The sequence below is a fragment of the Anastrepha obliqua genome, chromosome 3 (genome assembly GCF_027943255.1).
Source record: "Anastrepha obliqua isolate idAnaObli1 chromosome 3, idAnaObli1_1.0, whole genome shotgun sequence".
Lineage (NCBI taxonomy): Eukaryota > Metazoa > Arthropoda > Insecta > Diptera > Tephritidae > Anastrepha > Anastrepha obliqua.
The window spans coordinates 24,763,599-24,885,494 of NC_072894.1; the positions used below are offsets into that span (position 1 = coordinate 24,763,599).

General features: G+C 37.4%; 1 protein-coding gene across 2 annotated transcripts; it reads left to right on the top strand.

Moving 5' to 3' along the window:
* The first annotated feature begins 34,060 nt into the window (after positions 1 to 34,060).
* LOC129241506 (uncharacterized) lies at positions 34,061 to 121,287 on the top strand. 2 transcript variants are annotated; one of them, XM_054877870.1, is made up of 8 exons: positions 34,061 to 34,427; positions 50,245 to 50,698; positions 83,064 to 83,256; positions 90,755 to 90,886; positions 115,760 to 120,025; positions 120,083 to 120,279; positions 120,350 to 120,881; positions 120,956 to 121,287. In XM_054877870.1, exons 2-8 carry the CDS (start codon positions 50,639 to 50,641, stop codon positions 121,024 to 121,026), a joined length of 5,451 nt encoding a protein of 1,816 aa, XP_054733845.1. In that variant the 5' UTR covers positions 34,061 to 34,427; positions 50,245 to 50,638; the 3' UTR covers positions 121,027 to 121,287. The 2 variants fall into 2 exon arrangements, with proteins under 2 accessions (XP_054733845.1, XP_054733846.1); XM_054877871.1 differs by lacking the exons at positions 34,061 to 34,427; positions 50,245 to 50,698; positions 83,064 to 83,256; positions 90,755 to 90,886 and adding an exon at positions 110,031 to 110,056.
* The last annotated feature ends 609 nt before the right edge of the window (positions 121,288 to 121,896 follow it).

Below are 121,896 nucleotides of genomic sequence, written 5' to 3' on the forward strand. Positions count from 1 at the left end.
GTTTTATAGCGTCGATTTCGGTTGTTTCGGTGTAAAGCGATCCATAGTTGAAATTGTACTGAATTGACGTATCGAAAAGTCAATCGGTTGCTAAGTGACAAAGTTATTCAGCGTTTACATACCGACATAAAAGATAGCGCACCCTGTATTTACATATTTACGCTGTGTTTAAGAGTGCCAAAGGATTGCTCTTTTGTCTTTGCTACCTCCGCACTATTTTTCCATCTTCATGACTTTAACTAGAACTCATACCAACAAACAAAGCCGGATCCATGGTTATATTTTATATGTATTTACTAAATTTTACAACAATTTTGACGATCCAAAGCATTGTGAAACTCGAAAACTATTGTGACCTGGAAATAAGTTAAGCTATGTCTAAATTTTTTTTGTTTGAATGTTGGTATAACTGCCCTCTATAGTGTCCCAGAGTTTGAGCGTGATCTGTCAATTAGTTTGTTTTTGGCATTTAATTATATCAGTCAACTGCAGGTGTGCTCTGCGATTTTCACTACGGATAAGAATATCGAATAAACAATTTGTCCTAAATTTTGTGTTTTGAACGGGATTTCGTGTGCCGAGCCGTTGGAAATGTTGCAGAAGCCGGCGAGTGTACTTTAGCAAAACCACGGGTCTACGAGTGGTAAAGGGTGTTTTTTTGGAGGTTAGGTTTTCAAGTTGGCACTACTTTTTTCGTAGATGGTCTTTTTGACAGCTGTCACTTGATTTATGCTCAGTTTGGTTTGCCATTTCATAATGAATAGACTTACACCTGAACAACGTTTGCAAATCGTGCAAATTTATTACGAAAATAATGGTTCGGTTCGCGCGACGCATCGAAGAAAATTTTGTTCAGCGATGAAGCTCACTTTTGGTTGAATGGGTATGTCAATAAGCAAAATTGTCGCATTTGGAGTGAACATAATCCACAAGCCATTGCTGAGACGCCGTTACATCCTCAAAAAGTCACTGTTTGGTGTGCTCTATGGGCAGAGGGAATCATTGGTCCATATTTCTTTAAAAATGAAGCCGGCCATAATGCTACAGTCAATGGAGAGCGCTATAGAGCCATGATTAATGACTTTTTCGTGCCTGAATTGGACGATGTTGATGTGGACGACCTTTGGTTCCAACAAGACGGCACTACATGCCATACACCCAACGCAACAATCGATTTATTGAAGGAAACTTTTGGTGAGCGCATTATCTCGTGCCGTGGACCTGTGGCGTGGCCTCCAAGATCGTGCGATATAACACCGCTGGACTATTTCTTGTGGGGCTATGTGAAGTCGCTTGTCTACGCAGATAAGCCCGAGACGATTGACGTCTTGGAAGAGAATATTCGGCGCGTTATTGCTGACATACGGCCCCAATTGCTGCAAAAAGTGGTCGAAAATTGGGCCTCTCGGCTGGAATTTATTCGAGCCAGCCGCGGCGGCCACTTGCCAGAAATCATTTTTAAAACATAATGGCAAACCCTTATCTTTATAATAAAGCTAAATTCTTGGCCATAACATTAAATTATATACGTTTTATTTCATCTTGAAAACCTAACCTCTAAAAAAACACCCTTTATAAGGCTTTTGCAGAAGGCATTTAAGTTTATGGAGGTAGCTCGTGACCTTAGCACATCTCACGAATCAATTCGCAATATTTTACACCATCAATTGGGCATGAGACGCGTGGCTGCTCGACTCGTTCCAAGATAGTTGAATTCCTTTTAAAAAATTCATCGGAAGAAGGTGGCTGAAGACATGCGTGAGTATATGAGCTTGACATGCAAACCAAACAACAGGCGGCTGAATGGTGTTATCCACATGAGCCGAAACCCCAAAAAACCACGTCTAAGTCGATCAAAAGTGAAAGTTATGCTACTCGTTTTCTTTGATTATCCTGGTGTTGTGCTTTCGGAATTCGTTCCAAATGGTTCTACGGTAAATAAAGAATTGTATTTGGAAGTTATGTGACGTTTAAGAGAGAATGAAGGAAGTGTGTAGAAAAACGGCCCAATTTGTGGAAAGAAAACTCATGGCTATTGCACTATGATAACGCACCGTCTCACAAGGCTCATATTATGAGCACTTTTTTGACCAAAAGCTCGACAAATATTATCCAACAACCACCGTATTCACCAGATTTAGCCCCGTGTGACTTTTTCTTTTTCCCAAACTTAAATTGCTTTGAGTCGATAGAGGCCATTATGGAGAATTCGCTGAAGGAGTTGAAGAAGATCTCTTCAAACGCGTTTAAAAGGTGATTTGATGACTGAACTAATCGTTGGCATATGTGCATTGCTTCGAATGGAGCCTATTTTGAAAGCGACAAAATAAATTTTGATGATTAAAAAGTTATGCTGCGATTTATTGAACAATTCTCGGTAATTTTTTAACAAAATGTATATTGTTGATCGGTGCACGGATGTGATGATTCGACCCCAGCTCCATGTTGTCACCAAATGGTGTTGTCAGGCATGAACAGTTCCTCTTCTTATTTAATGGCGCAGTAATCGCTTAAGTGATTTTTACGAGTTCAACAAAGCACGTGAGTCCTTTCTTTCTCCTGCTCACCAGTGCTAATGAAAAATAAAAGATGAAACCTAGCCATTCTTCCCTTTGTGTTTCTAACAAATAAAGGGACCTACAGTTTTATGTTGCCTCCGGCCGCACAGTGCGGCCGATTCCCGAAAAGCTGGCCAAAACTCAAAAAATTAAGTAATTGATTCAAAATTTCTTACTCGGGAATTGTCGGGGTCGCTGATTACGAATTTGATCTTCAAATTTGAAAATCCACCCCCTTCCACCCCTATTGGCCACCCCCTCACGTGAAATAGCGTATATTCAAGAACATAATCAAGATGCATGTATATTTATATGTTTTCGGGGTCGCAAGGTAGCAAGTGGTAGCAGCTGAATCTTGTTTTATTCAGTAACCATTACTTTTTTGAGTAACCTTTAATAGGTTTCAAAGCAGCATATGACGGCGTTGTATTACTATACAGTTTGAAAACTCAAATTTTATAAAAAAAATTGCAAAAAATGTATCTACGTATTGCTGCAGCTAAAAATTTTGTGTCGAGGTATTGATATGTACTAAAGATTTCTCGTATTTTACTAACCTTCCGAAGATGATTCCATTTGGTTTTGTTCAATTTACTCCATTACAAAATCTTTCAAATGTGTACAACTTTCACTATTCATCGACAGTAATACGATGCTCAAACGAAGGCCACGTTGCGACTGAAAATACAGAGGATACTTAGGGTACAGGGCGTTGCTATGAACGGTTTTCACTACTCAAGGCATTACTGTAGCCAACCCAAAGACAAAAAAACTCTATCTAGAAACTTTTTTTTCGACTTTTGGCCACTGTGGGCCGGTAGATGATTTTTTATGAGAAGTTTTCGACGACAGAAGTCTTGCCATTGTCTGCCGAGGCGCAACAGCTATTAGAAAAACCGTTTCTATCATTTGGTGTTGCAAGTCTTCCGTGTGTTTCGAACCTGAATTGCAGTCATGCACAAATTCGTTCAGCTGAAGTGTGTTTCTTTGCATTCACATATTTTGGCCTCTCTTAACTCCCGATGCCGATCCCTTGCGAATATTTTTACGTCGATGCTTCTTTTAGATTAGATGCCCGTTTTTACTATAATACAAAGAGACGTTTTGGGATTTGTGCCCCTACAAAATAGTGATCATCGTCCTGAAATAATGGAAGTTTGTAATTTTTCGATAGAAAGAAAGCTACTTAGCTTGATAAACCTTTTGGTGATGAAACCTGGGTTAAACAATTGCATTTCCTAATTTACCGGGCAATAAAGTTGTTAAAAATCAAGTCTTGGAACCTGATATCAACGATTGGGGCTTTTTTTAATATTCGAAGGCGGTCATATGACTTTCCACAGTAATATTAATCGGTCGCACCTCTTTCCGACTAAGAAAATTTTATGCTCATTTGCAGTTTTCAGGTATTTTTTCTGGTATTTTAATTACGTCTCCTCTGATTTTTAATCTAAGAAGGAGCATTGGAAAATTCGAAACCAAAAGACAGTAGCATTCTCGACAGATGGCGGCGTTAAACGGGATTACTGTCGCAGTTAATTCTCATTAAAATTGTAGTGTGGCAGGTGGTTGTTATGGGGATTAATGAACAGCTGATTTGTTTATTGGATAGTTTTGTCAGTAAATGAGTAAAATACGGTCCTGATACTAAGAAATAATTATTTATTTATTTAAAAGAATTAATTTAATTTCGAACGTTTTAATGCAAATTCCGAATAAATGCAATAATTTCGAGTTAAGTCGTTAATCCCGGTTAACCCCACCGTCTGTTTAGGCTATTAAAAACATGAAGAAAAACCCTTTGAGATCTCTGAGTAGCAGTTATGAAAAGGTTAAGGCTTAGGGAGAAATGAGCCGATATGAATATGGAATTATATCCCTTTGTATATGTAGGTATCTTCTGCTCAAATATGAACGACACGTTATCAATAAAACGGTCCGCGGATGACATATGGCAAAAATAAATCTTTTGTTTTTTGGTAGGACTGTTATAAGCTTACATGGCAAATTTCAGCGTGATATGTCACATAATTTGCTTTCTGTGCTACTGTAAACAAGTCAAGCTCGAGTGTGTTCTTCGAATTCTCTTTTATGACTTCAATTGTCTCAAAATGTTTTCCACGGAGCGGCAACTTGAGCTTGGGAAACAGGAAAAAGTCACATGGAGCCATATCAGGCGAATACGGTGCTTGCGGAACCATATCAACATTATTTTTGTTCAAATAATCGCGAACAAGACGTGATGTGTGACCTGGTGCATTATCGTGATGCAAGAACCATGATTTGTTGTCCCACAATTCCTTCCTTTTAAGACGAATGTTCTCGCGCAAACGCTTTAAAACGTCTAAATAATATTCAGCGTTAACCGATTTTGCGATTTGTGCGATTTTCAAGCACAATTTCCTTTACTTTTCCGATGTTTTCGTCGTTTACTGATGTTGCTGGACGACGTTCATGAGGCAAGTTTTCAACCGACGTACGACCCTCTTTGAACGATTTGTACCACTGGAAAACACGTGCACGTGATAGAGCGGAGCCCCCATAGGTTGTCTGCAACATTTTTAAGGCGTCTGAAGCCGAAATTTTGTTGGAATAACAAAATGTCAAACAAATTCTTTGTTCAACTTGAATTTCCATCGTTAAATTCGAAGAACACACTCGAGCTTGACTTGTTTACAGTAGCACAGAAAACAAACTATGTGACATATCACGCTGAAATTTGCCATTTAAGCTTATAACAGTCCTACCAAAAAACAAAAAAATTATTTTTGCCATATGTCATCCGCGGACCGTTTTATTGATAATGTCTCGTTCATATTTGAGTATAAGGTATATCTAGAAGAGAAACCACCGTATGCAATATTTTTGTTGTGGCTGTTATTTTCCTCTCCCTATATGCCCCTTTAAACCAATTTAATTCAAGCTTCCCTTTTTGCAGCCTACGATATCTCTGTTGAAATCTCTTTTGTCAGGTAGTGTGCTGCGTCTTGCTTATACATATGCACGTATGTATGTATGTATGTAGCTTTACTTATCCTCTCTTCACCAGTGTTGTGCCAGCTTGTTCTGCTGACTTTCATTAGATATTCTCATCATAAGCATAGCCGGCTTTCAGCGGCCCTGCAAAGTTCTTTTCATATGCGTATCAAGATCTTTTATATAGTTACGTATGCATTTACATATGTACTTTTACATATGTATGAGTAAGTATCAATTACAGCGCTGCTTGATGCTTCAGTTATTGTTGCAGTAAAATTATATTAGTAAATTTATACATACATATGCAATAAATGTATATATATATATGTAAGTGTGTGCATACTGAAATGTTTTAACTTTGCCTAACATCTGATCTCGCGGCACAAATTTTAGGCATTTCCCTGAGTTATCGATGCACCTGCGCATAAATATCAGTATACATATAATTTCGAGAGATGAGATACTTTTTATATACCCTACGATCAGAAAGTACCGGGAATGTTTAAATGAAACAAAACAGAGTTAAGTTGCAGGCAAATTCATTTTATTTCCTTCAAAATATGACCCGTCTGAAGCAACACACATATGCCAACGTTTAACCCAGCTCTCCATGCACCCCTGGTAGGCCGTCGTCCTTCGTCGCATTCTCTTTGATCTCCTCTATCGACTGAAATCTCCTTCCTCGAAGTGATAACTTCAACTTGGGAAACAAAAAGAATTCGTACGGTTCCATATCAGGTGAATACGGTGCTTGCACGATGGTATTTACTTGGTGTTTGGTCAAATATTCCAGCACAATTTGGGCTCGGTGCGATGGCGCGCTATTATATACTCGTATGTATGTATATCATTATGCAAAATCCAAGAATTGTTTGCCTGCATTTCCGTACATTTGCGACGTACATCATCTCTCAAATGCTTCAAAACGGATAAGTAGTATTCTTTATTGACTGTCTGGCCCGATGGAAGGTACTCATGGTGCACTACACCTTGGCAATCGAAGAAAATATTAAACATTCCTGGTACTTTTCGATCATAGGGTAATGTATTTCTTTTTAATCTATACTTTCTGTACATTTACGACATTTGACACGTTTACTTGTAAGCAATTTTTCTTAAGTGAAAATATCAAATGTTTAATTCATTATTCATTTACTTCGAAAAATGATACAAGAAGAAATATTCTTGTATTGAAGAAAGTCACATGGCAATTAGTCGTACATTTTCCATCGTAAGACTGTAATATATTTTCCCATTGATTTAAATTTGTTTTTAATAATCCAACAGCCGAAAACAAAAAAGGTAATAAATTAATAAAAAAAAACAGTTCAAGCTAAAGAGATGCAATTTTTCTTATTTTTTGAGATAACATAGATCTAGGCCGACCCCGGCAACCTTTTGAGTCGAAAGGGCTAAAAATTACGATTTACAAAAGTTCAAAGTTTTTAAAGAGCCACAAAGTTTTTTCTTGCCAACAATAAGTAGTACTCGCCTAAATAAAATCCTTTGATTAATAAAAATAATAATATATTTATTAATAAGAAAAAATATATATTTATTCATATATACATAAGTAGTGTTTTTCACAACAAATCAGAACAACGCCAGAAATGGTTCCGAAAGTGAAGGCTCGACTTGAACGAAATCCACGTCGAAGTGGAAGAAAAATGGCCAAAGAACTGAAAATATCGCAAGACCGCATTCGACGTATATTGAAAAATGAGCTCAAGGTCAAGGCTTACAAGTTCAAAAAGCACACGATCTTTCTCTCCAGCAAAAAAAAGTTCGTGGGGAATTTCCTAACATTGTGTTTTCTGATGAAAAAAAATTCCCAATTGACCAGTTCATAAACACTCAAAACGATCGTGTTTACTTGACCGAACGCTCATACGAGAATTTGAGCCTACGTATGGCCACTCGAAGTAATTTCTCATCGCAAGTAATGGTTTGGGCCGCAGTGACCGCTGATGGACGCTCTGCAATCGGTTTTATCGAGCCTGGTCTCGAAGTGAACACGACTTATTATCGGGAAAATGTTTTAGAAGCTGCTTTAGAGCATCATGCACACGCAAACATTTCGGTTGTAGACCAGGGACGTTCCAACAGGACTCGGCACCGTCTCATAAAACTCGTGTGAACCAAGAATGGTTAAAAAAATCATGTTCCACACTTCATTTCGTCCACACAATGGCTTTCGAATTCGCCAGACGCAAATCCGATGGACTATTCCATCTTGTCCATTTTGGAGAGCAAGGTGAGGACTAAAAAATATGCCAGTATGGATGCGCTGAAAAAAGCGATTATATGAGAATGGGCCAAAATACCTCAAGATCACATTCGTGCAGCATGCAACTCATTTTTTGACCGTTTGTAGGCTATAGTCAAGGCAAAAGGTGGTCATATCGAGCTAAAATGAATATATGTTAAAATTGTAATCATTTTTGAACAATTCTGTCTTTGAAATCAATAAAAACTAATTTCACACAAAAAAGTTATGGTGTTTTAAATAGGTAACACTTCATATCGTTCATCCTGTATATGTATAGCGTTAGTTATTATTTAAGTAAAAAATTAAGAGAATGAATCATTTACTTACAACACTAACCTGGATAGTACTTCAATAACGAACATTTGGGTAAACCAATCCAATGGAAGCGATGGCTTTGAGTGATTTGGCTCATAACTTGTTGTTTTAAGTTTCAAACACGACTCTAGATTTTCATTTGTTATTTCGATTCTTACTTTACTTTTAATTATATTCTATGCGTCAAATGTTAGTGCCCAGCTCGCGGGAAGCTGTTCATTTTTGTTGCGATATGCATATACGTTTCTGGACCTCCAACTCTCGCAAACTGCTCTTCAACTTTGTTTCCAACCCACAAAGCTTTGATTTTTAAATTTTTCAATTGCATTTCTAGAGATCCACTATCAATTCCAAATTACTCAATGTGGATTTTGTTACTATTTGTGTTGAGATTATTTACTATGAATGCTAGAGTGTTTTGTTTTGGTTTAGAATTGCTCAAATATCTCAGGATATTGCATGCATGGGCTAAGGCAAATTCAGAACGGAATTGGGCAAACTTAATATTCGCGGATGAATCTTCGCTTCTGGCGAATAATTGCATACATCGGTTCTGGTGTGCTGCTGATAATCGACAACTTCAACGTTAAGTATCTAGTTAAGGTTCATGTTGATTTGTGTTTAACGCCAATTTGAATGCAGTTTTGATGAATAAAATTTACCAAAGAGATTTATTTTGGTCAGCTGCGAAGATGCTTGGAGGAACTAGCCAACATTGGGTTTTAGAAGAAGACAGCGATCCCAAGCATCGAAGTCGAAGGTGTGAAGAGTGGTAACAGCAAAATGGAATTGCAAAGTTTGATAGGCCTTCACAGTCGCCTGATACCAATCATCGTGTGGATACTCACCGCAGTCATAACTTTAGTCTGTCGGTGAACAAGCCACCAAAATGGGCGTCCCTTACAACACACTCTGTCACAGTTGTAAGCAACTAGAGAAAAGGAAACAATCTTCCATTTCCTGTGTGAATGCCCTGCTCTAAGGAAGGAGATAATGCCAACTCTGGGAAAACCATTGTTCGAGAGTCTCGAACAACTGTCTGGCTTAGACATCAACTTATCTAATATTAAAGGTTATTAATTCGCGCAGACTGGATATGGCCCGTTAAATAAGTGGGTAATAAGATTGTGACAACAAAATGGTGCTAATTGGATTCTGGATGAATCACCACTTGAACCAACCAACCAACATCGTTTACAAACATAACTTAAATGTTTATTGTATAAAAAATCGGCAACACTTTTAAAGATATTAAATTAAAATTAAAATTTAATAATGCAAAACATTAAAATGAACGTTTTTCTACATATTTGATAAGTTTAAAAAAATGTATACATGTATACACCACATATACATACATTATATAACAAAATCTCTTTTCCACCAAAAATTAAAAAATATGGTATTTTACCAAAAGTTTCTTAGTTAAAAGAAAAACTGAAATATATATATTTATTGTAGGTATTTTCTATGGCCGCCGCCATAGCCGCATGGGTTGGTGAGTGACTACCATTCGGAATTCAGACAAAATGTAGGTTCGAATCTCGGCGAAAGACCAAAATGAAAAAAAAAAAAATTGCTAATTGCTGTCGCTCCTCGGCAGACAATGGCAAACCTCCGAGTGTATTTCTGCCATGAAAAAGCTCCTCATAAAAAATATCTGCCGTTCGGAGTCGGCTTGAAACTGTAGGTCCCTCCATTTGAGGAACAACAACAACAAATAGGAGGAGGAGCTCGGCCAAACACCCAAAATTTATCAGTATCATATGCGCATAACAATAATGCACCGAAACAATTCATTTCTTTACCAACACTCCTTTAATGATCGACATAAAGTAAGGAAAAGCGTTCATAAAACCTACATTATATATGTATGTATGTATGTACATTGTTATTGTACTAAATAAATGCCAACGGAAGCGGCGTATTGTACATAATTGGAAGAGAAGATGAATAAGGTTGCAAAAAGTTGGTGCGAAAAAAAGCCAACATAATCAGCTTAACACCATTAGATGCTTACATACGAACTTATAAGTAGTCGTGAATGTCAATGCCCTTTTTGGTAAAATTTTACCCATTTAACTTAAATACATATACACGCAACAAAAAAACTGGTCAAAGAATATAATTGATTAATGTTTCATAATAATTAAATAACAGCCTTACACTTTAATATAAGTAGCGCTTTTACTGACATCAATTAACTGAACTGTGTATGATACTTTCTATGTTAAAATGTAATTAAACTCATTATACATATGTACGAGTATGTATGTATGTAAATATTAATTTATGGTCATGGGTTATACAACTTTTGACAATTTCTTCCACATGAAGTTGGTTTCGGCGAAAATTTGGCTGGCATAGCAATTTCTATTTCGAATTTCCAAGAACTCTCAATTATACTCGTACATATTTACTATACAAAGAGCACATCTGAATCTTAAAATGATAAATTGGAAATCTCATGGGGGCTTCCTTTCACAATTTTCTCATAATGCTTACGGCTTTGATTTATGAATTACAATATTCTGATTAGTAGATATGTAATTATATGCCAACTTATTTCAAATTGACTAGTATAATCGATTTAGACCTGGATTCTTTTACCTTGCACTACATAATGTTTCAATACAACTACAAATACCAAATTGCAGTGAAATCCGTTAATTAACCTTTGCAATATAGGTGGATAACCAAAACAACCCTAACATTGACTATGAAGAAAATTGAGCTTCATGCCCCGCATTACAGATGATATCTGTTTACAGCGACTTTCGTCCAAGAAAAGTATTCGCTAAACTATCCAACAAATGGCACAGTCTACTAAAGCGAATTAGGGAGTTCTCCGGCATAGTTGAAAATATCGAAAAACTTGTTCCCAAAAATTAAGTTTTGAACAAGAAACCCATCGCAGAAATGATGGAAGCAAAATCTACGATCATTTTGAATAGCCTTCTTGTTAAACTGGGTATCTCTAGGGCTAGGTAACACATGGCTTGAAAAGTCCCTGGCCTAACAAATAGATAGCACTAGTTTTATTGCATTCACCTCTTTTTCAGTTAATACTAAAACCTTAAAAGGACAGCTGTTAAAATTTCCTGATATTCTATTCATTAGTTCGTGAGTTTTTTTTTGTTATTTTCAAAACAATGGATCAAAGAGAATTTCGTATTTTAGGGGGTCCCGGTGGTCTAGAGCTTGAAAACTTAGCGTATTTTCAGGATTTCTTTTACAATAAAAAAAAAATTAAAAACAATATTGAGATTGTTTAGGCATTTTATTAAGGACAGCTGTTAAAATTTCCTGATATTCTATTCATTAGTTCGTGAGTTTTTTTTTGTTATTTTCAAAACAATGGATCAAAGAGAATTTCGTGTTTTAGGGGGTCCCGGTGGTCTAGAGCTTGAAAACTTAGCGTATTTTCAGGATTTCTTTTACAATAAAAAAAAATTAAAAACAATATTGAGATTGTTTAGGCATTTTATTTAACTTCTTTTACATACAAAACTGAAAAAATATTTTTTTTTTAATTTTAATAATTTTAAAAATTGTGCTGAAGTTGACCCTCCCGAAAAATTGGACCTGGACGGTGTTGTCCATTTTGGCTCTTCTATTTTTCTGAAACACAAAAACCAAAAAGATTATTAATCAATAGGACTGTAGCCATGCCCTGCTATTAGAAAAAAAAACGAATTTGACTAAATGGCGCGGTTTTGAATTTGATAGTCTGAAAATTCTTAGTTTTTTAATAAAAAAAACCAAATAATTGAAATAATAATATGATTCTAGTACGCGAAATAGCCATTGGGTCCCCTTAATTGCTCAATGGTTATTGATGGGGAAAAGTACTATTCAAGCGAAGCAGTGGCTGGAAAGGTTTTATGGAGACTCCGCTACCTGTTTTCCAGGTAGCCCATCTTATCAAACGAATTTTTGGAAATCTTGCTAATGATTTCCTGCTCCGTTTCATGTCCCTATGGCCTACCACTTAAAAGTTTTAGCGGATTACCCCTTGTAAGATAAAAATCTGAGAAGTTTGTACAAAATAATATTAAGAATAATCGAAAATAAAAGAAAGACGGGGAAATATGCCCTGGAACATAGATCGTTAGGATCGTGAATGCATCTGCTTGAAAAAAATACTAGTTTTCGGCAATTTAAAGGAGGCTGAAATATTGGCTGAAGTAGAGAAAACCCTCCGTTCCAACAAGAGATCCCATCTTGGATCCGCCGGTGAAAACAGATGGAGATGCCTATGCAGACTCTCCCCTCCTTCCAATCCTACGGGAGATTGCCTCCAGAGGCTAACCTCTTTCAACCTAATAGCGCTCTGAGCAGCAATGGATTGAACGTGAAGATCAACGGGAAGTAAATGCAGAGTGACGTTAAGGACGGCAGTGGGGAATTTTCTACACGCCCCAGTGATGCCAATACATGCAGTCCATAACTTAGTGGTGTTATAGCTCTTCCGAATTAGGCAACCATATGTCAAAATTGGCAGAACCACTAAGTTGAACTTCCAGAGTACGACACGTGACTTAAGACGCCATTTTTTGCCGAACATAAATTTACAGCAGTAGCATAGATTTTTAGCAGGAAGTCTAAAAGGTGAAGGTATGCACGAGTATTTTCTGGTGAATAGCATCAATTCCGTTTTGTCAGAGTTGGTTCTAAGGGCGCAACTGGCAGTCCATCGACTGAGTATAGACAATGCTACTTCCAAAATTTCAGCCATAACTGAGGGAACAAATACGAAGTGCGTTGAGTTCAATGAACTGCTTACTGCTGCAACTATGAACCCATGAATTACATCGAGTTGAATGTGCAAACACCCAAACAGGTGGATAAGAAACAAACAATGAAGTGGTAGTGAAAAAGCGGGAGATACGTATGTAAATACATAGAAACATGCTTACATACACACAACTGTGCCATACGAATTCTGTGAAGTGTGATTTTTTGGCTCAATAATAAAGTCAAGAGTGCAGGATTTTACTTATAGAAACTTTACTCAGGGCTTGTAAATCCCATATCGTATTAACGGCTGTGAAATAAAACCAAAAACTTTAAAAATTTGTTATTTGCCTAGAAAAAAAAACGAAAGTTTGTGGCTATATAAAAACATATTTACAAATGTAAATGCAACTAGAAATATATGTAGAACAATCTTTTTTGTCTTATTATTATTTGTAAACTTTGATTTTGGGCAATAAATGAGATGAAAATAAAATGTCTTATTATTAGCAAATTCGCACAAACATACAAGTCTGACAACGGATACTTGTACTAAATAAATTCTAACCTTATATTTCACACTAAAAACACAGGTAGGTAAGTACTTAATGGATGTGCATATGTATGTCAGTATATGTATATGTATATGAATATGAATACATGAAAAGCTATTAAATAGCATATAAAGTAAAACAACAACACAAATTTCGAAAATTATTTAATATCCAAAGAAAATTCATTTTTTTCCACTTTCATTTCCAAGTACCATAATAGCGAAACACCAATGAATTCAGGTAATGACTTCTGTGAGGCGCTGAAACCAAAGACAGTCAATTAGTCAATCATTCGACAAGGTGAATAGAGGAGTGGGATACATGCAGTTGTAAAAGTTCGTCGACAAACGAACGAAAGTTTTCAATATTCTTTTGTCTTCTGCAACGCGCTGGGCATGTGCATATTACACTGATGGCCAATAAAAACACACCACCTACCATTAAGATGATTTCGAAGCTGTATAGCGGTGAAATTGAAAAAAAAAATTACAGGTTCTGATGCAAGTTATAAAATTTGCTCAGAAGAATTTGGAGCAGTATTTAGTATTTGAAAGTTTTTATTTGAGGCAGGCCAACGCTTTTGAGGATTAGGTTTAGGTTTTTCGATTGGCCCGGAAATTCAACCGATTTAAACCTAATTGTGCGTATGAAGTGTGAAGTTGCTGAATAGACAAAAACAAACAAATAAATTTTTAAGTAAAATATTGGATTATTATATTATATATTTTATTCAACCCGAAGGCTTTGCAATAAGTAGTTGATTTAAAAAAAATGTTTTAAATAATTTATCTCGAGTTAGAGAAAAACTGGCTTAAGCGGTAGGCCAACAAGCAGCGTTTGAAATTACTTTCAGTTTCTCATTTAATTTGCTTTAGCTATACTTTGGCTTCGAAAATTGAAGTTGTGACAGCGAAGTTAAAACAATAACAATAAGTAAGGCAGCGGTAAATTTGGACCGAAATTTAATTTTTGGAATCAAACAAATGCATATATTTGGTATGGCAATAAGTTTCCGTCCTTGCTTAGCCAAAGTTACGAATTACATATTTGCTGTGAGAGCTCGAAATGCATTAGCTGTAGTCGGTAAAGATCGCCAGTAATGGTTTCAGATAGATTAATTAGTTCATAATAGATGACACCCTTCTGATCTCACCAGATGCACAACATAACCTTTGAAGCATGAATATTTTTTTCGCTGTTGATGGACCTGGTTCACCTGGAAGGCTCCAATATATCAATTTTTCATCGCCAGTGACGATGCGATGCAGAAAACCTTTTCTTTTCTGCCGTTCAAGAAGCGTCTCACACGCCACCAAATGTCTCTCGATATTCCTCTGCTTCAATTGGATCGTATGTATAATAAGGTCGGTCTGGTTTCACACTTTTCGATCAGACGACAGCTTGGTGAATTCTTTTGTAATGGAATTTGGTGCAGCAGACAACCATGTTTTGGGATCCGGCGAAGTCGATCAGCTTCATTTCGTGGGACCAAAATACACTTCCTTGCCAGCCCTGGCATTGAAGCCACTAAACACGATTTTTATGACGTGGAGGGGGCAGAGCTCATAGAAACGTCCCAGGCGCTCATAGAAGCAGTTTATGGTCGCATAGTCCTTCTCTTTCGTCGTGGCATGGGCTAAAATGAGGGAGATGTTGAAGCATCTTGTTTTGATTCGGATTTTTATGAGACGTAATACTCGGCCGCCGTAGCCGAACGGGTTGGTGCGTGATTACCATTCGGAATTCACAGAGAGGTCGTTGGTTGGAATCTCGGTGAAAGCAAAATTAATAAAAACATTTTTCTAATAGCGGTCGCCCCTCGGCAGGCAATGGCAAACCTCCGAGTGTATTTCTGCCATGAAAAAGCTCCTTATAAAAATGTCTGCCGTTCGGAGTCGGCTTGAAACTGTAGGTCCCATTTGTGGAACAAACGGCTAAACACCTAACAGAAGTTTACGCGCCAATTATTTATTTATTTTTAATTTAATACTCGGAGTGATCAAAAGTACTTGGTGATGAGGTCCTCTCCTCTTACAAATTCAACATCAAATTTGGGCTGCTTAACATGGCAGCAAGATTTATTGGCCTTCTTGCCTTCCGCCATTAATGGAATCTTTTGAAAGGCGGTGATGTCAACCTTTACTCTTAAGAGAACACCAAGCAGGCGGGTAGGGGCACCCTCCCCATTAAGGCAGTCCATAATGGTCCCTCAAATCATAATCCGTAGTTCGTTTCCCGTGATCGTCTTCAGTGTAGGGAGTTCTCATCCAAGGCTTTGCTTACACTTTCATTGGGGAAGGATTTTCTCGTGGCGAGTCCCAAACCCAGCGCTCAACCATATCCTGGACTGTTACGTCTTCTCACATTAGATCGCGCCAAAACGGGTTTTCGTAAGCTACCCAGAGGATACTTGGGCAAAACCCAGCAATTGTGAGCTGCCACTCCACGGTGAATGGCGAACAGAGACTTTCGCACTTGTGTGGACTTCTACCCACAGAATCCTTCATGTACAACCGTTATGCGATCTAAATTATAATACCCTTGGGCCGAAGAGTGCGTGGGTATAAAAAAAACCGAAATTTTGCTATTACTTTGCTGGGAATATTGTTGTAGCATAGAACAATCCAGAGTTTGTTGTATTTTTGCTGCGACTACTGTTACAAGATGAGCCTTCACTTACCTAAAACAAAATTCTTGAAGCAGTTCTTACTCATTTTTTGGCAATACAAGAGAGCTTTTGAGTAGCAGCAATGGCAGCGATTTGAAATCACTTTGTTTTGTGCTGGCGTGCTTCCACAGCTAAGTTCATAGTTAATAGTTAATCATCCGAGTAAAAACTTAGAGCTGCATTGTGGCTGAGCTGTTTGAAATTGGGCAGTTGAAGCTACAGCACAGCTTGAAATTTTTACTCGTTTTACTGTAATGTGGCAAAGCCAAAATTGTGTTCACAAAAATGATTGCTTTCGCCTCACAGCCACAGCTGCTATTATGTTGGCAGATTTTCAAGTAAAGCCAAAAAGTAATTAGCTCTACGGTGGACCGATTTTATTGATCGCAAGTGTATGTATGTATGTGAAATGTGTGCCATTGGCATGTGGTATTTCCACAGTGCATACATACAAATATGTATCCATTTAGGTAAGTACTTTTCACTATGATCATTACAACAGTTGCGATCTTCCTCTGCCACCAGCCCAAGATTGGCAATTGAACGGGCAGCATCAGTGTCTACACCACCGCTGATAGTCAGCATAGACAACTGCGGCACGTGTTGCCCACTGCCGGTGGTATGAAAAGAAAACGAACACATACTTACATATGTATAAGTATTTATGTTTTAGTAGCACGCTTTGATTACCCACTGATACCTACTTTTGCTTTTCACTTTACCATTTACCAAAAGCGATGGTAGTGCGAACATATGTTTTTTCTTCTTTTTCCATCTGCATGGACATATGAACATATGCACAAAAGTATAAGCACATATGTATGTATGTATGGAGATAGTGGTAAATAATGACAATGATATACATACATAAATGTTGCTATGTTTTTTTATAACATTCGACACGTTAACGGCAGCAATGGCAAATTGTGGTTGCCAGCTTTTGCTGCCGCTATTGTTGATGGTTTTTTGTGGTCGTTGTTGTTAGTTTATATACTCGTACAATATAAATACGAGTGAACAAATAACAATTTACTTATTTCAAATTAATTTCATATATTTCAGCTAGCTGATACGTACATACTTATGTAAATATGTATGTTTGTATTGTTATTACTGATGTTGCACTTTTTATTGTAGGCATTGTTTTTTTGATAAATAAAAATGTTTTCTTCTTTGAATGACATTCCGGTTCGCAGTTCCATTGTCCATTTTAGCAGTAGCTCGATAAATCTGATCAATATTACACTTTTGTTCGACCAAATATTGAAATACAACCAAAGACATACATACATACGTGAGCGAGTGAGGCACGCAAAAACTTTATTTGGCAGTTCATTTTGTGCACTTGTATGTGTGTATGTGAGCTGTATAGATGAAAACAAATTTGTATTCGATTTCAACGCCAACTCAGTTTCAATTACATTGCGAATTCTGTAGGGAAATATAGCAGCAAAACCCACTAGTTTCAAATTGGTGCATTTTCAATGAATTTAGCTCCATTACTAGTTCATAGCGTTTCTTATCTTTTACCTGCAAGCGACTTGTAAAATTTAGACGGCGATGGTCTGGTCGTTTCCACGACAGTTGGTTCTACGTTACCGAAACGATCCGGATTTATATCCGGCCAACAACTGTCACTCCAGCAGCATTCCCCGTATGTAAGTATGGAGAATGTTTATGCTGTTACAACAACAACAACGAAGCTTCAATTATCTCCGCTGCGCTACTTGTTCGGTATTTGATGTTCGGGACTGGAACTACTTATGACAGATGCGATCTAGAACGCTCCTACAACCAGATGTCGGCACTACCATTCGAGATAGGTTAGGTTATACTGGCTGGTCGAAGCCACGCAGAGACCATTTTGGTCTATAGCGATACCAGATCAGAGTCCTTTTTTCGTTTAGTGAAAATATGCATCATTCCAGATGCGCGTACTGTTCGCAAGTTTTAAGAGTCGCTCAAGTTCAAGTTCACGGATAGATTCTACTCTTTCAAAACTGAGAGCACCCAGGTAGCATAGTTTAGTTTTTGAGAGATCCGGACAGTACCATAAGAAATGGTCCAGAGTTTCTCTTGTACCCGGTTCATTACATTTCCTGCAAGTATGGAGATAGTAAATAATTTATCGGCTAAAGAAGACACATTCATACATCTGAAGTGAATTTAATCAACAGAAATACTAAATTTATGAGACTTCAAATTAATAAATCTAACAAAATATTATATTTAATTTTAAAAAACCTATACTGACGTTTGTGCCTTACGACAGTAGCTCTCCAATGAATGTTTGGAAATGTGGATCGATGGAATAATAATCAAGTTACGCCATCTGTTGTAAAACCGCACGAACTTATTTATAGTCCTATTAGATATTTATTTAATTAATAATCCATCAATACATAACTCCTTTAGGGTAGTGCAAGTAGCACTAGTTATGCAAATTATCCAGTGCTCGAAGCAGTACTGGCAGTTTTCTGTGGTCAGCTCTTTCAGGTCGCGCGTAGTTTTCCCTTTTATAAAGGGTTTTTCAATTGGCGTGGGTCGATTTTGGCGCCCTGTGGCAGCCATTTTCTTTTGGTGACATCTGTCAAATTGTTGTTAGTTGTTTATGCCAAATCATCATGGCAAGTTACACGATTGAACAGCACGTTCAAATGATAAAACTTTATTATCAAAATGAGTGTTCATTAACGCAAATGTTGCGCGCATTGCGCCCATTTTTCGGTAGACGTGGTGGCCCTTCCAATTTCTTATGGCCCATATTGAAACATATGGACCTAGACGACATGTGGTTCCAGCAGGACGGCGCTACGTGCCACACAGCAAACGCCATTTTGTTCCATTTCAACATCTACCCGTCCTTATTGAAAAACCCTTTAGTTTGAACGGATTCAATTCGTGTTCGGTTTAATACAAATTGCAAGATACGATGAGCAAAGCGGATATCTTAATTCTGGGATGCTGATCTTGACAGGAAATGCGGTTAGTTAAACTAAACAAGCTAATGAAAACGAAGTGTCGTGTCATAAATTGTGAAAGCAGAAATGAATATAAAACCTTAAAATACATACTCTGATCCAAGCAAATCCATAGAAAGTGACTTTGGTAGAGTAACAACAACATTTACATAAAATTTGTTCTTGCAATTCGATAGTTTGAACGGCAAAATTTCAATGAGAATGTAAGCAAACAAACCAGAAAACAATAAAAAAGCATAAGCATTTAAGTAACCAGCAAGTAAAAAAAAAAACAAATCGAAGTCTACTTGTATGAATTCGCTTCTTAATCGATGGTGAAGCCATGAGGAAAATATTTCAAAGGTGAGCTCTTTAACAGATCGTTATTCGGTTCTGAGCTAATTTGACAGAATCATTGATGGGCTGACATATGTAGCGGGGGCAAAGAATCGTGTGATGTCTCTTTCCAGATATAACAGCACATTTTTTTATCTCTATGCCAAAGACTTCATTTGCTGTAGGAACGACTTACCGAAAGAGGGAAGTCTTGTTCTGGCTAAACCTGGACATTCGCACAAATAGTTGAAAATACGTTCTTTCACCCCCTTCGCCTGACAGCTTTCGCAGAAGGGACTGAAAGGAAGGTTCAGTCTGGCTGCATGATCGCTTACCTTCCAGTGACCTATAAGGGTTGCAGTAATAGGTGAAATGGTTGAACGAGAACATCCTAGCAGTAACTTCGCCTTTTACTACATGTTGTACCATGACCCGTTTTTTCTTGTTTTAGTGCACATAGTTAATTGCTTTCACCTTCCCTTGGCTAAATCATAGAGTAGTGTGAAGGAATGGATGTTTTTGTTGTATTGAATGGGGTAGCAACTGCTACCGCCTTTGCGATGTCTAGTGTCGAGCCTTTTCTTGCTAGCTCTGCTTTGTCAATACGCTCTATATTCTTGTGTCCGGGAATCATATTCGAGTAATTTGAAGCCAATAAACAAGCAGTTCTAGTTCCTCTCTACACTGTGAAACTAGTTTGGATGAAATGGAGTTGGAGCCTCAGGCCTTGATAGCTGCTTGACTGTCTGAAACCTCTGTCTACTCTTGCACCCATTTCTTTGTAGAGTTTCAGTGATTTGCAAGCTTCAGTTTATTGCTAATAGTTCTGCCTGGAACATGCTGGCATAGTCAGGAAGACGAATTGATTTCAACAAGTTGAGCGGTTCCAAATAGAGGCTAACTCCTACACCACAGTTCATTTTACAACCGTCAGTTTTGATTTTAACATCGAATCTACTAATCACGTTGCATTTCCTCCATTCGGCTCTCGGTGGAAAGTATTCGGTAAAGTCTTTCTTGAAGTTGAAGTGGGGTATTGTGAAGCCTGATTTCTTTTTGAGCAGTGAGGGTCCCTGTAGGAGTAGCTTCCTGTGATCGTACGATTTTGTTGTTCAGCTTCTTATGTCTCTGAGTCTCACCGTGCTGCATGTCGCAATTGTTTTTATGCGGAAGTCTAATGGTAACAGTTGTGTTAGCACGTTAAGCGCTTCAGTAGGACTGTTCTATGCGCTTCTGTGGTTAGGGTACATGCTGATATTTGTATCTTGGTTTATATTTCTTTTCTATGGCGGCCCATCAGACCAGTGCTGCCTATGTTACTATCGGTCTCACAATGGCTGTGTAGGACCAATTGGATAGCTTTGGTTTAAGAGCTAATTTTTGTGATGTGTGGAAGAAGTCTTAAAAGCAGTGGAAAGGCGGAATATTATACCGACAGTGAAATATGGCAACCTATTGTCATGGTGTGGGGATGCCTATCCAGCAAGGGAATGGGTGATTTGGTATGTGTAGAAGATAAGATGGATGCCCGACAATATTTGAATATTCTGCAATGTCATTTGACTACTAGTGCAACAAAATTTGGCTTCGCTGTTGTTAACAAAAACTCAGTTTAAATTCTACCAGTGCAATTACCCAAAACATAAAGCTCATATGGCCAGAATGTGGCTTCTTTTTAATTGCAGTGAAGTATTCGATACATCAGCCCAACGCCCGCATATCGTTATCGCATACAAAATATTTGCGTATATTTAAAGAAAGAAGTTGCAAAAAACACTCAAAAGGTCGGCAGCATTCGATGAGAAGTAGACTATAAGAAGTTATAGGTAGGTGCTTGTGGTAGTCATACAAAGTACTGATTCACATTTGATATGATATGCAAAGGTAAAAATACATTCTTGACAGACGATTTTGTGTTTTTGTAGTGTAAATTGTTTTTGCTTTTTATTTTGTGTTATTTTTAAACGGAATGAATATTTTCTACTGTTAGCTTTTGATTTCTTTATATTAGGTAAATAAGACTATCCTATATATTAGGTAATAATGCAAATTAAAAGAAAACCATAAAAAAATAAATATTTTCTTAAGTAATATGTCCGAATTTCGCTAGATTAGTCGATGTCAAAGCACTTTCTTGATTTGTAATTGTTCTTGGTACATGGCATACCGACTCTTGTTTTGTAGGTTATAATTTTAAAATCTGTTCGACAACGGTCTTCGTTATAGAGAGGACCTCTTAATGTCACGTAGAGGGTAATTCCACAACAACACAATTCATAATGATTTGCGTCGTTTCCCTTTGCTTAATGAGTAATTTAAGGGGTTAGGGGTAATCAGAATTTTCAAAAAATTGGATTTTTTTTGCATTTTCTGAAAGTATCATATCTTAAAAATATAGTGTGAAAATTTGAAGTGAATCCGACATGTCTTTCGAGTTATTCAGTAATTAACAACAGGGGGCGCTCGGGTGCTCCGGCGCTATTAAAAAAACTAATTTCTCTTGTACGATTGATTTTAGTTGAATCTCCAAGGATTTGTGATGATCACCGCAAGACACTTCTGGAGAAATGGGCTCCACGCAAACAGCGATAACTTTTACAATTATTATTTTTTTTGAAATTTTGCTAAAGTCATGTCGAATGATGTATTAATGCTATGTGGTTATTTTTGTAAAATTTGTAAAATAAAGCAATTGCAGAAAAAGTATTGACTACCCCTAACTCCTTAATAACGACAGGAGACACAATTTATTCAAAAGCTAATATTTTCTTCCGACTGACTTGTATATCTGGTGATGTCTCGAAGGTTAATGCACCGAATGATCTGTAGCTGTGTTGGGGCTTTAAGTAGTGCTTAGTAGCAAAAAATCTCTCTTGTCCTCTTCAAACTCACCATGCTTCGAACTGTTTGCCTTCCCCTCTTACGTTGAGATCGCCATGGTCTTTTTTTGTTAAATTTGACTTTAAATTGGCCTGTAGCTTCATATTTTACTTTTGGTCATCTAATTGAAGTGAAGGAATGTTCATACATCCATGCTTATTTTTGCGAAAATTTCACATCCTTCAATTATTGTATTAAATTTTTTTGTTGCAACTACCAACGATCAATGGAACGGCAAATGAGTTTTTAATATAATATACATATATATATGTATGTATGTTAAATGAAGCCTTCAATATTTGGGAGTGTAAGTATAGGTGTCCATGTACATAAATGTGCACATTTAAAGAAGTGGGCTAACTTTTAAGAATTTGTAGAAATTTATTTTCAATATCGCTGAATGAATTTCGGTGGACTAAAATAATACACTTATAAGACCCTGCATAATCGTAAATGAGTACAATCTCTGCTGCCATTCACCACATGCACATACAACACAGACAACATTAATGAGAAAATTGCGGTACTTACTTGTTTGCTAATGATGTTGATGCACTTTCTGGCACTCTGTGGGGCTTTCGCATGAAAGACAAAGAATTTCGTGCAGTTAATGTTTTGGCGGTGTGGCGTGGAGAAAATAATCAAAAACAAAGCGAAGGGCTGAATTGAGTGGACACAGGACTGTCCATAACATTCACATACATATATATCTACATATGAGTATATATTGCACACAGATTCATATATTGTATTTGGTCATCGTACAGCCTGCGCTAAGAGCGCATAATAAAGTAAGTGGCATTTGGTTGGACGCCCACTTACGGCAGTGAGGCATACAGAAACATACTTGACGCAAGGTATATGCATACATAAGTGCATGTATATACATACAAATGCATGTACATATGTGTATATGTACTTATGTACATATATATGCAAGTTGCGCGCTTATTGTTCTGGGACAATGGAGATGTGGCGTTGCTTGCTCGTTTGTCGGAGTTTAACGAAAGTTGCAACGTAGGCAGGAGGAGTCCGCGCTACATCGATGTTAATCAAGTAAATGTGAATGCGAATGCGAACAAGTGGATATTTAAGAATTTACCGTTATTTAAGAGGGGCACATTCGCTAACATGACGGCACGTAAAGGGAGAAACCGCCAGTGCAACAGTAAAAGTATAATTCTTGGTAATTGTCGCGCGGTCTGTTTTGGTTTGCTGTGGCTGCTGCTGCTGTTTTCCTGTTTGCAAAAAAATCATTTGTAAAAAAATCAAAATGCCAAAAATTCGAGTTGATTATGAGATTTACTTCCCTTGTTGCACATTGGGTTCGGAAGACACTTGCGTTGGTTAAAATTGTGTAGCTATTTTAAACATCTCAATCTCTCGGTAAATATTTTTTTTTTTTTAATTGAAGATGTTGAAGTTTCTGTTAACCTTTCACCATTGCTGGGCCTGCAGAGAAATGTATGCATTTATACAGTTTTAATCAGAAAACATTATTCCCCACCCACTAAGATAAGGTGCCCCGCAGTGATGTACAAGGGGGGACAAACATCTCGTCAAACATATTTTACCAGAGGAGGAAATAAAACTCAATAAAGAAAGACAGATACCAAAATTTATTCCTGAAGTTACCGCAAAAGATCTCTCAATACGGAGTGCTAAATCCTGTTTTAATAAAAATTATAATAAGACAAGGAAATGTATATTTTTATTTGCCAGTGTCTTTATCTAAAAGGGGAAAAAGAATTGTTTTTGCTGCATTAAAAGAACCCTTTAAATGTGTACCACAAGGCTTCAACTTAATTTTCAAAAGCAACTAGACGTAAATGTTTTATCTACGACAAAAACTGCTAGTACTCGTAATACCAACAAAATTTCTTATAGCTCATACAGCTAAGTCTTCCTCGGAGATATGGATTTTCTTAGAAAGATCATTCATTTGCAAGATCAATCATAAAGCATTAAGTACTACTTTGTTTTAGAAATAGTAACTAATTAAATCGGTTTCATTCCCGCCCAAACTTCGAAATTCGTTGGAAATCACGTTCCGACTTTTTTGCTGCAAATAACCATCTTTTAGTATGGGTAAGAGATAAGTGGCAAAGGACAACTAAGTCAAAAAGCGCTGCCCTAAAATCCCAGTACAACAAAAACAACATTTGGATAAGATTCAGCAGAGTCAAAGGAGAATTAAGTCAAAGGGCACTGCTCTAAAATCCCAGTACTCAAAGGCTCGCTTAATTCTACGCAAGGTTACGAAGAACTAGGACTCTGGAACCGTGCAGGAGCGAAAATGTGGTAAAGGAGTACGAAGAACTTCTAGCCGGGAAAGAGAAAAATACCAAAGCTGCGAAAAATCCTTCCAAAAACGGTGTCGACCACACGCCAAAAAGGCACAAGACGAAATAGCAAACTATCGTATCGTAGAACAAGCCGTCTAGGGCAAAGCCCACGCTAAGATGGTGGTCAAGGACAGACTGCATTTTGCGCTGATCGATAACGACACAAAGAGGCAAAAGTCAGTATACTTCCTTTCTTCGACTCTGCAGGGGTTCTTCGTTGCTGTAGGGTGAACAAATGACTGGTAAAGGAAGTCCCTTAAGGAATGCGGAGCTGAGATCAGTAGGCTTAAAAATCAAGCTGATTTCCGCATCCCTTGCCCCGTTGTGCTCGCATTTGGTTGCCAGTAATAGAGCTCGGCGGTGCAGAGCTGTTATACCTCAGATCATATAACCCGATGCTGCCTGGGCTGTTAGCAAACCAAAGTAACCACAGGAAAACAGCATGATATTCGTGTTGCAATTTAACGCTTAATGCGTGCCGGTACCAGAAGCCAAGGTTTGGCGTAAGATAAGCCGTGCTAAAAATATTTAAGACGATCAACGCTGACGATGACGTAGACGAGGTTGACGATGCTAAAAGTTTGTTGTGAGGATGGATAAAATGTTTCAACAACAAACATTTCAAAGTTTTTTATAAAAACGAAACACAATAAAGCTTTTTTGTGCTCTAACCTTAGAATTTTAGACTTAACAGTCGTTAAACTGGAAGAAAAGGATGCAGAGGTGTAGCTGGCATCAGCATATATGCCACAAGACAGACCAGCCCCACACACAGCAGCCGAACAACTCACATCATTGCTCAGCAGTGTAGACAATATGTTGTTAGGCTGCGACGCGAACTCGCAGTTTTTTTCAGACCACAGCTAATAATCTAAAGATTGAAGATGCACCGTTCTATATAAACCCTAGAAGAGCCATCTGGTATTGTTAAGTGCAGGCCACGCCGTAGTCAGTCAAAGATTCCGCTCGGTTAATCAGACTCTTAGCCAGTTCCCTTCAGTCGTCAAATTCGTCTGCTGAATCCATAAGCATACTTATGAACACACAATTTGCAGCAATACAGAATATATAAATATTGACGAAAACCAAACCTATTAGGGGTTATGTAGACAACATACTACTTAACTCAAATAATTCAATTGTTTCTAGTGAAAAGATTCTCTGGTTGGTATCGTAATTCCTTCTCAATTTCTAATGCGGACGTATTAAAGAAAATGAATATTCAAAGTATGAGAAAGAAACTGATCGGCATTTTGTATTTGAGTTCAGTACATATATTTGCGATCCAATTGCTCCATTAATTATAGATATAAATGGTTTGATCAATCGTGAAGAGAGCTCTAGAAAGTGCAAACTAACCTATTCAAAATTAGCCATTGAAACTTTTTTTCTCAGATAGAATTAAGAAAGAAGGATAAAGTATTAGAGTAGAGCAAAAAAAAGATCATCTTAATCATCTTTTGGCCGTACAGCTCTTTGTGAGCTTTGGCCTGCTGCACGTGGAACCTCTAAACGTCTCGAACGCTTGCGACTTTTTTCCAGTTCGTTATACTAAGTTTCTTGATGTCGTCATCTAGTTCGTCGGTCCATCTTGTTCTCGGCCTTCCTCTTGCTCTAGTGTTGAACGCTCTGGCTTCTACGATTTTCTTCTGCGCCCTCGTGCCGTACCTTCTTGTAATGTGACCCAGCCATTTTAACCGTTGCGCTTTGATGAAACGTATAACATTTTCGCTCTTTATCAGTTGCTTTAGCTCGTCGTTCCGTCTTATCCGCCACTCGCTGTGATCTTTGATTGCTCCGAAAATTCTTCCGAGTACTTTTCGTTCGAAGGTTTGCAGTTTTGTTTTATCTGCTTCAATTAGCGTCCCCGATTCAGCTGCATAGCATAATATGGTGGTTTTATACAGAGTCAATTTGCATTGTCTGTTTAGTAGTTTTGATTTGAAGAGTTTCGTTAACGATGCATACGATCTGTTCGCTGCTACAATTTTCTCATCGATGGTGAGGCTCATTGAATTGTCTCTACTCAGTTTGAAGCCTAAACAGGTAAAGGATTCAACGATTTCAAAAGAAATATCGCCAATTTTCAGTTTGCCTGATGTTGGTTTATTTTGTCTGGACGTCATCATATATTACGTCTTATCTTCGTTGATTTTAAGCCAATTTTACTAGCAGCAATTTCAATATCAGCGAAGGTTTTGGTTAGGGCGTGCATATTTTTGTTGACAAAGCTACACAAAAGCCTCGTATAACAAAAAAAAGATCATGAAATAGAAATAATTAGCAAAATAGGAAAAGGAAATTTACCATCTAAAGGCCGTAACGGTCAAGGCGGTAGATTACAACAATAAAAATAAGTATGTATTACGTACGGTCACAGTAAGATCCTCCTACAGGGACCCGCGCTGCTCAAAAACGGATCAGACTACACAGTCCCCGACCTCAACTTCAGGAAAGGCTTTACGGTACGTTTTCCACCGAGAGCCGAGTGGAGCAAAGGAGAGGTGATTGGAAGACACGATATCGAAATTTATACCGATGGTTCTAAGATGAGCTGTGGTGTGGGAGCTGGCTTCCATTCGGAGCCACTCAACCTATCTCAATCAATTCGTCTTCCTGATTATGCCACCGTGTTCCAGGCAGAACTTTTAGCGATCAGAGAAGCATGCAAATCCCTAGAACTCTACAAGGAAGTTGGTGCAAGAGTAGCTATCTTCTCAGACAGTCAAGCAGCTATTAAGGCCTTAGACTCCAACTACATTTCATCCAAACTGGTCCTACAGTGTAGAGAGGAGCTGAAACTGCTCAACCATTGGCTTGAAATTACCCTGATATGGGTTCCCGGTCATAGGAACATACGGGGCAATGAGATAGCGGATGAGCTAGCAAGAAAGGGCTCGACACTAGACATAGCAGAGGCGGTGGCAGTCTCCACCCCACTGAACACACTAAAAGCATCCATTGCTTCATACTATCATGCTTTAGCCGAAAGAAGATGGAAGCAAATACCTACATGTATTACAACAAAAAACACATGGCCGTCATACAAAACCAAAGGACGAATGACCTGCTAGGATGTTCTCGGCCAAACATTTCACGTATCAGTGCAACCCTTACAGGACATTGGAAAGTAGGGGATCATGCAGCTAGACTCAATCTACCCTTCAATCCTATCTGTAGAAGCTGTCAAGCGGAAGGGGCGAAGGAAAGTCTGTTCCACTATTTATGTGAATGTCCGGGACTAGCCAGGGCACGACTCCGATCCTTCGGTAAGCCTTTCTTACAGCAAATTAAAGAAATCTCAGACATAGAGATAAAGGATTTGCTGCTATACTTGGACCTCACTAAATAGATCTGACTTGGAAACAAAAAAAAAAAAATAAAATAACAACATCATCTTCACACGAGATAGTGGTAGTAAAACTGTGCTGGTCACTAATTATATTAGGAGCATTTCGGCTCAGAAATGTTCAACCACCTCAACAACAACAACAACAACATGTATTAATTAGTTTAAACAGAAAAGTGTATTAATTATTTTAAACAGACCTGGAAAATATAACAAATAGGTTATGCTGTATGAATTTTTACTATTACGATTACCTCAATTCTTTACGCCTATGTATACATATATGTAAGAATAAATAGAGACTTGAAAGTAAAATTTCCAAGTTGCAGCTTCTTTTCCAATTTTCCACACTTTCGCCTCACAGTAGTAAGAAGCTGAGAATCTGTACATATATTTCATAAGTGCTTTCAGCTTTTTAGGTCGATGTATCTATCTTTTTGCTTTAATATTTGCTTTTGTTTTCGTTTTTTCCTGTTTTCTTCTGAAAGGAGACTTCGCCGGTACATTTCATTAAAAATATATTAATTTTTTTTCTTCTTTCTTTTTGTGAGTGCGCGCGAAAGTTCTTTTACAATTAAAAATCGCGTTTTCAGTCAACTGTATGGTGCACTCTTCTTAGGCAAAAGCATGAAATATATTTTTTAAGTCTACGCGTGCGAAAGCACGGAATAGGTGTTTTAAGTTTTTAATCATATATGTTTAATATGGCAGAGAGAAAGTATTGTATGAAAAATTTCAAAAAATTGTCTACTGAGTGACGGCCTTCCAAGTCCATGTGTTCAATTCGTTCATGTGAAGATAGCCTTTGACTGAAATTGACACTATAAAAGACTGAAAGTAACCTGATTGTTATTATTGATTTAATAGCATAGAACATTTCGAAACAGTTTTTGCAAAATGCTACTGAAGTGATAGGACTTGATCGGACTTAAATTCGGATTGTTCCGACTCGATATTTCCGATATTTTTAAAATTTTTCCAGAAGTGGTTGAAAAAGTCACGAGATAGAGCATCACTTCCAATTCCCACGGAGCTTGTGGTAGTGCTCAACGTCATCTTAGATAGAAGTATAAGCTTCCGGATATACCAAACTCAGACATAGAGGCATAGAATGATTTCTATATAAACTAGAACTCCCTTTCAACCCAGATGGAGCGTAGGGCCAGAACGCAAGTATTGAAAACATTTCGTTTGCGAAAAAATTGTTTTAAAGAATTCCAGATTGTATTTGAGTTTGATGAGTCCGTATCCACCATGCATCACCAGGAGGTTTTTGGTTTGCCACGGTTCTTAACACCTTGCGGAATCCACAAGCCCTGCCTACTCGTCGGGATCTTTGGACAAAATGTGGCCTCTCCAGCCACACCATAGAGCAGCCTACTCGTCGGCATCTTTGCGTAAAGTGTGGCCTATCCAGCCAATTATCTGCGCTTGATGATGAGCCCGATTGGGAGTACTTTGGTCGAATTACGGAACTTCTCATTTTAAATACCACCAGATTTTCAAAGTTTTACGCAAGCAGTCGTTGACGAATATGCGCAGTCTTCGGATAAGCACGCATGTAATCGACCAGGACTCGCAGCCATATAGCAACACCGCTTTCATGTTGAATTTAAAAATTCGTAGCTTAGTTTTGACTGGTATGGAATTTGAGACCCATATGTTGTACAACTGGGAAAACGCTGCACGAGCTTTGTTGATATGGTGTGCAATTTTTTCAAGCGTTCCACTGGCTGGGGTTACTTCACTCCCAAGGTAACAAAATTCCGTCTTACGACTGATTTTTTTTTCATTATACAGTAAAACGGTGGCGTCGTTTTGCGTACAGTCTGAAATGAATTCCATCTTGCCAATATTTATTTTAAGGGCAACTTCGCTTGCGACTGCAGTGAGCTGGTCCATAGTGGTTTGCAGACGGACAAAAGCGCTATGTCATCTGCGTACGCTAACTCTTTTAAGTGTTCATAGAAGTTCCAGGGCACGCCTCGTTTGCTTGTTAGCGCTTTATTCAACACATCGGCGAGGGTTATAGGAAATAAAAAAGCTGACATGAGGCATCCTTGTTATATACTAGATACATTTGTGCTCTAAAAGTCGAGTTGTTTTTCGTGGGTCTTCGATTTAACGTATAGGCCCAATCAGTTTGTCGACGTGGGGCTTCATTCTGTCGTTTTCCTGGCATTTTTTGTACTATAAATTCCGGTTCAGTCAAAATTCCGTGATTTGTTCATACGTCGGCAACGATAATCTCTATATATCTGTAGTCAAAATCAATAACCGCCTAAATTGAAAATTATATTTTCGAGAACTCTTTATATAACAGTAAATACTTTAAGTCAATATGTTTTCATCAATAACTTAAAAAAATATGTTAGGAAGGTGGAGATTTCACGTATGTATACATTTTTTTAAGCACTGGACAACAGGACCGGCATCCTTTAATGTTTTTTTTTTTATTTTTGTTCCCACGAGTGTCGGAGAAAGGATGTCCGCCTGTGCAGATCTCCGAACTACACAAGAAAGGCTAATTATTACGGAGGGCGCGAAGTATCCGTAAGCTTTTTGAAAATTGGTCCCAAGCCTGACGAACCCTCGGCACAGGTCACTTTGATGCAGCGCTTTGGAGTATCGAAAACTAGCCATAGTATTCTTAACTTAGCTAGATACCTCCTAAAACTAGGACAACTGTGGTACCTATTAGGTGCGCATTTAAGTTCCCGGTGTTTGCCAACAGATGCCGCCAGCAGTGTGTGCTAGTCAATTCTAACATAACTTAACGTCATAAATCAAGCTTAGACATATGGTAAATAAACTGGTTCGACACATTAGTGATTTTGTTTTGGTATCATATACTTGGTTTTGTGAAAATGTCTGATTTTGTGCCGAATAATCGTCATTTGTGTGAAGTGTGGATTTTCCTCTTTCATTTGAAAAAAACGACGGCTGAAGCGCATCGAGAGCTACAAAAAGTTGATGGAGATGCTGCTTTAAGTGAAACAACGTGCCGAGATTGGTGCCGTCGCTTCAAAGACGGTGATTTTAATGTTGACGACCGTCCGAGTGGAGGAAGGCCAAAAACCTTCAAAGACGCTGAATTGGAGACATTGCTCAATGAGGATCCGTGTCGAACGTAAGAAGAGTTTGCTTCAGTATTAGGAGTTATCCGCCAATCTAAAAAAGGAAGGTTTTCTTCATCGCATCGTGACGGGTGATGAAAAATGGACTCATCACAGCAATCCAAAGAAAATAAAGTCATGGGGACTGCCTGGTCATGTTTCTACGTCGTCGCCTCGGCCGAATATTCACGCTGCGTAGGTTATGCTATGTATTTGGTGGGACCAAGTTGGTGTTATTTATTATGAACTGTTAAAACCAAGCAAAACCATCACTGGGGATCGGTATCGACTTCAATTGATGCGATTGAGGCGAGTTTTGCGCAAGAAGCGGTCGCAATACGCGGAGAGGCATGAAAAAATGATTCTACAGCATGACAACGCTCGGCCTCACGTTGTCAAACCCGGTAAAACCTACCTGAAAACACTGAAATGGGAAATCCTACCCCACCCGCCATATTCTGCAGATATTGCGCCGTCCGATTATCACCTGTTCCGATCGAAGGCACATGGTCTTGCTGACCAGCAATTCCATTCATATGAAGACATGAAAAAATGGCTTGATTCGCGGATAGCCTCAAAAGATTAACAGTTTTACCGCGAGATCTACTAGAAAGATGGGAAAAAGTAGTAGCCAGCGATGGGAAATACATTCAATAATTCACTTGTAACCATTTTTTTCAGAATAAAGGTGTAATAAAAAAAAAAACAGCAAGAACTTAGCTGCGCACCTAATATTATCAGCCGACACCCTCGCGAAGGGTTCAGTGGGGGATTCCCGCCAACCAGAATCAAAGTTAATTATATTTATATTTAGTATTTAAAATACAATTTTAAATGATAATGAGAAATGCACTAGAATCTTCTTCGCTTACGTACCTTCTGTAAGTAATGCAAATTCATTTTTTCATTCTTGTTGTTGAATGAAAGGTGTGCTCGGCATCGTGTTGTTTGCTTTTAAGAATACATTTGTATTGTGATGAATGCGTAAATATAAGTATGCATTCGTACATAGCGGCCACATTAGCTGAGTGGATTTACGTTTTACTATCATGCGGTTAGTCCTGAGTTCGATGCCCACAGTTGTCATGAAACATCAGAAGAAAGAAAAGAGAAACGAGGACGGAGAATTATGTTTGGTAATACCAAACCTTTGACAGCATTTTAATCACGAAAAATCTGCCCAATTATCATTCGAAAGCGACTTAAAGCTGTAAAGTCTTCTATTTGAAGGCCGACAACCGACAAATCGGTGGAAAAGCTTGGCCAAACCCCTAAGCACGCCCGTATGCACAAATTATATATATATATATACACGTATATGTATGGATGTTTGCACATAATTATGTGTAACACTCAACAACGTAATGTGGCGCGATCGGAAAATAACTCGGAACTCATTTCAGTGACTGAATGACGGCGTCGAGTTGAAGACTTGATGAATACGAGTAAGTCGGGATGTCGGGAGAAGCGCTGCCATCACAAGAGATAAAAGTGCATATGTATGAATGGGTAATAGGCATCTGCATGCGAAATTGCGAATGTAAATTATTTGTGCTGCGGCGCACACATGCACACATATGTCTGTATGTGCTGTTGTTGCGGCTTGCAATTTTTATGACTCCAAAGTTGCAGTTCTAAACATGGTTTGCATATTCACATATGCATGCTTGTGTATGTGCATGTCTTGTATGTGTATGCAAGTGTACATATGTATATCCATGAGAAAATGTGCATTTAGGTATAAGTTTTTTATCTGCATGGCTGCTGATCTCAAATTTTCTTTCCACTAAGTCTAGATCAGCAGCAGCAACATAGCGGTATGTGGAGAATTCACATACATTCAAATGAACCTGTGCACATAAATGTGAATGAATGTATGTGCTTGCATACATATATGTATGCATTTGTGGATATTTTCAACCACTTCTATTATATGTGTTCCTGTGTGCTTTTGCTTTTCTCAGTTCAGCGGCACTTTCTTGGCGGCAAATTAAGTAAATGCGGAGGAAACAGCCATCGTCGTATCGCTCCAAGCAAACGAAGACGACCAACGACCAAAGTAAGCTAACAGGCAACTAACCAACTGAACCAACATTATTGGCAGCAGCAGCGCTGCCAGCCGTATTAACAGTAACAGCAACGACTGCGATTATTAGTAGCAACACCAGCAGCAGCAACAACATTTGACTTGCTAGTTGGTTGGTTTAATACAAACTATATTTGTTTGCAGCTTTTTCTCCCCATCCCCTTCAGCGTCTGTTCATCGATATTTTACTTCCTCTACTACTTCATTCGAGTCTTCGGCAATTTATAGTAACTTCGCCGCTACTCTTTCTTTAGACTTGTTTTTGTGGTTTTTTGTTTGTTTTTTTTTGTTTTGTTTTGGACGTTTTTGCGCTACTTTTTGAATTCTTTCTTCGCTTTCGGTGATATCTGCTTATGCTGCCGCTACAGCAATCGCTGCTAGCTTTTCTTCTTTCACAGCGCGCTGCTCGCAGTTCGCCTCAACGTCGGTATTGGCGCTGCTTGTGACTTTAACTCTCGCCCGTACTTGTGAGCAAGTGGTGAGTGTGATGTCGACGGCAGCCACGGCCATGACTTTGGCTTTGACTCTGAGTCTGACTCTGTGATTGTGAATTTGAATTCAAGTCCCGCCATCGTTGGACATTCGCTGAGTCGCTGTTTCACTAGGCAGCTTTTACTAGAGCTCAGCGTCGCTGTTGATGCCCCTCCATTGTTACTCAGCGCTTGTGATGTGTTGTTTGCTTGCTGATTGTTGAATTTCGCTTTGCTGCTGCCGCCACCGCCGCTGCTGCTGCTCACTAGCCTGTTGATTTGCTGGATTGTTGGGGCATCTTCTTCTTCAACTATTCACCCAGCTAACAATCTGGCACACACAAACTCCAGAGCTTCACACAAAGCCGTTCTTAAATCCGTTGATGGTCGGCTACTCTTCAGTTTGTTGCTGACCATCATATCGATCGGACGTGTTTTACGCATAGGCTAAAATTCACATGCCTACTTAGGTATGTTGCAACGTGCACGCACATCTTATTAAATCACAAAAATATATCAATCGAAATTTCGCAACAATTTCGATCGTAAAAGTAAGCGTATTGGAAAAATTTGACTGACGTGATATACTTATATATGTACGCGTATATAACAGCAAATGTATAAGAGAATTGTGTTTGCAAAAAAACTCATTGGAACAAGTGAATTGTGTGCGAGTAATTTTGGTGCTTCTTCTGTCTGCATTTCGCGGTTTTTATAAAAAACTGAAAGGTGATATTTTAAAACGATTTTTAAAAACGCTAAAGGGGTTTCGTCCGTTGATCAAACGAAAGCTGATTTGCGTGCCGTAAGTTTCAAGCCATTTTGTGCACAAAGGTGTAAAGAATATTTATAAAAAAAAAATTTAATTAACATTTTTTGGAATAATGTAAATAATATTACATACAAATTCAATAGCAAAATAAGAAAATTGGGAGATCAAGCGGAAAGTAATGTTATGCAAAATTTGTATACTTGAAACGAACTTTCAGCATCTCAAAAATATTTAACCCGGTGATTATGATTCAATAAATCAAATTAGCAGGGTGTAAAAACTGAATAAAATTTGAAATTGCAAGCGATATTGCTTTGCAATGATTGGTCTGAGCGAAATTTAAATTACGAATTTGGTTCATAAAAGGTTTTAATTATTGATTTTTGTTAATAAAATATGTATTTAGTAAAATCTAACTGGTTGGTGATGTCAAAAGGAACAAAAAAAGAAACAATAGCAGATTGAAAAAAAAGTACAAAAGAACATTGCATATTTTATTTTTTAAAAAATAATCTATTTGGAATTTTTACACTTTAAACTTCTCTTATTGATTACCTACAAAGTTTGTAGAAAAGTAAAAATTGAACATCTACGAAAAAAAATGTTTAAGGAATTTAATATTATAGTTTTAATGTTTTCCGCTTAAACTTTAAACGCTTTAAATGACTACCATTTTTGTATGAAAGAAAATGAAGTGAAATAAAAAAAAAACCAAATATCTAAATTCAAATTCTATAAATTAAACATAAGCTAAATAATAATACAATATATAAATTATAAATTATAAATAATATTACTAATTAAATTAATTTGAGTTTTTTCTGCAAAACTTGGCATTTATTTATTCAAATTTTTTAATAAAGGAAAAGAAAGGCAAATTTCCTGCTTCAATTTCTACCTGGATAATTGAATCAAATGCTAAACTTTCATAAAAAATATTCTTTTCTACATAAAAAATGTTAACAGTTTAATTCATTCCCTTTCGAAAGATTAAACATAAACGAAGTAAATTTTTTTTCTACTTTAAAAGTGAAATTATTTAAAAAATTGAATTGAATTGAATTAAATTGAAATTAAATGCATATAAACTTATTACCCTAATTTCTTATAACTAAAAACTGCAAAAATAAAATTTTTAGCTTTCAAGAATTATTTACATTATCAAAAAAACAATATTTTATTTCATAAAAAATATTATTATTTACATAAAAAATGTTATCAATTAAATTCATTCTCTTTTGAAGGATTAAACATAAACGAAATACCTTTTTTTCTATTTTATAATTGAAATATTTTAAAAAACTTACATATAACAATAAACTTACATATGATATGAATTGAATATAAACTTATTACTTGAATTTCTTATAACTACTCCGATAAATGATTGAATTGCAAAAATAAAAATTTAAGCATTGACTATTTACAAAAAACAAAAGCTATAAATTTAAAAAAGAAAATATATTCTTATCTATTCAGGGGGCATTAGCAATATATTTTATTGATAAGTCAAGTAAAATTATTTCAATTTCTTATTAATACTTACCCTTTTTCTTATAAACACTTGAACAAATGAATGAAGAGCAAATTTAAAAATCTAAAAATAAATAGAAATAAAAAAAATTTGCGCTTTTGAATATTTTTACTAAATAAATTCAATCTAAATATAATTTAAGTCGACGGTGGCTGTTAGTGCGAAGGCATTGTAAGCCCTACCTCACCGTCACAAAAAAAAAATACATATCATTTTACCAAAATAGTTGTTTGTTGTACAAAGTGCAAACAAGGCGTTGTAGTGAATCAAAAAACTTATAAAGTTAAAAAGTAAAAGATGGTTTTTAATAAAAAATTTTTTTTTCATATGTCTGACATTTATTATCTGATATGATTTCTTGATAAATTCTACGCTAACAAATCTTTCCCAAATATCCCAATACAACAAAAAACAAGGCGAAGAAAAGTTTCGAAATTTTATTTTGTACTGTAATTTAATTTATGGTAAAGACTTGTTCACGTGGAATTCACGATAAAGGTGGATAATAAATGAACGCAAATAAAGTAATTAAAATAATGATTTATTTTGTCAAAAAAACTAAAAAAAAATTTCAAAATCTAAATGAATTTAATTTATTTTGAAATTACTGCTATAGTACTAAGAGATGTTTGCAATTAATTCTAAATAAATAAATTTTGTGAAAAATTCGTCCAGCATTGGCTGATCAATAATGCATTAATTTTAAAAAGATTTTTAATAGTTTTTTTTAGAAATGCTTGTCATGTGCAATATTAGCACTTTTGCAAATATTCGTACAGTGAAAAGTAGAAAAATTAGATTTAAACAATTGCCATTGCCGATATATGCAATATCATCAAATATAAAAGTCCTAAAATGTTTGGTATTTCTAAGCTCGTACTCCCTTCTATAAACATTTAAATACTCATGCGCTCTTTCAAGAAAAACTTGAAAAACGTTTACACTCGCAATTCCACCTTATTGGCCCGTAACTGCACTGTGCTGATTTTAGTTTTATACCAACTAAGCATCTCTAGAATGGTATGCGCATAAAGAGGAGGTGGATGAGGTGACAAAATACTCCTGGCTGTTGCGGTGCCAGCACAGCCATGCAGAAAATGTATTTGGTAAAAACGTATACGCTGCAACTGTATGTGCGAGTATGTATGAGTAGCTGCGAAATTCATATCTACCTTTGGAAAGTGGTTAGACCAGCTAGCTGTCTGACTGCACGGCTACCACTACATTTGTTTGGAATATTGCGGTTCTTTGTCACAGGTCAGATGTCACCGCAGCCAAAAAATCATTGTAAAAAAGCGGCAATACGCGTACATACGTACACACACAAATGCAATACGTGTGTCGCTGCATGCTTGCCACGAATGTGCAGTGCTTTATAATTTTTCCAAATATTATACATAAAATAATTAACATACTTGCTTAGAATCCTTAAAAAAACTAAAGTGTATGTGTATATGGCGCATGTTCTGAATCGTTTTGGATATTTACTCGAAATTCTCAAATTCATACAAACATATATAAGTACTATCTGCATATTCTCAAGAAAATCACTATTGGTTTGCAGAGTTTGTCACAATAAAACCACTCGTATGCTACTTACATACATTGCCACCAACATCGAGCAAATAGCCATGGCCACTGCCAAGGTAGCAACTTGTGATGCTCAGCTTAACCACGGACATAGCCATATTGGCTGTCTAACGGTCACATATACCACTATAACAATACTAACTGGTTATAAAGAAGTAAGAAAAATAAGCTATGCTTGATGTTGTGGCTTTTATTTACTCAGGAGAAAAGTCGGGTCAGTCAGTTAGTCATATATTCGTGGTGTGTAGACAGTTAGCTGGTGAGGTTGCTGGCAATTCATTAAATTCAGCAGATAGTGAGCTAACTATTAAATCGACCGACCAACCGACCAGCCGACCAACCGACTAACCGATCGCTTATTCTTCCAACTAAGTACTTGCTTCCCGTCTACTCATGGCCAGATCCACCATATCCATCAGCTTATTTGTGGAACATACCTTTTGCACTCGACGACGATTTGTTCGACTCCTTACCTTTCTGCCTGGTTAACTTATTGCCCACATATACATTACATGTATATGTACATACATACATATATGTACAAGTGCTCAATGAGCATACTCGTATATGCACATTTTTGTCAGTTCACCTTTGTCTTCGTCTGCAAGTACCTTACATACAACTTGGTTTAAGAGCTAGAGCTAAACTGCGAGCATATCCCCTTTACTCGCTCGACCGCCTGCCAATCCGGCAGCACACTACCATCGGATCTGTCCGCCTACCAGTATGCGTGTTCATTTGTTTAGCTGTTTTACTATTTCCAGCTTAATCACTCTTTCTTGCGTGCGCCTCGCACTTAGCCGAACTTTCGAACTGCTGCAACTGCATTACTGCATTCATTTCAGCTCGTTTCTGTGTGGCTGCATTGCAATTCATCGAACTGTCAGGCCGTCTGGCCATTACTTTGGCCATAAGACATTCCTCCCATTCTGCTCCGATGATTTGCATTTGTACTATTTACTAGAAGTGACACTTTTTGACAGCTTCCATTAACAATATTTTCTGCAGAGATGAGGCACTACAATAAGAAAATGAGCAATTAAGGCTTCGCGTTTAGCGTTTTTGCCATTCACAAAATACCTTTCATGAAATCGAAAATGAAAAATTCTTAGGAGTGAAACTATTAGTATTTTCGAAGAGAAAGCATCATTTTCTTGAAGATAAAGCATCAGGTTTTTTTATTGTAACTAAAATGTTCCCTTTATCAGCATAATTTGTACCCCTCAAGAGAACTTTAAAAGAGTAGCTTTAATTATTTCATTTATGATTTTTTAACTTAAAAGTCTGAAACCCGAAAATACAATACCTTTTATCAGATAAATTTTTGATGTATATGTATGTGTGAGAAGATTTTTAGGTGTTAAATTTTGATTATAAGCTGGGTATTTGATTCATAGCTTCCCTATGAGTAAAAAGTTTGGTTAGCTTCGAGAGGTCTGAGACCAATTCGTTGAGTTCGGCTGTTAGGTACCATAAAACAACTATCAGGTATTTTTTTTGCACGGCAGCAAGAGTAGGTTGATACCAAGCGAAGGTACGCACTTCGACTGGAATATAGTATGACCTGCAAGAGTGGGCATTACGTTCACCGATTGATGTGATTGCAGGCCCATTATAGTTATCGTGAGTTCATTTGCAGCTATTTCAGCTAAAGATTGCCCATTGTGCTCCAACTACAGTTACGAAGATTTTTGGCTTTCTAGCTCTGGGTAAGAAATGACTGGAGGGCTTTATTAAACTCGGTAACTCGCCTAAGCGGTTATCGCGCCAATCAAGAAGAAGAAGAAGCTCTAGGTAAGCTTGAAGTTTATAGATCACAGAGTCTGGAATTTAGTTTCGAGGCTATTGTACTGGTGTTGTGCCGGCGTAGCGCTTCAAGCGTCTACTATTTCTTTCAAAGTATCGCTGCCTAGAGTGGAGAGGGTAATATAATGTTTTTTATTTAATAAAGGGTGTGAATTAACCCGATTGACAAGTGGTCGATGTTAGCAATACAGCATAGTCTTGTTACTTTTTCATATAAATACAATGAAAAAGGTGCAACTGCTAAGCTGGTCATTGAAGAAAAACAGGAGAAAAGTTGATTGGCGAAAAAATTCTATTTGCACGTGTAAAACGTAATGCGGACGTAATTTTAATATTTTAATACGTCGGCGATCATTTTGCAATATAGGGACTTTATATATAAACACAGTGTTTCTTACAAACTAATAAGCAATATTAGCTCAGTTCAAAGCTACGAAAAATTAAAATTGCTTCATTAAAATTTCTGTCGTTCGAAGGTGGTATAAATCTGAAGATTCTCCATTTGTAGGACAACATCACATACATCACAAAATGGAGAGGTGGAATTCGTAAGTTATATATATATATATATATTTCTTAATAGTTTATATATAAATAAATATATATATAAATATATATATGCATTTATATGTTACATACATATATGTATATGTACATACCTATACATATGCAAAACATGTTAGGCTCATGCACTTACCACATATTTATTGAATGGTACTTTTTCGCATCAAGAAGCAGTGTAAAATTAAAACACAAAATTCTTTTTGATCCATTTTTTTGAAAATAACAAAAGTGGCGTCACTCTTAGCACAATAACTCACGAACTAATGAATATCATGAAATTTCAACGGCTATTTGCTTAAGGTTAGTGCTAACTGAAAAAGAGGTGATTGCAATAAAACTAGTGCCTTCTATGTGTTAGGCCCGAGACTTTTCAGCCCATGTGTTATATGTCGTATGCGTGTTACATTTTGACTTCGAGAATGAAATACGAACATTTTAGAAACAATTTTACTTGGCAATCGCCTGCAGTATCGAGTATTCAGAGCCTTTACCTGTCTTCATGAAAAGGAGGGAGTATAAAATAAAAGTGCAATGCATTTAAATTACGTATGATGATTATACATAAAAACTCGTATTAGTTTGACGAGAAAGGAATCCATTATTCTCTCGGTAGATCGCTGTAGTGATCGATATCTCGTAAAATATCGATAAAACAATTTAAAATGTATGCTCGTTCTCAAAAAATTTTTGTTAACTATTTTTCGTTTGTTCCAAGCAGTTGTGAAAAACAGGGTGTTAACAATGGAAGTCAACAAAGAGAAAATTAGCGCTTACCCCCTTTTTGGGTGTTTATCGGAGCTCCTTCTCTTATTTGTGGCGTGCGTCTTGAGGTTGTTCCACGAATGGAGGGACCTATAGTTTCAAGCCGTTTCCGAACAGAAGGCAGCTCTTCCTTGGTCGAAATACACTCAAAGGCTTGCCATTGCCTACCGAGGGGTGACTGCTGCTAGAAAATACTTTGAGAAACCGGGCACTTCCGAATGGTAGTCACGCTCCAAGTCACTAGGCTACGGCGGCCGATGATGATTAAACAATAAATCAACTGCGTCGTTTAGAAGTTGGGCCTAAGAAGTTGATAATATTTCTTATTTAAAAATTCATGATTTAAAGTTGTTGAATATATTTTCAAATTTGGGTTTTAAATTTTTTTCTTTCATTTCAATCTTCAATCTGCAAGCCACTCACATACATTTACATTTGAAAGTTATTGATGATAATATTTTTTTGTATAAAATATCGCTTAAAAATATAAACCTATAACCGCATTACAAAACATTTTTCTCTCGGCGGTCAATGGGAACCATACGTGTGAATATTTTACAATTTCTTAAAAGTTTATTTTTGGGGCAGCATTTGGTGAAGAGAAACCTGCACTTAGCATTTCAAGGTTGTCGCATCACACTACCATTCCCCACTACCACATACGGCGACGCATTTTAATATCACGTTTTAGGTGAATATTTGTTTTATAATATTTATTTAAAACTCTTTACATTGGTAAGATAGAAAACATGTTATTTACAGAAATGTTTTTTTTATAATACTAGCAATAAAAGCGAAAAGAGCAGACGCCACAAATCGTATACGTGTTTCCAATAAATTATGAATTTTATTTGGTTTTTAAAAATTAGTTACATACGAATATTTTAATGAAAGTATTCTCCAATACTTTCCAACTTTCTCACCGTATTGATGGTAGCTAGTCACTGTTACTAATGCCACTGAGAAAATACCATCTCTTGCTTTCTTTTCCCTCAAATGCGTGCAGATAAGAAACAAATTATTTAGTGAGAGGCTTCCAATATTGTAACAACTTTTTGTGTAATCAATGAAAAAGCGCAATGAACGTTTTTGGGATGTTGTTCACTTTATTGTACTTTTTTCCGTTAGCTAATTTTGTTTTTGAGATTAAATTAGTCGAACCACTGATATAAATAGAACAATGGGTGAAAAGAAAAATGTTGGTTAAACTTTCAAACGCATAAATAATTCTTTTTTTTTAATATTCGGAGGTATCATGAAAAATTTATTTAATTATGTTTTTAAATTTCTTTATTTATTACCAATTCATACAACAGACACTTGACACTTTAGTACTACATATAGACAAAATTTTTAGAAATATTTTTTTTTTTAATTTAGTTCTTGTAGAGATTTAGTGTAGTTAAAATACGGATGCGTGGAGGAGTAAAGTTATGATTTTGCCGTTTCAGACAAACTTGACGCCAGTGATATGTGGTTACAATAAGGAAGTTTGGTAGCCATGCAGATCTGGATGGGGGTTTCGTTAAGTCAATCGTATATGTCAATAGGGAGGTAGTTTACAACGAGGGAGACAGCTTAAGAATAATATCGAACGTGGAAATATTAACATTCCCTTTTGTTATGTGTAGAAGAGTGGTGAGAAATTGGCTACATGGAAGCGATTACAGCGAACTGAATCGTGGTTGTCATATGAGCTTCTGTTAGGTGTTTGGCCGAGCTCCTCTTCCTATTTGTGGCGTGCCGAGGGGCGACAGCTATTAGAAAAATGTTTTTTCTTTCGAACCTATGCACTCCTGAATGGTAGTCACGCACCAAGCCATTCAGTTACGGCGGCCGCTTTATATCACTGAAATTCGTCACATAGCGAATTTACTCACAGAGTGTCTAGTGTGGATATATTTTTTGATAAGAGTAGGTTGCAAGTGCATTATCTGAGATACCTACCTATGCCTATGTGCTTCGCCAACAGAAAGCGGCCCATCATCAGTCCAACCAGCTGCCTACAGTCCCAAGAAAGTTGGCCTCAGAGCCCATTCTAGCTAAAGAGTCAGAGATTTCGTTGCCCACGATACCCATATGTCTACCGACATAGTTCAACCTGGATTTACAGGACTCGGCTACCCTTGAAGTGGTTGGGAGGCTGTCTAAGACCATGTGCACAGCTTGACCTGTCGCGCTGCAGACACATGTAGATCTGCCTCTGCATCTGTTTTCCACAACAAAGTTCATCGCTTCTTGAACAGCATACACCTCCACGTGAAACACAGTTGCATGCATTCCAAGAGCATTCCGGCGCCGTGCTCGGTCTTGGAGTCATCCGTGAAAATGCAAAAACAGTGTTTGTCGGGCTCATTTTCTGAGTTTGACCATAGTTGAGCCTCTGGCAGCACCACACTGTATCTCTTGACAAGGACCGTTGGATAGAAGTCCATGCCTATTTTGTTGTCCAATGCCGGACAGAGGCCGTAGCAATTCTCATTGTGTTTCAGCCTGCCAAACTTAGTACATATATTGCTCTCCTCTTCGCTTAGAGCCGATGTAAATATTATTGAGATGGTATAAAAACCATGCCCACTTTTTATGTTAAGTCTAAATTTCCGTCTGTCTGTCTGATATGGGGTAATATAAAGTTCGAAACAACATCAGGACGCGTGCTACAAATAGGAGGTGTACGAGTACGCACCAATTAATATTATTTTTATTATAGGGTCGGTTGGGAACGAATTTAGCCCTCCTTACTTGTTTTAATTTATTTTAGGATAATTTCAGATGAATAAATAAGCTACATTTGCATTGATAGGGAAAGTTTTTCCCGCAAAATATCAAACTTTAAAAAATTCATACAGATATTTTTACAAGCATATAATATTTGTTCTCTATGCATACCTACTTACATAAATGTTAATGACGGAGAATATTTGTTTGAATTATTCGAATAGTTTGCTTTTTTAATTTATTACAATTTTAATATATGAATTTTAAAGTTAAAGTGCATAACCCATAGTAGTAAGTACCGTATATAAGATATTGTGTGCTAAAACATTTATACCTCGTAGTAAGTGCGGCTTTGTTTAACGAGCACATTAAGCAGCACAGACAGCATTTATTCTCCAATGAACATGAAGAAAAGTAATAAGGCAGTCAACAACAAAGAAAAAAGAAATTAAAGCAATTGGTTTTTTTGTTGTTGTGATTTTCACTTCACAAACAAATTAAATTCAAACGGCTTGTAACCATAAAATAGTATTTAGTGGCTTCAGCGAACAAGTAGATATATATATGTTGGAATACACGGAATACATGCTGAAAAAAATGTATTTATGAAAAGCCATAAAGAAATATTTTCACAAAGTTCATTGAAGATGGTAGTGCAAATAACAGTGCAAAGAAGAAAGACTCGATGGAAAAGTATGAAGGGAGTTGAATATGTAAGCTTCGAGAAGCAACATTTCACTATACTAAAATACGGTGCGCACCTTTCACTTGAAAGTGGAAATTTTTTCCATGAACACTATCAATATGCCATATAACTAGCCGCAGTCACAGGTTGTCTAACGGATTAACTGCCTAATTGACTAACTGGCTAGCTGGCTATAGAACTGACTGATTGGTTTATGCACTGGCTGACCGGCTGAAAATATTTTGGGATAATGCCGCCACCTGCAAGGGAAATTGGAAAAAGTCTTGTGATGGTGCTGACCCGACTTTGGTTAAGCTTATCGAGTGAAATGTGCCAACTATTCGTAGTATGAGTAGTGGGTAATGGTCTGAGAATAAAGAAGTGAAAATTAATCATGTATGCAAAATAAATCTCTACTTCCAGTACACAAACTACAACTTAATTAAGCTATAAAGATGTTGTCTTTCGCATTTTAGTTGATACTCTGCACACCGGCAGCTCCTTAATATTTATGCACATACATAGATTTATATTTATAAATATGTAACTATATACATATGCACAAATGTTTTTATATATCCTCCTGTCCACACCTTTGAGCGGCAATAAAAGTCGTTGTTTCAGTGTTTATTGTCATGACCGAAACTAGTGTGCTCCAAATACCATACCGGCTATTAAAAGTTATGGTTACAAGACACCACCAAACCATGGTCGAAGTCACAACGTCAAAGTTGTTCGAAATAATAAACAATAAGATACAAAATGACAAAGAGAGAAAAAAGTAAAATGATTTCAAATAGAAAACAAAACCGTAATTCATAAAAGGTGAAAAAATGGGAAAGGAGTTAAGAAAGTCAGCCAACAGCCACAAGTGGTCAAGTGAGGTGAAGTTTAAACACATACATACCCACATACATATAAGCATATTTGCGCCACGGTACATGCCACACGCTAGCATCAGAATAGAGTGAAAATGTTAATAGGCATGTGGAGCAACGTGTTACTGTAACCCTTTGGCGGGGAAATTGCAAAACCAACCGATCACTAGCCGCACAAATCTGCACACATAGGTATCCATGCAAGCATGTGGTATGCAAGTGTGCGGCTGTATTGGGAAATTGCAGAACTGAATGCATTGAAATCGCAATGAAGTTTTACAAACCAAACTCGATGCCTGGATTTATGTGCAGGAAATAAAATATTATTTAAATAATTGAAAGTAATAAAAAGGGCGGGGCTAATGAGAAGATGTTTATAAAAGATATCAAAAATATTTATGTCAAGCACCTATGGTGTAGCGTGGAGAAGGTTGAGACATCTCGGCAAACTGCGGTCAGAAGTATAGGGCACATACACTCAATCCTATTAAGCTCTATCCTGAGTTTAATAAGAGATCTGGGTCTGAATGAGGCACTGTGATGAGCAGATGGCACAAAAGATTAAACATCGAAGACAATCTGTCTGTTGTGTATTTAGCGCTCTGGAAGGCAAGAAAGCATATCCACAACCTGGTCTGGTACGCGTATAGACTAAAACTTAAAAACGAAAAGGTCTCAATGAGAAAAGCTTCCACACTTCCCGAGTACTGCAACGTTTCTTAAGCAATTGATACGGATACAAAGCTTTCAATTATGGCGAAAATCGCACCTTTTTTTATATACGTAGTTAAGCTGCGATCAAAACGCATGTGTCAGCAACGACTAACCCCAAATGTTGAAACTCCAATAAATTAGCGTTTCGAATGTAATTTCAAAGCTAGAAAATGATGTCCACATCTTAGTCGGATACCGTCGGGAGAAGGGCTAAATTCAGCGCCATCATTAGGTTTCATGAATAGAGGGCATAAAAGGCCTTAAGCTCGAAGTGTAAACCTCCCGCATCTTCATATACATAACTACAAATGTGTTTAAGAACATCGAAGATCCCTATAATCTCTTCAAAAGCACAAGTTAGTCTATATTGGGGAAGCGTATGAGTGGGCGAATATACGGTCTGAGGCAGGACTGCAAGCAAAACCATTGAAGCCTGAAGGGCTCACTTCTCATAGGTGTTTGACCGAGCTCCTCTTTCTATTTGTGGCGTGCATCTTGATTTTCTTCCACAAATGGAGGGACCTACAGTTTTAAGCCAACTTCGAACAGCAAATGGTGTTTTATGAGTAGCTTTTTCATGGCAGAAATACAATCGTAGACTTACCGTTGTTTGCCGAAGGGCGATCGCTATTAGAACCATTTTTTTATCATTTTGCTGTTTTATGCATGGAGACTCGAACCTACGCACTCACGAATGGTATTCATGCACCAATCCATTCGGCTACGACGTTCTAATAACAGTAGGTGGACTATTTTATATATTTTCCTAAGTTTGTATCCCCTTTGGACAATACCCGAAGAGAGAGGAGTACACAATTTACTGCTTTGCGCAATTTAAAGCCCTTGTCATGGCTGCCGTGCCGGTTTACTTAAGAGATTCGGTTCTCGTATGATTTTTCAAAAATTCTCAATGAATCCACCTTTTCTATTAATATGCCGAATACACATTTTACATATTACTAGAAATACCCAAATTGGTGCTTCTTGTAGATGTATGTTCCATTGCACCAACGAAATAAAAAGATGCCCCGTTTGCCCAAACAACTTGACAAGAGAAGCTCTAGTAACGACGATAGAGAGATATAAGGTCGCATTTTGTAGTACAAATGAAAAAGGTGTTGCATACTTAATGACGCCTACACTCACTTTACTTTATTACGTCTAGTTTTAAGACAACAGCGTTAATATGCATAGAGTTTCCAAAGCCTGCCATCAGGTTCGCTACTTAAGTCTTTTATTTAGTACGAACAATTTAATTCTCAATGAAAAACGTAGCAGATGTACTATAGCTGTTATTTTCAGATTGATTATGCAAACTGAATTCGAATATGATTTTACATTATCATCAGATATATATTTAAGGTGAAGAAGTGAAAAATATGCGACACCTGATTCGCATCACCATCTTTTTTGACCGTTATAGCGTTTGAATGCGAATAAAAAATTTGGGCATTGGGACATGTGGCCTTGTTGTATGGTTCTCGATTGCTCCACTAAAGAAATTGTGTTTCAGCAATTAATTTTTTCATTAAGATCAGAGTTGATCTGAAGATGGTTTTTGAAAAAAAATTTTCTATTTAAAAAATTTTCCATTTAATATTTGTGTATTGACGCAAATTTTGCCACGCACGCGTGCTTGCCGACGCTCACTTTGATTGTGCTTAGGAGCTTAGGAAAAGTCAGCACCTTTCTTTGTCTAGTTAATTAACCTTTGGTATATAATCTTATGCTTGATCTACGTTAAAAACAATAAAAAGATCAAACAATATCGTCCATTGATGGTGGTGTAAGCCGCATACGTATATTTCGGTATAACGGTTGATTTAGAATGGCAGAAGAGTCAAAAATCGCAAATTGCACAGCTGGAATAAAATTGAATTATGTTAAGTGGGTCAGCCTGATGTCAATTGATAATTAACCATTTGATCCACGAGGTTTTAGTTTACTCTAAAGAGGAAGCAAATAATTGGATTCACGAAAGCTAAACTTATACATTGAATATATTTATTCATAATTACTTATTATTAGATGTAGAGCCACAGCGCAGCGGGTTACCTCGAGTTGATTATAAATAATTAGTATGCGAATAGAGTTTGTACGAAGTTTTCGTGCAAATTTATTTGGCTCTTGCGTTTGTTGATGAAGCATTAAACTATTTATATATATGTGAGTGAGAGCTGTGTCACATTTAAAAGGGAGGTGGCCTTTTTGGTAACCATTTGTAATTACTTGCGATACTACTTTTGTTTTAAGTTTATAATGGAGGTGCCACAGCCCTTACTCAATATCTAGAACTTGTTTATATTAATATGGCATTTGGGTAATAAATACACATATGAAGGCCTAATAAAATTTCAGTAAATTAGTATAAGCCATTTCAGAGATGAACGATATGAATTAATCAAATGCAAATTGTTGTTTGTATGCGAGATACTATGCCCCTTTTTTAATACTTACCACTTTTTGCTTTTATAATACTCTACCTTAGCAAATCTGTATAGAAGAGAAAATTAGCGCTGAATCGATATATACAAATTTCCATTGAAGTTGAGTACATCGAAATCACTCAAATGGCGGGATTTAATTTTTGAGGTGGCATATTTATATGCGCAGGTACCGCTTAGGGGTCGAAATCGACAATTCGGTGATTAATTATTAATTACCTCAATGCATATATGCAGGAGCCTCCCTTTTTGTAATAAAAGAATTAAGATTTTAAACGAATTGTAAGGCGATTTACAAATAGGTATTTCCGCCCATCTCTTCTAACTGCTATCATTAAAGAATGGACAAAAAAAACTAGCCGATTGTGTTTTCTCATCCCTTGTGTAAAACTAACTGTAAATAAAAAATAGTGAACATATTCATAGTGTTTGTTGCCCTTATTAATTTGGCGTATTCTTTTTCTGTAACTTCTACGGATTCAGTCAAACGTATTCGATTAAGTGTGCTATAGCAAAAACTTTAAATTGTCCGAAAAGTAAAAGTGTGTTAAAAAATTTTAATGAAAACTTGTTGGTGGAACGAAGACCTGGCAGAGAAAGAAGAAAGGATTTACGTCAGAAATAAAAACCAAAAAATGGTGTCATTATTTCGAAAAAAGCTGATCTTTCACTTCGAGGTGCTGCAAAACAGGTCCATATGTCGAAAGTTGACTTCCAAAACGTGCGCAAAAGTAAAGGCTTACGATCACGTAAAAGGATTGTAGCACCCAATCGAAATGATAAACCAAATAAGAGTACTAAAACGCGTGCGTGAAATTTATACAATCAAGATATTCATAGATATGGCTGAACGCTGAATTTTATACCGCAATGAAGAAAGAAGGAGTTCCAAGTGCCTTTAAGCTAAAAATATTGGGCAATTACTCTAAAAAATATTTGCTTTGGCAATCATCTGCCAGTGCGGTGTGAAAAGCAAAATGTTCATTACTACGAACATTATAAGTCAAGAATTATTTGAGGGAGTGTTTACAAAAACGGTTGCTGCCACTCATAGAACAACGTAAAGGATCAGTTTTGTTCTGGTCCGAACTAGCGTCATATTATTATAACCCTCTTGCTATGAACTGGTATGAAAATCACTGAAAATCACGGGGCAAATGTTGTTCAAAAGGACCAAAACCCATATAACAGCCCACTACGCCGACCGATTGAAAAATATTGAGCGACTGTTAGAAACAAATTGCTAAAATTAAAAAAAAAAATTAGCAGTAGTTTAAAATGAATTAGTAGAGAGCGGCAGATACAAACAGATAACAAAGATTGATGTCTATTGCCTAATGAAAGGAGTCAAATCTAAATTGCGTCATTTTATTCACAACAAAGAAAATATATAGGAGTATTTTGTTTAAAATATTACGCATAATAAAGAAGAAAATAAAATAAATATTGTTTTGATATCTTGTATAAATTTGATGTTATGATAATTTTCGTCCAACCAATGTGTTTCGTGCTCATTCTTTATACAGATGGGAGGACATATTAGGTGGTTGATGAGATATAGGTGTTCAAAACTTCGGTTTTTTTGGGAAAGAGTTTTTTTTCAACAGTAAGTCAAATACATAATTGTCGGTTGCCCATAAAAAGAACGTAAGGCCATAGTTCTACAATGCATTTTATTGCAATTTTTAATTATAACCTTAGTTTAAAAAAAAAAAAAAATTTGTTGGTTGAAAAATATAAAATAAATGTTTTCTACAGAATTTTGTCTCTACAATCTGATAAAAAAATTTCAAATTTCAACATTTTATATTTTCACTCAACATTTTGGATGCATTTATAATTACTTTTCTTTTGAAATGTTTTTCTTCATGCTAAAATATGTGGCACGAAAGACATGCTACTTTTCATTTTACCGCTACGGTTCAGACGAGTTCAGTTCAGGTGAAGTTCATGTGAAAGCACTCAAATGCATAAATGTATGAACGCACAGTTTACCATATGTATATGTAAATCGTATATGCACACACACATACACACCGCAGTACATCATTCATACTCTAAAGTGTGCAAACATTAAAAAAAAAAACAACTAAATACCTCATATTTATTCACACTATAACTTTTAACTTCTTTCATTCTTTTCACGCTCCCACAGATACTGCCATACACACACAACGACGCGTCCCTATGTTTGCCGCAATCGAAATTCTTATGGATCGCAGCTTATTGTACTAAACTAAAATCTACGTGCACGCATAAACACCGCTACGCCCTTCCGCTTTATTCTCATTCCTTTCTTTTTGAGTGAGTGTGAGAAGTGATAGTAACCACATACATACGTAAATTTTCCTAAGCAAACTTACTTACATGCTCATAAATATAAATTCCTAAAAGAAAACGCCGAAATAGTCACTAAAATACCAAAAAAAAAAAAAGAGCATAAAGACAACTTAGCAAACACACAAAAAACACCAAAGAGGAGACACAGTTTTGGTGCAATAGAATAGAAGCAGCAGCCGTGGCCGTAGAGGCAGTTTGCACATCTCGACATGGCCTACACACGACGACAACCTGCTCGAAACGCTTTTACGGTTAAGCGAGGCTTAGTGGTAAGTGAATTCTGGCTTTGATGTTTGTTAGCAACCCTGTTTTCTTCTTTTTTTCACACATTTATTTATTTATATAAAATTAGCTTACAACATAAATCTTATAAGCTATTTTAAGTTAGGAGCTATAGCAGCGAGGCCTTAAGCTCGATAATTTTATATACATATGCATACTTCCATTCTTAAACTTAGTAGATACAATTTTATTTTAAATCTTATGGTAAAGATTGGTTCTTTTGAGGAATTTTGTTATTAGGGATATTGACTCAGGAGAAGGGACTGAGAGGTGTGAAATTGGGTTTGTGTTAGTGAATATTTGTTCTCTACAGGTAGCATACAGGGGGCAACTCAGTAGAAGATGAGTTACTGTGACTAAGATATCTGTGTTGCAAGTACAATATAATGGGTTTGTGTTATTCATAAGATGGCCATGTGTTATTTTCGTGTGTCCTAACCTAAGGCGTTCGAATTTTATAATGTCTAGTCGTGAAGGTTTTTTATTAGTTTTTTGTAGAAAATCTGTTATATTGGTCTTTGTGTAGTTAACGTTTTTATACCAGTCATTGGTTAGATTCCATTCAAGGAGTTGTTCACACATATTTGCATGCATTTATTACGTATGCGCATTAGGGGGCACTTAGTTGTATGGAGAAAAACAAAAGTATTGAGATTCTCGGTTTAATCCCTTGGAAGTATGTGAATAGCATAAACCTGGAATATTAAAAAAAAAAAACAAAATAGAAAGTGAAAAAATTAGAAATCGTGAAAAATTATGATGTTTTAGCTTTTTCTATTAATTTTAACCTTTCGTATTTATTATTGATAACATTGCTTTATTGCTATCATTTATAAGTTTCTTCCTTTAATTACGCTCCCCTAATGGGGGGTGTAGTCACAATCTGTTATCTTCCAAATTCCATTCAAGTAGAAGTTCATGCAATACTTCAACGATTTTTGAACCAGTTGAGAACCAACGATCATGGAAATTTAATTAATTGTCACCATTTGTATGAGAGGCAATAACCAGAAGTCCTTCTACTTTTTCAACGAGAATGCGAACTTTTTTCAAAATAAGTGTCACCCTAGTGTACATAGAAAAATGTTATACGCACATATATACATACATACAAGACATGTTATTTTCAATTTATTTTTGAAAGTTTCTTTATGGAAAGTCATTAAACACACAGTTGGATATTTTGACTAATTGAAAATGTTTTTATCTTTATCGTGGTATCTTCTGGATGCTAACTTATTTCAGGGCAGAAAGTGTACTTAATCAATTAGAGATTCTAAATGAGCTCATGAGAATATTTATGTGTCTTAAAGGGATAGGCTAGGATAAATGGCTACTCTTGCGAGGGCCCCATTGGAACAAATAATCAAATTTCGTCAGTTATGATACCATAGTCACAACACATGGACACCTAACGGACAATGCACGATTGCTGCGGCTTTGTTAGCCTTAGGTGTTCTTTCGAGCGCTTTCAATCCATCCGTGGTCATAAGGATCTCGTGACTTTGCACGTTTGCGCACTAGGCCAGCGCCCACTGAATTAACGCGAGGCCCATCTTTTCAGGAGTCTAACTCCAATCCTCTTTTGCGTTGAAACCGTTTGCAGGATCCCCTGCATAGCAAGCTCATTAGCCCAGCAATTTCGTTCTATGCCGCTGTGACCGGGAGCCCAAATAAGCCTAATATCGAAGTATTCGGATGCAATCGAGAGAGTAGTCAGGCATTCCCCGACTAATTTCGAACGCATAAGTAACGAGCCCAAGGGCCTAAAGGCAATTATGGTAGCAGTAGAGAGCGGGTTTTTGCAGCATCTCAATTCAAGAATCTTCTAGCCAGTCTATTTTCAGCAGGGCTATGTTTTTCGATGTAAGCAACTTACAGTCTGAAAGTGAACTAAAACATATTTGAAATGTTACTTTTTTAAATATTTCGATCGGAGAAGCTGCTTACCAGTTTTTCAAAAATACTTATTTGCAAGTAGTGCCGAGCGTACAGCAATGGATTTTTGCGTGGCTACCATTTGGTAGTGCACGTGTTCGAAACCCACTATTAAATGATAGGTAGGTAGGTGAAATGGTTGAAGTGCCAGTCTGTCACTCCTCAAGTAGCATTAAAACGCCGTTTTGATACCATTATGAGACCTCCAACAGGCAGATACCTACAGCCAGGCAGAGCTGTTGATATAATGGAGAAGATTGATTCGATTTAGGTTGGCGCACTGCCCCAGACTGTCGAAGAAAGGAGCACCCAGTGATCATAATCGTTTAGCTGCCAAGCCCGGAGAAAGTGCTCAACTGTCTCCTTCTCTGAAAGGTCTCCACAGTTTCTGCAATGGGGGTGAAATGGTAACCCTAGCTTTTCCGCATGTGTGCCGATCGTCCAGTGGCCGGTAAACACAGCTACGTGTTTGGAAATTGAATGGCGAGGAGTCCAAAGGACTTTCTGAGTCCTCCGTATATTGTACTGGGGCCAAACAGTTTTCGAAAAAGCACATGAAGAAATTGAGCTCCATCTTTCCTGCGCTTTTCTGAGAAGCAATTTATGCAGTTCCCCTTTAACAACTATCAGGGGGATGCCAATGCCCGGGTAAGAGGCCTTTGAGGCCAATTCAGTCACCTTCCTAGTAAGTTCATCAGCAATTTCATATCGCTATATACAGGGTTGGCCATATTAAACTGACCCATTGAGTAACCCTATAACTTTTTACTGTAATTTGAAATCTAAGGTTTACGTCAACAAGCCAAACACACTAGGCGCACTTAAGGCCAATATCCGACGGGAAATAGCCGCCATATCGGCCGAGACGCTGGCCAAAACTATGGAAAACGCCGAAAAACGGGCACATTACGCTATACGAGCTAAGGGCGACCACTTGCGCGATATCATATTCAAAAAGTGATGTAAACGAATCTCCTTGAACTAAATTAAATGTTTTTCACAATGAAACACAAAAAAATGTTTCTTTTTCCATATTTTTTTAATAATCACATGGGTCAATTTAAGATGGCCAACCCTGTATTCGTATGCATGTCATAGAGAATGTGAAGATCCCGATACCCCAATCGTTGACGACGGAATTGTCGTTTCGTTACCCGACCATGACGAGGTGAGAATAGCGATAACGCGGCTAAAGAACAACAAAGCCGCGGGCGCCGACGGACTGCCGGCTGAGCTATTCAAACATGGCGGCGAGGAGCTGGTAAGGTGCATGCATCAGCTCCTATGCAGAATATGGTCGGATGAAAGCATGCCTGCCGATTGGAATTTAAGTGTGCTCTGCCCAATCCATAAGAAGGGCGATCCCGCAATTTGTGCCAATTACCGCGGGATTAGTCTTCTAAATATCGCCTATAAGGTTCTAGCGAGCGTATTGTGTGAAAGGCTGAAACCCACCGTCAACCAACTGATTGGACCTTATCAGTGTGGCTTCAGACCTGGAAAGTCTACCATCGACCAAATATTCACAATACGCCAAATCTTGGAAAAGACCCATGAAAAGAGAATCGACACACACCATCTTTTCGTCGACTTCAAAGCTTCATTCGTCTGAATTTGGTATCCCCGCAAAACTAATACGGCTATGTAAGATGACGTTGCTCAACACCAGCAGCGCCGTCAGAATTGGGAAGGACCTCTCCGAGCCGTTTGATACCAAACGAGGTTTCAGACAGGGTGACTCGCTGTCGTGTGACTTCTTTAACCTGATGTTGGAGAGCATCGTACGAGCCGCAGAACTTAATCGCTCAGGCACAATTTTTTATAAGAGCGTACAATTGCTGGCGTATGCCGATGATATTGACATCATCGGCCTTAACAACCGCGCTGTTAGTTCTGCCTTCTCCAAACTGGATAAAGAGGCAAAGCGAATGGGTTTGGTGGTGAACGAGGACAAAACGAAGTACCTCCTGTCTTCAAACAAACAGTCGGCGCACTCGTGTATCGGCACCCACGTCACTGTAGACAGTTATAATTTTGAGGTTGTAAAAGACTTCGTGTATTTAGGAGCATTAACACCGATAACAATGTCAGCCTTGAAATCCAACGTAGAATCTCTCTTGCCAACAAGTGCTACTTTGGACTAAGTAGGCAATTGAGCAGTAAAGTCCTCTCTCGTCGAACAAAACTAACACTCTACAAGACTCTCATCATGCCCGTCCTAACGTATGGCGCAGAAGCTTGGACGATGACAACATCCGATGAAGCGACGCTTGGAGTGTTCGAGAGAAAGATTCTGCGTAAGATTTTTGGACCTTTGCACGTTGGCAACGGCGAATATCGCAGACGATGGAACGATGAGCTATATGAGCTTTACGACGACATAGACATAGCGCAGCGAATAAAGATCCAGCGGCTTCGTTGGCTGGGTCATGTCGTCCGAATGGATACAAACGCTCCGGCTTTGAAAGTATTCGATGCGGTACCAGCTCGTGGTAGCAGAGGAAGAGGAAGGCCTCCTCTGCGTTGGAAAGATCAGGTGGAGAAGGACTTGGCTTCACTTGGTGTGTCCAATTGGCGCCGGTTAGCACGAGAAAGAAACGACTGGCGCGCTTTGTTAATCTCGGCCAAAATCGCGTAAGCGCTTATCGCGCCAATTAAGAAGAAGAAGATATATTCGTATGTCCTAGAGCCCACTAAATGATAGAAAATGTTTTTTTATAAAGCAGTCAATTCTCTGCAGGTAATGGCAAGCCTCCGAGTTTATTTCTGCCATGAAAAAGCGCCATAAAACTGGGGCGCCTTTGTGGGAAACATCGAGATGCACACCATAAATTGCCAGCGGAGCCAAGACAAACATCTAACAAAAGGGTGTACGCACCAATTACATATGTATTTGTTTTGAATATAAGTCAAAACAGACCATAGAGACATTTAAAGACAAATAAAATTCTTTTACCTATCAGTGAAAGCCCCATTTCTTTACATTCATAGAAAAGAAATTCCAACAACAATTATGAAGAATTAACTTCAAAAACTGGACTCTTTAGCTGTGGTCTATTTGGTTCTTTCGTTGCTTTCACGCAAATACGGTCATCTTTTGTGTAATTTGTCCTATATTTCAAAATAATTCCAACCTACTGACAGAATTCTAATTGTCATTCTTTTCATTTCCTTCTTGCTTTCTTCCGCAACAACTTTATTGTTTATTTATTACATTTTAACGTTGGCTCATTAGTTGGTTTAAATTTGTGGATGTTCTTAAATCTCAGATTATTCGCATAGTTTTGCTCGTCTTTTTCTCCACAACAGAAACTATTTTAGCCTTATCTTTTGTGGTACATAAGCTTAGATGTACATACACATGTGCGTATCTGTGAGTCAGCATCTTTTCATTGAAGCATTTGTTTTGTTTTTAAGCGCGCTTTTAAATCCATTGAAGCGTAGCAAATGGATTTGCGCAAAGTTCAGCACATGTACACGCCTCTTAGCCGCTATTTGCTTTAAACATTCATCTACCGGCCGGCAAACCTCCACTCAACGATTCGACATCATTTCTATTCATGCAAAAGTTCTCAATGTGAAATTCTCTTCGTACTCAATGGTTGAGATACGCAACATTAGCCGTCCATACATTTCCTTCCTGAATGCGTGTAAGCGTGTAAAGTATGTTCATTCTGTTGAATAATTTTTTTATTTAAAAAATTCGTTAAAGAAAAGAAATTGGTTGGGGCTAAATAGTTGACCGCAAAAGTTGCTACGAGCACAACGCACAAATGTGGAACGAAAATGTTGATAAAAAAAGAAAGTAAAAAGTATTACGGTTAATGGTTTTTTATGATTCAGAAATATATGTGAATGAATAATGTAAAAGAATGGCATATAATATAATCATTGTTTACACCTTGAAGACAGTACATTTATTTATTTTGATGATCGATTTTTTGAATTTTGTTAGAACGCAAAAAAGCCAAACGGTTTTTTTAAATCATCCAAAATTATTTGGTAGCCAATTATATGACATTAACTCCGACGGAAAATGAGGAAAATGGAAATATTTAATACGTGTTTAATATTTGATATACTTATATATAAAGAGTGGTTAAGTTTCAAGGGTCAGTGTTGATTTTGAATAAAATACAATTGATTTGGGAAATTATAATAATATTATAATAATAATAAAGAGAAACTATGATAATATCGGTATAGCTCAATTACGTATGGAACAAAATATGGGCCAAATGGCCGCCATGGCCTCGGCGGCACACCTCCAACCGATGGTCTAAATTTTCGATGACGCTGAGGCATAATTGAGGTTCTATGCCGTTAATGTGCCGAATTATCTCATCCTTTAGCTCTTGAATTGTTGCTGGCTTATCGACGTATACCTTTTCTTTCAAATAACCCCAAAGAAAGAAGTCCAACGGTGTCAAATCACATGATCTTGGCGGCCAATTGACATCGCCGCGACGTGAGATTATTCGGCCGTCAAATTTTTCGCGCAAACGAGCCATTGTTTCGTTAGCTGTGTGGCCATAAAAAGTTCGTTATCATCTCTCTAGCGAACACTATTCACAGTAATTGCCTGACCGGCCTCATTTTGGAAAAAATACGGCCCAATAATGTCGCCGGCCCATAAACCGCACCAAACAGTCACTCATTGTGGGTGCATTGGTTTTTCGGCAATTACTCTTAGATTATCATTCGCCCAATTGCGACAATTCTGCTTATTGACGAATCCACTGAGATGAAAATGTGCCTCATCACTGAAGATGATTTTCTTCGAAAATTGGTCATTCACTGTTGTCATTTCCTGTCACCATTCTGACCATTGAGGACGCTTGAAATGGTCAAGATGCTTTAGTTCTTGAGTCAACTTCACCTTGTAAACCTGTAAATGCAAGCCTTTATGCATAATGTTCATCAACGACGAGCGTGAGAGGTGCAATTGTTGGGCACGACGACGAGTTGAGGTGGACGGCTCTTCAATCACACTATCGCGAACAGCAGCATTATTTTCTGCAGTACGAGCTGTACGAGCATGCATTGGTGTTTTCACATCTCCTACAGACCCGGTGTGCTCAAACTTTTGCACAATTTTTCCGACTGTACGCACATTTGGACGATTAAATTGACCGAAAAAATGACGAAGTGCGCGATATGCATTTTGATTTTGAACGCCCATTTTCATAATAAGCCTGAATAACTTTAACGCGTTGCTCGGTTATGTATCTTTCCATGGTTCAAATTGAGTTAGTCTGAAATTGAAAAATGTTGAATGAAATGCAGAAAAAACTTGACGTTTAAGTGTGGTTCACACTCAACATCGGCCCTTAAAATTTATATAAGTATTGGGATGGACTATTTGCTGGTTTCGTCATTTAATAAATTTGAACGGTTTTTGCTTTACTAAAAAAGAGCTAACTTTCCGATTAAATGTGTCATATAGCGTCTTTAAAATAGTTGCTCTGCAGTAATCATATTTTTCCAGCGCATTTTCTTTGTTAGCTACTCGAATCACTTCCAAATTGTTGGCATGAAGCCGATCTTGAGGAACGCCCGGCAACGGTTTCACGGTGTTATATCGTGTCTCTATGGATGCCAACTAAAATCAGCCAATGGCCACTCACATAATTAAAAAAACAAATAACACAGGAGAACAAAATCTCGCTTTTTTACAGCTTTTAAAACGGCTATGGGTGTTTCTTGAAGGTTTTGTTACCCTGAAAACGAATATGACCTTGAAAATGCTCCAGCACGTCAGGATTTTTGGCCATTTGAGGTTAAAAAGTCAAAAAATGCAGATTTTGGCCATTTTTTTAATTTTTTTTTTGGGCAAGGTAAAGTTTTTTTTTAATTTTCCACAACGGCATCGCAAAGTACTAGTCTTCAGCTTTAAAATCCATTTTTAAAAATATTTTTGCAATTAATATAAAAAAAGTTATACTATTTTGAATTCGCCCTTTACAGGGGCGTTAGAGAGTTAGAAAGGTTGAATTTGCATATCTAAAAGTCTCCAATTAACGTTAACAAGTGGGCCTGCGATAATGGGTTGCTCTTAAATCCAAACAAATCACAGTGCGTCGTTATTTACAAAAAGGCATTTAAACTTGACAACTGCAATGAAGTGGCACTAAACAATTCAATTATAAAATTTGTGGACACTGCAAAGAACCTAGGAATAACTTTTAATAGAAATCTGACTTGGAATAACCTCATCTATAGTACGAAAGGCCAAAGTCTATGGTGTGCTACGATCATTATGGACTTCTCAGCACTAAACTCGACTGCTTTAAGCAAAAACGTTCTTAATACCAACGTTACTTTATGGTTGTGACTGTATGCCGATTGTGATGGTCTATGTCGTAGTGAGGTTAATGTCCTTTACAACAATGTTGCTAGATACGTGTATTGCATAAAAAGCCACGATCATACCCGCTTTTTCTTAACAAATATTCTTCATACGATTTAAAGGCTTACTAAAGTTAAAATGTTTAACACTTCTCGCAAAAAATCATTACTTCTCTGGAGTCCAAATATCTTATGGACCGACTACAATTTGCAAACTCGTCTTTCCTAAGGGGTCCCGGTGGTCTAGAGCTCGAAAGTTTAAGGTATTTTCAGGAATGTTTTTTTTACAATAAAAAGAAAAAATGAAAAACGATATTTAAATTTTTTAGGCTTCTTATTTAACTTCTTGTACATACAAAAATGAAAAAAAGTGCGTGTAGCGTAGTACACATAATAGAAGAGAAACCTTCAAGGCAGACAAAGAAAGAGGGAGAGACCCGAGGGAGAATGAGAGAGAGAGAGAGAGAGAGAGAAAGAGTATATATCTAAATAAGTTCACAACATTTGCAGATAATTCAAATAGACAAAATTTACAACAAACGGAGAAGAATCGACCGGTTAGGTAAACGGCAGACACAAACTGTGCCAACAACGCGCACTACTCCAAGGGTCTATCATCCGCACAAACGTAGCGGTTCCAGGACCGCAGCAACGCCACAAATTACTGCAAGGCAATACCAATAAATCCGATGCCGGAATGGATAGCACTTTATAGTACGCACAAGCACTAGCCAGGAAACGGAAATAAGCGCCAAAAAGTAGGCACCAAAAAAAAACGCCAAAAAAATTATGACCAAAAAACGCCCCACACAGTAGGAACCAAGGAAATATAACGCCAAAAATATATTTCCTACAAGTTTGCACCAACAAACAGGCGCCAAAAAGTAGGCAGTGTTGTTTCTCACTAGAAATTAGCAACTACAAGGATAACCTCAGGAAAAATAGCCTAAAGTGTTTCTAAGATATATATAAGGTATAGCTCTCTCTCTCTTTTTCCTCTACGTTATATCTTTTTTCTCTCTCGCGGAACGAAAATGCCCAAAACGTTACATGGCCTTGAAATTTTACTCTCCATTCTCTCTCGCCCATCGACGCCTAAGAAGTTTCACTTTAAAAATTTATTTTAATAATTTAAAAAATGGCGCTGAAGTTGACCTCCCTAAAAATTGGACCTGGACGTTGTTGCCCATTTTGGCTCTTCTATTTATCTGCAAGACAAAAACCAAAACAATTATCCTTCATATGACTGTAGCTATGTCCCGTACTACAGTAAAACAAAAAAAAAAAAACAAAAAAAATGACAAAACGGCGCGCTTTTGAATTTGACACTCTAAAGATTGGGTTTTTATTCAGTTCTTTAATAAAAAAAAAACGAAATAATTGAAATAATAATATGATTCTAGTACAGGCGATAGCCATTGATGTTGTGAACAACACATTAAAATCTCAGACGACTCGGTTGAATGGTTTTGTTTTTTAACAACACCAAGCCGAAAAAAGTCATAAATGAGTTTAAAGTTTACCTAGTTAATGGGCTGTAGAAATAATAATATTGGAAATTTCCGCAAGAAAATTTCACAGTATATTCTTAAGGTACTATATATATATATATAATTGGCGCGTATACCCTTTTTGGGTGTTTGGCCGAGCTCCTCCTCCTATTTGCGATGTGCGTCTTGATGTTGGTCCATAAATGGAGGGACCTACAGTTTCAAGCCGACTCCGAACGGCAGATATTTTTATGAGGAGCTTTTTCATGGCAGAAATACACTCGGAGGTTTGCCATTGCCTGCCGAGGGGTGACCGCTATTAGACATTTTTTAGTGTTTCACCGAGATTCGAACCAACTTTCTCTCTGTGAATTCCGAATGGTAATCACACACAAACCCATTCGGCTACGGCGGCCGCCGTACTATACTTTCGAAATATCGTAGAAACAAAAAATCGATTTTTTGAAATTTCTAGACCACCGGTCTTATACTATGAAATACAATTACCTAGTATCAGAACGTCAGTTCTTTGTCTTTGCTGCCCGTCTTTGGAACCTCCTACCACTGAAAACCAAAATAATCAGAAGCACACCGCGCTTTAAAAGTGAACTGATACATTACTTTGGTGCCATTAGTTACTAACATGTACGTATATGTTTCTTTTTTCCTTTTTCTATACGGTCACAACTTCAACATTCTTTATAATATTATATCCTACTGAGTCCTTCAGCTAACTCCATAAACATTACCTTTATGTGCACTTACACTATGTTATTATTAAGGGGTTGTATACAGTTAGAAGGCCGAAAAAGCGAATTTTCCAGAATTTTGTATAAGAAAACTTTTAAATTTATTGAAAATACTTGTACGCATGTTATGTTATCTTTTTACTGTATTTTAAGACTTATTATCAGCAAAAATATTTATTTGAAAAGGAGCTACAGATGATCTCCGGCATCTCCTCTCAAAACAGAACAAAACCAAACAGATTTCGTTAAAGTAATGTTAAATCTAGTAATTAAACGAAGGAATAAGCAAAATAAATTTTTTTGACAAAATGGCGGTTTCTCAAAACAAAAAACCGATTTTTGACCAAAATTTCGGCCGTAAATTGTTAAAAAAAAAAATATTTGTCGGTGCAAAAAAATCTTCGATTAATTACTAAACAATATATTTAAGAAGCTCGTGCTAAAATTTGAGACTAATCGGTTTAGCCGTTTTCGACTAATGTTGGTCAGCGACTTTGAAAACACCGTTTTGAGAAAAACGCTTTTAAAGATTGAAAATCACTTTCAAGTACTCTGAAACGCCTTTTCAAATTTGCGTGTAACTTCGAAAATATTCAGCGGAACGATATTCAAATTTCTGTGTGTATTCTTAAATATATGTACATTAAGAAAATAAAATAAAATAAAAATCGATTTTTTGAAAATTCTTGCTGTATACAACCTCTTAAGAATATTAGTGTCAAGTGTAGTAGTACAGTGTTTGAAGTGAAATATCTTTTTGGTTGTGTGTTTGATAAACAAATAAAAAAAACAATAAATAAGGCTCACAGCCAATTCTTTATTGGGTTCCCCAGAAAAAAAAATTATTAGGATCTCTTAATCGAAGTTGCGCATTCGCAGTCTTTCTGCCATATCGGATCTACTTTGGAAGTAAGTTTTCAATATTTTGAAATTTAGTTAAATAAATAAAGCGATACCTTTCTTCCCGCGGATATACTTGGATGACACATAATTTCTACTATTTTTCTGACCGCGAAAAAGAGTCTAATGGCAGACTAACATTATTCAAAAAACACAAATACCGATGGTCGGCCCGTTATAGTTATTGTAAATTTTTATAAGAGTAGAGCATTCGAACCAAATGGAGTTTTTCTGGACTAATTATTTACTACAAGTATAACAGCTTGCTCCCATGCGTAGTAAATTACATTTATTACGTTTATAAAATTGAAAGCTTAGGCAAAAGAAATTTTTCTGCGAAATGTGTAGTTGACATATTTTTTAGTCTTCTTTTCTGTGCAGATTCTTCTTCGTCTCTAAAATTGACGCGGCTGGAAGGAGAGTAAACAGTAATTAGAAATTCATTTAAAAAAAATAATATGGTGCGTCAATTGGATTAACCTAAATAACGGAGTGTTTGTGGGTTACACAAGCGCGTACATACATATTTTCTTATCATACGTAAATAATTTGAGCTATTGACAATAAAATTATTTCTTTGAATGAAAGATTTTGAAATTCCAAACGCTCATTTGGCTTATTTTTTGCACCAAAACTAATACTTGGACTTATTCCACTACAACTAACTAACTAACTACTTGATTCATCACATCTTTTAATAGTTTATTTCTGGGTATTAGATGGAAGATCTAAAAGTGATGTCCAAATATTCGTAAGTTTTAGTTTTTATTACAGTTTTATTCTTTATTAGTGCAGTCATTTTCATTGTATAAAAGTAGCTTTAAATACAACGCTACAGGATATGATTGTGCGTTGAAAAACAATTTTCAATGAAAGGTTCTCCAAAACTTCAGATAATATTAATTTACAATAGGTTGGGTTAACTTGTCTGATCGACAATACTTTCAAAGCCTATACGTTTGCGCCCTTTCGGACGATATGATCCAGCCAGCGGGGCTACTGAATCCTAACTCGCAGGCATTCACACTGTGTACAGTTCATCGTTCATTCGACTTCGATATTCGTCATTTCCAACCCGTAAAGGTTCATAAATCCTCCACAGAATCTTTCTCTCGAATGTTCCAAGAACCGTCGCATCAGGGTTATTATCATCTTAGCTCCTTTACCATCCAATAGAACGGGTATGATGAAAGACTTATAATGTGAGATTTTTGTTCGTTGAGAGATAACTTTACTGTTCAATTGCCTACTTAGTCTAAATTAGCATTTATTGACAAGAGAGATTCTCCATTGGATGTCAAAGCTGGCTCTGTGTGCCAACAGTAACGGGGTTGTTAAGGCACGAATAGGCTGGCTTTTTTACGTTTTACTCGCGGCGCAGATGCAACTCATTTTCCTGTTATCGAAGGCGGCTTTGGAATCGACCAAGGGGTGCTGTGAGTCGAGTAGTGGTAGCTTGTCAACTGTGCCTATCGGCCGCTCAAAGTTTGCATTGCGCCCGACCGCAGCGTGATCCTGTATTTATTTATTTTTTTCATAAAGTACAGTAAGACAAGAAGTCTTTTCAATGTGGATTCTGCGGAATCTTCTTTTTCGTAGCGATTCGACTTTCCCCATCGTACAAGTTGTTCCTTCGGGTTTGTTAAAAGCCAATGACTTCTTCAGGACATTCATTACATACCGACTGCGAAATTGTGGTCTCATTGCTTTTTGGGTGTTTGGTCCAGCTCCCCCTCTTATTTGTGGCGTGCGTCTTGATGTTGTTCCACAAATAGAGGCACCTACAGTTTCAAGCCGGGAGATGCAGTGCGAGCTGACCTACAAACTGATTGGCTATCTGTCTATGTACAATCTATGTTGCTACGTTTGTCAATTCAGAGCAACTTTCTCTACGAGTTAGGAAGATTGCATATGAGTAGAATCTTTAGTAGGGTTACTTCAACTAATACTACTTAAGGCTTCTCTACATGCTGCACCATTTGGTCACTAGTATAATAAATGCTACTAGGATGGGCTCTGAGGTCAAATTCTTTGGCCCTGAGCCCGTTCTGTCACTTCTTTCTGCAGCTATCAAAGTCACGGTTAGCAAACGGGTTACAATTAACCCAGAATTGAGCTTGGCAGGCTGAGAGATACTGCAGATGGGCAAAACTGATGTTACCTGTCATGTCCGACCGACTGTCGGACAGAGCAGAAAGGACTGTAGGCAACTGGTTGGACTCATGACGGGCCACTTCCTATGAGCGAAGTATATAGCATAGGTAGGCATCTCAGACAGTGCGCTTTGCCCAGCATGAGGCAGCGGACCACTTTCAGTGCGTCTACCCGGCCTCCGCTCGAATTAGGCTTGAAGTCTTTGGCACTGATGTGTTAAGAAGCGACCACCTTGGCTCTTTGGCACCACAAGAACTACTCAGATTTCTTCGAAGGTCGGGTAAATTTAAAGAAAATTAAAAAGGGAACCCGATTGCAGGACAATGGATTTAATGTTGTCTGAGTGCTATACTTGTAATAAATAGTAAATAGTAATAAATGCTGCTATTCAAGAAAGTTTAAATCTGTTCGGTTGAGATATATTATTGTATATTATTCAAACGTCCAGTAAAATGTTAAAATTGGTGGTAGACTGGCTACAGGTATCACTAAAGATAAAGATATCACTAATCTATAGGCTCCATGTGTATTGCTCATAAATGTCCTTCCATCGTATTTCATTTAGAATTGAAATACATCTCTTCGACAGAGAAGCTATTCTAAGCATCTGGATCTGTAAGGATTGTTTAAGCGTGTATATATACATATATTAGGCCGGGTCGATTTGTGGGGAGGCAAAAAAATCGCTCATTGCTCTGTCAAAATCATTCTCTAGGGATCGAAATAAGAAACTTTGCCGAAGGAATCATACCTGTAAAATGAATTCTGATGTCCCCTAATTTAAAAATATCACCATTTATACAGGGTCCGCCATATAACTTTACGGAATTAAAAATGCTATAAAAAAGTAACTACTAAATATTTTGCCAAACTGTTTTTTTTATTTTGAAGTACAATCCTTCCGGTTAATGATAGAACACAACTTCATTCATACGGCTGCCTCGGCTAGCCATGCACCATCCCATACGTTCGATCCAATTTTTCAACACATTTTCGATTTTATGCGGCTGTATTTCAGTTATGACATCGCGTATGTTGGTCTTCAGTGCATCAATTGTTGTTGGTTTGCTTTGGCATAACACTGGTCTTTGACGGCACCCCAAAGATAATCATCGAACGGCGTCAACCCAGTTTCTCTTACTTTTTTCGCAAAGTAACGCACATTCGGTGCTTTTCTTCTTCCCATTGCCGTACGTAATTTTCGTACACATTCTGCAACATTACCATGATTTTCAAAGTAATGTCGCAATATTTCCCAGCGTTCTTTGAGCGTATACACAACCATTTTCATTCAGCGGAAGAATAAAACTAACATTCTGTCAAATCAGATGACAGCTAAGTGTTACCATTCTTCAAATAATACCTAGTTCAAATCCGTAACGATAGATGGCGGGCCCTTTAATAATATATCGCACCCTAAATACAAAAGGGTCACAACTCAAAATTTTCCACACTCGAGCTTGACTTGTTTACAGTAGCACAGAAAACAAACTATGTGACATATCACGCTGAAATTTGCCATGTAAGCTTAACAGTCCTACCAAAACACAAAAAAATTATTTTTGCCATATGTCATCCGCGGACCGTTTTATTGATAACGTATCGTTCATATTTGAGCAGAAGGGACATTTTGAGTTGTGACACTTTTGTATTTAGGGTGCGATATATATAATATATTAAATATATATAATTCGCGCTTATACCCTTTTGTTGGTTATTTAGTCAAGCTACAGTTCCTCCTCCTCTTATATGTGGAGTGCCCCTTGATGTTTTTCGACAAATAGAGGGACCTTCAGAAATAAACTTAGAGGGTTACCTTTGGTAGCCGTTATTAGAAAAAACTTCTTCTATGTATCATTTGGTATTTCATACCCGGGGTTTCGTACCCGGCACTACCGAATGGTGGGTTAAGTACTTATTTGGAACTCATCACCCATTAACCTCCATGTGCCATTAACCCATAGTCATAATCGCAAGTTTCAAGAATTTCGTAATTTTATAACATCTATACGTACGTACATAAGAATAGCAAGACAAAAGTATAAGACAATAGTCTTATGGTCTCTTGGCCGAAGCAGCAAACAATTTCAATAATGAGCCAGATACCATTGGGAACGAAAGTACAACGGCACAGCAACTGGAACGTCATCATCAACAGTATCAACGACACCAACAACAACCGCATGCAATCAACAATAAGGACAACCAAACGGATATGGCAAATAGTTTGCTAAAGCCGACAAATTGTGGTAGCTTGCATGCAGTAAATGCATTAGAAGACTGGCTTGGAGGGTGATGTTGATGATGGTGTTGGAGCAGCGAAGAGTTGCTGGTGATATTGGCGCTGCCTGCAGGTGGTATGCGAGCAAAAGTCGTTATAAGTCATTTAAAATGCAGACATGTAAGTTGATTTTTTTCTTTCCTCTGGTTTTTGAGTATTTGGGCTTCATTCTTTGTTAATGTGTACATAAGTATGTGTGTGTGTGTGTGTTGGTTTTGTTTTCAATTTGCGTTTTGCTTCTGTTACATGCTATAATTTAGTGGCCTCCGTTTTTGGATGATAAGTGCACACATACACGCAGTCGTACCACAGAACTGGCAAAGACTGAAAATATACATCAGGCGGCGGATAGTTGGGGAGTGGGTGCCATAAAACACGATTGTAATTTAAAAATGTTTTATGTGCCTTAATTACATCTGACTGCGAGTGTATGTATGTGCGTTTATGTATATGTGTGTGTGTGTGTGTGTGGATAAGTGCATAGCTACATACATAGTTCCATGGCTATCCAGCTGATAGACTGCCAGCTTCCAAATGCCTAGAGCGTTTGGATTGCTGGCGAATCCCCGACTGTCGAACTAACTACTAAACTTGAGTGAGTTAACTGAGCCCAATTGGCTAGTTTTTATTGTTCTATTGCTTATCGTGAGATTCACTATTGCATTTCCTGCATATGCACATTCCCAGCATCGGCGCATACTTAAAATAGGTATTTTTTGTTATTGACGTTTTCAATATACACTTACATATACAGATACCCATCACTATTGCCTAGTAGTGTACTTCTTAGTAGACTTATTGAATATTTGATGCATTGCTATTTGATTTTTTATTGTGTTGCACTTTAAAAGACAGCATAAACAATGGGGAACTGCGATCTTCATGCATTTGCCTGAACAATAGTCAACAACAACATACTATACGAGCACATTCTGAATGACGGCTCTGTGTTGATCTGTTGTTGTATGGACACGCTCGTATTATTTGCCTGCTGCTGGTGGGCTGAATACCTGGCGAAATACCTCCGTAAACGTTCTTCCATGCAAATGCAAGTAATGCAGGCGGACAGCTAACTGAAAGCAACGACTAATGGGCGCCTCAACTGACAGATTGTCCACTTAGCTAAGCTCTAAGTGTGACTACGTTTATGTGATGGCTTACTATATTTAACACTAGATTTACCAGCTGTGCGAATATACCTATTTATACCAAAACCATATAAAATCACTGGTGTTTAAAAGAACTGCTTAGCGACGTTTCCAGCTTTGATTTAACTTTAAAAGTGGCAAAATATGTCGAATAATGTTCATTGTAATACAAAAACATATTTATGGACAATATCAATTAATAATAACAACAACATAGGTATGCAAATTCGATGTTCTAAATACGCAGAAGGTTCCTTTTCATTCCGTTTAATTTATTTTGCCAATAGCAGAGCCTCGTTATACCCTATGATCAGAAAGTACCGGGGATGTTTAAATAAAACAAAACAGAGTTAAATTTCAGGCAAATTTATTTTATCTCCTTCAAAATATGACCTGACGAAGGGATGACCTTCAGCTCGTTCGTCGCACTCTCTTTGATCTCCTCTATCGACTGAAATCTCCATCCACGAAATTGTAACTCCAACTTGGGAAACCAAAAGAAGTCGCACGGGGCCATATCAGGTGCATACGGTGCTTGCACGATGATATTTACTTGGTGTTTACTCAAATAATCAAGCACAATTTTGGGCTTGGTGTGATGGCGCGTTATCATCATGCAAAATCTAAGAATTATTTGCCCAAATTTTCGGCCGTTTGCGACGTACAGCATCTCCCAAACGCCAAAAACCAAAACAGATAAATAATATTATTTATTGACTGTCTGGCCCGATGGAAGGTACTCATGGTGCACTACGCCTTGGCAATCGAAGAAAATAGTCAACATCGCCTTCCCGGTACTTTTTGATCATAGGGTAAATATACAAAATGCTTCACAATCATGGTTTTCTTGCATTCATATATTTTACCCCAAAAAATTGTTGTAGTACTATCAATCATCTGTGTGATCCTCCTGCCAGAAAAATGTGAAACACAGATGGCGCTGCAAGCAGTAAGAAGGCGTTGTTCCTAAGCAACGACAGGTGGACATTCCCATTACTTAGAACTGGTAGCGGCAGGCTGATCACCTACCCTGTCAGAAATCAAAATAAATTAACGAAACCAACGCAAGACTGAGTCATGCCGAGGAGTGAACAAGGGGGGAAAAAAACTATCACCGTTAAGCTGCTCCAGTGCATTTTCTTTACATAGAAACTTGCACCCTTCCAACTTATTTTGACTGGTATGTTTATTACGAATATATGTAAAATAATACAAAAAATAAAATATTATAAAGCTCATAAAATTTATTATTTAGTTATAGCTACAAAAGTCATCATACCATTGCGGAAAGAAAACGTTACTTGCAGAAAGAGTTTTGAATTTAACTTGCAAGACCAATCATTTTGACTATTCTGGTTAATCTAGTGTTAATGCAATCAATTTTTTTATCTGCTTTACTTTATTTATGCGCACTCGGCGTACACATGCGTTACTTACGATCATTAAGATAGAAAACGAGAATTGGATTCGTTTGTTTTAGGTTTCTTTGACTTTAAAAGACCCTTCTTTTCAATCCTAATCGAGTAGTAGAATTGCAGTGGCTGTTTATAAAAAAGTGTGCATACATGCATATGTATTCGCTAAAACTAAAAATGGTAAAGAAATATTTTATGCCACTTTGGATACGAGTATTTGAGGTTATATTTTTAAGGAAAGGAGGTTATGTGAATGGTTTTACCCAATATAGTTTCTATAGCACATTATACGGCTTTCGTGATCGGGTCAGTATTGTGTGTGGCCTCCATTCATTAGATCCCTAGTTCAATGTGTACTGTGGGTATGATATCAAGGAATAAAAAACGTTTTCGCTAAGAGCGGCCCCGGCTTGGCAGACAATGGCAAGTCGCCGTTTCCAGTTTCTCCTAAAACATATTTGTTTGCTCATAGTAGAAACAGACTGAAACTTTGTCTTTCGCATTGTTATTATTCGTTACTCATTATTGCTAACTTTATCTTAGATATTGTTTTTCATTAAGGCTGACTAATTGAAACGATTAATTTTTTTATGAGAAGCTTTTTTACAGCAGAAACGAACTCGAAGGATTGAATTTACTTGCGTAGCTATGCTCAATATTAGAAAAAAAAAATACCAGTCTAACGGTTAGACGCGATAGAAGTGAAACCTTCCGTAAAACAAACTGAGAGAGAATGAGACGAAAGCAGCATTAGGGGCGGGATAATTATAGGTTCATTATAATATTGCTATAAAGTTCATATTTTATTTTCTTCATTTTATTATTATTCATCCTCAATGTTTTCAATTTCAACAAATGATACGAGTGGCTTATGATAGCTAAAATATGATACAAATGCTTTGGTTTCGATGTTGTCAACATATCTTTGAAATACCGCGTCAAATGTTGTTTTTGATCGTGTTGTCGATTAGGTGCGATTGTTACACATTTTTAAATTGAATGTTGTATTGAGAAAGTCAATTGAAGGAACCGCTGTGTCCAATGCAAAATTTTCGTTAAAATCGCCACTTAAAATCATTGGAACTTTATCGTAATCTTTTCTAAGTATCCGCGATACTTCTGGTGTATACTTTATTAAATTTTCGTGAATGAATTCCGTGATGCTATTTATTGGTTTTTTTTCTGTCGATATTCACGACACTTTTCTGCATTATTTTTCGGCATAATTGCGGTAAATATTTAAAAATGAAAATATTTACGAATATAAAAATACACACGCGGTTGCTATTATGAGCGTCCCCAGCAAAACCTGCGTGACCGAAACTCTAACACAATTACATTTTTTTGAATGTTACAAACACATATGCACGCAGGTTTTGCTGGGGCGTGACCGAAACTCTAACACAATTACACATATGCACTCGTATTTGTTTGAAAATCGACTTTTTTTTTGGTTCTCCGTCACCTTTGGAAAATGTGTAAACAGTAAGCAAACTTTATTCAAATATTTTCCCTCATTTTTGCATCAGTAAAATTAAACAAACGCCGTAGCCGAATGGGTTGGTGCGTGACTACTATTCAGAATTCACAGAGAGAACGTCAGTTCGAATCTCGGTGAAAATACCAAAATTAAGGAAAACTATTTTTCTAATAGCGCTCACCCCTCAGCAGGCAATGGCAAAACACCGAGTGTATTTCTGCCATGAAAAAAAGCTCCTCATAAACATATCATAAAATAAAATAGAATAACTGTATAAAACATTTTTTTTTCTTGTGATTCGAACCAAGGATTTTGGATCGGAAGCTCACATTGCTAGTCGCTCGGCTACCGTGCCATGCTGTCGGCGCTGGCCTAAAAGTTATTTAGTTCGTCGCTACGTTTATATCAACATATAATATAACTCTTCGTAACTAAATAACTTTTAGTTAACTAACTTAACTGTAGCCGAGCGACTAGCAATGTGAGCTTCCGATCCAAAATCCTTGGTTCGAATCACAAGAAAAAATAAAAGTTATTTAGTTCGTCGCTACGTTTATATCAACATATAATATAACGCTTCGTAGCCAAGAGGGTCGCTTTTTCGTTTCACTTTTCCTCAAATCACTCCCAACGATTCTAAAAAAGTTTTCACTTCAAAAACTTTTCTGCAATCGGTTTATGTACAGAGTGTGTGTTAAAGCCGTGCTCCTCCGAATAGAGCCTATGGTGGATGCCTAACTTTTAAAATAATAACACCATGAAACCCATCTATGGTATTAAATATAAGAGTATTTAGTTATTATAAGGGTAATGGACTTGCACCAATCTAATGTGACGTATCTTCATTTATTGAACGAAATTTGATTGAAAAGGTCCTAGTATATTTTTAATGCTAACTGTGAATAGAGTGTGCGGCATATGTTAGTCGAATGGGTAGTCTTGTGACTATCATTCGAAAGTGCACATATTTGAAAACACAAGCACGAAATACCAAAATGATAGAAAAGGGATTTTTCTAGTAGCGGCAGACAATAGTAAACCCCAAGTGTATTGTGAAAAGAAAGAAAAGTGTGCATTTGCAGACGGGCTAAAACTCGAGGTCCCTTCATTTGTGGAAAATCTCGATACGCACACCACAAATAGGAGGATGAGCTCGGTCGAATAACTAAAAAAAGTATAAAGAGAAGTATATTACTTTCTCGATAGATGGCTGTAGTCTGTATTGAACAAAAAATTTAAATTATATGCTCGTTAATAAGGTGACATTTTACACTAAAAAATTCTTTTGTTGTTTTTGTTTGTTTCATCCAATTGTGATATACAGGGTGTTAACAATGGAAGTCAAGAAAGAGAAAATTCGGTACATTTTACAGTTTTTCTTTGATAAAGGTGGCAATGCAAGCCAGACCGCTGATATTGTGAATAGTGTTTATGGTGCCGATACTGTAACAGCCAATTACGTGTTACAGCTAATTTTGGTTTCGTCGATTCTGTTCAGACATTTTTGGTATTCACAAAATATTTATACACAGTAGCACTAGTAAAAGCGCTAAGAAGTTGAAAAATTTAACGACTGATCGATTTATAATTTATTCCATTAAGTAGATAACCGAAAAATAATTAGCAGCAGTGCATTGAGATACTTGAATTCGATTTATGGCATGTAAATATTAATTTACACCTTATACATATTTTTGGTATTAACAAAAATGTCGATAAAATCACAGAAATAATCGAAGTTGACCGGCTTATTAGTAATGGATTTCTTTTCCCCCAAACTAATATATAACTGTGAATAGTGGGCTTTCGGCTAATTTAAATTTTTCAATAGCTTCTGCTTTATTAAAGTTGTTGCATAGAATGAATTCGCTGTAAGCCTAATTTTTCTGGGTGGTATTGCAAATTTCTAAACTATTTCAGTAACGAAATGCGTATACTCATTCTTATGGGATTTTTCATTTTGTTATTTACTTACATCACATTCAGCATAAACGCCTCAAATTAAAATTCGTAAACAAAAAAAAAAAAACAAAAAAAAAAATAATGCGGGAAAAAATTAAGAACGGTTCTTCTGAACGCGAGCAAACGGTCAGGTGGTAACAAGAATTAGGTAAACAAAATACTTTGCCACCGCAAGCTTTATTAGGTCAACCTGTCCACTTTTTCAGCTTTCAAAAAAGCCTGAATAAATGCATAATAATGACAGAAGAATTTTATAGGTTGAAGTGAGAGCACTGAGTCGAAACGAAGCAATAAAGTGAAGTTATACGAAATATTATTCAATGAATGAACGATCAGTATGAGCCACACGTACGAGGTATACTAAAAAGTGTTTACAATTCCATTGACTACAGATTACTACATTGTTTTGGGCTCTTTTTAATCTGTTAAACAAACGTGTGATGTTATAAATTATGCAGCTACAATTTGTGCTACTTTTATTTGGTTCATCTCGTGTAAAAAAAAATAACAGGAAATAAACAAGAAATTCGGTTCAAGCCTAATTAATAACGAATGATTCACATAAAACCACAAAAGCAAAGGGATGGTAATGATGAATAAGTACATATATGTACATATGTGTGGGCATATGAGACGATTAAGAAATTTATTAAACACAGTAGCACTAGTAGAAGCGCTAAGAAATTGAAAAATTTAACGACTGATCGATTTATAATTTATTCCATTAAGTAGATAACCGATAAATAATTGGCAGCAGTGGATTGAGATACTTGAATTCGATTTATGGTATGTAAATATTAATTTACACCTTATACACATGGGACTTCACGGAAAGTGCAAGCACATGAATTAAAGTGGAATCAGGTAAAAAGTAGTTAATTCGATTCGGACCGAACTTTATATACACGTGCACATTTCAAACTTTGTCATGTTTACGGATGGCTCGAAGTTCGACGGAAGAGTTGGTGGAGGAATATTCTGCGAGGAGTTCTCCATTAAGCTCAAATTTATGCTTCCGCACCACTGTAATATTTTCCAAGCGAAGGTAGCCGCAATTAAGGAATCAGATGCTTACTGGATGTAAATATCTACTCCGACAGCTAAGCGGCAACTAGGGACTTGGGATCGTTGTTTGTGCGTTCGAAATTAGTCGGGGAATGCTGACGTCTCTCTCAATTGCATTCCAATACTTCGAAATTAGGCTTATTTGGGTTCCGGTCACAGCGGCATAGAGGGAAACTGCTAGGCTGATGAGCTGTCTGGATGGCATGAAACCCTGCAGATGGTTTCATCGCAAAACGAGAGGACTGGGGTTCCCAGAGAGAACCTATGGTATTGAGAACCTATAGTATACTCCTGAAAAGATGGGCCTCGCGTCAGTTCAGCGAGCTCTGGGCTAGTTCGCAAACGTGCAACGTCGCGAGATCCTTCTAGTCACGGGTAGATTGAGCACTCGAGGGAACTTCTAAAGCTAACAAAACCGCAGTTCTCGAAGTTGGTAGGTACCTTTACCATTGTTCGCTATCTGTCCAAGCGCACAGTGCGGCCGATTCCCGAAAAGCTGGCCAAAACTCAAAAAATTAAGTAATTGATTCAAAATTTCTTACTCGGGGGTTGTCGGGGTCGCTGATTACGAATTTGATCTTAAAATTTTGAAAATCTACCCCCTTCCACCCCTATTGGCCACCCCCTTACGTGAAATAGTGTATATTCTAGAACATAATCAAGATGCATGTAAATTTATATGTTTTCGGGGTCGCAAGGTAGCAAGTGGTAGCAGCTGAATCTTGTTTTATTCAGTAACCATTACTTTTTGAGTAACCTTTAATAGGTTTCAAAGCAGCATATGACGGCGTTGTATTACTATACAGTTTGAAAACTCAAATTTTATAAAAAAAATTGCAAAAAATGTATCTACGTATTGCTGCAGCTAAAAATTTTGTGTCGAGGTATTGATATGTACTAAAGATTTCTCGTATTTTACTAACCTTCCGAAGATGATTCCATTTGGTTTTGTTCAATTACTCCATTACAAAATCTTTCAAATGTGTACAACTTTCACTATTCATCGACAGTAATACGATGCTCAAACGAAGGCCACGTTGCGACTGAAAATACAGAGGATACTTAGGGTACAGGACGTTGCTATGAACGGTTTTCACTACTCAAGGCATTACTGTAGCCAACCCAAAGACAAAAAAACTCTATCTAGAAACTTTTTTTTTCGACTTTTGGCCAGCTTTTTGGGAATCGGCCGCACTGTGAAACGGTGAGACTTGGGATGGACTTCAAGTCCATTCTACAGAAGCTATGATATTTGGAGTACGAGGAGAAATCATCTCAGGACTTTCTTCTCTGCTGCTTGTGGTAGAGCAAAGATTTAGCCATTTGAGCTCTCACTTTTTTGCTACACCCGCGGATATTGGGGTTTAAATATCACACACCTGATGAAATTCATCATTAGTTTGAAGCGGTAATTAGCCACTGTTGGTCGTCATCCACTAATCTAAAGCTCCTTCTTCCTATTTCCACCTCTTTAGTTCTTTTCGTTTTGCTTTGCGACTTTTATTCGAAAAATAGCTGTACAGCCCCTACTTTCCTTAGCAGGTTTTTTTTTTTAGTTTAATCAGTACTGGAAATTTGTTCACTCACAAACCACTTTGGGTTAGTATACAAAAAGAAAACTTTTTTGAAAACTAAACTCATATGGTATTGAAGTCCACGGAAAAGGTTATAATCACAAGGTGCAATATCCGGAGAGTATGGTGGCATTACTTCCCGTCCGAGCTCATTCAGCTTGCCTAATGTTTGCCTTGCGGTATGAGGTCTTGCGTTGTCGTGGTGAAACAAAACTTTGCGTCTATTCACTAAAGACGGTCGATTTTTGTTAAGTGCCTCATTCAGGTTTGATAGCTGATGGGAATAATAATCAGCAGCTATCGTCTGGTTATGTTCCCGAAGTTTACAATAAACAATACCGGCCAATATCCCGCCAAATAGACAGGAGAATGTTCTTGGGGTGAAGGCCATCTCTAGGAGTCGGTTCTGGTGTTTCATCTTTATCTAACCATTGACGTTTGCAAACAGGATTATTGTAAAGGACCCATTTTTCATCACCAGTAACGATACGGTTCAAAAACTTTCATTTTCAAGCCGTTGCAGCAGCTGAGAACACGTATTCACTCTCTGCTGAAGGTTGGCGACGGAAAGTCTATGCGAAGCCCATTTTCCCAGCTTTGAGACCTTTTCCAACTGTACCAGGTGCCTGTGAACTGTTCGAGGCGATGAATTTAATCTCTGAGCTATCATAAAAATAAAAAAAATAAATAATTTGCGCGTACACTTCTGTTAGGTGTTTGGCCGAGCTCCTCCACCTATTTGTGGTGTGCGTCTTGATGTTGTTCCACAAATGCAGGGACCTTCAGTTTCAAGCCGACTCCGAACGGCAGATATTTTTATGAGGAGCGTTTTCATGGCAGAAATACACTCTGAGATTTGCTATTGCCTGCCGAGGGGTGACCGCTATTAGAAAAATGTTTTTATTAATTTTGCTTTCACCGAGATTCAAACCAACGACCTCTCTGTGAATTCCGAATGGTAATCACGCACCAACCCATTCGGTTACGGCGGCCGCCGCTGAGCTATCATATCGACTTCAAATTGACATCAATTTTGAAAACCACTTTTGCGCAGTCCTTACACTCACGGTATCCTCTCCGTGAACAGTGTTTATTTCTGCAGCAGCAAAAAAAAATACAAAATATGCCTCTTATACGCGTTCGAAGATTCTATTTTATTTTTTAACAACACGTGCTTCTATCCGCGATTAAAATCACTTGTTGAATGCACAATATATCAAAGAAAATATAAATAGTTCCGTTATATACCGCGAATAATTTTTTGTGTGCGAAAATCGTACAAAAGTGAAATTATGGGCAAAATACGCACGAACTTATGGACTGGCCTGATACAATTCTTTCCGCTTACATATTCCACGAGGCATTTCTGCTCCTGGATTTCCAGTGCACTTTTGTCAGTGTCGCAAAATAAATTACTGGGTGATGAAATCATATTTAGTACAACAAAAATTATTTACTTCCATACACGTTTTAATACTTATAATTGACATAAGGGTCCTTGTTGAACTTCTAAGCGTTAGAAGTGCACGGCAGGAAGAAAAAATACTTCAAATTGTAACCATTTCAAAATTCGCTCAAAAAAGCGCAGAGCTTTTTTTCTTCAAATTCTGTAATGAAATTTTTTCGGGAAGAATCTGGAAAAAAATCGACCAACGTGGCTGTGATTGTGGGTACCCATTAACCAGCTGGCATTTTCATTTCAGCTGCGTAACGTACTCGCAAACGACAAGATCTGACACGTTATCCAACATCCCCACATGCGCAAGTTTTTTTCTCAACAATTTTATCAGACAGTATACGAGTATTGCCTTTGGTTAAAGATTTGCTTTGCTGCAAAAGAATTTTTATTTGATAATTTTCCAATTTTTCATTAACCAAATTATTTCTTAAAAATACTTGACATCCGCATCCGAATTCTTATCCGCGGATATCTAAAACCCCACATTCGCAACATCTCTAGTATGGAGGCTTGGAGCAGCGTGAGAATTTATGATGTGAGCTTATTTATGACATTGGGAAGCATTCTTGCGAGCATATATATGTACGTATGCAAAGATACGAGTGGAACGCACACATGCACGTATGTGCACCTATACGTGTTAACCACATTATATTACACCCGACTGCCAACTGCCGACAGCCGCCGGGTGATTTAAGGTGTTGCACATGCCCAACACGTATACGAGTATGGCTACCGGTTAGGTGCCAGTTGTTGGTGTAGTAATTTAAATAGAGCGAACAAACGCCTTAGAACAAAATGGAATTAGTAAATTAAAATTCCCGTACGTGCATAGCGTACTACATACTTACATATCTACGTATCTTAGTTAAGCAAGTGCACAAGTATAACTTTGGAAGGTTCAACGCCCCATGGCGTTTTTCGCAATCTCTGCGATTTTCGTTTAATTTCTGCTACAATATATTTAAGAATTCCAACCTGCTATATAAATTGTTTGCTGACTAACGGATCGGCTGGTGGGTTTATTGAATTTACGCACGCCTAAACCCAGCGACCAAGCAGCGAAGCATAAAGATAATACAAATACAGCTAAAGAGATGTAGATGAGCGCATAGATAGATACGTACAAACATATGTATGTGCATATGCAGCTACAATTATAAGACTACAGGCAACGGCAACATCTAACTCAAATGAATAGAAACGTGGTTGTTGTTGTCGTCACAGTTGTTGCCGCTGCCTCAATTATGTTACGTTGATTCTTGAACTCATTCTAGAATATTTGTTATTGTTGCGGCCATTGCCGCTTTTGGGCGTGCTCAATTACCGTTAATTTTCTCTTTAGCTTTATGTAATACATGGTAATTTGCTGCGGTTCAAAAAACAATTCATTCATAAAATCGAAAGCCAATTCATAATGGAGTAGTTTAAACCGATTGCTGACATGCAAGGGTTACTCAGGAAAGCAGAAGAATCAGCAAGTGAAAGAATAGAAATAAGAAACAATGCTATAACTTCGGCTTTTTTCGTCTTTTTATCTTTCCTTGTTCACTCTGCTCGAGAGCATAGGGCCTCGACAAGACTCAGTCTTGCGTTGGTTTTAGTAAAACAGCGCTAACTGAGCGGGTATCGATGGTGATAAGTCAATTAAATAAAACAACGAAAATTCAAGTTTATTGGGCAATCTTTATAATTTTTCTGTGGAACCATTCATGATTTTTTAATGATAATCCCTTTCAAATGTTGGCCGCAACTGTGCCATAATTCGGCCATCCTTAAACTCCAATTTTGAATGACTCGCTGGCGGACTACGGTCGGTATCTCGTGAATGTTTTTAGTAATGTTGGTTTCCAATGCCTCAATCGACGCTGGTTTATCCACAAAGCATTTAGACTTCACATATTTATTTATCACACGATCTTGGTGGATAATCCACTGATCATGCGAGGTGAGCGACCATTTTTTTTAGATCTGCAAATAGCCAGTAGTCACTGGTAGACAAATTTGGTGAATACGGTAGGTATGGGAACAATTCGAAGTTCAATTTATGTAGTTTTGCCATTGATTTGCTTGACTTGTGACACGGTGCATTGTTTTGGTGAAACAATTTTTTTTTCTTTCCCATATGACGACGATTCTTTGAAATTTCAAACGCTCCACTAACGCTATATAATATTCACTGTTGATAGTCTTTCCCTTCCCAAGATAGTCGATGGATATTATACCACGCATATCCTAAAATACCGAGGCCATAGCCATTCTAGCCGATTGATTGGGCGAGGTTCACCAACTGCTGCCCACTCAGATGACGATCGTTTTGATTCCAGAGTGCAGTGATGGATTCCTATTTCATTCATTGTGACATATCGACGCAAAATTCTGGTTTATTACGTCATGGCCAAACACTGCTGAGAATCATCAACACGTTCTTGATTTTAGTCAACAGTGAGCAAACGTGGGGCCCACTTTGAACAAAACTTTCTTATAGTCAAATGCTCAAGCAATATAAAGCCAATGCTTGCCTTTGATATCTTTAGGATGCCAGCTAACTCACGCAACTTCACTTTTCAATTATTCAAAACGATTTTATGGATTTATTTGACGTTTTCCGATTTACCGTCTCATTTGGATGACCACTGCGTTGTGCATCATTAGTGTCTCTACGACCATGTTTGAAGTCAGCAAATCATTGTTTTATTGTTTTTGTTGGAGTAGAGTCTCCATAACACCTTTCAAGCCATTGCTTTGCTTGAACGGTATTTTTCCCATCAAGAAGCAGTGTAAAACTAAAACACGAAATTCTTTTTGAACCAATACATTGAAAATAATAAAATTAGCGTCACTCTTAGCACAATAACTCACGAACTAATGGATAGAATATCATGAAACTTTTATTTTATTGTTATAACATCAGTCTTTCTAAGGTTAGTATTAACGGGAAAAGAGGTGAACGCAATAAAACTAGTGTCACTTTTCAGCCCATGTGTTGTAGTATGCCTCTTCTCTAAAGAATTTTGAATTTTATTCAATTGAAGCGTAATTTTACTAGAAATGTCCAGAACAGAAAATATTTTTTTCTGGGACAGATTCCTCGAAATATTTCCAAGTTCCATAATTTAATATGCATTACAACTGAAATCATATGATATTAAAAAACTTTTTACAAGTAACCACAATGAGAACTACAATAATAAATAGAAAAACGAATTCTTTCTCAAAATAATGAAAAATATGTAGTAATGAGCTTTGGTAAAAATTTGTAGTTGGTGTATAGACAATAAGTTGGTGAGCCTCTGGCGATACTCACATAGCCTTAAAATAACTGTGCAAAATATGGAAACCTAAATATATTTGGTTAGTGTACATAATTAACTAATAAACAGTTAGTGCTAACGCCCGAAAATGTAGAGAAGGCTAATTATATAACAATAAAAGTTTCTTGTGAGAAAATCTTTTAATTAACGAAAAAACGGGCTACCAGTAGTTATGTATGCATGTATTTGTAGAGAAAGATTAAAATACACATACGAGGTTGTATGAAAAGTGTTAAATTACTAGGGCTTGACATAAGTGTGAGAATAGTTAACTTGGAGATTGAAATGATTTTATCACAAGATTAGCATTTATGGTACAGATAAAATTGATGTATGGCGCTTTCTGGCCCAAGAACTAAAATAATATAAATTTGTAACTAAAGCATGCGCATTTCATTCTCTTGTAACAATCGGGCCTTTTTTGGTAATTTACTGTTGACTGACATTTATAATATAACTCACAGGGTTTACTTAAGGTTCTTCTTCAGCTTGATGTGCTATTATTAATGCTAATAATGCAAAGGCCATAATTTAGTTTGAAAAATTACTTTTACTCAAATCAAAGTAAAAAATGTGTGAAAATAATACAAAATTAAGAATAAATTTACTTTTGCCCGACATTGCCACCTTTTGCTTTGACCATGGCCTTGAAACGGTCCAGAAACGAATCGCAAGCTGTGCGAATGTGACTTGCAGGTATTTTGGCTCACTCGCGGACAATGGATTTTTCCAGCGCCTCGAGACAGGTGAATCTTTTAGTTCGAACCTTGCTCTCCAAAATATTGCAAAGAGAATAATCCATCGCATTCGTGTCTGGTTAATTTGAGAGCCATTATGTGAACCCTATGAAGTTCGCAACGTTGTTCTTTAACCATTCTTGGTTCACTCGAGCTTTGTGAGACGGTGCCGAGTCCTGTTGAATCGTCCATGGTCTACCACCGAAATGTTTGTCTGCCCACGGCTTCAAAGCAACCTCCTTAATACTCATAATACTTTTCCGATAATATTTTGCATTTACCTTGACGCCAGGATCGATGAAAACAATTGGAGAGCATCCATCTGCGGTTACAGTGGCCCAAACCATTACCTGTGGCGGGTGCTGCCTCCTAGGGGCCAATCGATGGTTCAAACTTTCGTATGAACGGTCGGTCAAATAAACCCTTTTGTTTTGGGAGTTCACGAATTGCTCAATTTGAAAAATTTTCTCGTCAGCAAACACAATGTTCGGAAATTTACCGCTTTCGGTCAAGCGAAACAACACCTTCGCTCTCTCAATTCTGACTTGTTGCTGTTTTGTGTGAGATCATTCGCTTTTTGGATCTTGTAAGACTTATTTCGCTATTTGATTAGCTCTTCGTCGGGCATTTCGCTCAAGTCGCTTCTTCACTTTTTGAACCATTTCACGTGAAACGCTGCAATCTTTTGATGACCACCTCCATGACGTTTCACGATGCTACTAAAGGGTTTTTCAATAAGGGCGGGTAGATGTTGAAATGGAATAAAATGGCGTTTGTTGTGTGGCACGTAGCGCCGTCCTGCTGGAACCACATGTCTTCTAGGTCCATATGGTTCAATATGGGTCATAAGAAATTGGAAGAGCCACCACGTCTACCGAAAAATGGGCGCAATGCGCGCAACGTTTGCGTTAATGAACACTTATTTTGATAATTAAGTTTTATCATTTGAACGTGCTGTTCAATCGTGTAACTTGCCATGATGATTTGGCATAAACAACTGAATAATAAACAAAAGATTTGACAGATGTTACCAAAACAAAATGGCTGCCACAGGGCGCCAAAATTGATCCGCGCCAATTGAAAAACCCTTTAGAATCACTGTAACGAGCAATGGGGCGATAAACAAAAATTGTATTTACTTTAAGGTGCTCCAGCTCACGAACAATTGCTGGTTGTGATTTTCCTGCCAAATATGCAATCACCCTATTACGTTTGAAATTCATTACTGATTTTCTAAAAATATTTCTATATATATGTAACTCTGGACTGTCATTTAGGGAATAGAATATGTGGAAATTGCGAACCCCAAGACAACCAACAGTTCATAACATTTAGAAACAGCTTTTATGTTATATACTGATTCGCCAAATGCCAAGGAACAGATTTTTCAGAGAGGAGAGCCGTATATGTTTTACAGGGCAACCTAATTGATCCAATCTGTTAATGAATCAGAGAACATAGGTAAATTGGTATATAACTTTCGGTAGACACTCAGTCTACAAACTGTTTGATGAGTTGTTGTTTATTTATTCCTAACATCTGGAAATATACTGTTATGCAGATCTAAAATGGTGATGATCAAATCAGATACAAATGTTAACCTTCATTTTCTTTTAAAGGCCAACTTCTAAAAAAAATTGGTGTGTCTGCCGAAAGTTAAATACATACGCACTCGTAATAGGTAGTATTTTAAATCTTTAAAATGAAAAAGATCTTCCTCTCATGTAAATAAAGTTGTAGGTAACGTGCATACTGTTTTACGTATAGTAGATGAATAATTTTAGCGCGATTTTCTAATTGCCATTAGAGAATAGAAGAAAGCTAACTTTTATACTCATCGCACCAAACATCACGAACCCTAAGCTCACACATATACTATACATAGCTTGCTTCTATTTCATCTCACAAAATTGATGTTGCCTTAAGAATGTTACGCGTTACAGCTGTGGCCTCAAAAGATATGTCTACATTTTGTTTGTGGGGAAAAAAAATTTAAAAATGCAGCATTTTTGATTATCCGACGACTTGAAAGTGCATATTTATGTGTAAGCTAATTGAATTCAAAAACATAGGTATCAAAGTCGGCTTGTCCCGAAATATTCCTACTTATCCTCACCAGAACTGTTCTTTATTAGTGCTGTGAGGTTCCGCGCGGTCCACTGCTTGTTTATTTATTACAGCTTTTTATATCACAAGTATTAATTATGATTGACATACAACGCCACTTGCAAATATTATAAATCTTCCGATAGGCTGATTAGTTTTGCGCCACCTTGTATATGCTTGTATATATCGTAAATATACTTCCATATTAACTTTTGTAATTCTTTAATTGCAGATATTTCTTTTTCTGGTGCTAAATTGTGCGTTACAAACAGAAGCACAGCAGCAACGCGAGCCGAGATTGGGCTCTAGATGCCAACATGATATGGATTGCACGGATTTCATTAAGGGCAGCGCCTGCTCGGCGAATGGATATTGCGAATGTGCACCCTACTATGTGCAATACAATGCCACCAGCTGCCTCTCATGTAAGTACTTGTAATGATAACAGGTTAACTCCTACTCTTTAAGCCAGTGATTATACTTCCTACTACTTGAGTAAACATCTGCGCTTAAAGTGGTCAACAAAACTTGACCCCGAATGGCATCACAAAAGGAGTCAAGTTTGTCTACTTGACAAACACCAAATACCAAACAAGTTGTACGCTGTGAACTTTTGAAGTATTTACAGCTGACATCAAAAAGCCAATCAGCCAACAAATACTTTTATATGTGTATACAGTAAAATCCGGTTATAATAGACTCCAGAGGACTGCGCGAACTGTTCATTAGAATCGAGTGTTCATTTTTACAGAATCTAAATTACATACGTGCATCCAAAAATCGAGTTCTTTGTTTAAAATGAAATCTTTTGCCATTTGACATACATAATTCTTTTGTGAAATGATTTCGACTTTGTCCAGTAAGCGAAATTCGTGCAAGCTATCCTCTTTTTGCTGAAAATATTACTTCAATTTCTTTAAAGAATTTATAGCGTCTTGCTTTTAGTTATAGGTTCAGGCTGTTCTAAGTCTGCATTTTCTGAGTCTTCTTAAAGCAGTTCCTCCAATAAATCTTGAACCAGTCATTGCCGCAGTATTTATTTATTTCAAAAAAGTCAAAAATCTACAAAAGGTTCTTACTGACTGAAACGATAACTTAGAACTTAAGTGCAGAAAGCACCAAAATAAAATTGAATTCAATAAGTTAGGAAACACAATCTTGGGCAAAGAAAAATCAAGCAAAATACTATTCGAAATCTCGTTGAGTTCTCGATGTGTACGCACTAATTGGGCATTTCTTGCGTAATTCGAACTGAAAATCTTAAAGTAAAAAGGAAAAGTAAAAGTAAGTGTTCCAGCAGGTATGAGACGGGATGGGAGTGGAGTAATTTAGGGAAGAAAGATCATATTTAGGAAAACCGTTTGAATATGTAAAATTCTATCAAAAGCAAATTTATGAAGAGGTCTCCAAGTGAATGCAGATATTCAGGCTTTGGACGAACAAAAGTAATTGCACAGAGTAATTAGTGAAGTTAGTGAAATTAGTACTTTTTCGACGAGCAAAGTCCAACGCAACACATGATTTAGATATACCGGAATTGATATGGTTACTGAATAGAAAAGAGGCATATATATTTTCTGTTATGGAACCATATATAAAAACCAAGGCGAATCTATTAAAAGTGATGTTGGTAAATAAGCTGAGTTGTGTTTCTTTTCTTTCGCCGTGTCAATGTGGCTGTCAGCTCAGAATAAAACAAGGCGAATTCATCATTAGTTTTCTAGTTTCTCAATACTTTGCTTTGACAATCAAACGTACAGAACACTGTTGTTGGTCTAGTGCCACCACCTTTAATGAATGTGCCTTTAATAAAAACTAGTTGTTATAGAAAACACATGAAAAGCGGAAAAATTATTATCCGTCGAGAAAGATAAGTTATATCAACCTCATGAAAATATTTTTCTCTTGTCAAAAAGTACTTACGTTTTACTCTATTATCATTTTCTGAAAATGAATCACTCGCGCTTCAATTCTGCTTTTGCACCAACTTGCAAAAAAGTGAGGTTATTTCGAATTGTCTTAAAATCAGAGACAATTTTTTCCTGTTTCATTAATGCTAAATATATATTTGATGGATTGAAATAGTTTGAATCATTTTATAATACTTAAATTGGAAATAAATTTGAATCAAAACGACTATACAATATTTGGGCTCATATAGAAAGTAACTCCGAAGATCACGAAGGGCCTGCAAAAGTTCATAAATCGATATGCGGATTTTGCGAATTTTCCGGCCCCGAATAATAACCAACGCCTAGGTGTTGGCGCATGATAACCAGGTCGACGTTGCATCAGAAATCAAAAAAAGAAAATGACAATGGATTGGCCACACGCTGAGGAAAAATTACGACAACGTCGCTAAACATGCGCTGCGCTGGAATCTATTTCAACAAACTTGTAAAAAAATGGCAGACTAGGTAGCGCTCAACAGAAGTTGAGATTAAATGTCTTGCATCATCGTGGAACGAACTGAGTTTTCTAGCTCAAAACCTGGTCCGTTGGCGAAGATGAGTGGTCGACCTCCTAGGCTCCAAATAGGAGTTAAGGGATCTAATATGTATATTTATATGTGGTAAAGGGTTAACGGGGAACCACCTTTTCTATTTCACCATGCTCCCGAATAGTTTAGAAGTTGTAGGCAGCTTGGAGATTGGCCTATAGTTAGTAATATCTTTTTTGTTGTCACTTTTGAAAATTGTGGTAACTGATGTTAATTTCTGCAGGTTTCTGTAGTTACAATATTTTCATTAATTTATTAGCGTATATTTTTCATGTTATGGCATTTATCCGTTTTTCACATTTTTTCGATATTTTTTCAATGTAAACTAATCACTGAGAGAATTCGGGGAAGTACCGTACTTTGTTTTATAAAGAAATTTTCTGCTACAGAAGCTGGTTGCTAAGTTACCAACTGCAAAACCTATCGTGATTTAACTAGTCCATGGTAGTTCCGGTTAAAATGGACAAAATGACGATTTTTATTGATCAGTAGCGGATCCCATAATAACCGGGTCTATTTTAACCGAGCTTTTTTCTTACATATGTCCGAATTGGGTTTTGAATAATGGGTACATTCTAACAAAGTTTTCATCTTAAGTGGGTCCATTATAAGCGGCTTACACTACATGTATGCATGTATGTATGTATGAGTCTATGCAATGGTAGTTAATGCTGCATGCAGCCGCTATTGCTAGGTTTAATGCAGCAACTACATATTTAGTTTTTCTATTTTTCATATCAGTGAGAAGTCACCATAAATCATGCAGCAAGAGTCTGTATGCACTTGTAAAGTTTTTTTTACCCATACATGGTATGCCCACTCACGTACATACAAATGTGGTTAAGCATACATCAGCGAATAATGTACACTTGGCGTGTGTCCTCAATTTTCATGCAGCAATGAAGAAATGTTGCAGCAACATCGTTTACATTACAATTGCTATGCGTCTGATGTTGTCGATTGTTGCAACTGTCAGTGATGAGATTATTGTTGGAGTTTTTGTTATCTCTTCCTACCTCTTTGACAACAAATTCCTGATCTGATAACATTCGAGTGGATTTAGCTGCCCATATTACTAGTATTGTTGTTGCCGGTATGCCAGAAAAGGCGTACTTTGTTTGCCTCTACACGAGTATTTGACCTGCTTTTTTGCAATAGAAGTAGCAGTAGCTCCAGCTGCGATGAATGATTACTTGAATACGAGGGCCACTATTTGTTATTGTGATTCTAGTAATAAAAGAGGATTGTAAACAGATAAGACGTTGTTAAACAACCTTCGCTTGAATTGATTCATCATTTCATTTGCTTATGAAATGTTAAACTTGAAGCGTACAATGCGTGCATACCACAGGCATGGCGACTCCGTAACATATTGCATCAAGTTCTTCCCATAAGACCGATTCCACGACTCACCGAACCCCAAGGTTCTGTAATTTTAACCAAAGGAGCTTAGGCGCACCGCGCTGATGTACGATAACAAACCTTATTAGCTATAAAACTCAAATAAATACACCCATTAAGGAACTCAACATCAGAATTGTTTTGAACTTTTGCCACATCAATCTCATAGGATTTAACATCAATGCCTCCTGACACTATACGACTTTCACGAAATTCGCTATTGAGCGACGGACGGCCGTCGTTAAACTCTCACTCTTGTGCTCATAATCTCCTATCCAAAATCGTAATAAATCGATAAATAATCAGAAATTAATTTAGTTTTTTCGCGGAAGCACAACTTTCAAGCAATCTAAATCGTGCTTAAAATGGCATAAAGTTCTGAAAGCGGTCATATTTCCAAACGTAAAACTTTCCTTTGGAAATATGCAGAGGGCGGGCCATGTAAAATTTGCTTTTTGAATCGGCCATAAAAAAAAACTAATCAATATTTTTTCAAACTTTTTCCTTTATTTTGAAGATTAAACATTATCATTTATGAATGAAAAATAATATCGTTCAAATGACTGCCACGACTGGTTTTAAAGTAGGCCATTCGATCAACCCAATTTTTAAGCACATTTTCGATTGTTTGGGCTCCAATTTCATGAATGGCAACTTCGATTTCGTGTTTTAAAGCATCAATCGTCTCTGGATGGTTCGCATAGCATTTGTTCTTAACGGCTCCCCTCAAAAAATAGTCCAACGGGCTTAAATCACAGCTCCGAGGCGGCCAATTGAATTCAAAAACGGTAGCCAAAAGTTCGAGTGTAACTTTGGCAGTGTGACAAGTTGCACCGTCCTGTTGAAACCAAATGTCGTCCATGTCATCCTCTTCAATTTTTGGAACCAACTAGTTGAGCATGTCACGGTAAAGCTCGCCATTTACTGTAACCGCGGCTCCTCGCTCATTTTCGAAAAAAATGGTCCGATGATGCCGCCAGACCAGAAACGGCACCAAACAGTGACTCGTTGTGGATGCATTTGCTTCTCTACAGTAACGTGTGGATTTTCTGAGCCCCAAATCCGACAATTTTGCTTATTGACGTAGCCACCGATGTGAAAATCCGAAAAGAAGAAGAAGACTCACCACTTTGGAAATAGGATTTCAATATTTCCCAATTTTGTTCAAGCGTATAGCGTCCCATTTCGTAAATGTCAAACCTTTAAGTAAATTATGAACACATTTGACATGTCATTTGTGTTACCATTCTCAAAAAAATAGATGGTTCAAAAAGCAAACGCTATATGGCCCACCCTCTATTAGCTAGCACCTAGCAACATTTTGGAGTACTAAGGCTGGGCAAATTTTAAGAGTGTTTTGTTGTTTCAAAGGCAAATCTTCAGGCGTATTTCTGCCATAAAAATTTTTTCTTAAGAATATTACCACAATTAGAAGAAGAAGCTTGGTAGGGCATCTGACAAAGGATGTAAAATTCTTGTCGCAATATACTTATAAAGGGTGTTTAAATTTCAAGGGCCGATGTTGAATGTGAATCACACCTAAACGTCAACGACACCGTTGGACTTCTTTCTTTGGGGTTATTTGAAAGAAAAGGTGTACGTCGATAAGCCAGCAACAATTCAAGAGCTAAAGGATGAGATAATTCGGAACATTAACGGCATAGAACCTCAATTATGCTTCAGCGTCATTGAAAATTTGGACCATCGGATAAAGGTGTGCTGCCGAGGCCGCGGCTGCCATTTGGCCAATATTTTGTTCCATACGTAATTGAACTATACCAATATTATCATAATTAAGAGAAATGATAATAATATTCTAAATTGTATTTTATTTAAAATCAACACCGGCCCTTAAAACTTAACCACCCTTTACTTATATTATTTGTGGCACGAGTGCGGGAAGTTGTGACTTTCTTGTACCGCATGCAGAAGAATTGTTCTGCCCATCCTGTCTACTATGAGATAAACTGAAACCTTACGCCCAATCCCTAATTGGGCCATACCAGGGCGGTTTCAGTCCTGATCGCTTCCCTCTGAACCATATATTAAAACTGCGGCAAATCCTGGGGATTACCCATGAGGGTAAAGTTGACACGCAGCACCTATTTGTCGATTACAAGGCGGCCTTTGACAGACCGATACGCGACCAACTATATCGCATAATATTATATTTGAGTTCCTGTATCCCTGCTAAACTGATATGACTTTGCAGAAAAGCGTTGAGCAGCACACAAAGCTTCGAAGCTTTTGATGGCGTTCGAGGTTTCAGTCAAGGTGATCCATTTTCGTGTGATCTCTTCAACTTTGTTATGGAATGTGTGGTTCGTAGGGCGGGTCGAACGTAACGGATTTTTTGCTATGAAAGTGTCCAGCTCCTTGCAGATGATGATGGCATCCACATCATCGGTCATACTAAGCGGGATGTTGCCACCGCTTTTACGGTTAAGAACTACGAGCTGTATGAGCTTAATGGAGATATTGACATAGTCAAACAAGTCACCCTGTGGCGACTAAGTTGGCTGGGTCATACCATTTGAGACCGTAATTAGCGACCGACGCTGAAGAGGACATACTCTTGTCTGGTTGAAGGACCAAAATGCAGATGACCTGTCTTCTATTGGCTTAAGAAACTGGAAAAAGTGTGCAGAAAACAGAGACACCTGACGAGACATTATTCGACAGGCTATAACTCGGTAACGGGTTGTTACGGTCAATCAAAAAAGGAATATTGTAAGACACTGATAATTTGCTTTATTCAGACTCATAAATCAATGGCCAATTAATGATGCCAGAATATTTTTGGAAGTTTGTGAGCACTCCATGTGAGTTAATCATTTTCATGTTATTATATAAATGTTATTATGCAAATGATTTTACAGCGTGGATTTTGTAATAAGTCTTATTAGGTGTATATGTAAATATGTATGTATGCATATTAAACAGCATACATAGCTGTTACTGTTACCTCTTGCCCCCATTCAGACCATTATTTTGTAGAATACAATTTTTTTTGATATCTGCTAGAAAATGCCTCATTGTTGAATTTTCATTCATAGCCAAATTCTATTTTGTTGGCATATAAAATTATCAAATTTTATCATCTCAACTAATCTGCATACCAACACTGGGGATGTCTTCTATTTGAAATTCTTGCTAGTGCATTTGCATACAAAAATAACTGTGGTATGTGTCAACTACAACCTGGTATATCCACAATATGTATGTATGCATGTCTGTCCGATTCTAACATTTAACTCTCCCATGTGCGCATACAAATATACAATACTTTCCACATATGTATGTATTCGTACTATACATATATTGAAGAAAAATTCACAAATATTTACATACATACAAACGTGCTTGCTTTGATTGTTAGTATAGCTGTTGTTTCGCTGCGTTACTTGGCCCTCAGAGTTCTGCATTCCTTTCCCTATTTGTCTTAGGTACATACTATATGAGTATGTATGTAGTATGCACATATATACATACATACATACATGATTTTCTTGCCGACCGTACATACCATTTTTCGCTTCACCCAGTCACCACATTCACAAGTGGCGTGCAGCATGCAACTCCTGTCTGCATCTAAACAGAGAGTGTGGCTGACACACCTTTGTGTGCACTACCAAATTTTCTATTTGCATTTGAAATATTTTCCAATACACTTTAAATTCATCGTGCTGCATCACCAGCATCAACTTTTAGCATTTACAAATATGCCACGTACATACGAGTACACTAAATACATCTGTATGTATGTATGTACACACACATATGTCACTATTAAAATTTTAAACTCACTTGAGTGTGTCGGAATTTGCGTTACTTTACTTAATTGCCTCGCACTCAAGTATCACATTCCGCCCGTCTCTGTCCTTTTTTATTTTATAAGTTTTATTTGACTTTCTGGCTTGTTTGCTCTTTTAATACACACCTTTATTCATTAGATTATGTTTACCCTATCTTATTTTTTCTCTGTTTAATTCTTTCTTATATGATTTTTTCCTTTACTACAGCACAACTTCTGGGTGGTGACTGCGTTCTGAATGACCAGTGCACAATGAAAGTGGCCAACAGCAGTTGCTTGGATGGCGCCTGTCGTTGTGTTGAGGGCTTCCTGCAGTTCCGCAAGCATACCTGTCTGGGACGTAAGTACGCAGATAATCTTAAATATCATTCCACTACCACTAGAATGTAGTACTTATGAAAATATCCAATTAAAATTTCCATTTGACTTTAATCATCGTAACATATCCATTTTATGAATTTGGTAACTTAAATCTTTTCCAACGAATTTTTAATTTTTATACCTAAAATCGGATACTTCCTTGTCATGCCATTCAAAGGTATGCATATATAATATGTGAAAGAAGACAGTTAAATATATGATCTTGAACTTTTTCTACCCAAATTAGGCGACGGAATAATCAGCGAACAAAAATTCTCTCTTATCCCCAAGAGCGGAATAGTACGCACGAACAAAAACTCTCTTTTAATAATAAGAACGGTATAATACGCAATCAATTATTTTTTTGTTAAAGTTTGAGAAAATCATTAACATTCATTTTCGTAAGAACAAATAGTAAAAGTATTGCCGACACAAGGTATGAACGCAAGGTATTTTGGGTACATCGCGCATTTCATTCAGTGATGCGAAAGGGTTAACGGTATGTTGGTTAAACTATTTATGATCAGCCCTTGAGCTGGCGAGGGAAAACAGGTTTTGCTGTTATTATGCTTTTCTTATAAAATGTGGTAAACTACTTTAGCAACGCACTGTATGCCGAATCATCAACTGCCGCTTTCGATTCACCACTTTTCCGCTCGCTAGGGAATTCCGCTGGTCACTAAGCGAAAAATTTGTATGTGAAAGCAATTTAGTGCCGATTTACACACGGAGACACCTGGAAGCGAGATACTGGAAATTTTCTTTTCATGTTTCATTAATTAGAATTCAACATAAACATGCCCTATAACTTTTTTAAATTATGCCTACTTTATGAGCTAAAATAATCCTGCAATTCTCTAGCAGCGTTCGGATGTTTGTCATCGTTGATATTTTCCGTTTGATTGAAAATCAATACATAACTCAGAACCTTCTCCGACAAAAGAAGAAAACAAATGAAGCAACTGTCAAAAATTGCTTTAAGATGGGAAATACGAATAAGAAGAACAAAGCGTGTCGCCAGTACGGGAGACAAATTCCCTTCTCTCTTCCGCGGCTGCCCTTCTCCTCCCAACAAAATGTTTCCATTGCAAATGTTTCCTTTCCAAATGTTTCCGTGTGTAAATAGGCACTTAATAAAGCGACTATAGCTGCATTCCTTTTGCATTGGACCTCTTAAAGAACACTAGAAAATGAGCGAATTACGTGGAAAGTAACAATATTAAATGTCCAGGTTGGTGAGTGAAAGGGGGGATTCATTCAGAATTCAATTAAAACAATTTCGTTGCCACATCCTCATTGCAAACTTACTCAATGGTTATTTACAGTATGCCTATGCGATTTAAGAACCTTAAATATTAGGTTGTTGACGTCTAGGCTAGCAAGGTGTTGGAGACTGTTGATATTCTAACCTTCTATGATATAATCGGTTTGAGTTGAAGACGCATAACTATTTGCGATCTGATTAGTAGTGTTGTGTTGCACATGGAACCTTGAAAAGTGTTTGGGGTACAAATAAAGCCGAGACGCATCCGCACTAGGTGAAGGCAGTAGAATAGCTAATTTGTCTTCTTCTTGCGATGTGGTGGTTCCATTGACAAAGTGATTTGCTTTTTTGTTCTTTCGTTTGTTTGTTTACATTTTGATTGCAAAAAAAAAAAACTTACAAATAAGGATATTGTACTACTCCTATCACCTTGTATGAAGAGAGCGAAGCGTCCAACTGCTGGATATACACATAAAACAAAACAGAATAGAGCAAATCTTAGTAAAAGTAAAGTGTAACCGATTTCACTTGTACTTTTTGCTGGTCGGATGCAAAAGAATGAAGTATTTGTTTGTAGCCGCTTAACTTACAAGCGACAAGTGTATTTTTCTCTATTTTTTTATTATTTTTGCCAGACTTTAGGTTTGAAAAACAATGGAGTTACATAAAAGCTTGGGCTACTTGTGTTGAGGAATAGGATGTCCTGCGACGGAATCAAACCAATTAATCCTATTACATAGCAGATTGGCAAAACAAAAAAAGTAGTGCTACTAAAACATATGCAACGTTGGATACAAGGGAATTTTTTTGTTTCGTTCAGTACCCGCTGGGTGTACCTCTTACGGCAGCCTATCTTCCAAAGTATCGGAGACTGTCTGGATTGATAGATGAAAATGTGGAACAAACGTAATATTATCAATATATATACATTAGGCCGGGTCGATTTGTGGGGAGGCAAAAAAATCGCACATTGCTCTGTGAAAATCATATTTTAGGAATCAAAATAAGAAACTTTGCCAAAGGAACCATACCTCTAAAACGAATTCTGATGTCCCCCAATTTGGGTCGAACTTTTTAGTTTCTTTTCTATAACTCACTTAAATTAATTTTTTCATTTACATATGTTCTGACTAAATAAATTTCTTAAGAGAAAAAATAGATATTATTATAAATAAATAATAAATATTATTATATATTAAATAAATAAAAATAAAGAAAAAACATTGCCATTTAGCTGATTTTTTCATGTAAAGGCCAAAAATGGTGATATTTTTAAATTGGGGACATCAGAATTCGTTTTAGAGGTATGGTTCCTTCGGCAAAGTTTCTTATTTTGATTCCTAGAATACGATTTTCACAGAGCAATGAGCGATTTTTAAATCGACCCGCCCTAATATATATATATGTCGGCCGCCCGAGAGGCGACCGCTATTAGAAAAATGTTTTCATTAATTTTGATGTTTCACCGAGATTCGAACCGACGTTCTCTCTGTGAATTCCGAATGGTAGTCACGCACCAACCACGTCGGACGCCCTAGCCGAATGGGATGGTGCGTGACTACCATTCGGAATACACAGAGTCGTTCGGAGTCGGCTTGAAACTGTAGGTCCCTCCATTTGTGGAACAACATCAAGACGCGCGCCACAAATAGGAGGAGGAGCTCGGCCAAACACCCAAAAAGGGTGTACGCGCCAAATATATGTATTGATCTTTGGAGCGCCTAAACTGACAAAAGAAAATGCAACTGATTGAAATAAAGTGGCAAACAAGTGAAAGGATCAAATAAGAGAGATACTACAAAAAAACTAGCCATAAAGTGATGCCTCCTCCTTCTTCTTCCTCAAGCAATACTTACTAATTTCCCACTCGAAGAAGGCTGGCCATACAATTTCTGTTGTACAATTTCATATGTAGCCGCACTAGCTAACACAGTCTTGGCTAATAAGAACAAACGAAGAAGTAGAGCAAAATAATGAGCTGCAGATGTGTTAAAAAAATTGTTAAAAAATACGAGCTAAACTCTTAATCGAAAAGATCGCCACCAAGCGCCTTACGGACGCCCAAAGCAATTTCCGACATTTCTGAAACTATCCGTAACACAGTTGAAAAAGGAGTGATGTTGCGTGCTTCACGCATACGCCATCGATGTACTACCACGTGTGTCACATCGCAAACATGAGGCACATAAAACTAGCAAATATTTCACTTATTTTATATAAACATTTATGTACATGTACTTATGTGAATACATAGTAGAGGTGCGTACATTCATATAAGGGACCGAAAAAAGTTTTAAATTAACTAATTATGTAGATAATAGGTTAATTAACTCTAAAACTCTTTAGAAATGACAACAATTTAAAGTGAATAAACATATAAAAATACCAAATGCTTTTTTACATCTCAGTCACGATCGTCACAACCAACAACAGAGTGTACACTAACACACATTTATGTATACCATCTCTAGCTTGGCGGTTAAGTCAACAAACGAATGCAATGCTCTTCATTCATGCGACAAAAATATGTAGGTGTTAACTCAATTGATACAGATCATGATTGAAATTGCTGTTACTGTCGCAGCGTACTTGCACCTGTGTTGTGTTTTTTTTTATTGCACCATCAACTTGAAGTGCTATGAAGGGCTTTAGTACTGTGATGCGAGCATAAGGAAAAAACGATCAGCGGCAGCAAGGTGCGTGACTCCGACTTTAGGTTCTTCCTACACGATATAATAGCTTTCAATGTATTGTATTTAAGTACATAAGTACGCTTGAAATAGTTCATTTATATGTACCCTGCAGGGATTGGAGAGACTTTTCACGAGCTCACTAGTTATCAGCTCACATTTCTTTTTTCTTTAATTAAATTCACTTTTTTAATTAATCGATTAAATTTTTTAGTTTAATTAAATTTAGTTCCGAAAATAGTGTATGCAAAATTATTACCTTAATTTATTGGAAAATAAAAGGCACTCTTCCAATAAATTTAGCCCTACCTGAAAAATCGATATTTCTTTGTCAAACAAGACAAAGAAATGTCTGCCAGCTGGTGTACACCAAGGCAGTTTTATGGGCCCGATCCTATACTTGCTAAGCACATGCGACCTACCAGCTTTTGAAGAAACAATAGTCGGAACATTCGTGAATGACACTGCCGTACTCACAAGTGACTCCCATCCCATGTGGCTTCCCAAAAACTACAAAAAAAGACTTGATAAAAAAAAGAAAGTGTGTGGTAGTTCACGGAACCCGCACGATTGAAGTGAAACTTCTTTTATCAACAAATCAATAATTTAACTATTATTTCAATATAATGCATGCAGAAGTCATGGAAAGCATGGAATGGAATTTTATTAAACAGAATTATTTATTTATTTTAATATAAAAAGAAATGAATTTATTGTACTCAATTACATTTGGTTCTCGGCATTGTCATTATCATTATTGGATTCGTTTTCCAAAAATGAAACAAGGGCTTTATGGTAACTGAAATACGTAAAAAATGATCTACATTCTAATCTATCAAGGTATCGATGAAATACTGCATCAATGGTAGTTCCGCATCTTGTTGTTGGTACTTCACCATCATTAACCATATTTAAATTTAATTTTTCTTTGAGGAAACTTATTAGAGTCTTTGATCGCTCTTCTGCAAAATTGACATTAAAGTCGCCACTTAAAATCATCGGAATTTGATGATCATGTTGTCCTAGCAACTCAGACAACATAATTAGGTCCATGATACTGATGAAATGACCGCCCATCGACTGATCGATTTACGGAGAAATGTTCTTCATCGATATCCTGATGCACAGATGACAAATTATCACTTATCGTACAACCGGAGGATTCACTGTCACGGTGTTCAACAGTAGCTCTTAATTTTTTACGCTCCAAATACTCACGTTGCCGTTCAGCACCTGTTTTCGGTTTCCGTTTTTGTTGATTTGATGCCATATTTAACAGAAATCAATCAACAAAACAAAATATGTTTGTAAGATTTGCTCAAAACTACACACACACTCTATGACGCGTCTCGCGTTACTAATAATATTGTGTTTGGGAGAACTGTCAACTGTTTCCACCGAAATGCGTTCGCAAAGTGTATGGTCTTTGGTATGGTAAACAGATTTATGATACATTATTTTGCGGCGACAGCACAGCGCAATAGCCCAGCGGCTAGCAATGTGGGCTTCCGATCCGAAATCCTTGGTTCGAATCACAAGAAAATTTTTTTTTTTTTTTTTATACATTTATTTCATTTTGTTTTATGATATGTTTATGAGCAGATTTTTTTCATGGCAGAAATACACTCGGAGGTTTGCCATTGCCTGCCGAGGGGCGACCGCTATTAGAAAAATGTTTTCATTAATTTTGCTTTCACCGAGATTCGAACCAACGACCTCTCTGTGAATTCCGAATGGTGATCACGCACCAACCCACTCGGCTACGGCGGCCGTCAATCAAATGTCATATTGACAAATTGCAATCATTGTTGCCATATTTCGCCAGTCTTTTAACAGATGGCGCTGGCATAGCGTGAGTTTTACGTAGTTTAGCGTAGTTTTACTCCTCACAGCGTTTCATCCACGCCACGCTTTTAACAGATGGCGCTGGCGTAGCGTCACATGTCGATGAAACGCTATGGTTTTACTCCTCACAGCGTTTCATCCTTCGAGACAAAAGAAGTTTCACTTCAATAACTCATTGATTGAATGAGCAGCATATTAAGCTAAACAAGCTAAAAAGCATAATATAATCATACCCAAACCAACGTCACAAAATATCTCGGCATGCATCTTGATGCCAAAAATACATGGAAAACCCATATTTTACCCAACGGAACGCTCTAGGAATAAAACTCATAAGCCTATATTGGTTACTGCATAGGAATTCTGAAATTTTTCTCGAAAATAAACTCTCAATTTACTCAGCTATTTTGAAACCGATATGGATGCATGGCATCCAACTCTGGGGCACTGCAGCTAACTCATACACTGAAATACTTCAAAGATTTCGATTGAAAGCCCTCAGGTTAGTCTCAAATGCCCCGTATTTTACCACAAATGCACAAATTCGTTGTGATCTCAAAGTACCTACAATAATTGAAGAATTAAGAAAGTATGCTAGATCACACAACTCTTGACTCCAATCGCACTCAGACGCTCTTGTCAGAGAACTAATTGCAAATTCCATAACCATCACCAGACTCAAGAGAAAGTCTACAACAGACCTCATATCATAATAAATTAGTCTAAATTATTAAATTATGCATCTTAAAATTAGTAAATGGTTGCACCACTGGGTGTATTCGCATAAATGTTTTTTCTCAGAAATAAATTAAATACCTTTAAGTATTTACAAATTTTGCTTTATATTTAAAAAACAGATCGCGATGAAGAAATGAATTTAAAAACAAAACAAAAAAAGTTTATTGAAAAAGATCAACGCTTTCACACTTATTCGGAACTGCCGAATTTGTAATAATTGTATATCATTTGAAGGTTTTCCTACTGGGTATGTGCATGTATATGTATGTGTGCAATTGTTAGTAGGCGTGCTTTCGCTGATGATCTTGTTCTTGAAATGAGTATAACGCGACGGCGCCAACCAACAACTGTCATCACAATAATCGGATTACGAATTACGATTTTTACAGTTTCCTGAATATCAAGTGGAGGTGAAAATCTAGTATAACACACATACGAGTATAGTGATCACAGAATATAATTTAAACACAGCTGATGGGGTTTTAATTTTTGTCTGATGTCTTGATAGCATATTAAGAGCTCGTAAAAATGTTGAGCAGTCATTTGCATGAGTTGTTGAAAAATCGTCACAGAGCTCTACTGATTTATGACAGACAAACTGGCGTCGATCTATTAGTGTCAACACCTAGCTTTGTTGTAAATATAAGTCCAATTATAGTCTTTTTCATGGGTTACTGCCAACATTGACAATACGGTATAATCACTCTAGGATAAAAACTGAAATCTGTAGTTATAGGCGCCGTGAAGTAGGTCGGGTGTTAGCTAGTACTACAAGGTGGCTAAAAATTAATCATCCAATTTTTTTTTTGAGTAACTTTTTTATTCAATAAAAAATAAATGACTAACTAACTAACTCGCTGTTTTTTTTTTTGATGAACATACAACTTTATTCTGAAAAAATTCTTACAAGTGAATCATTGAAAGTATTTCCCATCGCTGGCTACTACTTTTTCCCATCTTTTGAGGCTATCCACGGATCAAGCCATTTTCTGATGTCTTCCTATGAATGGAACTGCTGGTCAGCTAGATCATGTACCACCGATCGGAACAGGTGATAATCGGACGGCTCAATATCTGGAGAATATGGCGGGTGGGGTAGGATTTCCCATTTCAGTGTTTCCTGGTAGGATTTAACGGGCTTGGCAACGTGAGGTCGAGCGTTGTCATGCTGTGTAATCACTTTTTCATGCCTCCTCGCGTATTGCGGCCGCTTCTCGCGCAGTGCTCGGCTCAATCGCATCAATTGAAGTCGATACCGATCCCCAGTGATGGTTTTGCTTGGTTTAACAGTTCATAATAAATAACACCAACTTGGTCCCACCAAATACATAGCATAACCTACGCAGCGTGAATATTCGGCAGAAACGACGACGTAGAAACATGACCAAGCAGTCCCCATGACTTTCTTTTCTTTGCCGTAATGAATCCATTTTTCATCACCTGTCACGATGCGATGAGCAGTTGTTCACAGGCGAAAAAACGAATTTTAACATTCCTTGGTTTTAACTCATAAGGAACCCAAGTTTCCTGTTTCTGAATCATTCCCAAAGCATGCAATCGCTTGGAAATGGATTGGCGGGTAACTCCTAATACTGAGGCAAGCTTTTCTTGCGTTTGACACGTATCCTCATTGAGCAATGTCTCCAATTCAGCGTCTTTGAAGGTTTTTGACCTTCCTTTAAGCGGACGGTCGTCAATATTAAAATCACTGTCTTTGAAGCGACGGAACCAATTTCAGCACGTTGTTTCACTTAAAGCAGCATCTCCATAAACTTTTTGTAGCTCCCGATGCGCTTCAGCCCCCGTTTTTTTCGAACGAAGGAGGGAAATCAACACTTCCCGCAAATGACGATTATTCGGCACAAAATCAGACATTTTCACAAAACCAAAAGTATATGATACCAAAACAAAATCACTAATGTGTCGAAGCAGTTTGTTTGCCATATGTCTAAGCTTGATTTATGACGATTAGGTTATGTTACAATCGACAAGCACACACTGATGGCGGCATCTATTGACAAACAGCGGGAACTTAGTTGCGCACCTATAGTAAAACCAAAATAAAGCTGTGGAAATTATAAAACAAAAAAAAAAAAATATAAATAATTTCTGCTTACATTTGAGCAAACCATTTCCAAATTTCGCACCAAAACCTATCCACTCATTCTTCTTTTGATGCACTTTATTTAAAAAGTAAACCACTTTTAACCGAACACATGGAAAATGTGTTCCATCACACAATAATCGCACCAATCAATGGCATAAATCACATGAATAGACTGTAGTCAGTAGTCACTTCATTCACTAAGTTAACTGTCGAGAATTAAAACTTCAAAAGCAACAGCAATTACTACTTCAGCAGCACCAGCAACAATAGCAACATAGAGAAAATGCAAAATCAGTAATTGCCACAAGTAGAAAGTGGAAGTTGGTGCCATTACACCAGTTGACTGTCATCCGATAACAGCAACAATTGGCGTGGAAGAAACTACACGCTAACAAGAAATAGAGACACACGGGAAAGCAGAAAAGCAAAATGAATGCTACAAGATTTCAAATGCCAGGCAACACGGTAATGGTGTTGAAGTCGCATTTAATTGAAGTGGATTTTTTTTTACTGGAAATAGATTTTTAGGAGTGGTATGCACAAATATATTTATACGTATGCTCATATACCCGCATATGTATGTGTAGGCATGCAGTGATCGCTGACAGTTGGCGATTAATGGAGTTGCGAGTAATTCGCAGGCAAACCAACTTTTCATTGCTATATCGAGAAGCCAAATGACCAATATTAGAAGGAAGAGATGCGCGATTGCCACAAGGTGATTACCATAATTGGCGCCAGCTTATGCTGGTTGGGCAATGCAGCCAATACCAAAATGCGGTTATTTTAGGAATACAAAACTTCCTGGTAATAAGCGAGCTATTGCTTTGCTGATTTTTTCCATCTTGGCCAAATATAAATCGATGGCTTTTCCTGTTTTTTGTTGCATGGCTTGGCTTTTAGTACACATGTGACCTGTTGCTATCATTCCAGCTGTTCTTATTTTTACTACTGCCGCTATTAATGAAAAATACAATCGTGTTCGACGTTGCTTAGCGTTATGCATTTCTCTTTTTTCATGCGATTTGATAAGCTTTCTCCCTGTTGCAAGTGACAACAGTTAAACCAACAACTGCAATAGTGGAAGCATTAACAGCAGCATATTGGACTGTGGCATTTACGGCCAGCCTCTTTTAATATCAAATGACAGTCAATTGTGTTAGCGCACAACAACAACAATAACAACAACAACATAGTGAACGCTTAGACAGGTTGTGCATATTCACTGTGCTGGTGGTGGCCTTTCACTACAACATATTCCGTTGGAGTAGTGATAAGAAAGGGTTTGTATTTGGCTAGTAACTTGGTTGATAGAAATTTATAGAAATTCAAAGCTGAAAGTAGTTACAACCTTATTCTTTAGTGGTCGAGGGTGCATGAAATATCAAGAGGCAGGCAACTTGTTCTCTTTTAATGTCTGTTCCTCGGCAGTCAATGGAAAAATAGCCAAATATCATTTCTGCTACGAAAAAGCCACGCAAATTGATACAACCATTATTTTTAGCAATCGTTTCGTCCGTATCGAGCTAAAAAGAATCATCCTGTACACATTAGCGCAAATAGCAAATTTGTTTAAATTTTCTATACTCTCTCGTAGCGACCTCCCTAGATAATCGTGCAGCGCTTTAACCCTCCGTTGGACACCGGGTTTTCTGCGCTTTTTTGTCTTTTTTTGAAAGGTTCTATCCATATATCGATAGAAAATTAAATTTTACGAAGCCAGCTGAAAGCTCAAGTCGTTAGCTATAAGGGAAATATGTTAAATTCACATCCCAAGTTGAAAAAATCTGGCCAGAAGAGTTTGGCTCATCAGGCGCGCTACCAGGATAATTTGTATAAAATCCTCTCAATGCTCTAAAAAAATTTAACACTAAAAAACTATTTTTTTTAATGAAAACAAATTAAATCTGAATCACAATGGAAGAAATGCAAATTTTTAGTAGCATGAAAATTAAAAAAAAAAAATGAATTTAATTTACTGCCTCGCACACCGTTAACCGTAAAGGCAGTTCCATCCTAATTTCGAAAGAAATAAGAACCGATGATGCCGCTAGTGCTTTACGAACTTCGGGAACAGATATCCTAACCTAAAAGTGCAAAAAACACCGTTTTTGCCCATATTTGAGGTTATGTAGCCTTGCAGATGTTTTCTTTCACCAAAATTAAAGGATGGAATCTTTAAATACAAACCTTTTTTTTTCAAATGGCGTTGAGTTTGCTCAAATATCATTTTTTTTTTCGCTGAGATATCGCATTTTGAAATTTTCATGTTTCTAAATTTTCCTACACCTGAAAATCGATTGAGATAACATAGACATGATATAGTCGATTACTAATTTTCTTGAATTGAGTCTTATTTTTCTTAAAATTTTGTCTCACACCATAAGTGTGCTAACTCACCACACCCCTACACTATCTAACCTTTGGGTACCGAGTCACACACAGCCCTAACCCCTAGAAACCACCCCTATCATACCGCAAGCAGGCTAACCCACTTAACCCTGGGGACAGCGTTTACTCGCATATTTTTTTTTAAATACTATTTAATACTTTATTCAAACTGTGCGAGCTATTAAGTGAGCTATTAAGTGAAAATAAATACTCTGAATATTTCTGTTGATTTTTATTAAGCTTGTTTATATATAATTTCGGAAGAAGAGCAACAAAATGAACATAACAATAATGATGAGACATGTCCGTGGGACAAGTGTAAAGTTAAAGTGTTACAAGTTAAAAGTGTAAATAATTTTTGGGGGCATTAACCATCATCATTTTTAAGAGACATCAATGCATAATATTCTAAAATTAGTCACAATGTAATATTGCCTCAGGTTGGTGAATATTGGCATTTCATTTGTTGGCCACTCCTTTTTTTGTCCCGGATTTTTGTAATTATCTTGAAAACGAAATATTGCCCAAAATCTTCAGCATCAATTATGGGACTATTTAAGTCTATTATTTTCAAAAACAAAAAAACAAAACCAAAACCAAAAATTTTTTTAATTAAGGTTTTCCAGTTTGAATGTATAGGTTGGTCACATTCGAGATAACGGAAATGCCCATACACATTACAAAGTTTCTTTCGCAAGACGCTCCTAGAAGTTGTTTTAAAATAAAACATGTAAAAATTTAGATTATATCAGGTCTCACTAGTTTCATTGAAAATACGGTTCTTAACAATTAAATGCCCGCCATGAGCACGTCCGCCGTAGCCGAATGGGTTGGTGCGTGACTACCATTCGCAATTCACAGAAAGAACGTACGTTCGAATCTCGGTTAAACACCAAAATTAAGAAAAATTTTCTAATAGCGGTCGCCCATCGGCAGGCAACCAACCTGCGAGTGTGTTTCTGCCATGAAAAAGCTCCTCATAAAAATATCTGCCGTTCGGAGTCGGCATGAAACTGTAGGCGCCCCTCCATTTGTGGCACAACATCAAGACGCACACCACAAATAGGAGGAAGAGCTCGGCCAAACACCCAAACAGGGTGTACGCGCCAATTATATATATATATATATATATGAGCACGTCCATGTAAAGGTTAAATCTGTCAAACAGTCAATTCATGATTTTTTAATTGTTGAGCACGTCGAGATAACGATGTTGAAGGTTGTTCAGCAACACTTTGCCCAACAGCAGCAATATTCTCAACAGAATGTCCGGTTTTTGGTCTGCCAGTCGTTCATCTATTCTCAACAGAACCAGTTTCTTAGAATTTTTTACCAACCTTTGAATTGTCGACTCATTCGGACGATTACTTCCACCAAAAAAATTATGCATTTTACAATGAATTCTTCTTAAAGATCAACAATTTTCATCATAAGTTTCAACAATTCGAACGCGTAATTCTCTCGTATAAATTTGTATGTCTGTCTACTTGAATAATATCAAAGATGACATAAAAACGGTACCGTCTAGGAATTATTCACTATTAACATCGCGGCGTCACTTTCGAAAGACCCTTTATTAGTAGATATATAATATAGTCACACACTTACGCTGCTCTCTACATGCACATGAAAAAAGATCCAACTGTAAAGTGTGTAAATTATTGAACGGTGGTGCGCAGAAATGTCAGCGAACAAGCGTAAATACATACATACATTCACATATTTATGTCTATACTCATTTGTATGCATTTAAATCGCCTCCTGCTGCATCGACATTCTGTACGTCATTCCAATTATATCGAATTAATAACCGGCCATTGAGAGTCATTGCTGCCGGTAAATGTGGCATTGCAAATCCATACGCGAACATGCAACACATTGTCATTTCAAAGACCGCTGCACGAACATGTGGCAACAAGTTGCTGCAGCTATTGGCATTACGGTTGTGCATCAAGTTAGGCTAAGCCAGGCCAAGTTAGGAAATGCATGCTATGCCACTACACGCATCGACTGCATGCACATACATACGTACATACTTACATATGTACATACACGTTTGCGACTTTGTAACCTGTCGTTGATGAGCAACAGCAGCAAATCATCGAGCTGGTAGGCTGCTATTATGGTACTATCGTTGTTGTCGGCTTTTACTGTTGTTATCGCTTTTGTCCTCATTCAGCGGCGTCTGAGCGATTTGTCGATCAGCTGAGTTGTGGCTTACATTCTCGTGTGAATTACCTACCTTCGCACATTGCGCCGAAATGTCTGCTCGCGGTTGCCTAATGTACCAGCTTTGCTCGTATGATCTACAAAAATTGTCAGCAATAAATTATGTGTGCCTTTTTGGTAGATGTGTTTTTTTTTTTAATTTTCCCCTTTTACTTATTTAAATTTAATGGCTTTTTCCTGTTGTATGTAGAAATTTACATTACATTTCAGTTAACATTGATCTCGCATGCGCAAACGACCGGAAAACGAAATTGAATCTGTGTCAGAAGAAGCACGTGCGTGAGTGCGTGAAAGAGCTCAGTTATGTTCACATGCATGTATTTACTAATACCTATAGGTATTTTGATGCTTATGTGGGTATGTATAGATGTGTGTAACAATGACTGTATTTGCTTTGCGTTATTCCTGTAGGAAAGACGACAGCCTCCACACTGTTGCATTATGTTGCGCTCTTTCTCTTTTCTAAATGAATAATAATAACCACTTAAGTGTCACGTGTAAGTGAAATTTAAGTTTTGGGTGTAATATTTGATTCGAAACTTACTTTTGCTAGTCAAATAAATGACATTATTCCCGTCATACAGTTTTAAGTTGACTTCGAACGGCTAATGGTTTTCATGAGGAGCTTTTTCATGGCAGAAATACACTCGGAGGTTTCTCATTGCCTGTCGGGGGGCGACCGCTAATAGAAAAAAAACTTTCCTGTTATTAGCACTCCCGAATGGTAGTCACGTACAACTTACTCGGCTACGGTGGAACCAAACTTTTCGTTAAATATAAAAATAAATATTTTCGTATAACAGTTTAGCACTCAAATATCCTATTTAAAAGTACTTTCTGGACTTTTCTTAAAAATAGTCAAAATTGACACTTAAAATTTTGACTATGGTATTTGTAAGAAAAGTCCAGAAAGTCCCTTTAAATAGGATATTTGAGGGCTGAATGGTTGTACGAAAATATTTATCAGAAATTTTCAATAAGAGTTACCTAAAACATAAAAGCCAATATCAGCTTTTACTCGTAATATACAGAATCACTTGTGGTGAGACATTTCTTTGACGTCCAAACGTAATCGGCATTCTGTTTCAAGAGACACACCCATCTGGAGCAGTTGCGAGCGTAGTCGAATATAATCGGCAAAGTATCGGTCTAGCAACCTACAGATGGTGGCGTTAATCGGGATTACCGGCGCAGTTAATTCTGATCAACATTCACAATATCAGAACGATTAATGAAATTTCGAACATGCAAATTGCATGCGAATGAAATTCGAACTTCGCCGCAATGCGCGGTGCACAGCAGAAATGTGCCTCCAAGTTGAAGGACTTCCGCTTGATACCCTATTTTGCCTTTCTCTTCTCTGCAACAATTTGGAATTTAATTAACGGGTGAAAAGAGTTAGCTAAAAAATGCGCTTTTATTTCTTCATTAAGCTCTTTATTTTTATATTGATCTCCACTGCGCTGTATTTGCCTGTCATTTCGACAGCAATGTTATTGTATGTGTGGGTATTTCTTTTTGCCCTCCGCATATGATTTGCGCATTCTCCCCGATTGGCTGCGAGCGTCTGCTCCCCTCTCTCCGTCCAGGTTGATCGTTTCTTTCTGTTTGGGATCTGAAATTGGCAAAACGCACTTTTAAACTTAAAAATATAATAAAAAGAAAATGGTATAAAATACTTACCCCTCTTGTGCTCATCATATTGTTCCAAAATTTTAATGGTGCAATGATTGTTTTCACTCTTACTTGTTCTTCCTTGTTAACGTTTCATTATTTATCATTCACAATAGATATTAACTGTCATTTTTCGGCAATGTTGTCATCGAAAAAGTCTCTAACCCGCTTGAAGCATAAGAACTAAGCCTAGTTGTCAATCTGCATTAGTTGCACTTAATTCCTGAGATAGTTCAGAATTAAGTCGTTAATCCCGATTAACGCTACCGTCTGTCTAGGCTGGTAAAGGTATTTGAAATGTTTTGCTTGGTTGAGCGCGCTTTCCCTTGAACAAGGTGGCCCAAAATTAATCATCAATTTGGGTTTTGAATAACTTTTGCACTAAATAAAAAACAAATATTTTGAGTGATGAAACTCTTCACTTTGACCATTTCTTGCCTGTTTGTATACTACAGCAGTCTAGTTCACAAATGCCAAATATGATTAATTTGCAAAAATTACAAATCTTCCGATAGGGGGATTAATTTTGCGCCACCTTGTACTTACTGAAAAAATATGCTTAAATCTGACAAATTACAAAAAAAAAAAAATATTGTGTCCAAACTATTTTGTATTTGCCAAAATATCGTTAATTGTGCGCTACAATTTCGTGTCGCTTGCTCAAATTTTTCTTACTGGGCTATGGAATATGCAATGTGCAACAAAGCAGCTTCTGCATGTACGATTGCACATTCAATCTCATACATATGCACATTTACGTGTTTATTGCACGACTACGATACTGCATATCGCTGCGGCTATATTACAAATGTGGCAATGAGAATTGTTGCAACATACTTGCACGCATTTCCCGCAATCACAATCATAATCGCGAACGCAATAAAAACACTAATGGCAATAGCAATCAGTGTTGGACTTACTATGAATTTATCATTAAGGCAGAAAATATGCATGTATGTAAGTGCATATGTGTAAGTATGTATGAATTGCTCCTTCATAGCTAAAATTGTGTGAGTAAATATAATGCAGCACCAGCACGCTTCCGGTACGAGTTCTTGCGGTGTCCTAATGTGTTAATATTATCATTGAAACTGTTGGTAGAAAGAAATTGCATGGCAATAAAAGGAAAATGGAGAGTATAGCAGCTGGCGATGTCGGTCAAATACCTGTTACGAATGAGTGACTTCAATAATGTTTGCTAGAAAGAATAACGTGGATTCGACTCCTACTAAATATAAGTAAATGTATCTGTATGTATGTACTTGTATATGGTATATTGAGGTTTGGTTGCGCGGAGTGGCTTCTGGTGGGTCCTTTTAGTATTTCGCGCCTATGAATATTACACAATCATAACCCCATTCTTAGCCTCGTCCGGCACAAGATCGTTACCCTTGTATTGTTTATGCCCATTTTAGAGCAAGACGATCACTCTTTACCATTTCGTTGACATATTTATTTTGTACATATTAAGCGCTTGTGTGTACTCTTCTTTTGCTTACAACGTAACTTATGCAATCTCGCTCCTTTTTAAAATGCCCCCATGGCTTGTGAATGCCCATTCTCAAATCAGATTGATTTGTAGGCCACAATGCATTCCTTTTACGACCCAAGGCAAAGGCATACATACCAACCTTTTCATTTGATATTTATTTTATTTTTAATTTGGCGGTATCAAGAGCACAAGTGAATTGGCTTACTAACTTTTGTCTGTAAGAACATTTACGTGAAGTTTGTGTGAACGAGTTTGCATATACTTGGGCACTATTTCACCATCGCTACCATTTTTTACCATCTCGTGTATTGCGAAAATCGTGCACTCATTGAGATGGTGTGCGCCGTTATGTTTTCTTGCTGTTTGCTTTGATACAGAACCACTACAAACATTTCTGTTTTTCAAATATATATTTTCATGTTGTATTTGCATTTTCCAAAAACACGTAAAAGGTGTTTGGAATGGCATACATGCACAAGTAGCTTCATACATGTCATTTGCAGGAGTTCATAAATGTAAATATAATAAAGTCTTAAGGCCAAATCACACAATTTTACATAGCGACGTCCTAAAAAGTGCTAATCAAAAAATAATTATTCTTCTCTCCAAACATTTTGGATATGCTACTAGACGAACGAGGTTATTTTACTCATTTTGATCAGCTTTTTCGTGGGTGATCAAAACGTTTCCGGAACAACCGCCACGTAACACTCTAAGTCGGCTGATTTGGGTTCTGGTTTTTCTATTTTGTTATTTTATCGCGCCCTTGCTCGACATTTGTAAAAGTTACGCCGACTTGAGTAAATTTACCTCTGCACGGGTTTTCGATTTTTTACAGTTGTAAAAAGGGATTTGAATTTGCAACCACGAGTTTTAAATTTTGCGTTAAAAATGGATGCATTGCTTGGAAAAACTGAGAAACGTTGGGAAACAGTTTCGATATTGATGCGCTACAGAAAACAGTCGTTTACGAGAGGCATGAATGCTTCAGAAAAAATCGTGAGTCCATCGAAGGTGACGAGTACAGTGGCAGGCCGTCGGTATCGAAAACTAATCAAAGCATCAATAAAGTGAATGAAAAGTTGATCAATAACAGCAAGTCAAATTAACCACCAGAGAGCTGGTTGACGCTCAGAACCGCATTGACGTCTCCAAGGACATGATTTCGAAGGCTGCATCCCACCTAACATTGATCAAACACATCATTACTGGAGGCAATACGTATGTTTATAAGTATGTCCAGACAACAGGCGAGTGAGTGGAGAGCTCCGAAAGAACTACAACCAAGAATACCACATAGTATAGTACACCATGAATTCTTTCCCGAAGGTCAAACAGTAAGGACTATGATTTTATTTGGTCGTTATGAGATGTTTACGTTAAGCAATTCGCCAAAAGAAAATACTTGTGGGAAAACAACGCGTGGATTTTGACCATAATAACGTACCATCGCACAATGCAATCATTATCCGTAAATTGTTTACCAAGTGCGAAACGAATACCATCCAACAGCTATCGAATTCACCGTGTATGGCTCCCTTCGATTTTTCTGTTTGATCGAGTCAAAAAGCCATAACGGGGATGGCTGTACCAATAGAGTTGCAGAAATGTTTCGAGAGCTGGCATAAGTGCGTTGTAGTTGTTGGGAATGCTTGGAAGGCGATAATAACACTTTTGAGGAATAACTTTGTATTTTGAATTTTCTGAATATTTTCTAAGAACTTTTTGATCAAGCCAAATGTGCCACTTTGTGTCTATAAGAAGCGGAACTGATTCCTAACTGGCGCTGAAACCGATTCTGCAGTAGACGATTCTAAAATCGATTATTTATTAAACTACGTGCCTCTCTGGGGCACGGCTGTAAAGCGCAAAAAGCGTTTTTTTTGTGGCTTCCGTATTCGGCTTTGTAATTTCACACTCTGTGAACCTAATCAAAGTTTCCTCCGAGGGCTATGCCTAATATTGGCAGACCCCAAAACTACTAAATGAAGTAGCTTTCAGAATTCATACGTTGACAGTAGAAAAAACCTTTTTCCAAAATGCTTCAATAACATCAAACGTCAGGTTCCTTTCATATTAATATTTCTCTACGAGCCACATACACACGAATGTATGTATGTGCAATACCTATTTCCATTAAGTAATTGGTAATATAGAATAGCTCCCTAGTATGGAACGCCACAAAAATGACGACAATTGATCGTGCCAATCGAAGCTTCAGACGTGCAGCAGTCGTTCGTTCAGACACGCAGCTAACTGCGGGGACGTGCCAATCATGCACGTCTGCATCTCAGCCGACGTTTAGTTGGCGACGCGTCGTTGATTTTGCAGGGTTCGTTGACGTGAAAAATAGCTATATTGCCGGGAGGCGACTACAACCACAGTAACAAAAAGTGCAAAAACAGCAACTAAAACCAAAGTGTGGCGAGTGCTCCACCATTTGCCATTCGATATACTCGCACGCCATCCGCTGCCATTCACTGTCAGCAAAACAGTTGCCCTAGTCACCGGCTTTGCTTTGATTCGTTTTTGCCGTTGCTGTTGCTGATGTTGATGCTGGCTTTTTTTTGTTCGTTGTCTCAGCTAGTGTTGCTGCCCGCGGTTGTCGTCGTCTCGCCGCATTTGAACTTACTACATTGTACCAATAACATTAACCACAACAATAATAATAATATTAATAACATCAGGTCCAAACTAAAAACAACATTTGTAGTAAAGCGGTAAGAAATTTATTGAGCGATGCGCTTGAATTGCCGGTGAAAACAGGTTGTTTGGGTTGACTGGTTGTTGGATCTGTTAGTTTAATGTACGAGTGATGTACGAGGATGTATGTAGTATGTGGTTACGAGGCGCACAAAGTGGGTCACCACAATCGAGTAAATGTGCGCACTGACTTGCCACATATGGCTGCATTGTTGCTCTGGTGTGCTACAATGCTGCATTCCAAGATGCCACATTGCTGCACTCGGGGAGCATCTATAAGCAGTCGAGCTTGCATTTGTATATATTCGTGCGTTCATACGTACAAGTTAACAGTGAATTAACGAACATATGCGGATACAGTGGTTCAAAATTATAATGGAACAGTATGGAGTTATAAATTTATAACATAATATTAAAATAATCAAAATATATTTAACTAAAAGAATTTCGGATTTACAAAGTAATATTTAGGTATGCATAAGTAGTGAGACAGAAAATGTAAAATTTTATAATATTTAAAAAACATGAAACTTGACTTACTAAAAATATGTGCTTAAAGCTTAATAATGGAGTACCCTATACATATATTTTGGCTTATTCTCTGCTTAAACTGCTACCAACTTAATTTGTAGTTTGAATTCGCTTGAAAATTGATTTCTGTTAGTTAAGTTATTATCCTTGAAAAATGAAAGTGCGGTATTTATGAAAAAATTACATCACCTGATGACGCTGATATGGAAAGATGAAATGATGCAAAGATGAATGGGTCACGGTACTTTAATACCAATCCGGCGACCAATAAGGCGACCAAACAAAGTTTAAAAACCACTGCGAAATATCGCTTCTCAACACAACATATAAATTACCAGCAAACTTCGTCAACAAAAGACATATTATTGCAGTTATGCCGAAAAAGCGACGACAGATCAGATATTCTGCCTAAGATAGTCTATGGAAAAGTACAACCAACACAATATCAACCACATTCATTGATTTTAAGCAAGCATTAACAGAATGAATAAACCTGTAATAATTGAGCAATGTGAAATCCCCATAAAATTTACACGCCTGGTAATAATGACTCCGCTGGCGCAATACCGAATCGAGAGGTTTGGTACAAGACAATTTATCTGAGGCTTTTGAAATACAGACCGGACTTATGCAAGGCGTCACGTTTTCCTCAACCATTTTTAACACTTGACTTTGCTTCGCAATAGACGAAGTAACAGATGAAAACCAAACTGGGAATATACTTAACAGAAAAACACAAATATACGCGTACGCGGATGATTTTGCGATAATCAGCAAAACGTTAGGTTAGGTTAGGTTGGTATGGTTGCCCAAGGAATGAGCACACTTGGACGAGGAAAAAAGCAGCAAAACGTTAATGCATTATGAAATACTTTTTGTTATATTGAAAAGCAACCAGTACAATTAGATTGAGAATTAAGGAGGAAAAACAAAAAAAAATATATGTGGATGTCCAGAAAACATAATTTGGTACCTAATACGTAATAGAAATTGGGGCATATGAATTTGAAGCGGTGGAAACTTTCACGTATTTAGGCTTTAAGCTAGGCGGCTTCAACACAATGAGTATAACAATCGACGAGAGAATACAAGCAGCATAAAGAGCATTCTACTCACTTATTAAACTTTTTAAATCGATACAGCAAAACTTCGACCTATAGTCCGACCACTTCTTTGCTACTCATCGGTGTCTTCAACAATAAGTGAAAAAGACAAAAACAAACTCCAAGTATTCGAGAGAAAAATGTTGAGGCTAATCTTGGGTGCAGTCAAAGACAACGGCGAGTGGCGTATAAGATGTAACCATGAACTGGACCAATTTATTAGAGGGGAAAATATTCTGAGGTTCACCAAAGCACAAAAACAAAGATGGATAGGCCATACCATGAGAATGGACCGCACGAGAGCTCAACGAAAAATAATTCATGCTAAAACATTTGCAACGAAAGCCAGAGATCAAGATCAAAATGGATTGACGAACTAGATGACGACATGGGGAAACTCAAGGTCAACAAATGGAAGGAATCAATCAAGGTTCGGGGCAAATGGAGACAATTTGTACGGCAGGTCAAAGCTCATACAGAGTTGCAGCGCCAAATGTCGATGATGTTATTATCCTACTCGCAGTAAAGAGCATCGGTTGAGCAGAGAGACGACAATTAGACTGTCGAAATCGTGTAAATCTGTAGGAAGCATCACTGAATTTATTAATCGAGCATTGCTTATATCATTAAACAATTCAAAATTCGTTGGTTTTGAAAATAATTCGTCACAAAATAATGTTTTAGCCGGGCGAACGGTGTATACTATAATACAAATTATTAAAAAAAAATCCACATACAAGTAAGCTAACCCTTAAATGGCAAGAAACTTGATCAGAAAACATAATTATCTAGGGCGAGTTGCAAGGAACAAATATTTTGTGAGCAAGATAAACCTCCGAAAGCGTAGGGAAGTTGGCAAAAACTTTACAAACAAAGATTTTTCATTCATGGAAAAGAGTTTTATTTACAGATAGAAGGAAATTTCATATTTTTCGCTCAGATGGACAGTCATATTTTTGGCGAAAACGTAATGAGGTACTTAAAGAGAAAAGTTTTCGTACGATCATTAAGTATGGTTTAGGCGTACTAATGGTATGGGGTGCAATATTTGCTACTGGACCAGGTAATCTTCATATCATCGAGCGTAAGATGAATAAAATGTATTCTTTAATTCTTCTAAAAACGAATATACAGAAAAGTGCTAAGAAAAACATGGAATATGGGATGATTTTATTTTTTATCAAGATGAGATCGAAAGCATAAAGCTCACGTTGTGCACACTTGGTTTCTCTGCAATTCACCTAATGTGATTAAAATGCCCCCATAATCACTGGGGCCTTAGAGTTATTTGGGGCAAATACTATGAAAATCCACGCATATATAAGAGAACAGAGTTAATGGCAGTTTCAAAAGACAAGTGGCGCAAAGTCCCGGTACCATTCCATCAAAAGTTTGTGGAGTCGATGCCAACCCGATTGAGACCTGTCATAGAACAATAAGAACACTTAACTAAATATAATATTGACTTTATCATAATTATAATTTTTTCATGAATTTCCAAGGCTCATTCATGAAAGGTGGTGGCACTAGACCAACAACACTGTTGTGCACGATTGATTGTCAAAGCAAAGTATTGAGAAACTAGAAAACAAATAATAAATTCGCCTCGTTTCATTCTGAGCTGACAGCCACATGAACACGGCGAAAAAAAAAACAACTCAACTGATTTACCAACAACACCTGATGCTTTCCATTTCAATTCAACCGGGCTATTCGGGTCATGTTCTTCGATTTCGATGTAACTCAAATATGTTACTCTCTGGTCAAAATAATGAGACACTTATTTTTTTGTTCGCCCGAAAAAATTTTTTTTCAAGAGTTATCGCCAATTTTGTTTTTCGGCTCAAACTCGATTTTTTTTAATTATATAAGAAAGAATTTTTTTTAAATGCCCATAACTTAGTCAAAAATGAACCGATTTTAATAATTCTGGGTTCAAAATGATCGTAATTACTTACACGAGCGACTTCATGTAGAAACAATTGCAAAAGAGTAGTTGAAAATTTTTTATTTATCAAAAAAGAAAAAAAAATGAAATTTTTTCGAAATTCAATATTTCAAAAAGTGTATTTTTTTTATAACTTTTTCCAAATCAAAAGGACATCTCAAACTTTAATTGAGCTGAATGCCTAGTAGCTAAAATGAGTTGTTTTTGAGTAATGAATTTTTGAGTAAAAAATCTGTTTCGTACTTTTTGTTTTTTGCAAAATAAAAAATTTTCAACTACCTTTTCGCAACTGTTTCTACATGAAATCGCTCGTGTGAGTAATGACGATCATTTTGAACCCAAAATTATTAAAATCGGTTCATTTTTGACTAAGTTATGAGCATTTAAAAAAAATTTTTCTTATATTATTAAAAAAAATCGATTTTGAGCCGAAAAACAAAATTGCCGATAAAGCTTGAAAAAAAATTTTTTCGGGCGAACAAAAAAATACGTGTCTCATTATTTTGACCAGAGAGCAACATATTTGAGTTACATCGAAATCGAAGAACATGACCCGAATAGCCCGGTTGAATTAAAATGGAAAGCATCACCTTTAATAGATTCGCCTTGTAAATTTTGTTTCGCTACAACTTTGAGTCTGAAGTGTTATGTTTTGTTCTAAAAATATTTTTTTTATTAAATGTATCTATTAATGATAACTAATGTATAACAAATGCAGTTTTTAAAATAAATATCAGGTTTAATCAAATTTGAACTATGACAAACTACAAGTATATCATTTGATACTGGTCCATTATAACTCTGAGTCACTGTAGGCAAATGTACTTGTATAGCAGGCATTTTTATGCAGGTGCAACACAAGCTTTTCTTTGTTGTAACTATAAATAACAAATAAAATAATGGGGCTATGAGTCATGGAAAGTAAAGGGCTGGTTGTTCAAAGAAGACTCGGGTTAGTTGTGATCTCCAGACAATTTTTTTTTTTTTTTTGCGGATGAAAACGCTTAAAATGGCGACTGCATCATCAAAGCTGCCGTCGCAGCAAGTTTATGTTCGGATACTAAAAAACTCTTCGCGTTGCCCTGGAACCGCTTTCGCATTACTTCAGAGTGGCGTTCCATCTTCGTCATTACAGGGTCTATACTTGAGTGTCTGCGTCCCGGTCTCGCTTTTTCATCCGGAGAATTTTTCAGCGGAATCGCTAATGATTTCCCCCTTTTTCTCGCTGCTTATCATCTTGTCGATTACATTTTCAGTGGTTATATAACCTACTATATTTTCCAACGTTCGACGTTCTTGTTCCCAGCGCATGCATTGGAAAGAGGTGTCTTCAGCACCATCTTCGACTGTATCACCGTGTATGCATGTGGGATGTTAGCATTTCGTTTCTCCAGCGGTCTTGCCTTAACTTTATCGTTTCGTCCTTTATTTCGCGCGCTGTAAGTTTGCCAACTCTTTCTTTCATCCTCTCGTTAGTAGATCTATCGATAATGAACTTATCACTTGAACAGCTGGCCCTGATATTGTCTGGTAGGCAGACACAACTCTCAGAGCTGCCGCTGTTCGTTGTACCGATGCTAGGATATTACACCGATGATTCGCCTGAGAGAATGGCTAGCATACAGATTAAAAACTGTACATGTAATCAGTACTTTTCTTTAATCAAATCAATCTATAGCTGGCTCGATATGTGAAGTTTGGTTCGTTGCTTCAATAACATGAAGCTTTCCCACCTTCATATAATACCACATCATAAAGTTTTATAGGGTTTCGAGAGTTGGATAAGATGCAATAAAATGCAAAATTCGACCTCTAAATATTATTGGACATAGCTGGTTGATTTCGAAATTTGATTTTAACAATTCGTTCAAGCAGTTGCGTTCGAGTGGATTATTCGAAGTTTACTGAGCAGCTGTTCCAAAAGATATTTTATACTTTAATTTTACTCACTTTTCACTCAAGAAATCAGTCTCTCTTGCTGTCCAGCATTTGAAAAAAAAAAATAAGTCTGGAGCTTATTCGCAGGAATCATTAGTTTAATTTTACTTCATCGAAAGTACCCACGTGTATATAAAATCAAATTTAAAACAAATGACAAACAATCTTTGTTACATATTATTTTCTTGTTTTACTTTTAGCGGCTCTTCCTGGTGCCGTCTGCTACAGTCATGCTCACTGCCAAATGTTTGACACACGTTCGCATTGCGATTTTCTAATACCAAATCTTTTTGGCCGTTGCCAATGCACTTCGCCCACCAAACTTGTAGGTGGCTTTTGTGTGGAGGGTAATGTGGCAGCGCCAACGGAGGCGCCAGTCTCGACTGCATCACCCACAACCAGTCCAGCCAGCAGCACAACACCAATCATTACCACCGCTTCTAGCCCCTCAACTACCGCAGCAGCAGCAGCACCAATTCTTCCTCCCGCTGAACCAAGTCGATATGATAGTGTTGAGGAACAACTGACTTCCGAAGAAATAGCCGAATCTCCAGCCAATTCAGACGCTGATATGGAATTGCCTTCAACTACTTCACAATACTTACTAACACCAGCAGCAGCGGATGAGGGACCACAAGCGGTGGCGGCCGACGAAGTACTACCACAAGAGACAACCACTATCGCTGATGATTATCCTTATAAGATAGATGATGAATATGATGGTGAAGAGGCAAATCAACAACAGCAACGAGTAGAAGAGGAAAAACAACAGCAACAAAGTACTACTACCGAATACCAAACACAAATACAAGGTAACCAAGAGCATATAGAAGAACACTTAGAAGAGCACATAGACCATGCGTTAGAAGAACACGAACAATTAAATATTGCAGAACCACAGTCGGATAAAGAAGCACCTCACGTAGAAGATGGAGCGCAACAAGCGGCTAATGAAATTCAAAATGTTTTTGACGATACAAATGTTGATGATACAGCTCATTATGATGGTGACATTGCTTCATATCCTGTGGACCAACATAAAATGGAACCACTTCCAGTTGCTATAGAAGATGAACAGCATAATGAAGCAGAACAGGTTGTAGAAGAACATCCTTCGAACGAAAATGAAATGCAACCAGTTACTATCGGAGATGTTCAACATGTTACGGAAGAACATCCTTCAGGCGAAATTGAAATACAAAAAATTCCGGTGGTTGATGAACAAACCATTGCTGAAGAAAAAGAAAATAGCGAAACAACGCCTGCTGTACAGGAGGAATCTCAAAGTAGCGAAATAAAAAGAGTGGTGGAGGCTCCTAAAGAAGGTGAAATACAGCAGGTTACTAATCTGGAAGTGGAAAATGACGAAGTGGCAGGTAATGAAAAGTCAGAGCAAAACACCGAGACGAAGAATGAGAAACCAATTGTCGAAGCGAGTCATATATCAGAAGAAGTAACACAACCAAATGTTTTGGAGGAACACATTACCGAAGAAGAACCAGAGCATAATGAAGCAACGGAGCATAATGAAGCAACTACCCTGCCGAAGAAAGACCGTTATGAGCCAGAAAGCAGTGAAAATGATTCAAAATCAGAGGCAGCACCACAGCTGCAGTTCCAAGGGGAGAGCGGTCTTTTGGAGGATTCACAACAGCACGAGCAAAACCAACATAACGCCGATGAGTTGCCAGTGGACCCAACACAGCCCCATGATGCTACGGAAGCGCTAAATTCATTGTCTTCAGAAAACCAATATCTAGACTTCCACCCCGAAATGGAAATGTACGAAGATGTTGAGCAAGAAGAAAATGCGGCCGATTTTGGTGGGGACATGGTTGACGATACCATGAAATTTGATTATGAAACAGCTCAGGAGGAATTTAATGCGGAAAATACTGAATCGACCGACATTGGTGAAAGTTTCTCTGCAACTGACTTACCTAATTGGGCGCAAGAATCTGCCAAATCACCAGTAGTTGCCTCAGCGACGTCAGAACTCGATGTGTGGCCTCAAGCGCAGTCATTTGATGCTCATGAAAACCAGAATGAAGCGAAAATCAGTCAACAACAGTTGGAAGAAAACAAAGTTGTAGAGCTACATGAAAATGAAAGTGAGACAGATGAACAGTCACAACAGTCACAACAGCCACAGGCGGAAGAAAGTACTTCGGGCGATACAACAGAAGAAGCTAAAAAGGTAGAAATTGAAAGCGTTACAACCGATAATGACTTAACCGCAATCAATGTAAACTCAGAGGCAGCCTTTGAAGAACAAGAACACAGCAACAATATTCAGAGCAGCAATGACGATTACCAACAAAACAAATTCGTTGCGCTTGATAAACTAGCAACAACAGAAGGAATTGCACAAGAACCGCAGCCGGATAATGTTATTACACCTGAAGCCGTGAAGCCGCAATCAAGTGGAGAAGAGCTAATCGTAGACGAAACTAAGCTGCCAACAAATGATAACGTAGTTGCTGATATACATTTAGACACACAAACTAATGGGGAAAGTTTAGTAGAACAGACTGACAATAACCGAGCGGAGAATGAACTAGTTACCGAGGGACAACAGATAACCGACGAAGACGATGCCGGTTCGTTTGGAGCTGTGGTGACAGAGGAAATTGCTGCGGCTGATAGCGATGTGGCGGCCAGTGAACTAATATACCAGCTTGCTGACAATGAAGAACTATCGCATGGGCAAATACTTGCTGCCGACCAAGAGACAATCGCACCCCAAGCCAATGCACAACAGCATATCGCAGAATACTCAGATCTCTTGAATACTCCAAATGCGCCTGAGGAAATAGTTGCTCAAACTGATGAAACATTGGCATATGACAATGACGAAGAAGAGCCAAGTATTAAGGACCACGTAGAAGATCAGGTAGTGGAGGAAGAGGCGGTTATTGAAGAAGCAATAGCAACTACAGAAACGCCAATGTTCCAAGAAACTGATGAGCAAACCGAAAGTGCAACAGCGATTCCTAACATTGAAGAAGTAAACGAAAATGATAACCAAATTTCTGAAAGCAAAACGGAACGGTATGCTTTGGGCGAAGAAGGCATTGCTGAGTCTGAGGTTAAAAATGAAGACAATTCTGAAGTGAACAAAGCTGAAGAAGGGATGCACACTGAGCAAGAGTTGAATAATGCAATTTCACAGGACAGTGAAAAAGATACTCCCGCTTATGGGGCTCCGTTGGAATTGAACAGTACAAATGAACTCTTAACTGCGATTGAAAATGATGGATCAATTGATCAGACCCACGAGATTGCTGATGCAATAGCTGGAAATTCAAGGCCAATTATGCAGGAAAGTACAGTTGAGGATCACAAATCCATTGAAAACACAGATAAATTTGAACATAGTAACAATATCGAGCCGTTTGAGCAAGACGGTCATACTGAGCAATCAAGCCACAATGAACAAATCGATACTATTGAAGTAGATAATTCTATTCATTCAACTGAAGAAGCTGCAAATATATCAGAAACTTCAGTGGAATTTTCGCTCAACGAAAATGACGATAAAGACCCCATAGCATCTTTACCTGATGTAGGCACTGGACAACAATCGATGCAAGAACACATTGATGTGCTGGACAACAACGGCGATCAACCCAATGCTGATACGGATATGCATAATGAATTATTTGAAGAGCAAGAGTCTTTCGCTGACATTTTGAGTGATCTGATGTCTGAGGATGTGACTACAGTCACACCATTGGAGTTCGTTACAGAAGTGGAAGGCATTCGCTCGAAAGAAGATGTGAATATCAATGAAAAAGAAACTGTTGACGCCAAGTTGGAGATCCCTGAGCAGCATGTATCAGATTTGATCGCAGCGGATACTAATATTGTCGAGGAAAAATTAGCTGGACAGGAACAGACGCAGACTACGGAAGCGCACGATAAAGATAAATTTATAACATTTTACCCTGAAGCTGAAGACTTGAGCGAACATTCTCACAACAATATCGAAGCGCAAAATGAAGCAGAACATACTACAAATTCGGCTCAGTCGCCAGAAGATAAGAATACTAATGGAAATAGAATGGAAGAAACGGATTACACTCTCTCGCCTGACGAGCTACCATTCGATTTGACATCCATCGATGATATACTACCACAAGAATTAGAATCGGACAGTTTGGTATTGGAGACAACCACTCTTCCAGCCATTGAACTCGCAGAAAAGGCAGCTTCTGTAGAGGAAGTTCAAAAAGCTCGACCTGAGGAGGCCACAGCCACTCCTGATGATATCGTTGAAATTACAACGCAGACTATGTTGGGCTTGGCAAGTCGTGTGACGTTGATGGAACCCGCTGCGCCGATTGCTACAACGCTTAAACCACTAATGACTGAAACATCGCCAGAAAGTGAAGCAACATCGGAACCGTCACCGATAAAGGAGTTGCCTGGTGCAGAAAATGCACTAACAACTAAACCACTTACAGGTGAGTGCAAACACATAATTTAGAATACAGTTATTCAAACAACTTTATTTTCCGCAGAAATACGTAAACGTGTTGAATTGGGAACGGAAGCCATTTCGCTCGGTCTTGCCTGTATGAACGACAGACAATGCCAATTGGCCGATCCTAATGCTATCTGTAATGCGCGCGGAGTATGCGATTGTGCTTTAGCCGAACCAGCAAGCGAAGTGCAATGCAGCGCACAGAGAACGGGTTGTGCACCCGGAACTTTCCAGGTAACTTTTCAAACTTTTCCCTGTAGGTGACTTTTCTTATAGACTTCTAATCCAAATAATTTTTATATAGTGTCGTTCAAGTGGCGTCTGTATATCGTGGTTCTTTGTATGCGATGGCAGACCAGACTGCAATGATGACTCTGACGAGGAGTGCACATTCAATGCGCGTTCGAATCAAACTTGCCCACAAGAAGCCTTCCAATGTGAGCGCAGTGGTCGTTGTATCTCACGCGCCGCGAGGTGCGATGGACGCAAACAATGCCCCCATGGTGAAGATGAAATTGGCTGCAACTCCTTGAAGGCAGGCGAATGTCCGCCACATACTTTCCGTTGCAAGAGCGGCGAATGCCTGCCCGAATATGAGTACTGTAATGCGATCATTTCTTGCCAAGATGGCAGTGATGAGCCACCACATTTATGCGGGTCGCGTTCAATGCCGACATTCTTCCTGCGTCTGCTAAATGCCGGTGGTCTGTTGGAAAACGAGGATGCATATTGCCCGCATCGTTGCAGTAATGGGCGTTGCCGTTCGACTGCGATTGTGTGCTCGGGTAGAGATGGCTGTGGTGATGGCACCGATGAGCAGACATGTTCCGTTTGCAGTATGTTTGGAGCAGAATTATTTGAAAAAAATAATGAGTAATTAATATAATGTTTTCTCTACACTTTGTTTTAGGATGTCCTGCGCCAAATAGCAACAGCTTGCCTAATTACCTTGCCAGGCATCGTCCAATGCCGTTGTGGTAGATTGGAGCATAAAGAAGGGATTAGTAACATGAAAGATGAAAATGTAGACCCCGAAATGGATTGGACTGAAATCTTACTACAAGGGGAACATGAGTTTTTGGCGGCTTATTTTTGAAATGTGCTAGAAAGCGTAAAGCTTTGTAGGAAGTGCGGACGCCACAACAACATATTGCCCATAACAACAACGACTTTGATATTCCATGCGCCTAAAATTAGTTCGTAAGCTTATTTATTCTATTCGTAAATCTATGTCTAATCATTACAATTGCCGCCTTGCTGGCGAGGAATAACGAAAATACTGTGCCAAGTAGTAGATTTGATCGATCGCACGCATGGGGATGCTACATATACGAATGAATGCAAGTGCAAGTGCTTTAGATTAACTTTAGAATTCCTTGTTGCTGCACAAATTATTCTTCGATTCGGTGATGTAGGCAATTGTGTTTGTGTTCACACAAACACGCACATATACATATATACACACTCGCAACTCCTATTTATTTGAAACTATTTATGATCATTTTCAACTCCATTTTCTTCCATTGCCAGTTTAATTTATGATATTTAGAATTAAGCAAATGAATTAAATATAAAGATGAACCACTATGAGAAATGGAAAAACAGAATTTTGTTTAATTAAATAACTTAAAGTAAATAATTGCTTATATAAACTGATATAATACATATTTAAAGAGGAAACTCAGATATTGGAATTATCAATAATGCAGTTTGTGGCTGCTCACATTGCAACTTTAAATTTTTTTATGACTTTAATATGGCACAAATTGATATGCTAAATAATTTGAAACACTACAGCGTGATTTGTAAATACATATGTATGTAAGTAAAATTAAATAAAACAAAAACAAA

Coding starts and splice junctions, on each gene's coding strand:
- LOC129241506 (XM_054877870.1), top strand. CDS start 50,639: ATGGCCTACACACGACGACAACCTGCTCGAAACGCTTTTACGGTTAAG. Junction 50,699..83,063: donor CGGTTAAGCGAGGCTTAGTG/GTAAGTGAATTC, acceptor CTTTAATTGCAG/ATATTTCTTTTTCTGGTGCT. Junction 83,257..90,754: donor TGCCACCAGCTGCCTCTCAT/GTAAGTACTTGT, acceptor CCTTTACTACAG/CACAACTTCTGGGTGGTGAC.